The sequence below is a fragment of the Neoarius graeffei genome, chromosome 24 (assembly GCF_027579695.1).
Source record: "Neoarius graeffei isolate fNeoGra1 chromosome 24, fNeoGra1.pri, whole genome shotgun sequence".
In the NCBI taxonomy this organism is placed as follows: Eukaryota; Metazoa; Chordata; class Actinopteri; order Siluriformes; family Ariidae; genus Neoarius; species Neoarius graeffei.
Genome location: NC_083592.1, coordinates 6272140 through 6391854, shown reverse-complemented (window position 1 = coordinate 6391854; position 119715 = coordinate 6272140). Strand labels below are relative to the sequence as shown.

General features: G+C 42.5%; 4 protein-coding genes across 6 annotated transcripts in view; 3 read left to right on the top strand and 1 right to left on the bottom strand.

The window, feature by feature from the left end:
- Positions 1-21821: 21821 nt before the first annotated feature.
- On the top strand, positions 21822-51144 carry LOC132872787 (BOLA class I histocompatibility antigen, alpha chain BL3-7-like). The gene is made up of 10 exons (XM_060907871.1): positions 21822-22125; positions 39327-39599; positions 44029-44304; positions 47320-47601; positions 47685-47783; positions 47890-47916; positions 48016-48061; positions 48194-48256; positions 48470-48560; positions 48663-51144. Exons 1-10 carry the CDS (start codon positions 22077-22079, stop codon positions 48681-48683), a joined length of 1227 nt encoding a protein of 408 aa, XP_060763854.1. The 5' UTR covers positions 21822-22076; the 3' UTR covers positions 48684-51144.
- On the bottom strand, positions 29551-30586 carry LOC132872791 (uncharacterized). Its single transcript, XM_060907878.1, has 2 exons — positions 30128-30586; positions 29551-29979 (listed from the first exon to the last, which is right to left on the bottom strand). Exons 1-2 carry the CDS (start codon positions 30531-30533, stop codon positions 29753-29755), a joined length of 633 nt encoding a protein of 210 aa, XP_060763861.1. The 5' UTR covers positions 30534-30586; the 3' UTR covers positions 29551-29752.
- A 10572-nt stretch (positions 51145-61716) lies between the features above and the next one.
- On the top strand, positions 61717-82779 carry LOC132872784 (major histocompatibility complex class I-related gene protein-like). Of its 2 annotated transcripts, XM_060907865.1 has the most exons (7): positions 61717-62033; positions 67311-67577; positions 77868-78143; positions 78313-78612; positions 78702-78857; positions 80386-80418; positions 80625-82779. In XM_060907865.1, coding segments are annotated over exons 1-7 (1101 nt in total). In that variant the 5' UTR covers positions 61717-61966; the 3' UTR covers positions 80627-82779. The 2 variants fall into 2 exon arrangements, with proteins under 2 accessions (XP_060763848.1, XP_060763849.1); XM_060907866.1 differs by lacking the exon at positions 80386-80418.
- A 28560-nt stretch (positions 82780-111339) lies between these two features.
- LOC132872789 (class I histocompatibility antigen, F10 alpha chain-like) overlaps positions 111340-119715 on the top strand; it is a 190576-nt gene continuing 182200 nt past the window's right edge. The window contains exons 1-2 of one of the 2 annotated variants that reach the window (XM_060907873.1): positions 111340-111454; positions 111608-111718. In XM_060907873.1, the coding sequence (XP_060763856.1) occupies positions 111664-111718 (55 nt within the window). In that variant the 5' untranslated portion in view covers positions 111340-111454; positions 111608-111663. The remainder of the gene's footprint in view (positions 111455-111607; positions 111719-119715) is intronic. The other variant, XM_060907874.1, reaches the window with a different exon arrangement.

Below are 119715 nucleotides of genomic sequence, written 5' to 3'. Positions count from 1 at the left end.
AACATATCCTGCTACACTGCAAACAGTACGAGGGGGGAAAGGGATCAGCTCTTTCAATCCCTGAGAACAGCTAAGCACAGTAATTTTACCCGACCAGGACTGTTGGGTAAAACATCTAGCCATATTTACCACTTTATTCTCAGGTTTTTGAAAGAAACTGGGCTAGCCCAGAGAATATACTTTTATTTTATTTCCTTTTTTTTGTTTGCTTGTTTTACATACAGCAGGGGTGGGCAATTATTTTTTCCATGGGGCCACATGAGAAACAGAAAATTTTGTGGAGGGCCGGACCAAAAGGCTGAACTAAATTCTGCATAATGTAGTGGTGTGGGGAAAAACGTATAAATGTTCACTTCATGCAATAACTATACTTCAAAAAAGAGCTATAAGAATAATTCATAGTGCTGGTTACCGAGATCATACTAATTCACTATTCTTAAATTCAAAATGTTTAAAATTCAGGGATATTATAGAATATAAAACTGCCTTAGTAATGTACAAAGTAAGGAATTATAAAGTACCAAGGAATATCCAAATAATGTTCTCAGATAGAGAGGGGGGCTATAATTTTAGGGGGAAATTGAAATGTAAAATTCGCAGTGCTAGGACAACGTTAAAAATGTTCACTATCTCTATTTGTGGAGTAAAGCTATGGAACAGTTTGAATGTGGAGCTCATGAAATGTACCAGTTCAAATAAATAAACCAGTTCAAAAAAAGGTATAAGGAACAGATCTTTATAAGGTATTGGGGTATTTCACCCACGTGACCAAGTCACGTGATGCAGCCATTTTGGACGGCACGCTTAAGTCCTTCAGTGCAAGGCGGTATGAGATGGTGGAGACCTTTGCACATTTTAACAAGAAAGTAAGCTGTGATTCGTGTTAAATTGGATCTGTCTTTTATCACAAACACTGTACCCAGCCTTGGTATGGAGCCAAGGTTGTCGACAGAAGTCAACAGTTTGATGAAGGATGACCCCAGCAGTTTGAAACGGTACAAGGTAGGCTATGTTCACAACACTGTCTTGTTACTCGGGGGATCCGAGATCCCCTGAAACAGACATGAGATCCTTTGAAAACATGATTTGGGAAATGTTGGGGGGTCTCTAAAATATTGGCAAAATGATGTTTATTGACATAGCAATCGTGTGTAACGGGAAGCATTTGCATATCCGAAGTGTTGTGTTTACATGACAACGACTGCTGCTGCCAGGTTGGTTGTTGAGTAGCCTGACTGTTTTTTTTTCTTGCGTGTGGTATCATTGTTGACGCGAGGTTGTTTTTTGAACACATATATTCTAGGTTGTTTTTTCAATGCGGACACGATTTCCCCTGATGAGTTATGACTTCAGACGCGATGCGTGTGTGGAGGTGTGGAGTCCACGTGATATGTGCGTAAGATAGGCTTCTCATGTGTTTGGAGATCCGCGCTCTTTTTTTTTTCTTTTTTTTTCCTCTTTCTTTCTTTTTACTTAATTTCCCTGTTTATTTCTGTGTCCCGTTTCTTTCTAGCCTCTGTTATTGCGTTTTATGTCTGATGTCTGCTACATGCAACCCTAGACAAATTAACACTGCCTTGTTTCACTGCTCAGATGGGTTAACAAACACTGACCCATTTACTTTTTGCTATATATTTTATCAAAATTGCATTAACTGATAAACTAACCTGAAATGAAATGATCACTGCAAAGTCTGGAGTACTCTGTTGGCTCCCAATCCTGTCTCTTCACAGCTGTAATCCCTCTTGTTTGGGTCAGTAGGAAACCGGTAGTGATGTGTCGGTCACGAACGATCCGGTTCAAAGAGCCGGCTCTTTGAAGTGAACGACGGGAGCCGGCTCTTCGGTGGGAGCCGAGTTTGGGAGCCGAAAGAGCCGGCTCCTTATAGTAAGAAGAGCCAAAAGAGCCGGCTCCCGAAAAAGAGCCGAAATTCCCATCACTAGAAACCGGTAAAAGGAGCGTCCTGCACGCTGTCCCTGTCTGTTGTGGCAGCCCACAGCACAACAAGCAAACACCATGGTTATTTATAGAGTGCTTACTGACAAATTAATCTATTCTAGGTGTCTGTAACACGTTTTTTTTCAAGCCGGTTCTCCCTCTCTCTCTGCAGCGTTAGTATGTAGCTTGACGTTCAAAATGGCGGACACCGGGGCGTCATGTGACCCTGTGACGTCAGGTGAAATACCTCAATAAGGAGGAGGAATTACAATAACATGCTATTGATAATATAAGTGTATATATGTGGGTATGAGTACATACGGATATATTATATAAAAAGTGAGTATTTGTGTGTGTGTGTGTGTGTGTGTGTGTGTGTGTGTGTATAGTGCATAACTGTATATAATATATAAGCATAATATGCATAATTATGATATGGGTGTCTGTGTACGTATGGATGTGTATAGTTATAGGTATGCGTATATGTATGTACTGTATATATGTATTGTGTGTGTGTGTGTGTATATATGCATAAGTATTTGTATTTATATGATTTGATTTGGGCGATATTATACCATGTTAGTATGTCTTGGTATGTTGGTATTTTTTTTTGTTGTTGTTGATTTTGCATATATAGTTCATTATGGTGGAAAGTGATGTTTGATTAACGGTGGTATAGAGAGTTAGGATTTGATAAGTTATTTACTTCTTCCTAATCCTTTCCGAACATTATTATGTTATTGCCTTGTGGCTACGCTATTCTGTTTATGACGATGTTTTGATGATTACATTTTTTATTTTTTGTTTGTTTTATATCTTATTTACTGTTCGGAATAAATCAATCAATCAATAATATTAATTGTATTTCTTTATATAAAGCAGTAAATAACATTGTTTTTACAAGCTGCTAAGATTGGTAAGAGTATGGAAAAAACGAGGTTGCCTTACAAAAAATGTCATTTATTCAATCAAATTTCCCAAAACAATGGTTAACAAAATGTGAATGTTTGGACCATTTTTTTTTTCAGTCACATTCACCCCAAAACACAATAAAGACATCACAATATTATCTTTCTACTCCACATATCAAGCAAGATACATCATATTATAATAATGATTCGGTGTAGGTATCAGATCTACAGATTGGTTCGGGCTCTGGCGCCTGATGGTGACGTCACACTATGCGATTGGCTGGACCGTTTGAAGGATGACGTATAAGTTTGTGGTTGGTCTGGACAAATTATGGAATTACGGACAAATTATCGTGGGATTAGGTTTCGTGGGATTTCATGTCATGTTCATGTCGCGCACATTGCGTTTTTGTTGAACACAACTTCAAAATAAAAGCAATGCACATTCAGTCCATGCATGAGGGAAAATTAGAAAATACGTTTATTTTGTAATTTCTAATTAACCTTACGCGGGCCGGTCAGAATGAACCAAAGGGCCGGATGCGGCCCGCGGGCCATAAAATGCCCAGGTCTGTCTTAAAGGATCTACTACAAATCCTCAGGGCCTGTGCTTGCAAGACATCTAATATTTTAGTATTTGATTCTGCTGCAGACATATATGCTACACAACCATAATCAAAAACCGACCTCATAAGCGCCCAGTATATATTTGTTAAGGATGCCCTGCTTGCTCCCCAGGTTTGCCCTGACAAACAACGCAGAATGTTATGTATCTTTTTACATTTATTTTCCATTTTGTCCAAATGAACTTTCCATGTCAGTTTCTCATCAAACCATACCCCAAGATATCTAACTGACTTGACTTGCTCCAGGTGATGACCATATAATTTTAGAGCCAGAGGAGTAGTTCTTTGTTTCCTTGAAAAGCAGATTACTTGTGTTTTTGAGATTGATAACCTAAAACCCCATTCATTTGCCCACTTTTCCACTTTAGTTATTTCTGCCTGCATTTTCTTTTTAACATATGAGATATTACGGCCTCTAATCCAGAGAGCCCTATCATCCGCATATAAAGACTTCCCTACACTTTGCTCAATGTTTGAAAAGATATCATTGATCATAATATTAAATAATAATGGACTACACACACTACCTTGTGGTGTGCCATTCTCAACTGTATATACCTCAGAGTATTTTGTACCTACCCTTACCTGAATTTTCCTGTTGAATAAAAAGTCCAAAACCCAGTTATATACCTTCCCACTTAATCCTAATGAATCTCATCTCATTATCTCTAGCCGCTTTATCCTGTTCTACAGGGTCGCAGGCAAGCTGGAGCCTATCCCAGCTGACTACGGGCGAAAGGCGGGGTACACCCTGGACAAGTCGCCAGGTCATCACAGGACTGACACATAGACACAGACAACCATTCACACTCACATTCACACCTACGGTCAATTTAGAGTCACCAGTTAACCTAACCTGCATGTCTTTGGACTGTGGGGGAAACCGGAGCACCCGGAGGAAACCCACACGGACACGGGGAGAACATGCAAACTCCACACAGAAAGGCCCTCGCCGGCCACGGGGCTCGAACCCGGACCTTCTTGCTGTGAGGCGACAGCGCTAACCACTACACCACTGTGCCGCCCCCTAATGAATCTAATTTGATTAATAGACCCTCTTTCCAAAGCATGTCATAAGCCAGGGATGGGCAACTCGCGGGCCGCATGCGGCCCGCCTCCTTACTCAGTGCGGCCTGTAGATCATTTATTAATTATCAGGGGAAAAAAATTAACCGCTGCTTTTTTTTTTTACACTGTTGTAATTACACTGTTGACCGATAGAGGGCGCTTCCTGTGCAAACAATATCGGGGTCCTGGGCCTTACCCCCTTCAGTGAGGAAGAGAGACAAGAGAGCCATGGCTACTAGCAGTGCAAAAAAAAGAAAACTCGATCAAGAAAACCATACCTTTCAGTCAAAATGGGAAGCAGATTATCTTTTCATAGAATTCAAAGGCAAACCCATGTGTCTGGTTTGCTTAAAAACCTTAGCAGTCATGAAAGATTTCAACTTAAGTCGCCACTACAACACCTTGCACAAAGTTAAATATGAGAAGTACACTGGAGCTGCAAGGGCTGCTGTCGTAGCCGACCTCAAATCAAAAGTAAACCAACAACAGAGCCACAACACAGGAATCAGCACTCAAAGCCTCTTGTGCTGTTTCACTTGAGCTTGCCAAAGCAAAGAAGCCATTGTCAGACGGGGAAATTATCAAGGTGTGCGCCGTGGAAATGGCTACAGCTTTTGATGACGATAAGATGGTTAAACACTTTGATACGGTCTCTTTGTCCCGACGCACAGTGACGCGCAGAATTTTTGACATTCACGATCATGTCGAAATTAAGCTGAGAAAAGTCATGCATGACTGCAAGTACTTCTCTTTGGCTTTGGATGAGAGTACAGATGTGATGGATGTTAGCCAGCTACTGATTTTTACGAGAACTATTGACAGTTCATTTGAAGTGCACGAGGAGCTATTAAAATTGGTTTCTCTGCATGATGTGACTAAGGGCACCGATATATTCAACGCCGTTGACAGTGTTGCAAGTGGATTTGGTGGCTTTGACAAGCTGTCAACTGTTGTTACGGATGGTGCACCTGCGATGCAGGGAAGACACCGAGGTTTTGCAGGGCTCCTCCGACAGAGCGGGGTAAACTGCCCTATACTGCACTGTATCATACATCAGGTGAATAGCCTCATATTAACTGTGAGATGTAGGCCTGAGTTTGACATGACAGGACAAAAATAGTTTTTTAACATGCCATGCATTTTATCTCTCCAGGAAGCCCTCTGCGCGAAGACACTGAACTTTAGCCACGTTATGGATTTAGTGACCAAAATAACAAATCTCATCAGGGGAGGAACAGGTCCCTTTGTCACAGGAGGTTCATTGCCTTTTTCGATGAAGTGGACGCCGCGTATGGGGATTTACAAATGCACACTGAGATCAGATGGATATGGAAGCGTATTAGGGCCACTTGGAGAAAATATTTTTTTTCTAAATTCCGAGATTAAAAGTCGGAAATTTCAAGAAAAAACTCGAAATTCCGAGATTAAAAGTCGAAATTTTTGAGATTAAAAGTCAAAATCTTCGAGATTAAAAGTCGAAATTTTCGAGAAAAAAAGTCGAAATTATGACATACAAAGAACGTATACTCTAACTGCTGCCATGGCAACGAATGGCCACCGGAAAGGGAAGTCGTGGAAAGTGGCTGCCAACCGGCCTGGCCCTGAACATGTGAACTTAGCGACGTTGACTCTGAATGCAAGACACAAGGGATGCAGTTGAAAGGTAAGATTATCATTCTGTTCTGTTTGATGTTACATTGCATTGCGGATATGGTTAAGGGTACGCAATATCAATTAGGACCAGAGGTGACACTTACTACCATGCAGGCTGCATGCTACAACCACAAGGCGTACTGCTAGTTTAGAAACCTGGACATGACACTACCCTTAGTAGCCGATCATGTCCGAGTGCTAAACGTTTGTGCGTACAGTGAAACGACACACTTGGTGTCCGTATAATGACTGCAGAAACCCGTTTAATCTAGCTAGTATTGCTAATATTATGCTAACGCCACTACAGTAGGCCTAAGCCTCGTCTGTAGAGCAGAAGGGTTTCCAAGTCACCTCTAATATTTCAATCTAGAGACATCAAACATATAATTTGCCTCGGCAGGCTAGATGAATAATTCCACTTGTACCTACCTGAAGTGTCATGAGTCCAGGAGTTAAATTCCTATTAAACGTTTTCTGGTGAGATTAGCCCACTGAATTGTTTTCGTTTTGGATTAATTGGCTATGAAAGTAGTTTAATCAAGGAAGATAACGTTAGCCTAAATTTGGGCTCAGCATGGGATGACTTTTGATGTTATCAGGGAAGCCTGTGGGAATAAGATGGAACAGGCATATCTGTCCATACAATGTGATAGTAAAATATTGTGATTTCTACAGAAAGTATCATATGTGAACGTTCTGTTATGACTTTTCTCAGTTTAACGCACTGATTTTCATATTTTCCTGTATGAAATAGTGTTATCACACATGAAAATTAAATACATGATGTCAGAAGCACTTTGCAAATATTATCTGGTGCTACTCAAATTCTTCAGTGTTATAATTTAATGCACTTGATCTGAGAATTTGTTACACATGGCATTACACAATAGTGCCTCGGCCTAAAAAACCGTCCCATCCCTAGCCCAGGGCCCCTACTACTGGGTCCTGGATAATGAATCCCACTTTGCCTCCCACTTCAACACCCCTGCTCCTGGTTTGTTTGTATTGTGCCCACCCCCTCTCCCACCCAAATGAAACCATTTCAACCCCTCCATCTTAAATAATCAGGATACTGTTACTGAAACTGTAATACAGAATTTATATACTGAATATTATGTCTGATCTCTAGGAAGAAGTTGATGGGGTTGTATCGACTTGGAATGACCACAGAGTCCATCAAGTCCACAACTCTCGTTCACCTCATGGACGTCCCTCCATATTACATGCAGTCCCTCAGCTGTACGGAGGCAGAGACTATTTGCAGAATGTGGACCTGGAGAAAGTTGAAGTCTGCCTTGAAGAGTGTATGTTCAAAGACTTTCCATGTGATGATGTGTTTCACATTTGTGTGGACCTAATGTCAGAGCATAATCTGTCATTAACAAATGATGTGTTTGAAACCGTTAACCTGTATCTCACACTCAGACAGCTGATAAACAATGATCTTGGTGTAAATCATTAATTTTATTGGACGCGGTCTTGTCACCTGTTGTAAGATGAGAGTACTGTATTCAAGCATCCCGTAACATCCACAACAAGATACACATACACATGATGTCAAGGTTGCCATGGTCATGGATACCTCAACAGGCACAGGCCATTTCAGAGATGTCTTTTTGTTTTTTCCTTTGCCCATTTTATTCACAATTTGAAATATTGCAGTTTAACTGATTGCCAATTAAAATGTTTTTTTTACTTGTAATACCTGCTTTAACCTCCTAAGGCCCAAGCTGTTTTTTTACATGCATTTTTTATTTCTCTTTGCTATTTGGGCTTATTAGAACCTGATTAGAATAAAAACTAAGCATCATCTTTTGATAAGATGTACTTTTAGAGAAAAAGTACGTCCACATATGTGGATTCTTGTTCCGAATTTCCATAAAGTGCTGTCCACGCATGTGACCGCTAAGCCCTAGGAGGTTAAAAGATGTAGCTTCTTATTTTCACATCAAATGTATTAGCAGTCAAGTTATTTTGTTCTACCATTCAACATTTGCAAATATGAATAAAAATGCAAAATCCTAACAAGTTTTAACTGAATTATTTATTCAGATATTTAAAAGATCACAATACAAAGAATGCAAAACTATATAATTTCATTGGAACTGTAATGCCACCTTAAAATCTTTACAGAAGGAAGCCTTCAAAAGTAAGATTTTTATTTTGTAAACAGCAACTGTATGGAGTAAAACAATGGTTGCCATGAGAAATGTAAACAAGTAGTCATACATTGGTAATTCCGACTAAAATCCATGACATCTCATCTGAAATTATTTATAAAGATAACTGGAATTTTCTGCTGATAATAACTCTTCCCAGGCAGACAAAACAACAACAGTACAACAGTAGGCCTAATCCATTATTAGAAGGCATTTTGTTGTCCTTAAAGCACACAACAGGTATTCACAATTCTCTGCAGCATACCACTTAAAGTTCATGCCACTTAGTGTGTAAAGTAAACTCAAAAACAAAATACAAAAAAAAAAAAGTGGTCAACAAGGCGGTGACACTAACATCTAGTGAATGCTGCTGAAAGTCAGTTAACTCAGTCAAAATCATCAAGCTTCCCCTCTGCATTTCTTCCACCTGGAAAAAACAACTGCACAGCTTTACGAGGGGCATTCAATGCCCCTGACCCACTTCCAGTTGTCTGATCTAGCTGAAATTTTGCATGTGCAATGATTTATATCTCTATGGCTTTTGTGGCAAATTACAGCTCTGAACTAATTGTGGTTTCTGATTTACACGTGTTTGAACTGAGTCAGGTGTGAAATGGAGCCTGTTGAGTGTCGCGCAGTGATCCGGTTTTTGTATTTGAAAGGATGCACACCACAGGAGACTTTTGATGAAATGAAAGAAACTTATGGTGATAATGCCCCATCATATGACCTTGTAAAACGCTGGCATCGTGAATTCAAGCATGGCCGGAAGTCTGTGGAAACAGCTCCCAGACCTGGTCGCCCCCCTTCTGCCATTGATGAGGCATCTGTCCGTCAAGTTGAGGCTGCCATTTTGGAAGATCGGCGCATTACTATTCGCCAAATAGCCCAAGAGGTCAAGATTAGTACACGGTCTGTGGAAACTATCATTCATGACCATATGCATAAGGTGTCTGCCAGATGGATTCCCAGGTTGCTCACACCTTTCCAGAAGCGAGAATGCGTCGAGTGCTCGAGGATGAATTTGGAGATGTGCCAAGAAGATGAGTCAAAGTTTTTCAAAAGACTGATTACACAGGATGAAACCTGGGTCCATCACTATGATCCAGAGACCAAAGCCCAGTCAATGCAGTGGAAACACTTGGACTCACCACCTCCAAAGAAGGCAAGGGTGCAGCCCTCCGCTGGCAAGGTCATGCTCACAGTCTTCTGGGACCAGGACGGAGTAGTGATGACAGATTTCCTGGCAAAGAGTACCACAATTACAGGAGCCTATTATGCTTCACTTTTAAGGAAATTAAGAGAAGCTATCAAAATCAAGAGGCGGGGCAAGATCAGCAAAGGTATCATCCTCCTGCAGGACAACGCTCCAGTCTACAACTCGCTTGTCGCCAGATCAGAAGCACGGGAGTGTGGCTATGAAATCCTCCCCCATCCTCCCTACTCTCCTGACCTTGCACCCTCTGACTTTCACCTCTTCCCAGCCATGAAGTTGTTTTTGAAAGGAAAGCATTTCCCAGATGATGCAGCCTTGATTTCTGAAGTCATGTCGTGGTTGGAGGACCAACCTGGGGTGTTCTACAAAAACGGTCTCCAGAGCTGCATCAAACGATGGGAGAAATGCATAACTCTGGGTGGTTCCTATGTAGAGAAAGACTAATAACTGTGCCAAGTTTCGTTGCTCTACTGCTATGGGAAGTGGGTCAGGGGCATTACTTATTGAATGCCCCTCATATCAATCAAGTCTGATTTTTTACTTTCCTTCTGAACACTCATTTTTCTGGTTCCACCTCCTTTTTTGGTTCGTACCTGCACAAATTCCCCTTTCCTAAAATGCAACCATCCCAATTCAATTTTTCTCTCATTCTTCTGAGCATTTCTTGCTGTGGTTTGACACTCACTCTCAGACACACGATCAGCTTTTTTCCCTGCAATCTTTGCTTTAAGCCGCTCAAAGACCTTTGACTTGTGACTTCTGGGTTCTTTTTCCTTCTGTCTGCAGTATCCAAAAACAGCCAGTCGGTCACCATAGGAAGGCAGATATTCCCTTAGCTGGTCATCTGTCATTAGGTTTATGATGCTGGAATCAATCTACAATACATTATGAATTCTCAGATCAAGTGCATTAAATTATAACACTGAAGAATTTGAGTAGCACCAGATAATATTTGCAAAGTGCTTCTGACATCATGTATTTAATTTTCATGTGTGATAACACTACTTCATACAGGAAAATATGAAAATCAGTGCGTTAAACTGAGAAAAGTCATAACAGAACGTTCACATATGATACTTTCTGTAGAAATCACAATATTTTACTATCACATTGTATGGACAGATATGCCTGTTCCATCTTATCCCCACAGGCTTCCCTGATAACATCAAAAGTCATCCCATGCTGAGCCCAAATTTAGGCTAACGTTATCTTCCTTGATTAAACTACTTTCATAGCCAATTAATCCAAAACGAAAACAATTCAGTGGGCTAATCTCACCAGAAAACGTTTAATAGGAATTTAACTCCTGGACTCATGACACTTCAGGTAGGTACAAGTGGAATTATTCATCTAACCTGCCGAGGAAATTATATGCTTGATGTCTCTAGATTGAAATATCAGAGGTGACTTGGAAACCCTTCTGCTTTACAGACGAGGCTTAGGCCTACTGTAGTGGCGTTAGCATAATATTAGCAATACTAGCTAGATTAAACGGGTTTCTGCAGTCATTATACGGACACCAATCGTGTCGTTTCACTGTACGCACAAACGTTTAGCACTCGGACATGATCGGCTACTAAGGGTAGTGTCATGTCCAGGTTTCTAAACTAGCAGTACGCCTTGTGGTTGTAGCATGCAGCCTGCATGGTAGTAAGTGTCACCTCTGATCCTAATTGATATTGCGTACCCTTAACCATATCCGCAATGCAATATCAAACAGAACAGAATGATAATCTTACCTTTCAACTGCATCCCTTGTGTCTTGCATTCAGAGTCAACGTCGCTAAGTTCACATGTTCAGGGCCAGGCCGGTTGGCAGCCACTTTCCACGACTTCCCTTTCCGGTGGCCATTCGTTGCCATGGCAGCAGTTAGAGCATGCGTTCTTTGTATGTCATAATTTCGACTTTTTTTCTCGAAAATTTCGACTTTTTATCTCGAAGATTTCGACTTTTAATCTCGAAAATTTCAACTTTTTTTCTTGAAAATTTCGACTTTTAATCTCGAAAATTTCGACTTTTTTTCTCAAATTTCGACTTTTAATCTCGGAATTTCGAGTTTTTTCTTGAAATTTCCGACTTTTAATCTCGGAATTTAGAAAAAAATATTTTCTCCAAGTGGCCCTAATACGCTTCCGTAGATGGATGAGTCGAGGGAAGTGTCTGGAGCATTTTTTTGCGCTGCGCTCTGAACTACCAGTGTTCTTGGAGAACAGTATTAGTGGTGATACAAGCGCCTACTGCAGAAAACTCAAAGACACACAGTTTATTTGCGACATGGCCTTTCTGACAGACATCACCTCGCATCTCAACCACCTTAACACACACTTGCAGGGGAGAGACCAAACTGTTTGCGATCTGTATGCACAGATAACCGCATTCCAGCGTAAACTTGACCTGTTCATAGAAGGATTTTCTTCCCATCGTCCAAATTTGGCACGCTTTCCCACTTGTGAGGAGATGCGAAAAGATAACCCCAGGTGCGAGAAACTACTTCAGAAGTATAGGGCCGACATCGAAAAATTGCAGGAGCAGTTTAACGATCGTTTCCAAGATTTTCATGTGATGAAACCACGAATTGCGCTGTTCACGGACCCCGTCTCTGCTGCTGTCAGTGAGCAACTATCAGAACTGCAGCTCGAACTCTGCGAGTTGCAGTCAGATCCGTATTTTCAAGCAAAGCGCAATGAGAGGGGAATTTCATTTTGGAGACTGCTACCAGAGGCACGTTTTCCACTCCTCAGAGATTTTGCTCCGTCAATGGCCAGCATGTTTGGGAGCACTTACATTTGTAAGAGCAGCTTTTCAACAATGAAGCACATTAAGTCAAAAGAGAGGAACAGACTCACGGATGATGCTCTTTTTCATTTGATGCGGATTGGATGCGCAAAGATTGACATTGATATCCAGTCTCTTGTGTGCCAGCAGGCAAAACCACAAGTATCTCATTAAGTTGCACTTAATGTTGGGCCGCTGTTTTTTTTTTTTAGTTTTGTGCCTCATTGAATGTGAGCCCTTTGCACTTTGTTTCTTTTAAAACAAACTTGTGTTTGTCGTTTAACAAGATGAGCATTATGTTAAAAATGCATTTCAGTGTGGAAAATATTAAATAAATGTATGTTGGTTCAATAAACATACAGACATAAGAATATACAAATATTTTGTTCTTATTTAAAATTCTTTTGTAACTTCTCTCATATCTGATTAGTTGAAGTGCGCGGTCATGTGGCCCTCTGATGGTGGTGATGATAAATTTTGGCCCTCTTTATCATGCAAGTTGCCCATCCCTGTCATAAGCTTTCTCTATGTCAAAGAATACAGCTATTATTACCTCTTTATTAGTCTGTGCTTTCCTGATATCTGACTCTAAGCACAATACTGAGTCCATTGTGTTACGACCTTTGCGGAACCCACTTTGATATGGAGAGAAAAGACCTTTGCTTTCTAAATAATAGGTTACTCTTTCAGTAACTATTCCTTCCATGATTTTACCTAGTTGTGATGTTAGTGCAATTGGTCGATAACTACCAGGGTCAGAAGGATCTTTCCCTGGCTTCAGAACAGGCACTATGATTGCATGTTTCCAGGCTTCTGGAAGTTGCCCAGATTCCCAAAGTCTATTTAAAAATTTTAACACTATTTCCAGAGTACCAACTGTCATATTTGCAAACATTTTATAGCATACCATGTCTCTCCCTGGGGTGGTCTGTTTAGCAATACTAATTGCCTTCCTCAGCTCAAACATGGTAAAAGACAAGTTCAAAGGGTCATCTGAACTCTCTTTCTTGTCTAAGACAGTTGGGTGTTTCCTTAAAACTTGACTTCTCATTGCTTTAGCCTCTTCAGTGAGATTTCTAGAGCTATGCACTCTCCTGAATGTTTGTGTTAGAAGTTCAGCCTTTTCGGAGTTGTTAACTGCTACTGCTTCTCCACTATTTAGCACTGGTAACTCATAATTCCTCCTGACGCCTCCCATTCTTTTTATCATGCCCCATATATCAGCCAGCTTCACAGTCCTACCTATAGTATTGCAATATTCTCTCCAAAAGCTACGTTTCTGTATTTTAACCGTTTTCCTCACAACTGCCTGTGCATGTTTATATTCTATCAAGGCATCTTGAGAGTGATGTTTTTTCAGGTATTTAAAAGCCTTATTCCTTGCTTTAACTGCTTTACTGCAGTTTCCATTCTACCAAGGTACATTCTTACCTCTCCTGTTTCCTTTAGTTTTAGGTATTGTTTCCTCCGCTGACTTTATTATCTCTTCAGCCAGTACTTCATTGAATTCCTCTACACCAATTCCCTCCATCTCTTGCAGTTTAATACATCTTACTGCACAGACTACTTGAAACCCCTTCCAGTTTGCACTTTCCAGTTTCCACCTGGGTATCCCTTTAGTCTTTTCTCTACACAATTCTGATCCTACTCTTGTCATTATTGGATAATGGTCACTACCTATAGTAGTTTCCTTTACTACACTCCATGAGCTGGTGCCAGCTATTGAACTGGATAAAAATGTTAAATCAAGCACTGAGTCTGTGTTGTTTATACCATTATATCATGTGCCTTCTGTTAGGACTAGGACTGTTTTGGCCTCTAGAGGCCGCTGTTATTTCCTTTTCATGTCGTGTTTATTTTGGCCTCTAGAGGCCGCCACTGTTCCTGTGTCTTGTGTTTGTGTTAATTGCCTAATTATCTTCACCTGTGTCCTTAATTAGTTTGTCTATTTATACCCCTGAGTTCAGTCCTCTTGTCACGGAGTCTTTGTGCTGTTATGTTTATCTCCAGTTTCCTTTGTACTGTGTTTTTTGATCTTCTTAGCTTTTGTATTTTTGCACTTTGCTTTTCTTTTGGATTATACTCTTTGTTTTTTTTTTTTTTGTCTTTTGTTTTGCCCTGTATATAGTGTATATAGTTTAAATAAACCTTTTGATTCTTTTTCTACTTCCGCCTCACGCCTCTGCATTTGAGTCATCCCCCTGGTGGCCTAGTGGGGGTTTGCTGGATTATCACACCAACGAACCAGGTTCGAATCCCAGCAAAACCCTAACAGAAAGACTCCGTCATGACCGACTCAGCAGAGGCTGCTTCAACTGTCTACCCGGCCAACCTTCAGGGAATTATGGCAGCTTTGACACGCTTCGGAGCGACCATGGACGCTCATGGACGTACGCTCACCAGCCAACGTGAGGCCCTCGCTCGCCACGAGGAACTGCTTCAGCAAATTGGGAAAACCCTGGCACAGCTGACATCTCTGCCTGCATCTCCTGCTCCTGATCCAGTTCCTGCTCCTGATCCAGCTCCCACTCCTGCTCCAGTGCCTCCTGCAATGCTGCCTTCTTCACCTCGCGAACCCAACCTTCCTGCACCACAGAGGTATGACGGCAAGCACAGTGAGTGCCGAGAGTTCCTTACCCAGTGTCAACTCACCTTTGAGCTTCAGCCTACCACCTACACTACGGATCGCCGCAAGATTGCCTTTGTGATCACCTTATTAGCTGGTAAGGCGCGAGCCTGGGCTACTGCTATCTGGCAAAGACAGGGACCTGAGTGCTTTGATTTCCAGCTGTTTTCTGAAGAGATGCTTCGGGTCTTCGATCAGGCAGACATCAGTACCGACGCAGCCCGAAAGCTCATGTCCATCCGGCAAGGAGGAAGCGTCGCAGATTACGCCATCTCGTTCCGAACGCTCGCAGCAGTAAGTGGATGGAACGAGACTGCCCTGGTGTCAGCCTTCCACCATGGTCTGTCTGACCCCATCAAGGACGGTCTGGCCTCTATTGGATGCCCAAGTGACCTCGAAACCCTCATCTCACATGCTATTCGTCTGGACAACAGGATGAGAGAACGCCACCAAGCCTTGAGCCCCCCCAGCCTCCCTACCTCTACCTGGAGACCGTCTACCTCCTTCAGTGACTGTCCAGAACCCATGCAAGTGGGTCGTACTCGCCTCTCCGCATCTGAGAGGGAACGCAGAAGGAGGGACAAGTGCTGCATCTACTGTGGCAAGCCTGGTCACTTCCGAGCATCATGTCCCGAACTCTTGGGAAAAGGACCGCCCCGTCCAGCCGAGGGAGGGTTGTGACGGGGCCTACCCTCTCTCCCGGACTCCCTGGCCAAGGAATCTACATCCCGGTCTCCATCTCCTGGGGTGAGTCTGTCCACTCTTGTCAAGCTTTGATAGACTCAGGGGCGGCTGGGAACTTTATGGATATTCACTTCGCCCAAAGCATCAATATTCCGACTGCACCTCTTGAAGTCCCACTGTCTGTGTCTGCCCTCGATGGCCAAGCGTTAGGTGATGGAAGAGTCACCCAAGTTACTTCTCCAGTTTTCCTCCAGTCTCAAGGTCACAAGGAAGAAATATCCCTGCACCTGATTCCTTCACCTGAGTTCCCAGTTATTCTAGGCCTTCCTTGGCTTACTCGCCACAACCCTCGCATAGACTGGGTAACAAGCCAGGTTGTGGAATGGGGCCCTGCATGCCATGCCTCTTGTCTGCTCTCTAGCTCTCCTGTGTCTCCTGCCGAGCCCCCTGATCTCACCGAGTTATCTCAAGTTCCCACAGAGTACTGGGATCTCAAGGAGGTATTCAGCAAGAGCAGGGCCGCCGTTCTTCCTCCGCACCGGGCCTACGACTGTGCCATCGACTTGCTCCCTGGGACTACCCCTCCTCGTGGCAGACTGTTTTCACTCTCTCAGCCAGAACGCAAGGCCATGGAGGAATACCTCAAAGATGCCCTGGTCTCTGGGTTTATTCGACCCTCCACTTCACCTGCTGGAGCCGGCTTCTTCTTTGTCGGCAAGAAGGATGGGGGGCTCCGACCATGTATTGATTACAGGGGCCTGAATAAGATCACTGTGCGCAACCGATATCCCCTTCCGCTGATGTCCACAGCTTTCGACCTGCTCCAAGGCGCCACCGTCTTCACCAAGTTGGACCTACGGAACGCATACCACCTCATCCGTATCCGACAGGGAGACGAGTGGAAGACTGCCTTTAACACCCCGTCTGGGCACTACGAATACCAGGTGATGCCCTTCGGACTCACCAACGCACCAGCTGTTTTTCAGGCCCTAATCAACGACGTCTTAAGGGACATGATTAACCTATACGTTTTTGTCTACCTCGACGACATCCTTATCTTTTCCAAGACCGTGCAGGAGCACCGCCACCATGTCCGCCAGGTTCTCCAGAGGCTGCTACAGAACAATCTGTTCGCCAAGGCCCAGAAATGCGAATTTCATGTTCCCGAGGTCTCCTTTCTGGGATTTATTGTACGGACAGGCCAACTCCAAATGGACCCTGCCAAGACCCTGGCCGTCCGGGATTGGCCTACTCCCAAGTCCGTTAAGGAGGTTCAGCGGTTCTTAGGATTCGCTAACTTCTACCGCAAGTTCATCAGGAACTTCAGTTCTGTGGCAGCACCCATGTCAGACCTCACCAAAGGGACAGGTGGATCTTATGGCTGGTCTCCTCAGGCAGAAAAGGCGTTCAAAGACCTCAAGGACCGCTTCTGCACGGCACCCATTCTGGTTCTCCCGGACACCTCCCAACCATTCATCGTGGAGGTGGACGCCTCGGACAGTGGTGTCGGCGCGGTGCTCTCTCAACGTTCGGAAGGAAAGCTGCACCCCTGCGCTTACTTCTCCCACCGCCTGAGTCCTGCTGAGTCCCGGTACGATGTGGGGGATCGAGAACTGCTAGCGGTCAAACTGGCCCTTGAGGAGTGGAGGCACTGGCTGGAGGGAGCACAACATCCATTCCTGGTTTGGACTGACCACAAGAACCTGGAGTACCTCCAGCAAGCCAAGAGACTGAACCCTCGACAGGCTAGGTGGGCCCTGTTTTTCAGTCGGTTTGACTTCACCCTCTCATACCGCCCCGGCTCCAAGAACACCAAACCTGACGCACTGTCCAGACTGTTCTCTGCCACTAACAGGGAGAATGAAGTCGGGCCTATTATCCCTGTGTCCCGGATTGTGGCCCCTGTCCGCTGGGGTATTGAGGAGGCTGTCCGACGAGCCCAACGCCAGGACCCCGGTCCTGGGACGGGGCCACCAGGCCTCTTGTACGTCCCACATCAAGCCCGGGCCAAGGTTCTCCAGTGGGGTCACTCTTCCCCTCTCACCGCCCACCCGGGAGCTCGGAGGACCCTGGACTTCCTGAAAAGACGCTTCTGGTGGCCTAACATGGAGAAGGAAGTAAGGTCATTTGTCCTGTCCTGTGAGGTTTGCACCAGAACCAAGAACCCACGACAGCGTCCCCAGGGTCTCCTGCATCCTCTGACCATTCCCCGGCGTCCCTGGTCCCACGTGGCAGTCGACTTTATCACGGGTCTCCCTGAGTCACAAGGTAACACGGTCATTTTGGTCTTAGTTGACAGATTCTCCAAGGCCTGCCGCTTCATACCACTGTGCAAACTCCCCTCTGCTCTTGAAACTGCTAAACTTTTGTTTAATCATGTCTTCCGAGTCTTTGGTCTTCCACAGGACATCGTCTCAGACCGAGGGCCCCAGTTCTCCTCCCGAGTGTGGCACGGGTTCTGCAAGGTCATCGGAGCCACTGCCAGCCTCTCCTCTGGGTTTCACCCACAGTCCAATGGTCAGACGGAGAGGCTCAACCAGGACCTGGAAACCACCCTGCGAGGCCTGGCTATGGATAACCCGACATCGTGGAGCACCTGGCTGCCATGGGCGGAGTACGCCCACAACACCCTGCAGTCATCGGCCACCAAGCTGTCGCCATTCCAGTGCCAATTCGGGTTCCAGCCACCTCTGTTCCCGGACCAGGAGGAGGACGCGGGGGTGCCCTCGGTCAACCAATATGTGAGACGGTGTCGCAAGACCTGGAGCAAGGTCAGGAAGACCCTCATACAGACCTCCAGAACCAACCAGACTCAGGCCAACCGCCATAGAAGACCTGCACACGCTTTCCGCCCTGGGCAGCGTGTTTGGCTGTCCACTAAGGACCTTCCACTGCGGGTGGAGAACCGCAAGCTTGCTCCTCGCTACATTGGCCCCTTCAAGGTGGTGCGCAGGGTGAACCCTGTCTCCTACCGGCTCCAGTTGCCCCGGACTCTGAGGATCAACCCCACTTTCCATGTTTCCCTGTTACGGCCCGTACTGACGTCTACGTATGCCCCTGCCCCTAGGAACCCCCCACCCCCCCGCATCTTCCAGGGGCAGACTGTGTTCACTGTGAATCGCCTGCTTGACTCCCGCCGGGTCCGCGGCGGGTTGCAATACCTGGTGGACTGGGAGGGCTATGGTCCTGAGGAGCGCTGCTGGGTTCCTGCTCGGGATGTCCTTGATAAAGAACTATGTCGGGACTTCCATTCGGCCCATCCGGATCGCCCTGGGAACGTCAGGAGACGCTCCTAGAGGGGGGGGTCCTGTTAGGACTAGGACTGTTTTGGCCTCTAGAGGCCGCTGTTATTTCCTTTTCATGTCGTGTTTATTTTGGCCTCTAGAGGCCGCCACTGTTCCTGTGTCTTGTGTTTGTGTTAATTGCCTAATTATCTTCACCTGTGTCCTTAATTAGTTTGTCTATTTATACCCCTGAGTTCAGTCCTCTTGTCACGGAGTCTTTGTGCTGTTATGTTTATCTCCAGTTTCCTTTGTACTGTGTTTTTTGATCTTCTTAGCTTTTGTATTTTTGCACTTTGCTTTTCTTTTGGATTATACTCTTTGTTTTTTTTTTTTTTGTCTTTTGTTTTGCCCTGTATATAGTGTATATAGTTTAAATAAACCTTTTGATTCTTTTTCTACTTCCGCCTCACGCCTCTGCATTTGAGTCATCCCCCTGGTGGCCTAGTGGGGGTTTGCTGGATTATCACACCAACGAACCAGGTTCGAATCCCAGCAAAACCCTAACACCTTCACCACTATTAATACAGACCAAACAATTATGATCAATAAATTCTTCTATTACTTTTGCATTTGAGTCTGTATGGTTACTTCCCCAAAGTGTATTGTGTGAGTTGAAGTCTCCACACCAAACCACATCGCTTTGTACTGTTCCCATAATGTTCTGTAGGATACCTTCATCTAACTTTTCACATGGGTTATAATAGTTTACTATGTCTAAAGTGCCCTTTTTAGTCCATACCTTAATAACAATTGATTCATGTTCTTTACTGACCAATAGAACTTTGTAACCTATCCCATTTTGAATAACAGTTGTAACTCCTCCCCCCTCTTCCATTTTCTCTATCTCTTCTAACTGCTGTATACCCATCTCATCTCATTATCTCTAGCCGCTTTATCCTGTCCTACAGGGTCGCAGGCAAGCTGGAGCCTATCCCATCAGACCAGCACGTCACAGTTTTGATAGTGACAGGCATTCTCTTTCCAACAGGGCTGTAAGTGGGGGAGAGATAGACTAGACTGTGGTCTGATCGTCTGAGAGGCGGCAGGGCAGAGCAACTGTAAGCATCTTTAACATTTGCATAAAACAGATCAAGTGTTTTATCTTCCCTGGTGGTCACTCATTTCAACATACCGTTTCAACGTAGGGAGTGTGTTGGATAGGGGGGCGTGGTTAAAATCTCATCTCATCTCATTATCTCTAGCCGCTTTATCCTGTTCTACAGGGTCGCAGGCAAGCTGGAGCCTATCCCAGCTGACTACGGGCGAAAGGCAGGGTACACCCTGGACAAGTCGCCAGGTCATCACAGGGCTGACACATAGACACAGATAACCATTCACACTCACATTCACACCTACGGTCAATTTAGAGTCACCAGTTGGAACTGCTAGTTCTCATGTTGTGACCAAGCACACACACATTAAATACAAGTTTCTTTTTTCCCCAAAAATTAAATTACTTCTTTTTCAATAATAAACTTAGAAATGTCATCATAAAATTCTTTATTTAAAAGTACATTTTTAATCTTAATTTCTAATTGTTTATTTCTCATTTTTTGAATAATTTTATCATGAAAGTTTGGATATTTGATACAGTCTAGAAGCAGGTGTTTGACATTTTCTTTTACACCACAAGTTGTACATTGATGGGGGGGGGGGGGGGGGGGTGAAAGAAATTGTGTATCATTAAGTAGACATTTTCCAAATCTGAGTCTTGTAATTATCCTTTGTTTGTTTCTGTTTTTGTCAGAATATGTGGTATGTGTTGTAATATTTGGTTCTAGTTGGTAGAAGAATCTACCAATTGAGAATTTTCCCATCTGTCTTGCCATATTGTAAAAATAACATCTTTGATATGTTTTGTGATATCAGCAGTGGTAAAAGGGTAATGAATGTCATAACAGGTTTTATTTACAGATCTTTTGGCCAATTTATCAGCCATTTCATTTCCTATAATACCCACATGAGCTGGAATCCAACAAAAAACAACCTCCCCACCCATAAGATCAAACTGATACATCAGATTTCGGAAATCTAATAATCCTATATCCTTATCTTCCTTTTGAATTTTTTTGTAAGACAGACAAGGAATCAGAAAATATCACACTTTGAGAGGGAGGTTTATCAATAAGAAGTTCCAAAGCCTTTGTAATTGCTAATAACTCAGCTCTAAAAATAGTACCGTTTGAGATTTTATAATCTTCTTGAATATTTAGACTTGGAATTACAACGCCAGATGCACAATCGAGATCTTTTTTTGAACCATCAGTAAATATATATGTAAGTGTTGATTGTATTTGAGTTGAATGTGTTCTAATGCTGATTTTAACATGTAGCAACTACGATCCTCTTGTCTGGATATTTTAGGGACTAAATCTAAGTCAACTTTTGGAGATTGGGATTCCCAGAATGGAAAAGGATCAACCAAAGGATTAAAGCTGGAACCGGAAGACTGTTAACCAAATGAATAACTTTAGAGAATATAGGACAAAAGTGAAGATTAATGTCACAATTTTGTTCTTCTAAAAAACATTTTTTTTTTGGTTGGATGATCTTCAAAAGATCTGTATTTAATTGCACTTTGAATTTGTCTGAATTCTCTTCTTAGATCCAAAGGCATAAAGAGCAGTCCATCTCCAAAACAGAGATAGGAGCACATTTAAGAGCACCAGTGCAGATTCTAAGGCATTGATTTTGAATAACATCTAATTGTTATTTCCTGGAAACACTTGCAGAATCATAAACTTCACAACCATCATCAAGACATGATCAGCAGAGCCTGCGAGGAGAAAGTCTGCTTAGAAACACGTGACGTTCCTGAATCTAGAATTCTGATTGGTTTGTGGATTTCTTACGTATTTCTGACGTATTTCTGACGTATGTTGTTAAAATTCGCCGCAGGTTCAGACCCAAACATGTCCACAAGTGTCTGTTTATACCTGAACATTTCTCTCCAGCACGGGAGGGTTTATGATCGATGAACGAAGTTTACATATTTGTGTGTAATTTGTGAGTATCCGACCGCGGAAATGACTGAAATCAGTTCTCCGGCGCTGTGACCGGAAGTTGGAGTTTTCAGATAAGAAAGTGTGAAAGGGAGAGAGAGAGAGAGAGAGAGAGAGCTTCCCCACCGGCCTGATGAGTTTATTTTTATTTACATTTACTTGTTTTCTTCACGTATCTACAGGTAAGATCGATCTATCTATCTATCTATCTATCTATCTATCTATCTATCTATCGATCTATCTATCTATCTATCTATCTATCTATCTATCTATCTATCTATCTATCGATCTATCTGTCTGTCTGTCTGTCTGTCTGTCTGTCTGTCTGTCTGTCTGTGAATGAATGAATGTTGTTGTTTCACACATTCATTAGTTTTCTTAGAAAACTGTCTGTAGTTTATAGTCAGTGTTTCTCTGAACTTTGTTTACACTTCTATTACACTTCCATTGCACTTCTATTAGCAGGCCGAGAAATTCATATATTTTCTCCCCAGCCAGCCGGACTAGTTCCCTTCCAGAGTAACTCATCAAACAGAAAATCAACTCGCCAAAATCTGTTCATGTATGAATTTTACTTCTGTCAAAAATAACACAAAAGAGAGTCGTTACCATTGTTCATGACTAATGTGCATTTATTTCAACACCCGTATTTTGATCCTGTTGTTAAATCCATAAATGAGAACAACACAGAGCACCATAATATAATATCAACAAATAATAATCTATTGGAAAACTTGGCAGCTTGGTGTGTGAGTATTGAAAACAAATATCCTTACTATCACGACTATAGCACCCAAAACATGTCCAACATGCTTTCTGTATTTAACCGTTTATGAGAGAGAAAGCATTAGGAGCTTCATATTGACTAGGAATCAACTTGAAAAAAATTAATTATTCCATAAAAATCGTATCGCAGCCGAGGCCTACCCTGCTCCCACGTTTGCCTATAAGTCCTTTGTCGTTTCTCCTTCTCGTACGCTTTATCGGCGGCCTTTTTCTCCTCTTCAGACCGAGGTCGCTTTGTCCCCGTCTCTGGCGGTTTCTGTACAACTTTCAGAAAATTCCACATTGCAACGGAGCTTTGGCAGATGTAGATGTAAACAACAACAAAAACACGTGTTTAAATGGGCAATAATGTGGCCACATCTACTGAATTTGATAACGTGATTACTGCGATATTCAACGAGATGCTTTATATGCATGCGCAGTAGTGAAAAAACTGACAGCCTGACTCGTACACGATATGATTCGTAATTCTTCGGTATTTTCCGTCCTGCCGCTAAACACATCGATTAACACAGACACAGCACACGCTTAATATGTGGCGGCTGTAGTTGACAGTGTGTCTGAATCTTCACTTCATATATATTTTTTATTTTCAGCTAGCCAGCTGGGCTGCCTAGTGACAGGAATTACTCGCCAAATGACAAATTAAGTCGCCTCGGGCGACTGGACCGCCGCGAATTTCGAGCTGTGATTATACTTCCATTCCACTTCCATTCCACTTCCATTCCACTTCCATTGCACTTCTATTACACTTCCATTGCACTTCCATTACACTTCCATTGCACTTCCATTACACTTCCATTGCACTTCCATTACACTTCTATTACACTTCCATTGCACTTCCATTACACTTCTATTACATTTCCATTACACTTTCATTGCACTTCCATTACACTTCTATTGCACTTCCATTACACTTCCATTGCACTTCTTTTACACTTCCATTGCACTTCTATTGCACTTCCATTACACTTCCATTACACTTCCATTGCACTTCTATTGCACTTCTATTACACTTCCATTGCACTTCCATTACACTTCCATTGCACTTCCATTACACTTCTATTACACTTCCATTACACTTTCATTGCACTTCCATTACACTTCTATTACACTTCCATTGCACTTCCATTGCACTTCCATTACACTTCCATTGCACTTCCATTGCACTTCCATTGCACTTCCATTACACTTCTGTTACACTTCCATTACACTTCCATTACATTTCCATTACACTTCCATTATACTTCCATTGCACTTCCATTGCACTTCTATTACACTTCCATTGCACTTCCATTACACTTCCATTGCACTTCCATTGCACTTCCATTACACTTCTGTTACACTTCTGTTACACTTCCATTACACTTTCATTGCACTTCTATTACACTTCTATTCCACTTCCATTGCACTTCTATTACACTTCCATTGCACTTCTATTGCACTTCTATTACACTTCCATTACACTTCCATTGCACTTCTATTACACTTCCATTGCACTTCCATTACCATTCCATTGCACTTCCATTACACTTCTATTACACTTCCATTACACTTTCATTGCACTTCTATTACACTTCCATTACACTTCCATTGCACTTCCATTACACTTCCATTGCACTTCCATTGCACTTCTATTGCACTTCTATTACACTTCCATTGCACTTCCATTGCACTTCCATTGCACTTCTATTACACTTCCATTACACTTTCATTGCACTTCCATTACACTTCTATTACACTTCCATTGCACTTCCATTGCACTTCCATTACACTTCCATTACACTTCCATTGCACTTCTATTACACTTCCATTGCACTTCCATTACACTTCTATTACACTTCCATTACACTTTCATTGCACTTCCATTACACTTCCATTGCACTTCTATTGCACTTCTATTACACTTCCATTGCACTTCCATTGCACTTCCATTACACTTCCATTGCACTTCCATTACACTTCTATTGCACTTCCATTACACTTCCATTGCACTTCCATTACACTTCCATTACACTTCCATTGCACTTCTATTGCACTTCCGTTACACTTCCACTATACTTCCATTGCACTTCTATTACACTTCCATTGCACTTCCATTACACTTCTATTACACTTCCATTGCACTTCCGTTACACTTCTGTTACACTTCTGTTACACTTCATTACACTTCCATTGCACATCTATTACACTTCCATTATACTTCCATTACACTTTCATTCCACTTCTATTACATTTCCATTACACTTCCATTGCACTTCTATTACACTTCAATTGCACTTCCATTACACTTCCATTGCACTTCTATTACACTTCAATTGCACTTCCATTACACTTCCATTACACTTCCATTGCACTTCTATTACACTTGCAGTAATGAAACTTTACTTCAAAACAGTTTAAACTGTGAGGAGACTATTTTATTTGCCCCACCAAAACAATTACACAAGCAAGAATACAACTTCACTGGCATTTCCCTAAAGAATGCTGATGTTCAGTGTTCCAGGGTTCTTTTTTTAAACAATGATTTTTTTTTAATATGCTTCAACCTGGGCGGCACGGTGGTGTAGTGGTTAGCGCTGTCGCCTCACAGCAAGAAGGTCCGGGTTCGAGCCCCGTGGCCGGCGAGGGCCTTTCTGTGTGGAGTTTGCATGTTCTCCCCGTGTCCGCGTGGGTTTCCTCTGGGTGCTCCGGTTTCCCCCACAGTCCAAAGACATGCAGGTTAGGTTAACTGGTGACTCTAAATTGACCGTAGGTGTGAATGTGAGTGTGAATGGTTGTCTGTGTCTATGTGTCAGCCCTGTGATGACCTGGCGACTTGTCCAGGGTGTACCCCGCCTTTCGCCCGTAGTCAGCTGGGATAGGCTCCAGCTTGCCTGCGACCCTGTAGAACAGGATAAAGCGGCTAGAGATAATGAGATGAGATGAGATGCTTCAACCTTAACCTTTCAACATGGCTGAAAAAACAAACCTAATCAATAGTGGTCCCAAAAAGTCCATTCCTTAAACACAGTAGAACGGTTTGTTATAAATGGATGCTTGATATATATTGATATGGATGTAACAGGATATGTCTGAGACGTTAAAACCAGAAAATGACTTTTGAGCATTTAGGCAAATCAAACAATGAATGGATGTAACATCAATTGTACTTAATATTACTCTCTATATTACACCTAGTATTCTTGACTTGCAAGTGACGTCAAAGCAAAACAGAAACCTGGATGTCGGCCATGTTGGTGGAGATATAAATGCAGGTCCAGCGACATTCCATACAAAACAGTCATGTGTGCACAACTCTCTCTCCACTGCTTTAAGCGTTCTTTTAGCGATGCCATATCTTTGTGCTGTATGGTTGTGGTCACAACAGGACTTGTGACCGAGACAGGTTCCAATTTTTTAGAATAACGTCCTTGATTCGGAAAGAGAGCGAGGAAACCCTGAGGCTTAGTACAGAGAGGAGACGAGGGGATCAGGACACTTCGTTCAATCCCATTTCATCCAATAGTTAAGACATTTTGTCCAAAGCTTTTTTCATATGCATGATTAATTATTTTATATTTCAGGTATTCCGGTGTTTGCGAACCAAAGCCCTGCAAGAGCGATGCTCCGAACCTGAAGATTTAACTTAATCCAGCTGGCTTTAAAAATTAATAACTCGGCCAGGAGAGTTTGCAGTGAAGCCAAATTTTACAGACACCTCTCTCTAAGCCTCCCCCTTCGAGAGAGTATGGTCTCGGGTCGGTAGGACCGTGCCTCGGCCTGGTATTCGCGAACGAAGCCAACACGAGAGCGCTGCTCTGCGACTGAAGATTTAATACGATCCAGCCGGAAACACAGACATGCAAGCGAGCAGCCTGCAATGACACGGGAGTTAAACTCATCCCAGGGTCAGCAAGTGGCACGGACCGACGTGGTTACCCCCATTAGTACGCTCTTTAGTGTTGAAGCGCACGTACTATGGCACTCATTTGCTTTACAAAAACGTGTTTTGCTTCAGTCAAATTCCAGTGAGAATTCCTCCCTTTTTCGAACAGACAAATACCTGAAATATAAAATAACTGATAGTGCATAAACAGCTTTGGATGAAATGGTCATGGGACGAAATGACCTGTATTTGTACTCGATGGTCGGCAGAAGCGTCTTATCTTCAGAAAAGTCTGACTTTTTTAAATAATATGGGTTAAACCCACACATATCTATCTTCTCTTTGTATTCAATCTTCGCTCAATCATTCAAATCGTGGTAATACTGAGAAGATTCAGCATTGTTTACAGACGCGTTTTCAGCGGCTGCCATCTTAGTTGCTTTGTATATCCACCATCATGGTGGACGCTCATGACGTAGCACATTTTTGATCACGTAGTTGCAATCATCTATTCCTAGAACGGTATTTTTACATTAGAGTGGTGGCTACACTTACCAACAGTCCATAATTATCAACACCTTTTCAGATTTACCAGTAAAACAATTTTATAAAGGTGAGTTTCAGTTACAGCAGTTATTATTGGTTAATAGATGACTTGCAACCACGAGATCAAAACATGCTAGGTCATGAGCGTCCGCCATGATGGTGGATATACAAAGTAGAGGTCTGCGCGGGACAGAATTTTCAGTCCCGCTCCCGCCCGCTCCTGCATTGTGCAGTCCTGCTCCCGCAAAGAATTATGATTTTCAGTCCCGCTCCCGCCCGCGCCTGCCATATTTTGTCCCGCTCCTGCCCGCAAATCCCGCATGATGCAGATGTTCGCGTTATTTCCCTCACATGAGTACACGAGTGAGAACGACTTCCAAATGTCTGATTTCAGGACTCTTGACTTTTTAATGGTAAATGTACCTCTTTTTAAAGCAGCACTTACTTCTGAAGCACTGTGAGTTTCACTAGAGGAGCTCTGCTCTTCTGCCATGATCGGAGATCTCAAACACGGAAGAGCGGAAAGGAATCGGAAACGTACGCGAGATTAGACCACATCCGCAATTTTAGGCATCTTAGGCCAAAAAAAAAAAATGTGTGTTTCCGGTTACCCGACCGACCCTAATCCGTACCGCCCGACCCTAAGCTTTTTTTTTGTTTTTTTTCCCAGTCGCGACTTTTACATATAACCCAACCGCGTGAACCGGAAGTTTTTGTCACTCACTGGGAAAATCAGGGCTTTCCACAAGCGCCATACAGCCGACTACACAATTAAGTCCAGCCGGCTACTTTAATGACTTATTTTTGTAGCCCACAGGCTCTAAATCTTAATTTTCAATTTTAATAAAATTAAATGTTTATCTAACGGACTGACAATAATGTCAAACTGAACCGCACTCATTTAAGTTGTGATTCGCGCTGTTTGTACCGATAATAACCACAAATTCCCCGCAGACTTCGTTGATCAGGGAGAGTAACTCATTTGCGGCCCCGACATGCGGTGTGCGCGCGCACTCGGTGGAGGCAGTAGTGTGTCTGGGCCGTCGGAGGGAACAGAAGCAGAGATGACGCTTATTTTGTCTTTCACCTAGAGACATGATTCAAACTTTAAAACGGAGACAAAATTCTCCTGTGTGGATCTGGCATTCAACTTTTTTGCTAGGTTCTATACTTTTTGATCAGTCCCAGCTCAAACACCATGAGCACATCTGGAGAAATTCAGGCTTTATAATGGGGATCTATTGCGTTACACACCAGTGGAGCTCAGGAGTTTAGAGTGTAGGCAGCTTGAAAAAAAAAGCTCTAACTTTCTCATTTAAACTGTTTTCTCAGCCACAATTTTCACTCTACACACACAACTTTCTCAAAAGTTGTAGTCACACATTGTGTGAATCAAGACAAGTGTCTACCTGAGCGATAGGATTTACAGTTTTTGAATGAGAAGCCTGAAAGTAAGGAGAGGACAGCCGCGCTGCCCCATAGACTCACATTATAAACGTGGCAGCGCTTTTACTGCAAAATCAGAAAAGTCACTTGTTTTTAACTCGCTCTAGTGTCCACATTTTTTACACTAGGGACAAAAAAAATTACATTAATGTGTTCATGGGAGCCTTGTAGCACTCAATGTGAAAGAATTTTGTGTATAGCTCCTTCCGTTTCCGTGTAAATCAGCGTTGTTCGAGGAGAGGGAACTCTGAGAAAAAGCGCTCTTTGCTTGTTATATCGTGTCTTTTCCCTGCACCGTTACCAAGGCGACGAGCTGCACTCAGGGAGCAGAGAGGGGCGGGGCTGCTCTCTCTCTCTCATGGTGTATTGAGCTGTTATATTTACAGAAAAATTCATGTTAAAAGGTGTCTCATGCTGCATCAGATTCATCAGAAGGTGGTAACTCAGGTGACCTGCAAAGAAATTCATTATATTTTGTGAAATTATTCCTGTCTAAATATAGGTTATGGCAGCCATCTTGGAAAAAAAATTCAAAAAAAAAAAAATGCCTGCCTACCGACCCTAGTTTTGAAATCTACGTAACCGGAAACACACATTTTTTTTTTTGGCCTTAAAATGTTTTTATTAATGCCAAATAAAATATCCAGCACAAATTATATATGATAGACATAAATTAATAATTTATAAATTTTATTTTAAACACATTTTTAGTTAGCGGGACTGCAGCTTATCACCTCTCCTGCCCGCTCCCGCATTGTGCACTCCCCCTCCCGCCCGTGCCCGCAATGAGCTTTCAAAATTTGTCCCACGCCGCACTGCTTTGCGTCGGGTCCCGCGGGAGTCCCGCGGGAGTGCAGGGCTCTAATACAAAGCAACTAGGATGGCAGACGCTGAAAGCGTGTCTTCCTCACTATTACTTCGATTTGAACGATCGAGCGAAGATTCGATACAAAGAGAAGACAGATATGTGTGGGTTTGACCCATATTGTTTAAAAAAGTTGTATTTTTCTGAGCCAGCTCAGTCTGACAACCAACTTTGCAACTTCGATTCAGCAACATCTGACTGATCTGTTTCAAAGAAGATGGAGATCAGTTTGGAAATCTTATTTATGGAGTTTCAAAATTATATTACTTTGTTTCAGTCAAAATTAGCTGATCTGGTATTAATTTCTCAGCTTCAACCATGGTGTCTTGGATGTCCTGGAATTCCACTGACGAGCTACAACATGCAGCTTCCGCAAATTCAGCTGTCTTCCTCCTCCTTTGAGCTCTTCGGTGTCATTCAGCTGCTGCAGAATCAAGTCCGACCTTGGATGAAACATACGGTAGCTCATGTTCTGAGTGGGGGCCCAGTCTGGATTGTTTCTATCATATAATTTTGCTGGCGTTCCTAGAAGCGAAATGGTAATACACGTGTTAAAATTATAGCAACGACCGAGTGAACCACGACAAGAGAGAACGCTCATTTTATAGCAAAATTCTAGCAACACCAAATAAAATTCTTCCATGAGATTATCGAGAAAGCTTTTGAATCTCACCTGAGATAAAATGATTACTGCAAACACGAGCTGTTTTGGTTTTAGCCTCTGTTAGATCAGTCCTGCCGATGTTCAGCCGCGCTCGTCTCCTCTCCGTACTCAGCCTCAGAGTTTCCGAATACAGGTCATTTCGTCCGAAGCCATTTTCATACGCACTATCAGTTATTTTATATTTCAGGTATTTGTCTGTTCGAAAAAGGGAGGAATTCTCACTGGAATTTGACTGAAGCAAAACACGTTTTTGTAAAGCAAATGAGTGCCATAGTACGTGCGCTTCAACACTAAAGAGCGTACTAAGGGGGGTAACCACGTCGGCCCGTGCCACTTGCTGACCCTGGGATGAGTTTAACTCCCTTGTCATTGCAGGCTGCTCGCTTGCATGTCTGTGTTTCCGGCTGGATCGCATTAAATCTTCAGTCTCAGAGCAGCGCTCTTACAGGGGCTTCGTTTGCGAATACTGACCCGAGATCGTGCTCTTTCAAACTGGGAGGCTTGGAGGGAGGTGCCTGTAATATTTGGCTTCGCTGCAAGCTCTCCTGGCCGAGTTATTAATTTTTAAAGCCAGCTGGATCATATTAAATCTTACGGAGTTTGCTTTACAAAACATGTTTTCCGCTTTGGTCAAATTCTATGAAGAGTTCTCCTTTTTCTAACAAATGAAGACCTGGAATATAAAATAATTTGATAGTGTGTATGAAAAAGGCATTGGACGAAGTGTCCTGATCCCGAGTTTCCTCGCCCTCTTTCCGAATCACGGATGGAATTCTAAAAAAATTGGAACATACCACGGTCACGAGTCCTGTTGTGACCGCAACCGTATACAGCACAGAGATGTGGTATCGCTAAAAGAACGCTTAAAGCAGTGGAAAAACAAAGAGAGTTGCGCACGCGTGACTGTTTTGTATGGGATGCTGATTGACCCCGCATTTGTATCTCCACCAACATGGCCGACATCCGGGTTTCTATTTTGCTTTGACGTCACTTGCAAGTCAAGGATTAATCAACCGGAAGACCCCCCTCCCCCCTCGCCCTTTGATCTTGTCGTCTGATGACACAGCTCGTTCCCCGAGATGGAATTTTTTTCAGCACAATCAGCAATTTTTTGGAAAACCTGGATGTTATCATCGCAGGTAAACATGGTGGGAAGATCATGGACATGTTTTTACTGATCAAATTCACCAATATTTCATGAACTCCTCGTCGAAAGCTACTTTGTTTCTTTCTCTTTCATTTGACAGGCGCCATTTTGTATCTAAACGCACGTTTGAGAATCACGTGAGGTGTCAATAATAGTGATCACTTTCACCGGTGTCCCCCATTATCGACACCCTGTGGAATTAAGGATCATTTACAACTGTTATGGATCGATCTTTGTGTAACATTGTTGAAGTAGATGAAGTACTTTAAAAAAAATAAAAGCGCTGTGATTTTATATATATTTTTTCCTGATTGATAACAGAATGGAATGTTTATAGAGTATTTGGAATCTGATTGCAATAAATAGAATTAGACCAGAATTAAATTCCTAGCATATCAAAAATTACACGCTTGAAATATTCAGACTGTTCTATTCCATGGCCAGGCAAGCTATCTACAGCTCTTCCAAGCTCCCGAAAAATCGGGGACCAATCAACTTTGAGCATCTCCAATGGCCCTGGGTAGAGGCATGTTCAAGGCACTGACGTAGTAGAACTGCGACCGGAAGCCATAGATTGTTTACAGAATCTATGCCGGAAGCGCTTCATTCACGCTTCCGCATCTATTATGCATAGATGCTGTATTGAAAGCATTCAACGGGAAGTTCTCATTGAAAACGGAGCAAAGAGCAGCCCTGGAGGTATTTATTGAAAGGAAGGACGTTTTCGCCTTGCTCCCGACCGGCTTCGGTAAGAGTTTAATCTACCAGTTAGCCCCGTCGCGTCGCATACGTCAGAGGAAAGAGTGATGTGATTAGTTTAAGCTTCGTCACAGCCTTTTCTGGCTTCGGCCAGTAGCAAACTGAGGCATTTCAGGGAGGCGGGTCAACCACGGGCTCTGGGAAACGGTTGGGCTTAATATCTTGGCCAGACCAATAGCTCGGAGAGCTTTGAAGTTGCGTTAGGCAGGCTAGCTATAGGATAGGATGTCACCAAGTGTCACCTTTCATTAGAGACCAAAATTGCAGACTAGAGCGGCGGCTACAATTATCGACACCTTAACAATCTTTTGGCCATTGACTTTCAATACATAAATTGTGCGTGAATAATTACTCAAACTTCCACTGGAAAAAAACCAGTTGATTCCCAATTACTTAGCGTATCAGATCACGTGACCCCGTTCCACAATTATCGACATCCAGATGATCTCATCTCATTATCTCTAGCGGCTTTATCCTTCTACAGGGTCGCAGGCAAGCTGGAGCCCATCCCAGCTGACTACGGGCGAAAGGCGGGGTACACCCTGGACAAGTCGCCAGGTCATCACAGGGCTGACACATAGACACAGACAACCATTCACACTCACATTCACACCTACACTCAATTTAGAGTCACCAGTCAACCTAACCTGCATGTCTTTGGACTGTGGGGGAAACCGGAGCACCCGGAGGAAACCCACGCGGACACGGGGAGAACATGCAAACTCCGCACAGAAAGGCCCTCGCCGGCCACGGGGCTCGAACCCGGACCTTCTTGCTGTGAGGCGACAGCGCTAACCACTACACCACCGTGCCGCCCCATCCAGATGATATTAAAAAAAATTTTAAATCGGTATGTGGTATTAAGTTAACAAAAAAAATTGTTTTACATAGACTTATATTTAATACAAAATATCTTCTATATAAATATATGGATGTCTGTGTTTACATCAATGAGGAAGTGATTCTAATGTTTGTAAACAAATTAACTAATAATGTTTAACCTGCGTCAGAAAATCTTTTTGTTCCACTTTTGAAGTATTTTCATAGATCACATTTTGTTAATCATTCATTGTTTGTATCAATTTCTAGTTTTGTCGTTTACCAATAAATATCAACAGACAATTGAGATTGTAACCACATGAACATCCAGGTCAAAGGTCACATGTCATTCCTCAAACCAAAATATAAAATGTCTACTGATATTGTAATATGTGGTCGATATTTACAACAAACTGCAAAAAAGGGAAAAAAAATTCTGATTGGAATAGAAAAATCTGAATATTTCAAGCATGTAATTTTTTATATGCTAGGAATTTAATTCTGGTCTAATTCTATTTATTGCAATCGGATTCCAAATACTCTATAAACATTCCAAAATAAATAAATCACAGCACTTTTTTAAAGTACTTCATCTACAGTACGTCAACAATGTTACACAAAGATCGATCCATAACAGTTGTAAATGTCCCTTAACTCCACAGGGTGTCGATAATGGTGGACACCGGTGAAAGTGATCACTATTATCGACACCTCACGTGTTTCTCAAACGCACGTTTAGATACAAAATGGCAACTGTCAAATGAAAGAGAAAGAAACAAAGTAGGTATCGACGAGGAGATCAGAGATGGACAAAGTACCCAACTTCATTACTGAAGTCAAAGTTCAGATCCCGCTGGTCAAATGTGACTCCGATACAAGTAAAAGTTGTCCAGTCAAATTTTTACTGAAGTTAAAGTACTGAAGTACTCGCTTTTAAAAATACTTAAGTATTAAAAGTACATTTTCTGTCAATGCATCGTTGTATTATTGCCACAACACTTAGAAAACCTAACGCTGTTACCAAAGACAGAAATGTGAATTCACAAAATGAACGCATGCTGTGCCATCATGGCGGTTTAATGTTAAGCTAGCTAGTTAGTGACGCTCCACTTGACATGCTAGCAAACTGTTTTCAAACTCGAAATCATATTGGGTAGCTAACATTACTAGAAAAGAGAGATTTCTACAGTCTGTTTATTTAGCAAGATTATGCTAAAACATATTTCTGAAAGGACTTCAGATAAGTTAATGTTATTCATGTTAGCATAACTCCCTGTTTACATGCTAACTAACAGTGTCCAAGTTAACTAGCTATGTGTAAACATTAGCCGTGGACGAGGCGACGGCAAATTGGCGAACAAATCCATAGAAATTCATTTGACTAACCAGACTGCATAGCTATTGTAGCGTTCTCGCTAGCTCTAAAAGCACAGACAACTTCATTACAAGCTTTCTCTTGGAATAAAATGTTTATATCCCTCAATATGCTTCCGCAGGTTGGACGTTGAGTTTTTGTAGGCCGTGATGTGGTTCATTTTAAGCAAACAAAGCAAACATTTAAAATGAAATGAATCTTGAATCCTTTCAGAAAACTGAAACATGGGTTCATGGGCCATGGGTGTGTGCATTCTCCAGAAGAACCGCCTCCTTCCATTCTGATCGTGTTAAATAATGTTGCGGAGAAATCATTGAACTTGATTTTATCCAGTCTATGGACGTGATGTGACCCTAGTGATTACTGATCGGCTGTCTCAGTGTCACCTGCGGAAAAACCAATCACGTTTTAGAAAAGAAAAAAAAAATCATCCACTTTCAAAGCCGCTTCATAGCAACAAGGATCTTGATAGAAATGTAGTGGAGTAAAAAGTACGATATTTGTCTTTCAAATGTAGTGAAGTTAAAGTCATAAGTTCCCCCCAAAAAATAATACTCAAGTAAAGTACAGATACTCAAAAAGTGTACTTAAGTACAGAACTCAAGTAAATGTACTTCGTTACTGTCCACCTCTGGAGATCATGAAATATCGGTGAATTTGATCAGTAAAAACATGTCCATGATCTTTCCACCATGCTTACCTGCGATGATAACGTCCAGGTTTTCCGAAAAATTGCTGATCGTGCTGAAAAAATTCCATCTCGGGGAACGAGCTGTGTCATCAGACGACAAGATCAAAGGGCGAGGGGGAGGGGGGTCTTCGAGTTTATTAATTAACCAATAATAACTGTTGGAACTGAAACTCATCTGTAAATCTCATCTCATTCTCATCTCATTATCTCTAGCCGCTTTATCCTGTTCTACAGGGTCGCAGGCGAGCTGGATCCTATCCCAGCTGACTACGGGTGAAAGGCGGGGTTCACCCTGTACAAGTCGCCAGGTCATCACAGGGCTGACACATAGACACAGACAACCATTCACACTCACATTCACACCTACGCTCAATTTAGAGTCACCAGTTAACCTAACCTGCATGTCTTTGGACTGTGGGGGAAACCGGAGCACCCGGAGGAAACCCACGCGGACATGGGGAGAACATGCAAACTCCACACAGAAAGGCCCTCGCCGGCCACGGGGCTCGAATCCAGACATTCTTGCTGTGAGGCGACAGCGCTAACCACTACACCACCGTGCCGCCCTATCTGTAAATCCATTTTATTTTTTTATTTTTATTTTTTTAAACTGGTAAATCTGAAAAGGTGTCGATACAATTATCATCTCATCTCATCTCATTATCTGTAGCTGCTTTATCCTGTTCTACAGGGTCGCAGGCGAGCTGGAGCCTATCCCAGCTGACTACGGGTGAAAGGCGGGGTACACCCTGGACAAGTCGCCAGGTCATCACAGGGCTGACACATAGACACAGACAACCATTCACACTCACATTCACACCTACGGTCAATTTAGAGTCACCAGTTAACCTAACCTGCATGTCTTTGGACTGTGGGGGAAACCGGAGCACCCAGAGGAAACCCACGCGGACACGGGGAGAACATGCAAACTCCGCACAGAAAGGCCCTCGCCAGCCACGGGGCTCGAACCCGGATCTTCTTGCTGTGAGGCGATAGCACTAACCACTACACCACCGTGCCGCCCATACAATTATCAACAGTCTGTAATTAGCCACTGCTCTAGTAGACTGGGGGGGGGTTGTTTGTTTGTTTGTTTGTTTGTTTGTTTTAATCCTAGGTATGTGACCATGGTTACCAAGGGTTCTTTGGAGTCTCCAAATGGCCACTTTGGGAAAACGCCTCAACATCCCCTTAATAAAACCTGTGTAAAATACAACCCCGATTCCAAAAAAGTTGGGACAAAGTACAGATTGTGAATAAAAACGGAATGCAATGATGTGGAAGTTTCAAAATTCCATATTTTATTCAGAATAGAACATAGATGACATATCAAATGTTTAAACTGAGAAAATGTATCATTTAAAGAGAAAAATTAGGTGATTTTAAATTTCATGACAACCAATCTCAAAAAAGTTGGGACAAGGCCATGTTTACCACTGTGAGACATCCCCTTTTCTCTTTACAACAGTCTGTAAACATCTGGGGACTGAGGAGACAAGTTGCTCAAGTTTAGGGATAGGAATGTTAACCCATTCTTGTCTAATGTAGGATTCTAGTTGCTCAACTGTCTAAGGTCTTTTTTGTCGTATCTTCTGTTTTATGATGCGCCAAATGTTTTCTATGGGTGAAAGATCTGGACTGCAGGCTGGCCAGTTCAGTACCCGGACCCTTCTTCTACGCAGCCATGATGCTGTAATTGATGCAGTATGTGGTTTGGCATTGTCATGTTGGAAAATGCAAGGTCTTCCCTGAAAGAGACGTCGTCTGGATGGGAGCATATGTTGCTCTAGAACCTGGATATACCTTTCAGCATTGATGGTGTCTTTCCAGATGTGTAAGCTGCCCATGCCACACGCACTAATGCAACCCCATACCATCAGAGATGCAGGCTTCTGAACTGAGCGCTGATAACAACTTGGGTCGTCCTTCTCCTCTTTAGTCCGAATGACACGGCGTCCCTGATTTCCATAAAGAACTTCAAATTTTGATTCGTCTGACCACAGAACAGTTTTCCACTTTGCCACAGTCCATTTTAAATGAGCCTTGGCCCAGAGAAGACGTCTGCGCTTCTGGATCATGTTTAGATACGGCTTCTTCTTTGAACTATAGAGTTTTAGCTGGCAACGGCGGATGGCACGGTGAATTGTGTTCACAGATAATGTTCTCTGGAAATATTCCTGAGCTCATTTTGTGATTTCCAATACAGAAGCATGCCTGTATGTGATGCAGTGCCGTCTAAGGGCCCAAAGATCACGGGCACCCAGTATGGTTTTCCGGCCTTGACCCTTACGCACAGAGATTCTTCCAGATTCTCTGAATCTTTTGATGATATTATGCACTGTAGATGATGATATGTTCAAACTCTTTGCAATTTTACACTGTCGAACTCCTTTCTGATATTGCTCCACTATTTGTCGGTGCAGAATTAGGGGGATTGGTGATCCTCTTCCCATCTTTACTTCTGAGAGCCGCTGCCACTCCAAGATGCTCTTTTTATACCCAGTCATGTTAATGACCTATTGCCAATTGACCTAATGAGTTGCAATTTGGTCCTTCAGCTGTTCCTTTTTTGTACCTTTAACTTTTCCAGCCTCTTATTGCCCCTGTCCCAACTTTTTTGAGATGTGTTGCTGTCATGAAATTTAAAATGAGCCAATATTTGGCATGAAATTTCAAAATGTCTCACTTTTGACATTTGATATGTTGTCTATGTTCTATTGTGAATACAATATCAGTTTTTGAGATTTGTAAATTATTGCATTCCATTTTTATTTGCAATTTGTACTTTGTCCCAACTTTTTTGGAATCGGGGTTGTAGAATCTGCAGAATAAACACCTGGTAGAACGTTACAAAATGAAACACAACTGAATTGACAAAAGAAGAGCCTTTTTTTTTTTTTTTGTAACCCTCCTCCCCACCCCACAAAGCAGCATGGTAGTGTTCTGACCTGGCTCTGGCAGTGCGTGCACACATGTATGTGTATGTTAGTCAGGAAGACAGTGGAATAGCTGTAAATGCAGCTTGCTCAGAAAATAAAAAGGACAATCCAGCCTGATTAAAACCCATATCCACACCTCAAGCTTAATAACGGCCCAACAGCAACACTGCTTTAAGCAAGACAAAAAAGTGCAAGATCATCATCTGACGTCAAAACAAAAAATTCCAGAAATTTGTTGTGACTGACTAGTACAATATTGTCCATCTCACAGGTCTCAAGTGTCTGTATTCATGCACATATGAATCTGCCTGTGGAATCATGGTGGTTTAATGTTAAGCTAGTCAGTGAAACTCCACCTGACATGCTAGCAAACTCTTTTCAAACTCGAAATCATATTGTGTAGCTAACGCTACTAGAAAAGAAAGATTTCTACATTGTTTATTTGGCAAGATTATGCTAAAACATTTCTGAAAGCATTTCAGATAAGTTAACATTATTTATGTTAGCGTAACTCCGTTTTTACAGGCTAACTAACAGTGTCCAAGTTAACTAGCTATATGTAAATGTTAGCCGTGAACAAGGCTACGGCAACTTGGCAGGAAAATCTATAGAAAGTCATTTGACTAACCAGACTGCATAGCTATTGCAATATTATCGCTAGCTCTAAAAGCACAGACAACTTCATTACAAGCTTTCTCTTGGAATAAAACATTTACATCCCTCAATATGCTTCCGCAGGTCGGACGGCAAGTTTTTGTAGGCTGTGATGTGCTCTGTTTTAGGCAAACAAAGCAAACATTTAAAACGAGACAAATCTTTATTCGTTTCAGAAAACTGAAACATGGGTTCTAGGTATGGTCATGGGTGCGTGCATTCCCCAGAAGAATCGCCTCCTTCCATTCTGCCATCAACTGATCGTGTTCAAATAACACTGCAGAGAAATCATCGAACTTGATTTTATCCAGTCTGTGGACGTGACTAGTGATTTACTGAGCGGCTGTCTCAGTGTCACCTGTGGGGAAAAAAACCACTCACGTTTTAGAAAAGAAAAGAAAAAAACAGCCACTTCAGAGTAACGAGTAACGAGGAGCTTGATAGAAATGTAGTGGAGAAAAAAGTGCGATATTTGTTTTTCAAATGTAGTGAAGTTAGTCATAAGTTGCCAAAAAAATTAATACTCAAAGTACAGATACTCAAAACGTGTACTCAAGTAAATGTACTTTGTTGCCGTCCACCTCTGCAAATCTGGAAAGAAGCCCATTGAAATGAGTGTAAGGAAGAAGCTCAGCAGGAGTGGGCTGTGTGCATGGAGCCTCCAACACAACTGGCTCTGATTTCTCTACAGTGTACAGCAAGAGAAAGTCGAGTGATGATGGCGTTCAAGTTAAAACAAAATTCAAGATAATTTGGAACTGAAACACTGTGACCCTGTAATTAGTGTTTTATTAGTTTTTAAATGCTGTTTCTTGTCTTTGCAGGCACACATGTCCTGCAGTACCTCTACACTTCAATCACACACACAACCAATTCCTCAGACATCCCCGAGACGGAGTTCAGTGCTGTTGGTGTGCTGGATGGAGAGCAGTGTGCGTTCTACAGCAGCAGGAACCGGACACTGATCCCGAAGGCCTGGATAAAGAAGAATGGGAGTGCAGATTATTGGAAGAGTGAGACGGAGAGAATGCAAGACAATGAAGGTGCCTTTAACAAAAAATTCGGAACAGTCCTGGAACACTTGAATCACAGTAAAGGTAAGGATGAATGCATTTGAACTTTTCATTATTAAACAGCATTGATTGTTAAAGGGCCGACTCGCCCTTCCCAGAATCCATTTCAATGTTTGTTTTGAAGTCATGTGACTGTGACTCTGCTTGCAGCAAAGCCTCTGCAGGTTCACTGTTAATAGGTTTATCAGGTGAAAATTCCAGTTCACTCCAAATTGCTTGAAACTGCTCTCATTGAATTCAGAATTGAACGCAAAACAACAGACTTTTTTACAGAATTATAATATTTTTAACTGTTCTTGAGATATTACAGATCAAAGATTGAAGAAACGGCGTAATTTTCAGAAAACGGCCGTAATATTCTGTCTGAGGGTCACATGGTCCAAAATGGGCCTCATTAACCAATGAGATCAAATGTTTTTTCTTCATTACTTTTCTATTTTTCAAGATATTTACATGGAAATTGGCAGGAACATAGATGTTGTATACTGAATACAAAGTTTGAAAAATTAGTAGAAAACAATTATGCAAATTAGTGATTAATTAGTGCTAATTAGGCAAAATGTTAAATCAATAAACTGAATAAAACAGTCATAAAAGATTATTCTAATCCCTTCTTTGTGCTCTGTAGGTCTTTGTGTATATATATAGAGGGCGGCAGCATGGTGGTGTAGTGGTTAGCGCTGTTGCCTCACAGCAAGAAGGTCCGGGTTCGAGCCCCGTGGCCGGCGAGGGCCTTTCTGTGCGGAGTTTGCATGTTCACCTCGTGTCCGCGTGGGTTTCCTCCGGGTGCTCCGGTTTCCCCCACAGTCCAAAGACATGCAGGTTAGGTTAACTGGTGACTCTAAATTGGCCGTAGGTGTGAATGTGAGTGTGAATGGTTGTCTGTGTCTATGTGTCAGCCCTGTGATGACCTGGCGACTTGTCCAGGGTGTACCCCACCTTTCGCCCGTAGTCAGCTGGGATAGGCTCCAGCTTGCCTGTAGAACAGGATAAAGCGGCTAGAGATGATGATATATAATGTTTGTGTGTTATTTACCAGCTGGGAGGTCCGTATTGTGAAATACCGTGACCGAGGTCTTGAAAGTACTTACCTCGGCCCAGAGGGCCTCGGTCAGTATTCAAGGCCGAGGTCACGGTATTTCACCATACGGACCGACCTTAAGCTGGTAAATAATATATTTATTTTTTTCTTTACCAAATTCTAACAGAAAACGAGAGCGCCCGAAAGGGAAAACCGAGGCGAGCCGCCATTTTGAATCCTCATTCACGGCTGTGATGCAAATGGCTTCCTCCTCGGTATACAAGTGCACTTCCATGGCAGGAAAAAAACTACATTTTGCCGCCTATGTAGTCCCCTATTTATACAAATAGGAGTCATTCAGGATTCAGCCATGTTTTTGCTCGGCGTTAGCAACAGTTACAGGTTTTTAGCTTTCTCCCGAAATGTTTTCTTTTATTTCTTCTTCCTCAGGGTAGTAAAACTCACTTTCGCTGTGAACACTGTCGTTATCACTATCCATGCTGTAAAATTAATGCTATTCTCCTGAGAAATGCTGGCAAACATTTATAAGATTTTTGGTAATCTTATAAATAAATCTTATTAAAAAAAGATAAACGTTGACAAAAATTCTACTATGTTTGTTGTTGCTGTTGTGAACGAGCGAGTTGCCAGAGGTCCGTAACCGGGGTCCGTACCATAGGATATGAACCCACTCGCCAGCCAATCAGAGCGCAGGATTTGGACCGCGAAAAAAATAAAAATGATTATTTTGATTAATATTCACAGCTTTCAAGTCGGACCTCAAAAAAACTGTCTGATCCACATCCAATAAAAAATTCACATTAACTGAACTGAAATCGACACTCGTGTTTCTGACTTCCGGTTTTTTAAAATCTCATTCCCCCCACTAAGATCTCAATATTTTTCATCAAAACAACTCCAGTTATATTCTTAAATAGTTATTTATTTACAGGAATCAGTTTGATTTGAAAAAATAAGAAGGTAAAGGTACGAAAACTCACTTCAAAGTCTCCCGTGAATCAGAACATCAAAACTAGCAGAGGGAAAATTTTGCTGAATCCTTCATCAGAAACAGTGAGAGCGAGAGAACATCCCTATAAAAGCGATCTGATTGATATTGACGAGTAATCCAGTGGGAAACTGATCAGGAGAGAGAGACAGAGAGCACCTGACTGCTTTCCTGTGACTCAAAAAGAAAAGCACCGGCAGTTTCCTGACGTCCCGCGAGCAGAGTTTTTACTCTGTTGTAGCGAATTCAACCTGCCGTTACTCCCAAAGTACTGAACAGATCTTAACCAGATTACATTTCTGTGGAAAGCAGAGATTATAAGCTTTTTAATGAGAGGATTCACGATAGAAAATATTCACGAGTTAAGCAATGACAGGTTTGGAAACTCAGATGAGCGTCTGCATGAACAGTTTTCACAGCGCGGGCAGTGAGCGTCTGATACGCCTCCTGTTAGTGATCCCTTCAAAACCCATCTCGAACCTTTTCTTTATCTACAGGTCATATGTGGAAGTTTTGAATAGACTATTCCTGATATTTTCTTTCAGAATGTGCTGGAATGTTCTAGAAGTACCAGACTTTTCTGGATGTTTGGAAACATTTCACAGTGCCGCAGTGTGGACTATATAGAGTACTAAAGGAAGTTTTCGATGGTTTACTGCACCACTCCTGGGGTTTACAGAGCTAAATGCCCCCTTTCAGGCAGGTTGGCCTCTGCTGTTTTGTATCTTGTTGAACCTCTAAGCAGAAAAGCAGTGCTGCAGGATTACGCTACGCACAGTGTAATGATAAAATTCCTGCAGAGCGGTCCAGGAGCACAAGTTTCTTCAGCGAGTAAAACTGATGGGGCGCTAGTTTCGTACTGTAACAGTTTGCATGCCGGGGCAATGAGCAACTGGGAAACGGGCACATCAGGTCAAGGTGCCTTTTATTATTTATCTTTACTTTCATTTTTCAGTGACACACACACACACACACGTGCGCTGGGGAACACAGCACTCTGTCATTACTATCCATGTGAAAGACACAGAGACATTAATAAACAGCCAGTAATTCGATACAGGTGTAACTCCTCACAGGTTACCTGCTGCTTCAGCCTGACTCCTCGCTGTTCGCCACGCCCTCGCTGCCACGCCCTCACTGCCACGCCCTCACTACTTTTACAAACTGAAAGTTTCCAATATTCACCTTATTTTTATGATACTGAAAAGAGTGACTCTTTAACTTTGTAAATATGGAAGGGACTGAAGTGTAAATATAAATGAAACACAGTTGGTCTTGTTTAGACTGAGTGAGTGGTATGACGAGTGGGTTCGTTTCAGTATTCCGAACTATTTGGACGTCCCTGAGGAGTTCGTAATAGCGGGGTAGCTGTGTGTTTTATTAATTATTTATTTCAATCTATTAGGGTGCCATTTCTTTATTTGTCGAAGGTCAGTTCTAATCAGGGCTTTGAACCGGTTCAAGGAACGAAAACGAAAACCGGGAACTTTTTCTATTTCACATGGAACAGAAACGAAACCAGAAACTTTATTATTTTTTATGTTCCGGAACAGAAACGCTTATTAAAAATAATGGTAACCGGTTAATACCGGTTTTTATTTCGTTCCTCAAAGTTTCCGTAGCCTACAAATAAAAAAGTCATTCTTCTCCTGCGCAAGTTTCTATGACCCGCTGGGGTTCACTTCCTGTGTGACGTTCGCTGACTGAATGGAGAGAGCGGGAGGGTGGACTACTATCACGTCTCCACATCTTAAATAAGAGATAAATATTGCAGTCTATCGTTATTCAAAAACGTCAATTTCAAACACAATATCAATATATTTGTCCACGTTAATGAGAGGCTCGCGAACATTAAATGACATTAACCTCTGTTAGCCTGTCAATGCATAGGGCCTGACTAGCCTTTGGTAACACACTAAACGAATTATCTTTTCATTTTTGGCACTTTTTCTGTTTGTGTAGATGGGAAGACATACTGAGAATCCAAATCGCCAACATTTTAAATAATTGTTTTGAATTATTTCTTGTCTTATTTAATGAAGGTTTTAATAGAATTAGCCTACATTTGGCTTAAGCTGGATGAGACAGAGACATAATTTTATAGCCATTTGTTAAACAGCTGACAGGGAACGTAATTAACCGTTCCGGGAACGAAATTTTTTTGTTCTAACCGGTTCGGGAACGTCTATTTAATGGTGGAACCCAAAACCGGAAACGTTAAAATTCCGTTTCTGTTCAGAACGAACCAAGAGGAAAAAAATTCTGGTTCAAAGCCCTGGTTCTAATAAATATTCTGTTTGTTGCCCTGCATTCATATAAGAGCTAGCAACTGTGGAAAATTATTATAGTCAGCTCAAATAATTGTGTGTGTGTGTGTGTGTGTGTGTGTGTGTGTGTGTGTGTGTGTGTGTGTGTGTGTGCAGGAGTTCAGACACTCCAGAGGATGTATGGTTGTGAGTGTGATGATGACGGCACCACTAGAAGATATGATCTGTACGGTTATGATGGAGAAGATTTCATGAGTCTGGATCTGAAAACTGGAACCTGGACTGAAGCAAAACCTCAAACTGGAATCTTTATAAAGAAGTGGAATCTGAAAGGAGATGAAGCTAAATACTGGAAGAGCTACCTGGAGAATGACTGCATCGAGTGGTTAAATAAGTTTGTGTCTTACGGCAGAGAGACTCTGGAGAGGAAAGGTAAAGTGTGTGTGATCTTCTGTTACTGTAACTGCACTTGCTATACACACACACACAAACACCACACAATGATGCATCTCAAAATATTGGAATATTGTGAAAAGGTGGGGCTGTTTGTTTGTTTTTGTTTTTTTGTCATTTAATTCAAAAAGGTAAACCTTCATATATTCTATATTCACGACACATAAAGTTGTCAGTAAAGGGGTTGAGCGGAGACGGATGTTTGTGCAGAAGAGTTGATTAAAAGCATGCAGGCAAACAGTCCAATACAGCAGGCAGGATCATTAACCGTAAACAGGCAAAGGGTCGAGCGAGGCACAGACAGACTGTACTCGGCAAGACTTAAACAGAATCCAGAAACACACAACGCGAGTCAAAAACCAGGAAGACAGTACAATAACACGGCTCAGTACTGGTGACGGTCAACGCAATACTTCACACCACGTGTGAGTTCTCATTGTCCTTATATCTATGCGCTGATTCCGCTTTAATCTGGGACAGGTGCGAGTACGTGGTCTTTGAGGCGCTCGTTGCTCCGAGCACATGCGAGTGGAAGCCGGACACGCATGTAAATGTGCACAGATGTGACAAAAGTGAAATATTTCAAGGCTTTTAAGTTTTAATTTTGGTGATTATGGCTTACAGCTCATGAAAATCAGAACTCCAGTATCTCACAATATTAGAATATTTCATTTTGAGTTGGACTTGATAAAACCCAGTGGACCGACACCAGCAGATGACATGGCACTCCAAATCATCACAGACTGCAGAAACTTCACACTGGGCTTCAAACCCCTTGGACTCTGTGCCTCTCCACTCTTCCTCCAGACTCCAGGACTTTGATTTTCAAACAAAATACAAAATTTACTTTCATCTGAAAAGAGGACTTTGGACCACTGAGTAACAGTCCAGTTCTTTCTGTCCTTAGCCGAGGTAAGACGCTTCTGACGCTGTCTCTGGTTCAGGAGGGGCTTGGTATTAGGAATGTGACAGTTGTTGCCTCTTTCCTGAAGATGTCTGTGTGCGTGGTGGCTCTTGATGCACTGACGCCAGCCTCAGTCCACTCCTGGTGAAGCTCTCCCAAGTTCTTGAATCGACTTTTCTTGACGATCCTCTCAAGACTGCGCTCGTCCCTGTTGCTTGTGCACCTTTTCCAGCCAGCTGTTTCAGCAATGACCTTCTACAGTTCTACAGTTACTTGCAACAGCTGTAGAACTTCAGAACTTCAGCCAAACTAAAAAGGGGACCATTTGAAGAAGCAGTTATCTTTATCAGGTACATTTCAGAGATTCAAGAAACTTCCCAGTGATGGTGCAAAAGTGACAAAAAACAGCAGAAAAGGTTTTTGAGTTCATTGTTCTGGATGAGCAAACGCCTGACAGTCGTTGAAAACGAGGGCTTCTGCTGTCTGATGGAACATCTGGAACCACGGTACAGTTTACCATCACGGAAACATGTTCCTGAGCCTGAACTACCGGAACTCTATGAGAAAGTGTGTGAACACATATCAGAAGAGTTAAAACGCGTACCAGCGACGAGCTTCACCACATATTTCTGGAGCTCCAGCGTGTGTCTTTTGTCACATTTAAGATCAACGGTATGCTGGATGGATACGAGTTGTACACCTCCCAGTTCAGTTCCACAGGCAAAAAACTTCCACACATCACACACCAGCTGCTCGATATTGACTGCCGTCGAGGAAACGCTCGATCAGTGGCGTATTTCATTGACTAAAGTGCCTGTCATTTACAGAAAGACGTGAGCAACATGGGGGGAAGCCATGGACAGCATGGGAGCACATGAAGAGTGCAGCTCGTAATCCGTGAGGGGCTTCTGGCACAGCGGAGTGAGAGTGATGTCATTGTGATTCGTTGCATTAAAAGATTTCATTTTGAAGATTTTTTTTTTACCCGAGTTGTTTTAATAATAACAATTCAGTAAATTTTGATATAAATGTTACATTTTGGTTTACAAAGTTGAGAAAACGGTGTTTAAGTCATGCCTGATGTTGCCGTATACATAAAAGAACGATCCCAGTCTCTTCCTCAGAGACTGTTAATTAAGCTGTTAATTAATTAAACTCAGCTTGTTAATTAAACACCGGTATCGGATCGGTACTCCGTATCGGCCGATACCCAAAACCCAGATATCGGTATCAGGACTGAAAAAGTCAGATCAGCGCGTCCCTAACTAACACCATTCCTATATTATACAGTAAAACATCACACACACGGTCATTTAGTAACTTAAACTGTCTTTACGTTCTTGTTGCCAAAACCAGTTGATCACATGATGAATAACCTTTTTATTTCACTGTTTAGAGGGAAAATCATGGAACCCTTTTAACAAAACTTAGTTGCAATAAAACTCTCTGGTTTTTTTTTTTATGGTCAGTCCATGTGATCTCTCAGAAGGCCTCCTGACTGACCGCTCGAGATTTGTGTCATACTTCCAAAGATTAGTCCCAGTAAACGGTGTCCTAAATTTCAGCCGTACAGCTTTGTTAGTTTTTGAGATACAGAGGCATGAGTAACGGGGCGTGGCTCACATTTTACCGTAAAAACTCTGAAGTTCCATTAAGACAAATTTTGAACTATTTAAGCTTGATGCAGGAAATATTCAGGAATTGTTCTTGGGTAAAAGAGATCTTTAAATACCACAACTGAATATCCACAATTGCAAATTTACCACTTTGTGTTGTTGAAATCTGTTAATAAATAAATAAATGTGTTTGCGCTTTGGAACATTTTTGGCCCTCTGTATCTCCACATTTAAACACGTCAGAGCTTTCAAATTCTGGTATTTATTCCTCATATCATAGCACTGTTTTAGTAACTAAGTATTTGTCTCATAGAGATCAAATTTTGAGTTATGAGCCATTAAATATAAAACGGGTATGAAGCAAATCTGGAATGGTCAGGTGGGAACATTTACTGAAATCTGGTGATTTGAGGTGAATTGAACCATGAATACATCTGATAGAACGTCGGAATATTTGTGTCTGTGTCTCTGCAGTTCGTCCCGAGGCGTCAGTGTTCCACAAACACTCTCCTCCTCCAGAGGTGGTGTGTCACGCTACAGGTTTCTTCCCCAAAGCCCTGAATATCACCTGGCAGAAGGACGGAGAGGACCTGATTGAGGATGTGGAGCTCAGAGAGACGTTACCCAACCAGGATGGAAGCCTCCAGAAGAGGAGCATTCTGAAAGTCCCAGCTGAGGAGCTGCAGAAACACAACTACACCTGCGTGGTTCAGCACAGCAGCTTGGAGAAGGATTTAATCTTAGAAGTACCAAAAGGTCCGAATAAAACTCCAGATTTACAGAGTGAAAGCTGATTTACTGCTGCAGCAGAGAATAAAGACTCTGTGTTCATTTATCAGATGGAGGGCAGATTGGAGTCATCATTGGTGGTGTTGTGGCCGTCGTTGCTCTCGTCGCTGTTGTTGTTGGAATGGTCTTCTGGAAGAAGAGGAACTCTGGTGAGAGAAGGAAGGAGGCAGATGTGAAGTTTTTAGAGAACAGATTTACACTTTGTAACTCTTGAAAGAGGCTTTGATTAATATTTTGCAGTGTTCTGTGTTTCAGGATTCGGACCTGTTCCCCCCAAACCCTGTAAGTGAACCTTTATGATCCATAAATGATGTTTAAAACCACTACATTATTTATTAGCAGTGTTTAGTTCACTTTGTGACGGATTTGAATGTTTTACAGCCCCTGAAGGAAATTCTTCCTCCAACAACTCTTCAAATAAGAGAGAGTAAGACATGATGATGTTTACAGTGTAATATGGAATAAAAATGTGTGTGGAGTGAAAAATCCAGTAGAAAAGCCTGAGCTCACATTAAATCTCAGATCAGAGCTGATCCTGTTTCTGTCTGTGTGTTTCTAGAACAGCGGAGGAGATGGAGATGGAGAGATTGGACAGTAGTGATTGTTCAGAGGAGGAGCACACGTAAGACTGCATCGAATTTAGTTTTGTGTTAATTAATGTAATGATAACCAAAGACTGTGGAGGGTCAGACCTCTCTGCAAACTGACTGAATTAAAGAACAAGAGGAAAAACTTACCGTTCGTTCAGAACGTGTTGTCAACAGATCAGTCTGAGCTGCACACAGACAACCTCTTTAAACACTCGACACCGCTGTGTTTGTTTTTCCCCCCAGAGTGGTTTAATGACGCATCGCCGTGAACTGCAGCAACACATGAGGACAAACTCTTGGAAACGCACTGCATCACTGCTCTTTCACAACCAACAGTGGATGAGAATCTGAAGACTGGAGCTGCATTACTCTTTCTTCTTCACAAACTGAAATCCATCCCTCATGCGTGGAGTTTCTGAACTCTGTGTTTTTCTCCCACAGATGAGGAGCTGCAGCTGAGTATCTAGTGTTTTTGTTCACCGCCGTACAGTATCTTTTGCATTACTGCCACAAACTGGACCGCAGTGTGTCGAGCGTCGTGGTCCAGGTTGTCCTGATCGTGTAGCAGGGTTTACAGGAACCGGCCCCTGCCAGATTTTAACCAGGATCACGTGTAGTCTTCCAGGGGATGAAAATATCAACGACCAAAGTGATGTGGTTGATGAGAAGTGCAGGTTGTGTGGAGTCTTTATTTAGTTAACAAGAATGAGGGTATTTGTTTTGTTGTTGTAGCCTGTATGTCCACCTTGCAACGTTAAGAGTTTATTCGTGCTGATTACTGAGACTCGGTGGTAGATAAATTCATGCAGGAGGATTTACATTTTAACTTATTTATTTTACTTGATTGTTGCACTTTAAGATGTTACATGGCATTCAGTCAACACTTTTTTTTATCCAAAGCAACGTACAAGAAGTGCAAAAGTCAGGTCCATAAAGTGCTGAACTTCTACACAAGAAAGTTCTCATGCCAACTGAACAAGTGCCAGAAGAACACTTGGTGTAATGTTCTATTAAAGTACCAACACTCAGCAAAGAGCCAAGGAACCAAACCAACCGTACAAATGAGCTGCCAAAGTACAGCTAAATGGAGAAAAATAAAACTCCAACAGCTAAACAGAACCCAGCCTGGGATGGTCAGGACCGATACGCAGTGACACCAGGGGAGAGGTGCAGCCTGATTTACAAAGTGAAATCTCCTTCTCAAAACACCATCCTTCCTCTCCTCCCTGAACTTTTTGGTTACGTCCTTTTCAGATGGCAGCTTAATTAATTTGTCTTTCCATCGATGAAACGCTAAAGCCGTGCTCTGTAAGGGACGTGAGTGCACACCCTGGGCTTTCACCTATTGGTACCTGAGCACGTTCTCCAGCCAACTCTGGTTTAAAGAAACGCTGTATGTCTGTATTTACATTAGATGGCTCAGCACAGTTGTTTACAAACAACCTTAACAGCTAATGTTACTGTGAAACTGTCAAGGTCTTTTTGTCATTTCAGCCATATACAGTTGGTCCAGTATACGGTTAAAACAAAACTACGTTTCTCCAGGACCATGGTGCTACACCAAACATCACAGGTCTATAATACAACAGAAAGTGCAACGCTGCAGATAGTAAACGACACAAACAGCATCAGGTGCAGAGTTGAGTGTGCATATTGAAGTAGTATATGAAAGGGAATAAATAAATGCAAACTGTGTGTGTGTGTGAGAGAGAGAGAGAGAGAGAGACAGCCTGTAAACATTAAGGCAACAGTGCATTATTGTCCACTATGTAAAGACTTGGCACACAACCAGGTCATTTCTGCAATCGACAAACCAGTGCAATCTGTTTCAGTTATTTATTTATTTTTTAATCAGATCTTTAAATGTAAAACTGACACCAAACATATTACGAGTAGAATCTATACAACGCTCAATTCACACCAAGTAACTCACTTCGAGTCTCTTAAAAATAAACAGGAAACAGACTTCGAAGGATCTATCCCAGAATCAGCCTGGAAAAAATTATTCAGATGATTTCCTCGTCCTCCTCCTCTGTGTGCCTCAGACCTGCTGTAGTCCAGTTTAAAGTGCTACACCATCTTCATTGGTCCAAGGATAGAGTATCTAAGATCAAGATCCTACATGTGACCGATGTAAACAAGCCCCGGCCACGCTGCTGCATAAGTTCTGGACGTGTCCAAAACTGTATGGATTTTGGCAATCTATTTTTGAGACCTTCTCTAGAATATGCTGGAAAACAGTACACCCATCTTTAATTTCGATGTTTGGGCTGGTCCCAGTAGACACTTCTCTGAGTAGCTGTAAAACCAACCTGATTGCTTTCTGCTCTGTTGGCCAGAAGGCTGATTCTTTCCTAATGGAAGGATCCGCTCCCTCCAACATTCAGCCACTGGATTACAGAGGGTATATGTCATATTCATCTAGAAAAAAAATCAGGTACACCATTAGAGGCTCTGTTGAGGGATTCTGTGCTATCTGGCAACTATTCATATCCTTTATTGAAAGCATGGCAGCTACCGACAGAGCTGTGTGTTTCTGGTTGTGTTGTACAGGTGTGTGATCCTGTGCAATTGTTTATATGAATGTGATAATCAATTTTTAAAAAGTGTATGCATGTGTGTATAATTATATAAATTTAATTTGTATATGTAAATGTTTGGGGGGGGTTTCTTCTTTTTTCGTTCTTGATGTCTGGCAAGCATTAGATCCCAAATATTGGTCCAGTATTGTTTTGTATCGATTTTTATTATTTGTACCATCTACAGTTGCGGTCAGAAGTTTACATACAGTGACATGAATGTCATCTTGGATACGAATGTCATGACAATATTTGGGATTTCAGTAATTTCTTTGAACTGTTCTTTTTCTGTGACAGAATGATTGTACAGTATACAGCTTTAATAAAAAAAAAAACATGAATTTGGTGCGCAAGTTATAATTTTCTTTGGGTTTTCTGAAATCAGCACAGGGTCAAAATTATACATACAGGGTCAAAAATTTATATATTCACATTATTAATTTGGAGGTGCTGAAACTTCCAACATGTCTCTTATCTTGCCAAGGCCGAGGTCGCTTAACTTCCTGTTAGTGATCATGATTGACTACAGCTGGTAGCGTCTCTGTGCCTTCATAAAAAGGGTTTGTTTACAGCACTCTTTGGATTGACCAACACACAATACAATGGGAACATCCAAGGAGCTCAGTGCAGATCTGAGAAAGAGGATCGCAGATGTACACAACTCCAGAATGTCTCTTGGAGCCATTTCTAAACAACTGCAAATTCCAAGATCAGTTCAAACAATTGTAGATTAGATTAGATTAGATTAGATTAGATTAGATTAGATTAGATTAGATTAGATTAGATTAGATAGAAATTTATTGATCCTTTCGGGAGGGTTCCCTCAGGGAAATTAAGATTCCAGCAGCATAATTACAGGATAAACAGAGAATAGAAAATAGAGAAAAAACTTCTAGATAAATTAAATTAAGTATTTACATATACAATATAAAAAGAATAAGATATGGGGAAGAGAGGAAGGGGGTAAGAAAAAAGGGGGAGGGGGCAGCAGGAGAGATATTGCACATTATATTGCACATTGTCTGGTATTGCTTATTGTTAGGCTAGGCTACTGCTCCTTCCCGTCCTCTGTCCTCCTGTTACAACCCCCCCCCCCCCAGAGAGGAGTTGTACAGTCTGATGGCGTGAGGGACAAAGGGGTTTTTGAGTCTGTTCGTCCTGCACTTGGGAAGGAGCATTCTGTCACTGAACAGGCTCCTCTGGTTGCTGATGACGGTGTGCAGAGGGTGACTGGCATCGTCCATGATGTTCAATAGTTTGTCCATAGACCTCTTCTCTGCCACCGTCACCAGAGAGTCCAGCTTCATGCCAACCACAGAGCCGGCCCGCCTGATCAGTTTGTCCAGCCTGGATGTGTCCTTCTTGGATGTGCTGCCCCCCCAGCACACCACGGTGTAAAACAGGACACTGGCGACCACAGACTGATAGAACATCCACAGGAGTTTCCTGCAGATGTTAAAGAACCGCAGCCTCCTAAGGAAGTATAGCCTGCTCTGTCCCTTCCTGTATAAGTGATTGGTGTTGCAAGTCCAGTCCAGCTTGCTGTCCAGCCACAGCCCGAGGTACTTGTAGGAATCCACAGCCTCCACCTCGATTCCCTCTATCAGAACTGGTCGTGACCTTGGTCTGGACCTCCCAAAGTCAATGACCAGCTCCTTGGTCTTTGAGGTGTTGAGCTGCAGATGGTTCCTGTTGCACCACACACCAAAGTCCCTCACCAGGCTCCTATACTCCTCCTCTCTGTCATCACTGATGCACCCAATGATGGCTGTGTCATCGGCGAACTTCTGAATGTGAAGTATGCAAGTATGGTAAGGTGTAGTCACTTTGCTTCAAGAAAACCCAAACTGTCACCCTCAGCTGAAAGGAAATTGGTTTGGATGGTCAGGAGCAACCAGGAACCACCATGGCACAGCCCTGCCATGAACTGGAAGTTGATGGATCACTGTCTACAGTTCAGTGAGTTTATATCACCATGGACTAAGAGGCTACTATCCAAGAAATGGCTGTGGGGGCTTTAAGCAGCTCGTTTAGTAGTAGACTGCTACACCCACGGTGTAAGAAGGAGAGGTACCGCAGGTCATTCATACTTACTGCTGTCAGACTGTATAACACCCACAACTTGTAATGTAGCACCAATAACCTGTTTGTCATTTAATTTGCACTACTTCACCACTACTACCTCTGCCATCTCTCATCGATGCAATTATTATGTGCAATAATATAGGCTCCATCCTTCCCTCACTCGTGAACAAGATCCCGAGATACTTAAACTCCTCCACTTGAGGCAGGACTTCTCCACCAACCTGGAGAGGGCAAGCCACCCTTTTCCGGTCGAGAACCATGGCCTCGGACTTAGAGGTGCTGATTCTCATCCCAGCCACTTCACACTCGGCTGCAAACCGCCCCAGTGCATGCTGAAGGTCCTGGTTTGAAGAAGCCAACAGGACAACATCATCCGCAAAAAGCAGAGATGAAATCCTGTGGTTCCCAAACAGGATTCCTTCCGGCCCCTGGCTGCGCCTAGAAATTCTGTCCATAAAAATTATGAACAGAACCGGTGACAAAGGGCAGCCCTGCCGGAGTCCAACATGCACTGGGAACAGGTCTGACTTACTGCTGGCAATGCGAACCAGACTCCTGCTCCGTTCGTACAGGGACCGGACAGCCCTTAGCAAAGAGCCCCGAACCCCATACTCCCGAAGCACCCCCCACAGAATACCACAGGGGACACGGTCGAATGCCTTCTCCAGATCCACAAAGCACATGTGGACTGGTTGGGCAAACTCCCATGAACCCTCGAGCACCCTATGAAGGGTATAGAGCTGGTCCAGTGTTCTGCGACCAGGACGAAAACCGCATTGTTCCTCCTGGATCCGAGGTTCGACTATTGGTCGAATTCTCCTCTCCAGTACCCTGGAGTAAACTTTCCCTGGGAGGCTGAGAAGTGTGATTCCCCTATAATTGGAGCACACTCTCCGGTCCCCTTTCTTAAAAAGAGGGACCACCACCCCAGTCTGCCACTCCAGAGGCACTGTCCCCGACCGCCACGCGATGTTGCAGAGGCGTGTCAACCAAGACAGCCCCACAACATCCAGAGACTTGAGATACTCAGGGCGGATCTCATCCACCCCCGGTGCCTTGCCACCGAGGAGCTTGCAAACCACCTCAGTGACTTCGGCTTGGGTAATGGACGAGTCCACCTCTGAGTCATCAGCCTCAGTCTCCTCAGTGGAAGACATGATGATGGGATTGAGGAGATCCTCAAAGTATTCCTTCCACCGCCCGACAATGTCCCCAGTCGAGGTCAACAGCTCCCCACCCGCACTGTAAACAGTGCTGGCAGAGTACTGCTTCCCCCTCCTGAGGCACCGGACGGTTTGCCAGAATCGGTTCGACAGGCGGATCGGTGCAGCCTCCGCAGTGATGCGGTCGCTTTACCGGTCCGTCGTGGTGAAGAAGGAGCTGAGCCAAAAGGCGAAGCTCTCAATTTACCGGTCGATCTACGTTCCGACTCTCACCTATGGTCATGAGCTTTGGGTAATGACAGAAAGAACAAGATCGCGGATACAAGCGGCTGAAATGAGTTTCCTTCGCAGGGTGGCTGGGCGCTCCCTTAGAGATAGGGTGAGAAGCACAGTCACTCGGGAGGAGCTCGGAGTAGAGCCGCTGCTCCTCCACATCGAGAGGAACCAGCTGAGGTGGCTCGGGCATCTTTTTCGGATGCCTCCTGGACGCCTCCCTGGGGAGGTGTTCCAGGCATGTCCCCCCGGGAGGAGGCCCCGGGGAAGACCCAGGACACGCTGGAGGGACTATGTCTCTCGGCTGGCCTGGGAACGCCTCGGTGTTCTTCCCGAGGAGCTGGCCGAGGTGTCTGGGGAAAGGGAAGTTTGGGCTTCCATGCTTAGACTGCTGCCTCCGCGACCCGGTCCCGGATAAGCGGAAGAAGACGAGACGAGACGAGACAAGAATAATATAGGCCCTAAACTATTTTTATGCATACTTATATATGTGTGTGTGTGTGTCTGTGTATATATATACAGAGTAGGGCTGTGTACCGGTACTGTACCGTGAAAATCGATTCGGTACAGGTCCAAAATCCCGGATCATGAAGTACCGGTACTGTACCGATATAAATTTACACCAAGTATCTGCTTATTTTGTGACTGAAGATGCGTAAATCCTACCACAAAGACGAAAATTTAGCACTGGAAAAGACGTAAAATGCCGCGCTGAAACTTGAAATCGGAGCCGTCTTTGATTTGAGATCTTCTCGCCACAGTCTCACGAGACATTGTGAGAGCTTGGCTGATCCAGCGTTCTGATTGGTCAAAAAGACTCAAAAGCAGGTCAGCCATTTTTCCTTTGCTGGCATTGGCCATAGATTTACATAGAAGACTAGATGCCTCGTCCCCGTTGCCCGTGAACGAAGTTGAACGTCCACACATGGCGGCCATCTTACCTCAGACAGCTGGCTTACCCATTCCATTGTGTTGGTAGCGATATGTACTTTTCAGATGACCGTAACTTCCTCAAATTTCAATCGATATTCAAACGGTTTGGTTTGTTATATAAAAAAACAAACGGAAGTATGTATTTATGATATTAATGATGAATAATCATTTTATGTTTTAAAAAAAATACACATAGCTTGGCGAAAATATTTCAGTATACTACAGACTGTAAGACAGGATGCATGCTGAAATTCCTGTGCTGTGAGAAGCCTAACACTGCATACTTATGGATAACTGCGGCCTTAGGACAAATAACCATACAATTTATTTCCAATTTTTAGTGAAAATATTTTTACATGTGATAGGGCCGTAGGGGAAGCTAAAGTTAAATAAACAGCTTACTCACTTCTGAAACTTCAGAAATACTTCATCCACCTCAAAAACCTAATGCACTCACATCATAGCATAATAACAAATGTAAACTCACATCATAGCATAATAACAAATGTAAACTCACAGCATAGCATAATAACAAATGTAAACTCACAGCATAGCATAATAACAAATGTAAACTCACATCATAGCATAATAAATGTAAACTCACATCATAGCATAATAACAAATGTAAACTCACGTCATAGCATAATAACAAATGTAAACTCACATCATAGCATAATAACAAATGTAAACTCGCATCATAGCATAATAACAAATGCACTGCCCGAGTAAGTAATAGTATAAAACAGTGACAGCGACTCACGGTAGTTTGTGACAAAAAAAAGCATTTAATTAATCACATGTGGTTATACTTCCAAGGATAAAAAGATATCTTTACATTTACAAAAAGAACATTCAAAGCTGATTATCATGTCAAAGTCAATATATGTTGGCACAGAAGATTGAAATTTCATTTGACTAGGCTCCAATGTGCAGTTAAAATAAAACTAAACATACTGATATAAACATCTACAATTAAAACACACACATCATCTTGTCATCAAAGTCAGTACTTTGATTTCCTGTAAATCATAATGTGAGTGCTGTGCTGTGCTCTGCTTGCGTAAGTCTTCATACCCCTTGTCTGTGGTAAGATGGCCGCCCTGTGCGGACGTTCTGGAATACGCGGTGAGGAATCTAGTCTTCTATGTAAATCTATGGCATTGGCAGCCTTTGTTGCTTTGTGTAATTTTGCCACGTAAGTTAAAGGCCGCGGACTGCATGTAGTCTATAGTACTCTAGTGTAGTCACTTCTCGCTGTGAAACAACTTATGACTTTTTGTCCCAAGTTAACCAAGTGTGAGACTGAGAGGGTGACTGAGAAGTGAGGTAGGAAACCTAGTTATGTTAGGTTTTCTTTGAATAAAGATACTGACAAGTTGTCAACAGTTTATTAATGTTTCTGTCATTATTGAAGAAGTTCAGAAGAATTTGTCAAATTGTTCAGGTACAGGTACAGGTCCGGACGTGTACCTAAACCTCTGTCCCTGTACCTGATGTTACGTTTAGGTACGCAGCCCTAATACAGAGTCTACCTGTAATGTGCAATTTTTCCAAGCCTCTCAATAAGGCAATTTTTCTATACTTTTTCACGATAGATAATGCAAATAGCCCTCTGTATTTAATCCTTCGTTTGTCTAATTTTTATTTCAGTTTTATTTGTTATCTGTTTGACATTTTCTTGCTACTGTAACACGTGAATTTCCCCAATGTGGGATGAATAAAGTGAATCTAATCTAATCTAAAGTAACCCCCCTGCTCCAAAACTGACACCTTCAAGCTTAACTAGAGTTTGAAGCTGACCACACGGACAAAGAAAAACACCTTCTGGAGGAAAGCTGTATGGTCAGATGAGACAAAGATTGAGTTGTTCGGCCACAATGACCACCATGTACAGAGGAACACTGTACCAGCTGGTGGTGGTGGTAGGATCATCATGCTCTGGGGCTGTTTTGCTGCCAGTGGAACTGGTTCATTGCACAAAGTGGATGTAATAATGAAGAAGGAGGACGACCTCAGAATTCTTCAGCATAAATCATCAGAAACTTGAAAACGACTTGGGAGTCACAACAGGACAATGAACCCAAACACATATCAGAGCTGGTTGCGGAGGATAAAACAGGCGAACATTAAGCTTAAAGGGGAACAGAGGGCAATATATAGAGTAAATATAACAATAAAACACACATTAACGAACCTTATTCAAGACTTACAAAAGTTTTTTGTTCTAAGGTTGGAAAGTTATAGTGTTTTGAAAGTAGCTCGAGCAAACTATTTCCGCAGTTTGAACAGCCCGCCATGATATTAATTTTATCCAATCAGAATGCACATTCATTTTCTCTGCGTAACACTCATGACGTATGTATGTGCCCAGTTGTGTTGGCTCATTGAGGTTGGGAATAGCATGTGTGAAATACCTGTTTCTGCCTCTTGCGACGATTTCGCAAGTCCACGGGTGGCGCCTATCTCATTGCAGCAAATAAATTCTGCTGGACTCGTGAGCAACTCCACGTTACATTTTCCGCATGAGCACCACGCCGTGTCACCTGCACGCAGAAGCTCTGCCCCACGCTCGCCATGCCCATGGTCAACATCAGTCTCATCCTTGCCATCATCCGAGCTTTCTTCTCTTATTTCATCACCAGAGTCGAGAGTACTTCTCCTAGGTTCAAACTGGTACCCTTCTAAGCCATAGCCTGCTTGCAGTGTGTCTTGCGGGATCTCTTCGTATGATTCGACAGAGCTGTCGCTTTCACTTGATGCACCCGATGCCATGATTACATGCTTATCTCCTCTATTTCGGAGAGTTCCGCTAGTGCAGTGGGTAGCGCTGACGTCACGGTCTTTTAAAAATGGCGACTCTTGTGCGGTTTAGCGTATAAATTATTATATTTACAATTACCAAGATATTTCGTTGTTTTCTAGTATATAAATTTGATAGAATACTTAAGAATACGTTACTTTGTCACATCAGCAACTGTATATATTATATTTGGTACCCCTTTAAAACAAGTCCTGACTTCAACCCTATTGAAAATATATGAACTGTGCTTACAAGTTGAGTCCATGCCAAGAAATTTTTTTTTATTATTGAACTTTACCAATTCTATCATGAAGAGTCGTGAAATATCCAACCAGAATTCTGCCAGAAGCTTCTTCATGGTAAACAAAAATGTTTGGTCAAGGTGAATCTTGCGAAGAGACATTTTACCCAAATATTAGGTGTGCTGTTTGTATAATTTTGACCCTGTGTTGATTTCAGAAAACCCAAAGAAAATTAAAACTTGTGCACCAAATTATAGTGTTTTTTTAATTAAAGCTGTATGCTGTACAATCATTCTGCCACAGAAAAAGAACAGTTCAGAGAAATTACTGAAAGCCCAAATATTGCCATGACATTCATATCCAAGATGACATTCATGTCACTGTATGTAAACTTCTGACCACAACTGTATAATTGGAAAATAATAAAAAGAATTTGGGGGGGGAGGCATTAAAAATACATAATTTCAATCATTTTGGATTTTTTTTGTTTGTTTGTTTAGAAGATTTCATCTGAGCTCTAAAATGTTTTTGTATTAATGATTGAAATTCTTTCATCATACCAAATCTGTTCAATCTGAGTGAAGATGTGAAATTGCTGTGTTGAACTCGCCAAGAAAATTCCTGATCGGTACACTATTTAAAAAAAAAAAAAAAAAGCAAAAAAAAAAAACCCCAGCTGGGTTGCCATTATATTATTTTAAAATTAACATTTTTTTTAACTTTCACTAAAGTGTATGGTTTTGTATTGTTAATGAAAATTACAGTCTGAACTTTTAAAAACATTTCAGTTAATAAATTTAACAGAAAAAAACAATAGTTTTGGAGGGTTTTTTTTACACTATTTTACAGCTGACTGATTTTGTATTAACTCACTTTTTAGTTTGTATTATTTTACATCAACCTGTATTTTTTAACCTAACCTCATTGTGATTGAGCAGGTTATACATGTAGGAATCGTCACACTGCATGTGATTAAAGAGACTTTTGTTCAGAAGGAGATGATAATAGACCTCACTGTGTGTCAGTTTCCCCAAACTCTCTGTCCAGAGCTGCCTACGAGCCCCGAACATGAACCCTCTGTGTGTGTGTGTGAGTGAAGAACAGAGCGAAATGACTCATTTTTCAATCGTGTAATTACAACATGTGAGAGAAAATAATCCACAGCTTCTTACTGCACTTCTTTAAAATAAAGTTGCACATGTACACAGATCTGACAAGAAAGCCCCACTGCACCCAGACAGACTCGACTGTTCGAGTTCCATAAACAGTAACCTGCAGGTGTTTCACAGCAGATCCATTCACCAGCTCACCTGACCTGCTTCAGTGTCGTCCTGCCAAAGATCAACTCAAACACAACTCAACAGTCTGATTGAGATGATCAACATGTCATCAAGCAGATTCATGCCAACGCAATGAAAACAACTTTGAGGAAAAGCACATTTACACAGATCTGAGGAAGCGCGAAGTTACAGCAACACAAACCTTCTTCAGCATTTAAACTCTGATCCAGTTTTATCCTGAAAATAATCTCGCCTTAGACGACCTTTCGATTTCATGAAACCGGTGAAATTTAGTTCCGTCTGAAATGCGGTCACTGTAGCAAATAATGTGCATGAAATCGCTCGCTTTGCGCAGTCAAGCAGACAGAGGAAGTCCGTGTGAGCATGCGCAGGTTTACCTTCTTCTTCTTTTGGGTTTTACAGCAGCTGGCATCCACAGTGTTGCATTACTGCCATCTACAGGTTTCCCTTTGAGCGTGCACTGACAGTTCCATCATTCTGTCGCTAAACGAACAGCTGATCACACCGAGGTGCTCGCTGAGCGCCCATATTTATTAGTTTGGTCCTGCGTTTCCTTTCCTTCATATATAACAGAATGTCTTTTCTTCTTCTCGCTTTCCATTACAGCAGTCCGTCTTTCACGTTTCATTTGCACACTCACATCCTCCATTTTTCTCCCCTGTTTCAAATTTGTATCCCACAATGCTTTGCGTGAATGGGGAAAGCCCACCACGTGATGTGATGCATGACGTAGTATCTTGTATTGGGTCATGGTGAAGCAGGAAAAAATAGCGGAGAATTTTGGGCCACATGACCTTAAATGAATTAATTGTTCTATTTTAAAAAAAAGCTAATAAAATTGGAAGTCTGTGATTCGAATTCAGTAGCTTTTGTTCCACTAAACAAAAATAATTGAGTGTCGGGGAAAAATATTTTTCTGACCTCCACTTGAAAAATCTGAAAGGCAGTCCAGCTTTTAAATTTTGAATCTGCACTGCAGTGTGAGTTAGACTAAAGTGATGTTTGTAGACTGTAAAGCGTTTACTGTTAGGATGATTTATGCTTCATGAACTCGCTGGTAAAATACACGTCTACACGTTAACTTCGACATGCAGAAATCAGTGTATCCTTGTCTGATCAATAATTCTGAAATTCTAGCTGCTGTTTGAGCTCGATGTTTTTATAAAGAATGAGAAAATAACTGGTTAAACTCTTGTTTTGTAGAGCCCAAAGAAAATTCTGCAATGATATTGTCTTATACATGTAATTCCGTTCCAAAAGGGATTGTCTTAATCCATTGGCCTGTAGATACTCTATATGTCTGTTTAATGGTTGAAGTCATTGCAGTTTCCTTGGTGGGATTGTGTGGTATGGACAGGCCTTCTCACAGCATGAATGTGGGTATTTTTATGTTTTATCATTACGTCTCCTACTGAAGGGCAATGTAGATGTAAGCCCTGTCAAAACGAGCATGATGCAGCAAGCAAATGTTTGTTTCAGGTCCACAGTAGTTGGAGCTCCTCAGTCCAACACATCATGTAAAATCTGTCCTTCACATGTAGATTTTAGATTGTAGCCAGCAGTGTAAGGCTTTCAGAAATGGATGGCGTGTTGGGGAGATTTCTTTCAAGAATCAAACTGGAAATTCAAAAACTCGCCTTTGTTTATTGATATGGTCAGTCCTAAAACTCAGTATTTCTTCTTTATTTCACCTGAGGAGGTTTTTCATCACCAGTAGAGACTCCAGGGTCTGTTGTGGCTGGCTGGGTGTGTTGTGCTTGATGGAAGTCACACTCACATCGAAAATTATTCTGAAGCGCTGTGTGGTGTGCTGGCAGTGTGACTGGTTTCTCTTTGTGTTCACAAAGTGACAGATTAGCAACCTGCCCAAGGTGAATCCCATGTGTCCCCCAAAATCAGATGGGATTGACGCCAGCTTCCCCGCAACCCGATGGATGGATGGATGGATCATAGCCCATCAGGGTCATTATCTAAAAATCCTTCAGTAAAATTATCTTCATATTGAGTTTTTGATAAAATATTACACTTAGTTTCATATTCGATGATGCATCTTTTTTGAGTAATAAGATTTAAACACAGGAAATGAGCAATTTCCCTCCTTTTATTCACAGCATGCCTTGTGTCAGTGATACAGGACTGAATTATTGCTCAATGGCGGCATCTACAGGCCGGAGAGTGTAACTGCTGGACCTTCACAAACTCCCGTTTTGTTTTTCCTCGAAATATCGCGATATTTCTTTGGCTTTCCCCCCCGTGTAAGAGCACAGAGCTTCTGCTTCACTGTGAGCTCCTGCGTTCCTGCTCAAATAAGCTTTAACACAAAACACTTGTTGTTCACCAAAAGGATTCTCTGAAGCTCTGCAGGGATGGAGCTCAGTTCCGTCCGGATGGAAGTGCTGTTCTTCCTCATGAGTTTTCCTGCGACCCCTGCAGGTGAGAGGGATTTAATGTTGGGATAATTTAGTGGAATATTGCTGGATTGTGTTCATGTGTCATTAGATCATTGAGGAATGACACAAACTGTGTGCTGGAGAGGAGGTCTGGCACAGCTGGAACAGGATTTTGTCCCTGAGGGCATTTAGAGAAAACAGGGAAGTGACTGACATGACAGTTTGAGGACTTGTGTGAACATGTGAATGTTTTCTGTCATACTATGGGGTGCCAAGTGTCACCGGGCCCATTTCGTCATCACAAAATGCAGTATGGTAGATCACGAAATGAATTTCGTCAATCACAGAATGCCTTTCGTACATCACGAAATGCATTCCGTCCACACAAGACCTTTGATTGTGCCATTTTTCCAAATTATCTTTTATGACCTGTTTGCACATTTTCCGTGACCAGTAGGCTACACAAGGTGGCAGTGTTTGTACAAGGTTTATACATGTCTATTTGCCTACCCCATCCCCGTTTATGTGGCTCGGGCACACGCGTTGCACTCTGGGATATGTCCGCCACGTGGCCAGTGCACCGAACGTAAACAAACTTGAGCATAGTAAAAGACACAGGAGCAGAGGACAAGAATGTGCAAGCAGGTCATAAAAGATAATTTGGAAAAACGGCACAATCAAAGGTCTTGTGTGGACGGAATGCATTTCGTGATGTACGAAAGGCATTCTGTGATTGACGAAATTCATTTCGTGATCTACCATACTGCATTCCATGGACAAAATGCATTTCGTGATGGACGAAATTAGGGATAGACCGATATGTTTTTTTTTTCAGGGCCGATACCGATTATTATGGAATTGGGATGCCGATAACCGGTATGTGCAACCGATAAATGTAAACATTATAATTCACATGAAATTAAACATGGCACACACTGACACAGACCTTCATATCCATGAAATGTATGTTTAATTGTAAAATTGAACATGAAATTTTGTGCAGGGAGATGTCAGCAGCATTTGTACAATAAAGTCAAACATTAGTTAGAATAAAATGAGAAATAAAATAAATATTCACCAATAAAAAAAAAATCACTCCCTGCTATATTACAGCTCACCATTTTCAGTGGAAAATAAATGAAAATACACTCTGGATTCTTTTACATTAAGAACTAAGTAAGACTTACCAACTTCAAGTAGTTTTTAAATAACAAATCAAGTGTCGGGAGCTGCCTGCAGCATTTTTTAAAAAGTAAAATCAAACATAAAGTCGGCTATCACTCCCTATTATGTAACAACTTAACAAGTAACCATCTACATTCTAATGCTTAATGCCCGAGCCTAATATTCCCAATTTAGGAGGATTATATTGTAGTGAAGGAAGCACAGTTGCTCTGCATGTTAAAAGCTCTGGTTAAAAGGAGCGGCTGCTCCTGTAAGAGTCTGTTCAGAGAACGGAAGTCGGAGTGAGGGGGCGGCCCCGCGCGGCTCTGCTCCTTTAAGAGTATATCGCTTTCCGAATCAGAAGCGCTAGCGAGGAGAATCACTTGCGCAAGAATTATAAATACTAGTGGAGTACATTACAGCGCAATGTGAAGTAGCATAAGAACATTTAAGTCAAGAGTTTAATTGATGTATTTCGTTCATTAGCGTTTATCCAAGCAAGTGCGCATCCACGACACAATTAATTACTGAGCCCACAACAAGCGTCCTGACAAACTCCCTACAGTATTACACAGCCTGCTAGCACCATATCACACCTGGCTTGTTTAAATGTTCAAATAGCGCTTTATAAAGTTACCTAACATATACAAGTGCAATGCGCTTTTTGAGCACGAGTCACGTCACGAAGTTTACTCATCACCATAACAAATAGCCAGGAGGCTTGCGCTAGCCTACAGAACACAAACACTACGTTTCATTTTGTCTTCCCTTGACCACCTCTCTGTATGGCTGTCATTCTACTGTTCGAGTAGAACTACTGACACATTCACGTTTCCAGACGGGGATTTAAAAATGACTGCAGCCTACGTTATGCTGGGGACTGCTTACTATGGACAACATTACATGTAGTTTCAGTGAGACTAGTTGGTTGTACAGTAGGCTAATTCAAGTGCTTCCTTCCGTAAGCTAAGTTTGCCTGGCTACACAGATGCAAATGGACAATTTTAACGAGTAGTAGATGAAGAATGTAAACATATAATGATGTTGTGCTTTTGCAACTTGTGTGTTTGTGACTTATTGCGGCAAAAGCAGCATGTCCTTACCTTGAGGTGGGATCTGCTTCTGCCCGAGTGCCCGTACAGCCGCCTTGAAACAGTTCACAGCGTTTAGCTACGCGTGTTGATTGGCTGTATCCCTTGTGCCGCTTCTGCCCGAGTGCCTGTACGGCCGCCTTGAAACAGTTCACAGCGTTTAGCTACACGTGTCGATTGGCTACATCTCTTGTGCCAAACAAATCAGATGTTGTGGTGGGCGGGACCATGTTCTTGAACTCAGAGAGGCAAGTGCAGGAAAGGACGTGCAGTGACCGTCGCCTTAGAAACGAAATGGCTGCAAAAAGGCATGTTATTGGCATATTGGTGGAAATTATGGCCGATACCGATAACCCTAAAAATGCAGAATATCGGCCCGATATATCGGCCAGGCCGATTATCGGTCGACCCCTAGACGAAATGCATTTCGTGATGGACGAAATGCATTCTGTGATGGTATGAGGGGGCATTAACCCCTTCAGTGCCCTTGGACAAGTCACGTACGTCATGAAATCCTTTACCGCTGTGCCTTATGACGTACCCGACTCGTCATAAACACCTCCTTTATGCACCTTACATGGCACATTACTTTTACTTCACAGTAGCACATTAGCGCGAGTTGGCCTAGTGGTTAGTGTGTCCGCCTCTCGATCGGGAGATTGTGAGTTCTATTCACGGTCGGGTCATACCAAAGACCATCATAAACATGTTACCCAGTTACTTGGAATACATGGACCCTTGGTGTACATTGTGTTTTCAAGTACTAGTAATTCATGTTTATGGACAGGTTCTCATTGACGAGACCTGTTATCTTGTGTTTTTTTTTTTTGGATGTTTTTGAAGTTGTTTTTGATTACTAGTTATTTTTACTCAACCACAGTGTTCTTTGTGATTTTTCTATATAAATATTATGTGGCAGCGGGGGCATGGTCAAGCATCGGTCTGTGACAGGAGGGCAGAGTCAGGGAAGGTAAGTGGCAGAATCACTACACCTGTCGTTAATTAATGTGTTTCTGTCTTCCCAGTGACCGCGCCCTATTTAAGGAGAGAGAGCGAGAGCAGAGGGAGCTCTCTCCCGAACCAGACGACTGATGTGTGTGCGTGTGTCTGAGTGTATGAAAGAGTAAAGATAGAAGCTGAAAAGCTAAATAAAAAGAGTTTTGTGAACTCAGTTCTGTCCTGCCGTCCTTCTGTGACAGTTCGTGTAGGTGGGTGGAGCACAGAAGGACGGCAGGACAGAACTGAGTTCACAAAACTCTATTTTCACTTTTCAGTGCAAATCTTACTCACTCTCAGCCACGCACGCACACACATTCCAGTCGACTGGTTGGGGAGAGAGCTCCCTCTGCTCTCGCTCTCTCTCCTTAAATAGGGCGCGGTCACTGGGAAGACACAAACACATTAATTAACGACAGGTGTAGTGATTCTGCCACTTACCTTCCCTGACTCCGCCCTCCTGTCACAGACCGATGCTTGACCACGCCCCCGCTGCCACATATTAAAAATATAAAGTTATGAACAAGTTAGAGAAAGATTATCAAAATATCCCAATTTTGACCTATTTTTGTCCTGTATGCCCGGCACATTACAATTAATTATGGGTGGCAGCCAAGGGGTTAATGTACATGACATGGGTAGCTTGTACATCTGGGAAGGCATCATTAATGCTGAATGATCTAAACATGTTTCAGAGCAATATGCTGCCATCCAGAGAAAATCTTTTTCAGGGAAGGCCTTCCTTCTTTCAGCAAGACAACACCAAACCGCTTTCTGCACATATTAAAACTGCATGGCTCTGTAGTAAAAGAGTCCATGTGCTAAACTGGCCTTCTGCAGTCCAGACCTGTCTCCCATTTAAAACATTTGGCGCATTATGAAGTGTAAAATACGACAAAAATATGAGACCCCAAACTGTTGAGCAGCTGAAATTGTATATCAGGCAAAAATGGGGCAACATTTCTCTTTTAAAACCACAGCAATTGGTCTCCTCAGTTCCCAAATGTTTACAGAGTGTTGGTAAAAGTAGAGCTGATGCAACACGGTGGTAAACACACCCCTGTCCCAACTTTTCTGAAACGTGTTGCTGACATCAAATTCAAAATGAGCATATATTTTTCAAAACACAATTCAATTTGATATGTAGTCTTTGGATTATTTTCAATGAAATGTAGGGTTTCCATGATTTGCAAATTATAGCGTTCTGTTTTTATTTACAGTTTACACAGCGTCCCAACCTTTTTTTTTTTTCTTTTGGAATTGGGGTTGTATTTCTACAGAAACGTAGAAAATTCTGAAGGGGTCACAAACTTTCAAGCAGCACTGTGTGTTTCTGAGTGAGCTGTTATTATAGAAACTAGAACACGTCGGAACAAGTACATGAATAAAAAGCTGTAATTTGCAGCTGTGCTGCTGTCAGAGCTGCTGTTGGAGGAAATTAATCAACACCTTCTGACCAATCAGAGTCCAGAATTCTGACAGTGATGTATGTGGTATATTGTGTACATTATATTTGTGTTTAATATAACACATCCCTGAAGATAGGGGCGGCACGGTGGTGTAGTGGTTAGCGCTGTCGCCTCACAGCAAGAAGGTCCGGGTTCGAGCCCCGTGGCCGGCGAGGGCCTTTCTGTGCGGAGTTTGCATGTTCTCCCCGTGTCTGCGTGGGTTTCCTCCGGGTGCTCCGGTTTCCCCCACAGTCCAAAGACATGCAGGTTAGGTTAACTGGTGACTCTAAATTGAGCGTAGGTGTGAATGTGAGTGTGAATGGTTGTCTGTGTCTATGTGTCAGCCCTGTGATGACCTGGCGACTTGTCCAGGGTGAACCCCGCCTTTCGCCCATAGTCAGCTGGGATAGGCTCCAGCTTGCCTGCGACCCTGTAGAACAGGATTAAGTGGCTAGAGATAATGAGATGAGATGAGAGACATCCCTGAAGATATTCTCAGTGTTAGTGATGGTTTCGTTTTGTATTGACCAGAAACGTGTTGGAGTTTGTTACCGAAATGCTGTGCAAGTCTGTGATGTTGTGTTTCTCAGACGGATCTAAGAGCTGCTCTTTATTTCCCAGGCGCACACTCTGTGCAGTACCTCTACACTGCCATCACACCACCAACAGGGTTCCCACAGTTCACTGCGGTGGGTCTGGTGGATGGAGAGCAGTTTGTGTACTATGACAACAGCGTCAGCAAGATGATCCCAAGGACGGCGTGGATCCAGAAGATCCGTGATGATGATCCAGATCACTGGGAGAAGCAGAGTCAGGAGATGCAGAGTGATCAGGAGAAGCTCACACAGCTGCTGGCCGCAGTAACGATCGACTTTAATCACACGAATGGTAATTCTGAACACACTCGGTGCTTTTACTGTTAAATATCAGTGATGGGTTCATAGTTAATGACCACGAGGTTGTGAGTTTGAGTCCCTGCCTGTTAGGATTAATCATGGATACAGGATGTGATTTATAGTCTAGTACCATAAAGGTCTAGAGCGGGGGTCTCCAACTTTTCTGGGACTGAGGGCTACCCGAAGGATGAGAAACTATATGGAGGGCTAGTCATTCAAAATAATTTACTTAAAATAAATAAAAGGCTTAGCATCCCTTTAAAATAAGACTATGTAGGATTATGTGCTTTTAATTAACAACAATCAAGGAATAGAAACTGGCATTTTAACATGAACATTTTAATGATGAATAATCATAATCTCAACATATCAATACTGTTAGGAATTACCAGCTTTTTTTTGCAAATTCTAAAGTTTAATTATGCTAACCCTTATTAGCGAATGTTAATAAGTTAATAATGATAATAATGAGCATATTCTGTTGTAATCTCATGTTGGGAAAGTGCATTTGCCCTCTTTTAGAATTCTACACACAAAAATACATTCTGATATTCTCCCTGCAATTAACAGCTATTACATAAAAACAGGTCTGGAAATGCCAAAGGCACAATAATAAAAGGTTATAATTGTCCCTTTTCAACACGCACCAGTTCTGTGAAAGTTAAAACTCTTAAATCCGTTCCTTAGAAAACTGCAGTGCAGCAGTAATATAACAGTCGCACTTCGAACACAGCGTACAAGCTGAAACGCTGCTTAATAATAATAATAATAATAATAATAATACATTTTATAAGCGCCTTTCAAGGTACCCAAGGACACTGAACCATAAAAAACAAACAATAAAAAGCAAAACAATAGGATAAGAACAATAATAAGATCATGAGAAATCAATAATAATAATAATAATAATAATAATGTTATTAAAAGTCAGAGAGAAAAGGCCAAGCTAAAGAGATGTGTTTTTAGCTGTTTTTTGAAAGTGGACAGTGTCGAGCATTGGCGCAGCGCTAGTGGCAGGGCGTTCCACAGCTTAGGGCCATTAACACTGAAAGCCCCGTCACCCATAGAGCAGAGCCGAGAGTAAGGGACCGCTAATAGGTGGACATCTGTGGAGCAAAGATTTAGAGGTAGCTGATATGGAGTTAGGAGATTTGATAAATAGGGAGGGGCCAGGTTATGTAGGGATTTGTAGACAAGCAGGATAATTTTGTACTGGATGCGGTATTTGACTGGGAGCCAGGGCAGGTTGTAGAGAATAGGAGTGATATGATCCCAGGGCCTGGTGTGAGTGAGTACCCGAGCAGCTGAGTTTTGGACATATTGCAGCCTATTTAGTTGCTTGGCTGGGATGCCATCGAGCAGGGCATTGCAGTAGTCCAGTCTTGAGGTGATAAAAGCATGTATGAGCGTTTCAGCTGCAGATGAAGTTAAAGAGGGACGGAGTTTGGAGAGACTTTTCAGGTGAAAGAAAGCTGTTTTAGTAATATTTTTAATGTGTGAGTCAAAAGAGAGAGTAGAGTCCAGAATAACACCCGGATTTCTTACTTCAACAGTAGTGGAGGTGAAGTAACCAGGAATAGATACCGTAGCTGTGAGTGCTCCAGTTTTTTCAAGATACGGTAGAAGGGGTGGAAATGAGGATGGCTTCTGTTTTGTCTTGATTTAATTTAAGAAAGTTCTGCACCATCCAATTGTTAACTGCATTTAGACAGTTGACAAGATTGGACGGAGGGAGTGGGTGAGAGGGTTTGGTTTGAATGTAAATTTGGGTGTCATCTGCATAACAGTGAAAATTGAGCCCATAATGCTGTATCATGTGGCCAAGAGGGAGGATGTATATTACAAATGGTAAGGGTCCCAGGACAGAGCCCTGAGAGACACCATGAAGGAGGGGTGATTTAGGGGATCTAAAGTCTCCAATTGACACACACTGTTCTCTCATGGTAAGATAAGATTTGAACCGGGCTAAAGAAGAACCAGTGATGCCAAGCAGAGTTTCTAAGTGGCTCAATAAAAGATTGTGACATACAGTGTCAAAAGCTGCTGTAAGGTCGAGGAGAACAAGTATACTGACATGGCCAGTGTCCGCAGCTAACAGCAAATCATTGACAACCTTGACCAGGGCAGTCTCGGTGCTGTGCATGGCCCTAAACCCAGACTGAAACTTCTCCCAAAGGTTGTATTGGGCTAAATGCTCTTGGAGCTGATTGGCAACAATACGCTCTAGGACTTTTGCAATGAAGGGAAGATTGGAAATGGGACGATAATTTTTAAAATCATCAATAGCTGCTCCAGGTTTTTTCAAGACAGGAGTGATGGCTGCTGTTTTGAGAGCCTGAGGGACTAATCCAGTTGAAAGGGACGAGTTTATTATCTTGACCAGCAGGGGGCAGAGAATTGGCAGGCAAATCTTGACCAAAGAGGTGGGCATAGGGTCGAGGAGACAGGTGGTAGGCCTGGGTTTAGATGCTAAGCCGAGGACATACTGCTGATCGACTAATGAGAAAGCAGAGAAAGATCCAGCTGGTGGTGGACAGGGAAAGGGGGCATTAGAGAGAGTGATGGGAGTGGATTTGATCTGCTTGTATATAGAGTTAATTTTGTTTTGAAAAAATTCAAGAAATGTACAACAAAGATCGGTGGAAGGAGTAAGAGGAAAGTTTTTAGCAGGCAAGAGAAGTTTGTTTACAGTAGAAAAAAGGGCTCTCGGGTTTCCTTGGCCTCTGGTAATGATGGTGGTGTAATAGCTGGTCTTGGTATCAATTAGAGACTCTTTGTAGGCAGAGACATGGTCACTGTATGCCAGCGCATGAACTGTCAGGCCAGTTTTACGACTAAGTCTTTCCAGCTGCCGACCAGCAGCCTTCATTTTACGAAGCTCAGGTGTGAACCACGGAGCAGAGTGAGAGAAAGAGACAGTATGCGTCTTCAGGGGGGCAAGGTGATTGAGAGAGTCAGCAAGGTGAGAGATGTAGAGCATGACTAACTCCTCAGGGGATGAGTTTAATGATTTAATGGTCAGAATAGGATGTAGTGTGTCAAATAAATCAGCTGTAACTGTTTTTTGTGTTCCTGTATGTGATGGTGCGAAATGCACGCCTGCGATGGAGAGGCTCCGGGACGGCAATATTAAATAAAATAGCCATGTGATCAGAAACACAGAAATCTCTGGAATATAAATTTGATGGTGTGATGCCAGAGGTACAAACAAGATCTAAGATATGACCCTTTGACTGGGTGGGAAAATCTACATGTTGGGTGAAATCAAAACAATCAAGGATAGCCACAAAGTTTTTAGCAAAAATCACAGTTATCTGAGTCAACATGAATGTTCAAATCACCAAGCACCAGTATAGATGGACACAGAGCACTGACAGATGAAAGCAGCTCAGACAATTCATTAATAAAAACAGAGGAAACTCTGGGAGGCCGGTCAGGGCTCTACATTAACTTTTGAAACCACTTGTCCTGTTGGGCAAGTTGAAAGGAAATTTACTTGTCTGAATGTGAAGTTGACTTGTCCGAAGAAAAATTTGAGAAAAAAACCCCACAAAAACTATTTGTAATAAACTAATTTCACCAGAATTACTTTAACACAATCTATTCACTGCAGAAAAAATTGGACTCCATCAATCATTAATTTATTTATGAGAAATTGAAAACCAGAAAATTAAAATTATACAGTATATTTTCATTTTTAAATTATTAACTTTGAATATATATCCTCCACTGATTAATTGTTGTTGTCTAATTATTCATTGTGGCTCCTGTATGGTATTTATTGGTTGCGATGAAAGTTGTGGTGTTTTTTAGGCTTTTGTTGCGATTACATTGCAGGAGGAAGTGAAAGTTGCGAGAAATTGTTGCGATTTTCACTTTTTGTGATTAAAATTGAGTGATATGTTAAATATTAAGTTATTACTGAAAAACTATTGATTAAAAAAACAAAGACACTGAGAAATGGTCCTATAAACAACTTTACCAATATAAAAGATTACCAGGACTACAAAAATGCCGAAAAATAGGCTTTACTTATCCAAATGCACCTGTTGGTTCAAAAGTTAAAGTGCAGAGAACCTCACAGCACAACATGAAGTTACCTTAAAATATAATATAAATGCCTCAGCTTTCATGTAAGAAAAAAAACCTATTAATACTAGTGCTGTGTGCAGGCAGTCTCTCCTGAAGACTAAATTAAACAATAATTATAAACTAATAAAATAAATGGCTCAGGCTTCATAGAAGAAAAAAAACAATTTGAACAGAATCTCACAGTATGATGCTGAAGCTGCCTAAACAATGGAAAATAAAATACCGTTTTGGCAAAAATGTTGGCATCCATTAATTTCTTGTATTAAGTAAAAAAAATAATGTAAAGTGCACACAGTCCTTCACTGTAAACACAACACACTTTCAGTAACAGAATTTAAGCCTATATAAACACTGACTCGCACATGCTGCTTCTCTTGAACGTATACACGGAAGTAAGGCGGAAGGTAGTTTGTCGACGTCACCTCAAGACGACGCCAACGATTGGTCAAATTTGCGGGAAAGTTGTGGTGATTGGATATAATTGCAACACCGCCCTGAATTCGCGGGGATTGGTTGAATTTGCGTTGAAGTTGCAAATCGCAACATCGCGAAATCCTGGAGGGTCTGGTAAACGACCGTTTACTTTTCAGCTCAAATACACGAAGCGGTATTGGCCAGTTTCGCAAGCAGAATATTGCGCATGCGTACATCGCTCTTTCCGAAGAGAAACATCCGGCGATTCATCAAAACAATATGTCAAGTGAGATGCTTCAGAAATCATGTGAATAAACTGATAAATTTGATATGTAACCCGAATATCAGCGTATTTTGGCACTTGTCTGATCGGACAAGTAACTGAGACGATGAACTTGTCCGACATAAAGGATCACTTGTCCCGGACAAGCGGACAACCATTAATGTCGAGCCCTGGCCGGTAGATGAGCAAAAGCAGTAGAGGTAGACCACCAGTAAATTTCAGAGCAAGACATTCAAATGATGAAAAATCCTGCAAGGGCATAGATACAATCCTGTAACTGGAGCGATAGATCACAGCAAGACCGCCCAGTTAAACGTGGCTTCTCCATATACTCATATCCTACAGGAGCAGCTTCATTTAAAGCCAGAAAATCATTTGGTATTTGCCAAGTTTCAGTTAAACGTAGTAGATCTATGCCAACATCAGTGATCAAGTCATTAATGTAGGGTGCTTTTTTATTAAGAGATCGCACATTTAATAAAGCAAACTGCGCATTTCTTGAGGAAGGGCAATTCTGTGAAGTTTTAACTAAATTTATGGAACACAAGTTCGTAAAGTCAACAGAGCGCCTCTCAACGACAGTCCGCTTGATGTTACGATTCCAGCTCCAAAACGAATCAACGTTGTTTGGATGTTGGTGGCGCGCAAACGTCCGTCCAGAGCCCCTGTGTATATATTTAGGCGGACGCAGGAACCCAAAATGTTTGTGTGCAAGCAGAGTGTCAGGGAATTTATATGTTTTATTCCCCAAATAGTGGAGATAGGCAGACGAATATTTAAGCGCCATGGAGAAGTCCCAGGAAAGCCGATGCGAAAGTTTTGGCTCACTGTAAAGCCAGTGTAGGTGACTTAGATCAAAACAAGGAGCCAGAGTAGAGTCACTGTTGCACGCACTTGAACAGAATAACCTACGTGTGACAGGTCACCATCCAAGCAAGCAAGCGTAAGCTACACACAGAGCAGCTAGCCAGACGCCTGCGCCCTGATCTTAACACGTTAGCCAACAGGATACACCACTTGACACTCCAGAGGGCAGGCTACAGAAATGGCCAGCCCGAGGGAGAGCAATAGTTTATTCTAACAAGAAGCTTACCCACATAGCAAGCAAGAGACTTACCCAAAAGAACAGTTAAGGCGGACACACCTAAGAGGGCTCGCGCAAGGTAATGCAGGGTAGTCAGCGTTAGTAGTACCCTAACTGCATCCTTAAATGATTTCACCTTATTGCAGATTCATAACATTCAAGAAATCATTCTCTGAGCATTCTCTTAATATTCTTCTAAGTTTTAAAATGCATTTCATGCGTTGATTTTTGCATGCGAATGGTTCCTAGTGGGAAGCCGGACACTGCATTGAGTCCCCCAGTGCCCTGTAGTCAGGGCTGTAGCTTGGCACAGCAACTCTGAGTGAATCTTCAAGCTGTAGATCAGTTAAGCAAGTTCTGTGTTTGTTTTTAATGAAATCCATGTTAGAAAAAGCTGACTCTCAGAGATGTGTCGAACCAAACAGACGCAGCTTTCAAGGCTACTGTGTGCACACCTGTGTATTTTTCTGAGTCCACAAGATACCAGAAGTTTGAGGATCCCTGGTGGGCTTTGAGAGTAACGTCGTTTTGCAGCGTAATGATTTCCATTTCAATCTCATCAGCATTCAAGTTGAATATTTCACCAAGTTGTTCAGAAATGTATGTGATGTCACACTGCATGAAAGGATGAGCAGTGAATGCAACACAAGGCTGCAGTTTATCAAAGTCATGAAATCTTTCTTCAAACTCTTGGCCAAGTCTAGATATTAGCTGGGTGTACTTTTCTACAGCCCCGTCTAAGGCTACAGAACTACTAGTTCCCCCAAGGACATATCCTGAAAATTTGGTGTTTCTATCTTGTCTTATTAAAAAAAATACAACATTTCACCCCTTTTTGGCTCACCTGAGCATACCTGTTAATTCGCTAATTAACAGGTAATTAGGGTTATAAATCACCCCCGAGCAGGTAAGACTTTGCAAAAATCTCACTAGATTATTCCCCAAAGTCCACCCTTTCAGGAAATGTATGGTTTGTCAGTGATTCTCATGATATTTTATTAATTAAGAAATAAAACTTCTTCATGGGCAATAAAAATGCCCATTTAAATCCAGCATGATGAGGGTTAGTATGCCACCCTCACCTTTCATCCAGACTTGGGACTGGCCTGTGTGTGTCTTGTGGCTATTATATAAAGGTGTATTTAAAAAGTTAATTGTACCTCTATTTCTATAAGAATATCTACAGTGGTGAGAATTCAATATCTACAATGTTGAGAATATATGAGCCAAAGTTGAAACCGTGACAAAAAAGGGAAATATGTCTCCATCACACAGGGTGGGTTACAGGCAAAGCTTATTCTATAAACAAGTTAGTTGCATGGTGAGGCAAAACTTAGCTTATTCTAAAACTTATACAAACAATTGTTAATGTAAAACAGTAATCAACAGCATGTGTTAAACGAACAGAGAACAAGAACAAAGGACATTTTTAAATGTAACTAAGAAATTGATAGAACAAGAAATGCAAACAATAAAATATCAATGTGAACAAACAATAAAGATATAATAATGTTGGCAAAATATGAATAATCTTATTTTCATTAATTTCACCTTAAAATGCACCAGAATGCACGAATATGAATTGAAAAATCAATTTTCCAGGGGAGGGCCCCCGGACCCCCCTCTTTGTACAAACACCTTCGGTGCTTGCAGCGGCTGCCTGCGGCAGCTGTGGTTCGGGTACCGCGCGCATTCGGGCCACCACATTTTCCATTTGGGCCAGTAAGTTTTCAATTCCACTGGCCCAATGGGCCACCAGTGGTAAATGCTTAATGTCTAGGCCTGCATCACGTTTAAACGCTTTTACAAAACTACCTTTACAGAAAATTTACAGCTTCTCGCACTGTGTTGATCGCTATCCATTGGCGGGCTAATGACTGAGAACTGAACGCAAAGGGGAGTTGGCGCGGTGGCATAGTAGGCTAAACTTTAAACCGGCAAAGAAAATGATCTACATTAGGCTTCTATTTTAATTTAAAAAATGTTAGGGGGATTTTTAGAAAATACTTCTGGATTAAACTTCAAGGTGTCTTAAAACATGAAAACAATAAAAATAATTTTTATTTTTAAAGATTACCAAATAAGATTTGAACAGTGCAGTTGTCACTGGCTATTTTTAGAGCATCCATTGCAGGCGCCTCCCAGGCTCCCAGCAGGCTACATGGTGCCCGCGGGCACCGTGTTGGCGAGGCCAGGTCTAGAGAGAAAGATGAAATTAAATTACCTTTTCTTGTGGGTGTGTTTAAAAAAAAAAATCCTTATGTGAAATGTTATTTGGTGTTCAGGGATTAATGATTTTATGATTAAATTACCTCTGATGGAGAAAGTCGGTAAAGTAACGAGATCAGGGTTCCCCTAAAGTGTCATAGCGTAGCGACCCTGCTACGCTTAATTTATTGACCAATACGCTTAGTGACATGCCGCTACCTATTAAACCACTGCCGCGACGCTTACAATTTAGGCCTACCAGGGATCGCATGAACGCAGAAATCGTGCATTTTTTACGCACAAGCATGCTAAAAAAATGCATGTTCAGAATTTTAATGCGTCCCGGGACGCAGGGTTCCTGCTTGAAGAATTTTTCCCGATTGCTGTTAGAACTTGTTTAACAAACAAAGCAAAAGTGAACAGAACGATAAGGTCACAGCATCGTGGGCGTTTTTACATGATGTCATGGCAACTGCAGATATCTGGATGTAGGCTTTGGATGCGATGTATTTTATTCGACCTAATGCTTGGCTCGACGAGCAGCGTGTTTATGTACTGATAATGTAGACTCGGATAAACACCATAAAATATGCTAGCTCTCGGCCTTGGCTTGTGTATTACTGCTGAGTCCACATTTGAGCTTACCTTTATCATAATAAGGTATTTTTTAAATTATTATTATTATTATTATTATTATTATTATTTATTAATTATACCCCCACTCCGAAAGAGGGTGGGCTATACTGGTTTACCTCTGTCCGTATCTCCATCTGTCCGAAACACCCTTTTTCTCAGCAACCACAAATCATAGCCACTTGGTATTTGGTACCAAACTTCAGCTTGGGGTTCTCTACCGTGTGTACCGTTTTCAGGTCTGTTGCACATCGACTTTCTGTTTACCGACTGAACGTATTTATGAAACGTATAGAGTGGATTTTGACGCTATTTCAAGAAGCAAAATGCTTTTTCAGAATGACGGTTTCCCAGGATGCTGTTTGAAATCCCTGGGGAGAGACGCTGCGCTTTACTTGCTTCAGGATTCATTATTTGCTGAAGTTAAACTTTCATAATAAGTGTCCTATTCCTTCGATTGCTTGCGTTCTGATCTAAGCGAGAGCGGGGGGATACGGAAGAGAGCAGTAGCTCACAGTTGATCTTGTTCTTTATCAGGAGTTTCCCAGAACATTCCGGCACGAAACCTGCCTTGGAATCTCGGTCGGCATCTGTACTTTTGTCTGCCTTTAGCATCTCCGGTGTATTTAAAAGTCCCAAATGCTAAATAGTTCAGGATGTCGTAGTGTCCCAAATCTGGTAGCTGGTTTGCTGAACTCTTTTCAGGAAGAATAAATACATTTGTGGGTCAATTAAGAAGAAGAAGCCTTTAATTTTTTTATTTTTGTCTAATGTAAACTCAAGCACAGCAAAATTCCTCATCTGCATTTAACCCAGCTGAAGCTGTGAACACACACACACACACACACACACACAGAAAGAGAGAGAAGTGTGCAGAATGCAGAATAAATAAATACATTTGTGGGTAAATTATATGGATCTCTGATTGGGGAAGCCATGGCCTAATGGTTAGAGAAGCAGCTTTGGGGACCAAAAGGTTGCCAGTTTGATTCCCTGGACCAGCAGGAATGGCTGAAGTGCCCTTGAGCAAGGCACCGAACCCCCAACTGCTCTCCAGGCTGCTCTGGGTCTGCTGTATGTCGCTCTGGATAAGAGCATCTGCTAAATGCTTGGAATACAGGGTTAGTCAAAATTATGTTAACGCTTAAATGGTAGAAACCAGTCGGATCTGTAGTGGAAGTTCATCAGTGGCGTACTGCTGCACCATCTGTAACGAGACGTCTGATGTCACTGTTGGGGTGTCAAAAAAGTCGGACCCAATTACACCAGTAGCGGTCACAGCGCACCACACATTCAGGAGAAAAATAATCCATTAGTGTTAACATAATTTTAACGAACCCTTTATATATTAAATGAATGCCTGCATGTTTCAGCTTTTGAATGTAACGTGATCTGCTGATATAAAATAAACTTTGAATTATTTCAGAGAGATTGTACTGACTGCAGTTCTCAAGCTGCCTTCAACTTTTTCGAGGGGAAACCCTGAAGATGTTTTCTTCCTCCACTGTTTGACATTAACTTGTGTGAAAAGTCTCTCTCTCTCTCTCTCTCTCTCTCTCTCTCTCCAGGAGTTCATACACTCCAGAGGATGTTCGGCTGTGAGCTCGATGACGACGGCACCACTAGAGGTTATGATCAGTACGGTTATGATGGAGAAGATTTCATCAACCTGGATCTGAAAACTCTCACCTGGACTGCAGCGAATGATAAAGCTGCGATCACTAAAGAGAAGTGGGAGTCGACAGGAGCTGAGGCTCAACACACAAAGAGCTCCCTGGAGAAAGAGTGTATCGAGTGGTTACGGAAATCCGTGCCATACGGCAGAGAGAGTCTGGAGAGGAAAGGTAAAGTGTGTGTGTGTGTGTGTTCACTTATCCCTCATAAAGATGTAGGGAAGAAACATCACTCACTAGACACACACACACACTGCTGTCCTTCACAACTCGGAGAAACAACTCCGTTTGATTATTTATCTCAGAGTGGTTTACTGTGTGTGTGTGTGTGTGTCTGCAGTTCGTCCCGAGGCGTTAGTGTTTGAGGACTACAGCAGTTTTCAAACAGCGGTGTGTCACGCTACAGGTTTCTACCCCAAAGCCCTGAACATCACCTGGAAGAAGGACGGAGAGGACGTGATTGAGGGCGTGGAGCTCGGAGAGACGTTACCCAACCAGGATGGAAGCTTCCAGAAGAGGAGCATTCTGACACCTACAGATATGTTCCCAGAAGAACACGACTACACCTGCGTGGTTGAGCACAGCAGCTTGGAGAAGGAGTTGGTGCTGCCTGTGGAGATGATCGGGTTTAGATACGACTGTAGGAGAAACACTTTCCCATCAGACTACACAGTGTGAAGGTGATTTATTGATGCAGCGGATAATAAAGTATCTGTGCTGATTCTACAGGTTATTTTCCGCTGGATGAAATTTCAGACGGAGGATCAGGTGGAGGGACGATAGACGGAGGATCAGGTGGAGGGACGATTGCTGTCGTTTGTGCGGTTGTGGCTCTTGCTGCCAGTGTTGCTGGAATTCTCATCTGGAAGAAGAACACAATCCATGGTGAGAAGGAAAAATAAGAAACCACAAAACACATTTTGAAACGTTGAGAATTTTTAAAAAACAACCTGAAGCGAGATGGCCTTTCGATTTCATAAAACCGGTGAAATTTAGTTCCGTCTGAAATGTGGTCATTGTGATCTGTTTATTTCTGTGGCTGGGAAGTGATTTAATTTGAGGGGATTAAAGCAAATAATGTGCATGAAATCGCTCGCTTCGCGCAGACAGAGGAAGTCCGTGTGCGCATGCGCAGGTTTACCTTCTTCATCTTCTTTTGGGTTTTACAGCAGCTGGCATCCACAGTGTTGCATTACTGCCATCTACAGGTTTCCCTTTGAGCGTGCACTGACAGTTCCATCATTCTGTCGCTAAACGAACAGCTGATCACACCGAGGTGCTCGCTGAGCGCCCATATTTATGTTTGGCCCTGCGTTTCCTTTCCTTCGTATAGAACAGAACGTCTTTTCTTCTCGCTTTCTTTCTGTTACTGTAGTCGCTTTTTCACGTTTCATTCGCACACTCGCGTCCTCCATTTTTCTCTCCTGTTTCAGATTTGTATCCCACAATGCCTTGCGTGAACGGGGAAAGCCCACCACGTGATGTGATGATGCGTGATCTTGAATTGGGTCATGGTGAAGCAGGAAAAAATAGCGGAGAATTTCGGGCCATGTGGAGATAAATTCATTAACTGTTCTATTAAAAAAAAAGAATAAAATTGGAAGTCTGTGATTCGAATTCAGTAGCTTTCGGTCACTAAATGAAAATAATTGTGTGTCGGGGAAAATTCTTTTTCTGACCTCCACTTGAAAAATCTGAAAGGCCGTCCAGCTTTAATGGTTGTATTTCATCTTCTCCACAGCTGGCTTTTCAAAAACGAAACCCTTGTATTGTGTTTAGTCTTTTAAATAATTTTCTTCCGACCCTGTAATCCCTGTGGGCGGAGTCTGTGCACAAGCACTGCCTCCTGGCCCGCCTTCATCACCCATCCTGTGGAGGAAAGCGGTGGGGAAAGAAGCCGAGGTAGTGTGTGGGAAGGAAAGGTGCAGGCTCGATGGTGGAGTCACAGATCCAAACACAGTAAGGCGTCCATTTGAGGCTCTGTTCCAGTCCCTGTACTGCAGGGGGATCAGATGAAGCTCTGTTTACGTCCCTGTCGTCTGTGGTGAGTGGAATGTAGTCAGTCCAGTGGAAATGAGGTTCCTCTGCGGGTTTGTTTGATGGGGTGAGGAGTTCGACAATCCAGAAGAGTATCAGAGTAGCGCCGCTGCTCGTCTGGATCGAGGTTGTTTGGGTCGTTAAAGGGATCCGACCCCCACCCCTCCCCACCCCCCAGTCGACTCCTACTGAAGCTGTATCAGGGACAGGGACGCCGCGGCAAACCCAGGACTCACTGGAGACATTCTATCTCACATTTGACTTGGGACTGTCTGAGGATCACAACTGGAATGTTAACTGGGGATAAAAGTCACACTGGAGGGGAATTAATTAATTAATTGATTGACTGACTGTCAATTTTATTTCTTTCTTTCAGACTTCAGACACGTTTCGTTCACCGCCGATGTCTGTAAGTGAGCTGTTTTTTGTTTTTTTTAAATAATTTTAGTTGTAACAGTTTAACACACACACACACACACACACACACACACACACACACACACACACACACACAGGCTCTAAATTGGATCAGTACAACTTTTTAGTGCCGGAGTCCACGAGCAAATGAGAGAAGAGTGAAAACGGTGTTTACTGAATTCAATCCCTTCTTTCTAGGAGGAAGATGGAAAGAGAAGTGAGGGAGGAACATAGAGATTAGATCTCGTCCAGAGGAGAACGACGTGTCTGATATGAAGAGATGAGGAACTCTCTCTCTCTCTCACACACACACACACACACACACACACACACACACACACACACACACACTCCAGAGATGGAAATTAACCACCCGCCAAATGCGGGTAAATATGTGTACTGGCGGGGAAATTTTGTTAATGTACCCGCCACTGTGTCGGGTAAACAAAGTCGTACAATAGGTTCGTCTAATGAACGATAGTATTAACTCCGAGTAAGCATGTAGCCTTAACGCTCGCTTAGCTAATAATGTTTAGTTGTCATTGAGTGATGACAGCGTGACTTCACGCAGCTGATTGATAGCACTCGAGTCTATCCCAGGCCCTGTATGTGCGAGTCAGAGTATCATGCATATTACATGCAAAACGGTAAACAGCACACTGGCCCAGGAGCTCAATGGAGCGTCTCTCTGGACTTGTCATAGGCCTGCTGTCGACTGAGAATGCCGTGCGCGTAAATTGGATCTTCTGGATTTGATTGACAACTTTGCACAAAGTCGGAAAAATACAGTAACCTATCAGTTTGTTATGGTGCGCCGACACTAGTGTTTTTGTCCTCCATTTATGATGCGCCGTCACCAGGAATGGTAGGCTACGCCATTCGTTCATTGGATTTGTCTACCATGTCTCCAACACTGGACAAGGAATTCAAACTGCAGCCTCACAGCTACACAATGAAGGTAAAAAAAAAACCCTAGCTAACATTAACATAGACTATAATGGCAGGTGGATTACAGGATAGTGCAGGCTTCGAATGTGTACGGTGAGAGAGAGCGCGAGAGCGGGCAGCGCGAAAGAAAAGTAGCAGGCAGCAGACGTGAAATCAATTGTCAGTCAGAAAGAAAATAGGTAAACGTGTGGAAAAATGTGCCGTTTTATATCAGGAGTGAAAAGGAGAGCTGAGGAGAGTGTACAGCAGGAGCAGAGCGATAGTGTACAGGCCAAGAAGCAATACTTTAATGAGAGATGGCGAATAGCGGCTGATGGGGAGCGCAGACAGTGGCTTGTCTATGAGGAGGGGATGATGTTCTGCTCGGTGTGTCGACAATACGCATCAGAGACCCAGAGATTGAACAGCTTTATTATTGGAACAAAAAACCTTAAACTAGAGGCCGTGAAAGACCACGAATCGTCAAAGTGCCATATCCACAATACCAAAATTGCTAACGGGAAATCGGCACCAGGAGAGAGCCGAACCATGAAAACGCTCAATAGCCTAAAGGTAGCACAGCTGGAAAAAATGGCCTTGTTATTCCGCAATGCCCGCGCCATAGCAAAGAAAAAAAGACCATTCAAAGATTATGAATGGCAGTGCACGCAAGTGTTTGTTTACTCCATCGGTCAGTCAGTGTCTTCTCATTAGCTAACTAAGCGAGTCGCTAGCTATGCTATAGCAGAGAGTATCTTTGGCTATAGTAAGTTGTTCAAGTTCTCATTTGGCATCTGTTTGAGACTTGGGGAGCGGCTTTTCTATAAAGCAACTTGGATGATATGATACAATTTTAGTTTTCTTTGTACGAGTCTCGAGCAGTTGAATGCAGTTGGAATCGGCTAATGGAATACATTCTATAGCTGCAGGTAGATAACCACCTAATGATGCAATCTTCACTTCCTTTGTGTGTTTCCAGCGCTCAGTTGAACAAGTAAGTTGAAGCAGGATGACTCCTGTAGTTGCTGGAAGATAATGCTATAGATTTCTAACCATCATTTTGAATCACTTTTTCTTTATTGCCTTTATTTACCTTGTACCGTAAATAACCCTTGGACATGGCCAAAAAGACCATAAAGACATTTTTAGGCTACCCTAATGTCCTGTATTTTTAACATAATAACTGAATAATCATCTCTGTAACAAAGTATGGATTGGAAAATATTAACATTTCTAGGCATTATAATGTATATCACGGCTGAATATGAACTGGCTGGAAAAAATGTTGAGTGGCTGCTAGATTTTAGAATTTACCTGCCACAGTGGCAGCTGGGTGAGAAAGTTAATTTCCATCTCTCACACACACACACATATCTGGGAATGAGTTTTAAAAAATGATGAATAAACCGTTGCTGTTATTTCTGTGTTGCTTCGCTCTTGAAAGTCATTTGAACTGCGTTGTATGAAAGCTGCGACACAAACTAATGACTGCTTCTGACCACCGGCTGCTTTCACACAGCGTTCTTCCCGCCTGAGCGCACGGCGCTGCAAACGAGTTCCGTCTTCTGAAGAAACGTTTTCGCTCAAATGGAAATGACCGTGTTGTGTTTGGTTTTGGAAAGCGAGTCCTTCACTCACTCCTTTCCTCATCAGGCGCTTTGTTCTGGATTGAACCCGAGACGCTGGGGCTGGGGGGGAGGGGGAAGGGATGCTACCCGCTGTACCACTGTGCCAACCCTGAGCAGGCATCAAACTGATGTCCTCTTCATACCGGTGTTCTATAGCTTACAAGGTGGAAGATGGAACACTTGGTTCCAGGTGTAGTTCCAGCTGCTTGTGTGTTTAAAATGTGCTTCCAGTCCAAAGACGTGCGGTGAGGTTAACACGGGGGCGGCTTTAGGCTGAGGTGCCTTTGAGAGAGGCACCGAACCCCCAACTGCTCCCCGGGGGCTGTTACAGAGCAGTGGGCAGCCGTGTGTGTGTGTGTGTGTGTGTGTGTGTATATAATGTTATTGTTGTTTATTCTAAATACTCCAATGTAAATTTTTATTCATTAAAAGTCACGTCTTAAAGTAACGATGGATGTTGTTTCTCTTTCCTGAGTTGTTCAGTTCTTGATATAATATGGATTACTACAGTTGTGGAATCGGGTTATTTACTGTATTATTAGCTCCGACCGACAGGTGATGAGTTTAATGCCATCATGTGTTGTCTGTCGTCGTCCACATTTCACGACAATCCCTTCTCTCTCAATTCTTCACTGATTTTTATTCTTTTTGGCAGGAAGGTGGGTCTGCCTGGGGTGCACATGGCTTCTACTCCAATTTGCATAATTGCAATTAATAATGATTATATGGAGTAATTAATCGATCCTTAACGAGCAGTTTCCACACAAATCGCTTCTTCTCCCTCAGTTCTTCACTGATTTTGATTCTTTCTGGCATGAAGGTAGAGGAACCTCGGGTGGATATAACTAATACCCAGATCTGATTTCTCACAGGGCCGGAATGAGCGACGCCCTCACTGAGGGTCTCGTTATTATTTACTGTTTACTGTTTGATCTTAAACACATTAAGAAGGCAAGAAACTCATCCACTAATTCCCTTTTGCCGACACACCTGTTAACTGAAAAGTGTTCCAGGTGACTCCCTCAGGAAGCTGGGTGAGAAAACACCGAGAGTGTGGAAAGAGTCCTCAAGGGGACACTGGAGACACTGAAGAATCTAAAATATCAAAATATATTTTCGACAAGTTATTTTCCAAATATTTTTTGCAGATAGAGTGTATTGGATAATGATTGATTTTTATAATAATAATAGTTATGCATTATAAAATATAAAAAGCAAATTATTAAATATAGCATATTAATAGAAATATAAATAATAAAATGGTGTAAAAAGGCATAAAGGGAGAATTCTAGTAATTTCTAAAGGAATAAATGATTTATCCACTTAGTTTTAATTAATTTAAAAAATAAATAAAACCAGAATTGGTTCACATTTGTTTTACTGACGCGCTCTGAAACCAGATAAATAGTTTTGTTGTTGAGTTTTTGAAGTGTTCTACTCAAACAGGGGAACTTTAAGAAATCTATTATAAATGCACCTTTTATTACAGTGTTATTACAGTGACAGACTATATTTCCTCTACTGTAATGAAATAAAATTATGAATAAAATTAAAATCTCTTCTGCTCTACAATTCTGGAAAAAGAAAACTAAGAGGAGACGTGATGAAATGGAGACCTCATGTGTTGTTCTTCAGTCAGTAACACAGTGTCAGGGTCGTGTGTGTGTGTGTGTGTGTGTGTGTGTGTGTGTGTACATCATATACATTATTTATTGTTTACTGACCAGTTTACTGAACACACGTCTTTATTTAGTCCGATAAGAAAATAACAGATTTCTGTTGTCATGCTTTTCGAAGAGAAATTGTGTTAGTTTTAAAATTTCTACATGTTAAAGCAGACAGATGTTGTACACTCTCTATATACTCCCAAACCCCTGTATATCCCTTCTGTTCACTCTGCATACACTCACTGGACACTTTATTAGGAACACCCCCACATCCACCTGCTGTTTTGTTTTCTACAGTTCTCTAATCAGTCGATCCCTTCATGCATCAAATCATTCAGATACAAATCAAGAGCTTCAGTTAATGTTCACAATGTTCAAACACCAGACTGGGAAAAACTGTGATCTCCATTTTTGTGGGACTTTCTGTCACTGGGGCAGCATGGGTGTTGGTTTGAGCCAGATGGGCTGCTGGTTTGAGGATTTCAGAAAGTGCTGATCTCCTGGGGTTTTCACACACAGAATGGTGCGAAAAACAAAAAACACAGTGAGTGAGTGACAGTTCTGTGCACTGTAAAAAAAATATTTGTTGTTTTAACTTAAAAAAGTTAGTGCAAGGGCTGCCTTAAAATTTTGAGTTCACTGGAATTCACATAGTAAGTTAAATTGTTGTGAACTTACTATATTAATTTAAGTGAACTCAAAATTTTAAGGCAGCCCTTAAGGCAACCCTTGCACTAACTTTTTTAAGTTAAAATAACAAATCATTTTTTACAGTGTGGGTGGAAACAAACACCTTGTTGATAAGAGAGGCTCAGAGATCAGAAAATGGCCAGACTGGTTTGAGCTTTTTGGCCAGGAAGGATATAGTAACTCATATAATCACTCTTTACAACCGTGGTGAGAAGAAAAGCATCTCAGCATGCAGCAGCAGACAGAAGAACACATTGGGTTCCACTCCTGCAGCCAAGAACAGGGATCTTACAATCAACAACACGTTCCTATTAAAGTGGCCGGTGAGTGTATACTGTACACTCAAACAAATAAAATCTCCACAGCCAAGCTTCTATCTATCTATCTATCTATCTATCTATCTATCTATCTATCTATCTATCTATCTATCTATCTATCTGTTCTACAGAATTATTCTTCTCTTTAGAAGAAATAGACAGTGTGGGATTGTGCAGTTTGAGAATAATCACTATGCCCTGTTGAGCACTAGGGGGCGCTCTGAGGCTGGCTAGAAAGAAACGGGCACGTGCGTCTCGCGCTGAAGAGGAAATAACCCGGAAGCTGAATGGCGTCACCGCGCTGCCTGGGTTGCCATTATATTATTTTTAAATTAACATTTTTTTTTCCTTCACTAAAATGTGTGGTTTTGTACACTGTAAACAGTTGCTGTAAAACCTACAGTACAGCAGCGTATTATTTTACAGTAAGATAGTGTGCGCCGCTTATGCAGTAAAGAACTGTAGGTGGCGGTGTTTATACAGCACAGTGCTGCTACCGCAACGCGCAAAGGCTTCTGGGAATTTTTTGGCGCTAAGCACGAAGCGAGCGGCCGGATGCTGATGCGACCCGCTCACCCACTGCCGTGAATCCGGTCAGGGAGCAGGAAGCGAGCTCTTTTACAAGTTCCCTCTAAATATAATAAGCTTTACTGGATGTTGAACTCAGACTGATTTGTTTTTATGACTCGTATTTTTCAGCGTCGGGCGGCACGGTGGTGTAGTGGTTAGCGCTGTCGCCTCACAGCAAGAAGGTCCGGGTTCGAGCCCCGGGGCCGGCGAGGGCCTTTCTGTGCGGAGTTTGCATGTCGTCCGTGTGGGTTTCCTCCGGGTGCTCCGGTTTCCCCCACAGTCCAAAGACATGCAGGTTAGGTTAACTGGTGACTCTAAATCCCAGAGATGGGACCAAGTCACACATGTGCAAGTCTTAACCTTCAAGTCCCAAGTCTTTTTTGTCTTGGGCAAGTCAAGTCACAGGCTATGTCAAGTCACCTTAGGCGTATTGGCGTAATTTTAGCAGCAGAATATGAATTTAATACACTGAAAAGGCAATACATAAGTAAATGTCAGTAAACATCTCTGGCACATGTGCCCAACCTGTTAAATATTTGCATTTTAAATACTCATGTTCTGTGAAATACATAAAACAGTAATAATGTCTCAAAGTTATTTATTGATGGCAAAATTGATTGCAAGATTGAAAGCCAACTAAGTTTCTCACATTGTCATCAGCCAACAAGAAAAATAAACAGAGAATTGGCATTCTGTTATGTGCGTAGTTAAAAGAGGGCAGGACGGCACCTTGGGTTAACAGGGGCATGAGCTCCTCCAATCTCTAATCACGTCAGATGAGATGATTATTATTAATAAGATACACGTGGAGAAACCTGAAGTGACTTCAATGTATGTTTGCGCCAGTAAAAAACAAAAACAACCAAAGGATAGAGAAATGTGTCAGACATAATTTAGGTCTCAAAAAGAAGACCTGTTCGCCCGTGCAAAAGTGACATCATCTTCCCCCATATGACAAGCTACAGAGGTGCAAAAGCACTCTCTCTCCCTCTCCGAGGCTGCCTCAGCCTGTGCAGAGCAGGGACATATGGACCCTTTTCACGTGACGTCACGACAAACGCGGCCGCCATTTTGGACATGTACTACCAGTAGTTTACCACAGCCAGCATTGAGGAACGGCAGCAAAGAAAGTGTTTATTTTCAGCAAGACTTCCATCATGCCACTATATTGTTGTGTACCTGGATGTAGTAACCATCAACAAACAAGGCAAGGGTTATCATTTTATCGGATCCCGGTAGATGCTGACCGACGGAGAAGATGGATAGCAGCATACCAACGCTTGTGTAGTGACCACTTTGTTGGAGGTAAGACAAATAAAATTAGCCAGAAAAGGCATTACATTGCTGTTAACATTCCATTCTAGTTTACTGTAATTATGATCTGGCAGCTATTTACACCGGATCCAGTGTAAATAGCTGCCGGAGCCAACGTCCGAGCTAGCGCTGGCTCCGGCCGGCCACGAGCTAGCGCTGGCTCCGGAACCTCGGACGTTGGCTCCGGCAGCTATTTACACTGTATCCGGTGTAAATAGCTGCCAGATCATAATTACAGTAAATTAGAACGTCCGAGCTAGCTCGCTAGCGCGCGGCCGGCCAGAGCCAGCGCTAGCTCGCTAGCTCGGACGTTGGCTCCGGCAGCTATTTACACTGGATCCGGTGTAAGTAGCTGCCAGATCATAATTACAGTAAACTAGTAAATACAGTTTTCTGCATCTCGCTCCTTTTTCTTTTATGTTTGTCGCCTTCCTCGCATTCAAACCGATTCGAGCCGAAGTCCACTACATGTCCAAAATGGCGGTCGCTGTTACGAAGATCACGTGACTGAAAAGGGTCTATAGAGCGACTTTGGCGCGGGAGTCTTGGTTCCCGCTATAATAGATTGTTACGAAAATAAATGTTAAATGAAATATGCATCCCGCGCATTCCTTTCCACAGGAACTTTGCTCACAATGTTTCGGTCGTGGCTAACGCACTGTCCTCCTTACCACAAGTGCAACGTTTCAGGAACAATACGGAAAGGACAGTGCGCGGGATTCATCTTTCCTTGAACAATTACCCAGAGACTTTTTAAATGACCTCACTGGGAAATATCCAATGCACCTGTTCAGTTACAGAGTTGTGCTCTCTAAATTGTAGTCATTCAAACCATTGTTTTGGCGGCCTGGTAGCCTGATATACTAAATGTAAATTCATGGTTTGGATGACTGCACAATTTATTTTCGTAACACTGTGTTACAGCGGGAACCGAGAGTCCCGCGCACAGTCAGCCTATTTTGCAGAGTTTAGTATTGCTGCTAGCCTGTATTCAAACAGCGAGTGGCATGCCGGTGAATCCAAATCGTGGCGCTTTTTTCAATAGTGCATGACAGGCAGTGGGACGGAGTTTTCTTTTCTTTTTTGATCGGGTAGTGTGACGAAAAAAATGTGCAGGTTGCTGCACTGCTATTTCAAACGGCTATGATAAACTCCCCTGCCTCTATGCCCTATGGACAGTCTGGCTAATGTACACGAACACACTCACACGAATTTGTGCTGCTCATGAACGTGTACATGTTCACAAGCTGACCATTAGCTTAACCCTGAAACAGAACAACAGGGTGGGAAGCTGCTTATGTTATTCAGCATCACGACTGCAAAGTGCACAATCAACTTACTACTACTGATATACAATATCATTAAACCTGACGTAACTCCATTGCTTACCAGCATTCACATAAGAATTTCACAATAATAAGCTGAATCCCTAGCTACATCTGCAACGGCTAAAATCCTCCTACCGCTCACTCTCGTGGCTAACATTGGCTAACGAGGAGTTTAGCTGCTATCACCAAATAACAACACATTAATAAACTTACTGGGCAGAATGGATCTTCAAATGCCGGACGAAATTGGAGGTCGTGGTCTGGCTGTCAGAAATCGTCACGTTGCAAATCTTTACTCTTCGAGTAAAGTCTCAAGTATTTTCATGTTTTGTCAAGTCACAAGTCATGAAAACAGTGACTCGAGTCGACTCGAGTCCAAGTCCCCAAGTCTCAAGTCCCCACCTCTGCTAAATTGAGCGTAGGTGTGAATGTGAGTGTGAATGGTTGTCTGTGTCCGGGGCGGTCTTAACATAGAGGCATAGGTAGGTGGCTGCTTGGGGCCCCCCTCCAGCGGTCGTAGTGGGGGGCCCCCAACCAACCTCAAAAAAAGAAAAAGCCCCTTATCATGATTCATGAACACTTCAAAAGTATGGTACAGTTTACTAATATTCCTAAGAAATACGTTGAAGTAGTAGTTAAAATGTCCAGTTCATGGTTATCTGTCCCTCCACATACACCCCATACTTTCACAATGAAATGGACGAGTCCATAACGCTGCGCAGTGCGAAAGGTAAACACATAGTGACCGGAGTCTGAACAACGCGAAAATGTGAAGGAGTTACCCAAGCGGATCAAAAAAAAAGAAAAAAAGCGAAAAGACGCTGAGAAATATGACAATGCTGCCTACCGTAAGTTGGGAAACTTTTTTTACAACTACTGTTAGCAATAGAGACCGCGACAACAACATCAACGCCATTCAAAACGTTGAACATGATGCCGGTGCAGCAGCAGCAGCTGTGAAGTGGCACTAGCTGAGGAGGATAACGCCAAGCAAGACACGTTGTTGCCACCTTCCATCACCGACAGTGTCAACGTTGACACAAATGAGGTGGAAGAGTTATCCAGTGATGGCCATTTTGACACCGATGATGATGACCATATTGTTAGTTGGTGACAATTTTTTTATGATTATTTTACATTTTCCTACATCTGGCTGTGCACCATGTACGTGTGAAGACCTGTGAGAAGACATCAACAAGTCGGACTCTGTGATGTGGAGAACAATCTCTCTTTTCTCTCTCATGGACTCTCATTCATTCATTCATTCATTCATTCACTCACCCTCTCTGTCTCACACACACACAACACTCTCTCTCTCTCTCTCTCTCTCTCTCTCTCTCACACACTGTCTCATTCTCTCTCTCTCACTCACTGACACATACATTCACATGGATATGGAGTTGCTTAGAGCCAAATGCCACCTCATCTCTCCTCAGGCCACACTTCTTACCTCCCCCCACTCACTCACTCACTCACTCACTCACTCACTCACACACACACACACAAACACTAACTCACTCACACACTCACTCACTCACTCACTCACACACACACACACACACACACACACACACACACACACACACACACACACACAAACACTAACTCACTCACACACACACACAAACACTAACTCACACACACACAAACACTAACTCACTCACACACACAAACACTAACTCACTCACACACACAAACACTCACTCACTCACACACACACACACACACACACACAAACACTAACTCACACACACACAAACACTAACTCACTCACTCACACACACAAACACTCACTCACTCACACACACACACACACACATACACACTAACTCACTCACACACACACAAACACTAACTCACTCACACACACTCTCACACACACACAATCATGTACATAGTTTTATTTATAGAATGTTTGAAATGTTCTGATCTTTAAAAAAATAAACAGTGCTGGTTTTCCTGGCATTTTGGCAAAGACAGATGTTCTCTGAACTCTTGTTCTCTGTTGGGTTCCATCATGACTATTAGTTTGTGCAGTGCTACACTTTGTGTGTTCTCTGCTTTCCATCTTCATTTTGGAGTAAAGAAGTGTATGCAGGGTTTAAAGGGGAATGTTTTTTTCTCCTCTCCAACCTTTACTTCCCTATAGATTAGCTTTACCTGCTTATCCACCATGCAGTCGGTACATTTTTTTTTTTTTTGTTTCGGATCGGATGAGGGGGGGCCCCATACATACCTTCGCCTGGGGCCCCCAATTTGCTAAATCCGCCACTGTCTGTGTCTATGTGTCAGCCCTGTGATGACCTGGCGACTTGTCCAGGGTGTACCCCGCCTTTCGCCCGTAGTCAGCTGGGATAGGATCCAGCTCGCCTGCAACCCTGTAGAACAGGATAAAGCGGCTAGAGATAATGAGATGAGATTTTTCAACGTGTGCATAAGTCGGCAACATCTGTATCAATTCTACAAGTATACGGATACAATCTAACGTTGGTTTTTAGGCCTAAACATTAGCCTCAGGGCGGCACGGTGGTGTAGTGGTTAGCGCTGTCGCCTCACAGCAAGAAGGTCCGGGTTCGAGCCCCGTGGCCGGCGAGGGCCTTTCTGTGCGGAGTTTGCATGTTCTCCCCGTGTCCGCGTGGGTTTCCTCCGGGTGCTCCGGTTTCCCCCACAGTCCAAAGACATGCAGGTTAGGGTGACTGGTGAGAGTGTGAATGGTTGTCTGTGTCTACACTGTTAAAAATTTACTGTAAAATTTACAGTAACATACTGTTCCACAATTTACAGTAGGTTTTTTTGTTACTGTAAATTTTACAGTAAAATAGTGGCTACTCTGCTGCCAGTAATTTACTGTAAATTTTACAGTAAATTTTTAACAGTGTACTGTTAATCAAAATTACAGTCTGAACTTTTAAAAATATTTTCATTCATAAATTTAACAGAAAAAGCATTATACAGTAGTTCTGTTTGTTTGTTTGTTTTTTTACACTATTTTACGGCTGACTGATTTTGTATTAATGCACTTTTTAGTTTGTATTATTTTACATCAACCTGTATTTTTTTAACCTAACCTCATTGTGATTGAGCAGGTTATACATGTAGGAATCGTCACACTGCATGTGATTAAAGAGACTTTTGTTCAGAAGGAGATGATAATAGACCTCACTGTGTGTCAGTTTCCCCAAACTCTCTGTCCAGAGCTGCCTACGAGCCCCGAACATGAACCCTCTGTGTGTGTGAGTGAAGAACAGAGCGAAATGACTCATTTTTCAATCGTGTAATTACAACATGTGAGAGGAAATAATCCACAGCTTCTTACTGCACTTCTTTAAAATAAAGTTGCACATGTACACAGATCTGACACAGGGTTCCCGCCAGTCATTAAAAGTCATTAAATTTAATTAGTTTGTCATTAAAAGTCATTAAATAAAAATTCTGGAAAATCTTTGAAATCATAAATCAGCATCGTGGTGGACAGTGTAGACAGGGCTGCCAACTTTTCAAAATTCCTTGGAGTGAGGTTTTTTTTTTGGGGGGGGGGGGGGGGTCGACGGCAAAATTTTTCCGCACACCACGCAGTAAGTGGGAATTTTGTATTCAGTTTGATATTCACTTGTCCCCCTGCATTCTGGTGTTTTGTCTGTGGGTCGTCCAGCTGGAGATGGACAATGAAAGGGGGGTTGAGATTTTGGATTTAGTAGATGTTCCTGCATTCTGGTGGATTTTTGGAGTGGCCTGCTGTGCCATACCTACATTCTTACACACCCTGACTTGCCAGGCCTTCAGCTTGTGGCCAGCAAAAGCACCAAGTTTTGGCTTAAAAGCCCCCACACTGAAAACTACAGATGACTGCCAATGTTCCTGTAGCCCTATAGACCTGTGTTTCAGATTTAAAGGCAAGTTCATGTTTGAAAATATTTCATCAGCTAAGCCTAAACACCTTCTGAATTGAAACTAAATGTTAATTTTTTCATAACTGTTGCAAAAATAAGATTGTCCCTCACTGACTATTCATTATGCATTTAAGGGCTTTCCCCACCACTGGGTTCAGCAGAAGATTGGCATGGGGAAAAATATCAACAGCAAAAGAACAAATAAAATGCTTAAACAGTAAGCAAAATGTGCATGTGCTACAAGAAACATTAAAATGATTAAGTTTGAACAGTATTGAAACACAAAAAGCTGAACCTTGGCCATAGGTGGGAATGTGCACACAAAGTTGGGCTTAAAAATTTTGGTCATACTTAAATAAGCTATATTAATATATTTCTTATTAATTTATTTTTTATCTATGTTTCTTATTAGTAATAGAGCATTCATCAGGGCCTGTTATCTGACAAATATTCTCTACCTGTCTCGCCCTCTTTGAAACCCTGTCTCCTCAGTATATTGTTCTCTGTCTTTTTTTTTTTAAATTATTCACAAGTTAAAGTTCTTTGATATTACAGGTGACCATGCTTTATTTACTTTAACTGAGCAATTACATACATCATAAATAATTAAAAATAAATACCCTGTAAATAAACAATAGGTACGGTGGCTAATGGCTCTTCTTGCATTTGTAATATTATCTCTTACTTGCTTTATTTTACAACATTTCCAGTATGGCTTCAAATAAAGTCATAAAGTATGATAACATACAGTAAACAAACTAAAAATGCGCGTTAATAACCGTGTGCTAAGGAGGTGCTCTCCGGTGCTGCTTGTTGGGGAAGATAGAGGCTGTGGCACGGCAGGAGGCCTATAATGATTTAGCATGCCTAGTACACAGCTCTCGATATGGCATTAAATATTCTCACAACACTTATAGGCTAAAACGATTAAGAAACTTTATATAAGTTCATAATTACGCCAGTAACGCCACACATTGGCGTGCATATGTACAAACCTGTCTGAGACACCCGTCTTCAACTCGGATACCTTCTTCTCCCTCATCTTCCACTAAATTGATGGTAGGCAATTATCCAACTTCCGGCGAGTGCAGCATCATTAGATGCGCCACCTACCATAGGGGAGTGTGTACAGAAGGGAACACTTCTGTGCCTGTTTAGAAGTGGTTGGCGTGACGCAATGGGTAGCCGAGATCAGATAGATAAACTCGATTTTTTTTTCTAGCGTGAGAAATTGGAGGTATGGCGTGTGAGCGTGTGAAGATAATCAAATGCGTGTGTCTCACGCTCATTGCCTGAGAGTTTGCAGCCCAGGTGTAGACAAGCAGACGATACGAGCTTTGGAGATCTTCAGTAGAATGTTTACGAAAGTAGCCGAGAGCGTGGCGTAGTGACACAATTGCAAATGGCTGTTTCTTTGTGTTCATGAGTTCACGGGTCAACTCTACGAAAATTGAGATCTAATTCTTTGGTCGTTTTGTTTATGAATCCTCGGCCGAGACTGTCTGTATCACTTGCTTGGCGGTACAACGCCTGCAGGTAAGAAATATAAATTTCATGACGACTGGCTGGCAAATGAAGAGTTTAAATCGTGGATTGAGCGCGTGGATGACGTGTTCATTTAGCTGTAAACTTTGTCAGAAATCATGTAGCTTGGGAAACATGACGACGGCAGCCTTGCAGAGGACAGAGTCATAAAAAAGCACAGGAAAATGTCAAAATATCGGCCTCTGTTTTGTCATTTATGAGTCCAGCTGCATGTGATCAAGCGCAGGCAAAGCCAGCGGCAGCCACTGTATCATCATTTAAACCCTCTGTGGGTCCGACTGGACATGTACCCAAGCCAGAGTCAATATCAGATGTCACTGCAGCCAACAGTGAAGCAATTAAAGCAGAAATAATTTGGTCGATGCACACAGTCCATACACATGCACTCTAAAAAAAGATTCTTCAGCCCAGTAAAAATTGCTCATAAAGAAGAGAAGATTTGATCTAAAATGCTGTTATCTGAACTTGGCTCAATTAAAAGAATAAGGACAGTAAAGTCATTATTTTGTGTGTTAAGTGTCTTTGAGATTTTGCAGAAACATTGTCTGTAATTTTTAGCAATACCTACGTTCAGGAGATTTGGGAACACGAAAGTAAATATTTTGAGATCTTCTGGCACCACACCATTAGACCGCACTCCGTCAACTTCGAAGCATTTGGACCGTTTTCCACGACACCGGAAGGAAGAATTGCAGAGGTAAAAGCACATCAGACTGTTCATTTTTATGTGTTTACAGTTATGAGGGTTTTTTGGCTTGTTTCAAAGAACTGACATGTAATGTTTTGCGGGGTTTTGTTTATCTCCATCAAAAGGTGTTCTGACTGCAAGGCTGGCTTCACAGGGAACATGAGGCTAGCAAAGTGGAGCTAGCACTGATAAATTAGCAAATCTAAGTGGGGTCAAGTCAAGTTTATTTGTATAGACCCTTTTCAGTCACGTGACCTTCGTAAACGCGACCACCATTTTGGACATGTAGCGGACTTCGGCTCGAATTGGTTTGAATGCGAGGAAGGCGACAAACGGAGAACATACAAGAAAAAGGAGCGAGATGCAGAAAATACCTTCGCTATCCAGCGACGTAGGGCATTTACAGGGCGAGCAGAGGGAGAAATAACAACAGTAACGACACATTAGCAACGCCATACAGAAATAACGGTTTATGGCACAGACCCTTTCGGTTCTCGCTCATCTAGCTGCTACAATGACTGCTTAGACTGCAACAATAATACCTAACACACATTTAAGTATCCGTCGTAAAGACGTGAAACTCGTCGAGTGACGAGTGTGTTCATTGATAAGCTAACACAATCTAAAAGTAGACATACCATCACACTGCCCTGGCTCTGTGTACAGTTTACCTTCTATGGTTTGTGCACTCACTATTTGCCATTACTTTCTCCAACCGTTGTGACAGATTACAGGGAACGGCCTGGATTTAAGAGACAAATACATGTTCCTCTTGTTTTGAACACTTATTTGTAGGCAATGCTTAATTTGTAAAGTGGGAGGTCCCGGAGCGCAGAGGATGAGCGGCTCCGGTGCGGAAAAAAAGAGGGGGAGGGGGGCGCGGCGCTGCGCTTCTGGGAATGTTTTGTAATAACACTGCAAATTAAGTTCATCTGCAGATATTTTGTGGATGTCGTTTCATGAGAGAAATTACCAACAAGACAGATATCAAAATCAGACATTAACACTAAATAAACTTGCATTTTTTAATTTAATTATTTGTTTTTTTTTTTGTTACATAGTCAAAAGAGGTGTCGGATCACCGGATCCAGTGTAAATAGCTGCCGGAGCCAACGCCCGAGGTTCCGGAGCGCGCTCCGGCTTGCTCCCCCTCAAATTAAGCGCTGTTTGTAGGACACTGCCTCTGATCTGTCCTACAGTCTACCAACAGCAAAGGAACACAACGCTAGCTAATGTCGTTAGCTAATAGCTACTACAGAAGAACAAAGAGGTTACAATGGGTTATTTTAGCCTATTTGGTTACACACTCGCCGCCACAGAATGTTAACAGCAATGTAATGCCTTTTCTGGCTAATTTTATTCGTCTTACCTCCAACAAAGTGGTCACTACACAAGCGCTGGTATGCCGAGGGCTGCCAATCTTTCCTGTTTATGGCCGCTATCCATCTTCTCCGTCGGGATCCGATAAAATGGTAACCCTTGCCTTGTTTGTTGATGGTTACTACATCCAGGTGCACAACAATATAGTGGCATGATGGAAGTCTTGCTGAAAATAAACACTTTCTTTGCTGCCGTTCCTCAATGCTGGCTGTGGTAAACTACTGGTAGTACATGTCCAAAATGGCGGCTGCGTTTGTCGTGACGTCACGTGAAAAGGGTCTATAGCGCTTTTAACAATAGACATCGTCGCAAAGCAGCTTTACAGAATTTAAATGACTTAAAACATGAGCTAATTTTATCCCTAATCTATCCCCAATGATGAAGCCTGTGGCGACGGTGGCAAGGAAAAACTCCCTCAGACGACACGAGGAAGAAACCTCGAGAGGAACCAGACTCAAAAGGGAACCCATCCTCATCTGGGTGATAACAGACAACGTGATTATAACGTTTTTAACAGTTTTAACATGAAGTCTGTTTCGTTGATGTTATAAACTCTTCATTGATGGAAACTTGAGTTGACTTTAGCAAGCCAACTGTAGTCCTCAGCCATAAAAGCATTACTGTAAGAGTCCAGAGCGTCTTCCAAGTGTGACTTTCAACTGTCCTCATGGGGCCGTCCTCCACAGGAGCGATGCAATGAGACTCCAGCCAGACACAGGGCATCAGGATGGAACAGGCAGGTCTGAGGAGCAGAAGAGGTTCAGCATCTCGATCTCAGGATTGGCATGTAACTCAGAGGGACAGACAGACGGGGAGGGGAGAAAGAGAGAGAGAGAAAACACAGGTTGTTAGGTATGCCCAGTGTCACCTGAATAAGTAGGAACAGTATACATATCGCACTGAGTGCAAGCAGGGACTCCAGCAAAACTAACTCTGACAGCATAACTAAAAGGGGAGAGCCAGAAGGTAACACAGGCATGAGGGGCCCTGGGACATAAAGCAGCAGCCACTACACCGTCAACAAACTCGAGTGAGCAAGCGAGTGGGGACTGACAGCATCCATACATCTCAGTTTACCAAAACACTCTGTCTGAGGATCCTCCAGATCTACACCTTTACCTCATAAACACCATTAACACAAGGCTTGACTGAACAGATATGTTTTCAGCCGAGACTTAAACACTGAGACTGTGTCTGATTCCCGAACACTACTTGGAAGGCTGTTCCATAACTGTGGAGCTTTGTAAGAAAAGGCTCCGCCCCCTGATGTAGCCTTCACTATATGAGGTACCAGCAGATAGCCTGCACCTTTTGATCTAAGTAGGCGTGGCGGGTCATAGAGGAGCAGAAGTTCACTCAGGTACTGTGGTGCGAGACCATTCAGTGCTTTAAAGGTCAATAGTAGTATTTTATAATCAATACAAAATTTGATTGGGAGCCAATGCAGTGTGGATAAGACAGGGGTGATGGAGTCATATTTTCTAGTTCTAGTAAGGACTCTTGCTGCTGCATTTTGAACTAACTGGAGCTTGTTTATGCACTTATTGGAACATCCAGACAGTAAGGCATTACAATAATCCAACCTGGAGGGAACAAAAGCATGAACTAGTTTTTCCGCGTCACGTAGTGACATTAAATTTCTTATCTTAGCAATATTTCTGAGATGAAAGCTATCCAGGTGATCTTATCGAGATGAGTTTCGAATGAAAGACCAGAGTTAATAATCACCCCGAGGTCTTTTACTGCTGCACGTGAAGAAACAGAAAGGCCATCCAGAGTTACTGTGGAATCAGAAAACCTGCTTCTAGCTGCATGTGGTCCGAGTACAAGTACTTCAGTCTTGTCAGAGTTAAGCAGAAGGAAGTTAATAAGCATCCAGTGTCTAATGTCCTTTACACATTCCTCAGTTCTGTTAAGCTGGTGTCTCTCATCAGGTTTTGCAGAAACATACAACTGTGTGTCATCAGCATAACAGTGGAAACTAATACCACGCTTACGAATAATATCACCCAGAGGTAACATATATAAAGAAAAATGCAGTGGACCCAAGACAGAACCTTGTGGAACACCAAACTTTACCTCAGTATGTCTAGAAAAATCACCATTTACATCAACATACTGATAGCGATCAGTGAAATAAGACCTGAGCCAGCTCTTATTTAACTGTTAGGACGGGACGGTATCTACACCCCATATGGGGTCAGTTTTTCAAATAATTAATTTAGTCTTTTACCTGAGATGTTCTTAAATAAGACCGTGTTAGAGCTTCTCGGATTTTATTTGTTTATATCATGAAGTCGTCACAGATGTAAGTTTGCACCTGTGTGCGTTTGCTCGTTAACAGTACCGTTGATCAAGTTTTCCAGACACGATGATTTGAACGTTCTGTTATTATATCGTGATTGTTCATTTATTTGTCATATAAGAAAATCTGTGTGCTATAGATTTTCACTGTGGCAGAAGTAGCGAGAGTAGTAATAGTTTTCGTAGCAGTCATGTTTAACCAAGATATTGCACATACATGAGGTACAACTTAAAATTTTAAAGTGTAAATGAAACAGCTTAATTTTACTGGAGAAACTTACATTTTTAAGTCAAGTCATGAAGAGAAATTCAGATTTTTGAGTAAAGTCAGCTTCATTTTATGTGTAAAAATGACCCAAAAAATTATGCATTTTTGACATAAAATTATGGATGAAAAAAATCCATCCATCCATTCATCCATTATCTGTAGCCACTTATCCTGTACAGGGTCGCAGGCGAGCTGGAGCCTATCCCAGCTGACTACGGGCGAAAGGCGGGGTACACCCTGGACAAGTCGCCAGATCATCACAGGGCTGACACATAGACACAGACAACCATTCACACTCACATTCACACCTACGCTCAATTTAGAGTCACCAGTTAACCTAACCTGCATGTCTTTGGACTGTGGGGGAAACTGGAGCACCCGGAGGAAACCCACGTGGACACGGGGAGAACATGCAAACTCCGCACAGAAAGGCCCTCGCCGGCCACGGGGCTCGAACCCAGGACCTTCTTGCTGTGAGGCGACAGTGCTAACCACTACACCACCGTGCTGCCTGGATGCAAAAATGTTGCACTAAGTTTTTAAGTAAAATCAGCTCATCATTTTTTACAGTGGAGGTCTTACAGATCAAACGAAAAAATAAGAGACATATTGAGTACAGTGTTTCCTGACAGTGGGGCTGCACGTGCATTTTCGTGTGGAGAAAACAAAACCAGTTATCTTGTCAAATCTGGTCTTCAACAGAAACCGCTGCAAAAAGTTGATTTTTCAAACGACGTGTTGTTATTTGATGAAAGTCTGAATCAGAAAAACGAGATGAAACAAACGGATTTCCACATCAGATTGTGGGATGATGGGCCTGTTGGTGATCAGCGAGCCTCTCGGTGCGTTCAGTCGTGTTACTTTGGTTCTGCATTTCTTCATCACGCCGCAGCTGAGGATCTGCTGTCACACTGCAGAGTCAATTCAGCTGATTTATTTTTTTAGAGAATGAATTTATTGATTTTATAATTTACATCTTGATTAAATTAGCTTTATTTTTCATTGTTGTTTTGAGTAAGTTTAGCGGCAATGTCCTTAAAAAAAGGTCTAAATATATAATTATAGCTTTGGAAAGTCATTAAATTTGAATCCTAAAAATCTGCAAGAACCCTGTGACAAGAAAGCCCCACTGCACCCAGACAGACTCGACTGTTCGAGTTCCATAAACAGTAACCTGCAGGTGTTTCACAGCAGATCCATTCACCAGCTCACCTGACCTGCTTCAGTGTCGTCCTGCCAAAGATCAACCCAAACACAACTCAACAGTCTGATTGAGATGATCAACATGTCATCAAGCAGATTCATGCCAACGCAATGAAAACAACTTTGAGGAAAAGCACATTTACACAGATCTGAGGAAGCGCGAAGTTACAGCAACACAAACCTTCTTCAGCATTTAAACTCTGATCCAGTTTTATCCTGAAAATAATCTCGCCTTAAAGCGAGACGGCCTTTCGATTTCATGAAACCGGTGAAATTTAGTTCCCTCTGAAATGTGGTGATTGTGTTATCCTGGGTGCGATTTGCTGGGGGGGATGGTGGGGATCATCCCCCCTCTCTGGTTTTTATCTCTGCTGAAAAAAAATCCTCAGGGACAACCCCGTCAATAAAACAAACAAACCAAAAAAAAAGTTGACATGACAGGCATGTTGTGACAGTTTTCTATGGTCTACATTGCACTCACTTTCAAAATGACCCGAAGTGGCAGCTTTGATGTTCACGAACGTCTAGGGTTGCCAACCGTCCCGTATTGGGCGGGACATCCCGTTTTTTGGGTAATTTTAATTTGTCCCGTCAGGGACAGATCCTGCCCCTCACTCCAATGCTGTGGTGTAAATCGCGTAATTGCTGTGAGAAGCGCTATTACCGCGAGTCGCGGTCATCTGCGATTTAAAACCATTCACTGTTGCCATATCCTGAATTTTTAAGCTATACTGACAAAATAGGCATTAAATTAAACTAGAGCAGATGGTGCAGCCAGTGGATACAGCCTCACTGTTCGATAAGGATAGCAGATAGCTTAAAAAAAACCTTCCGAAACAGGATAGACCTCAGCCTATAGTAGGGGAGCTTTTCTGCCTCACTCCTGCCTTTGTGATGTCTTTCTGTCTTCTTCTTCTGCTATGAAGCATTGCAGAAGGTTCTTAGGGTTTTCAAATGGACAATTAAGCAAATATCAGGGTTTTACAGCTACAGCAAATCATTTTTCAGTTTATGACATTGCCTTCATAAATATGGCCTGATGAATTATTTGGCCAAAGTTTAAAAGAGAAAAATGAGACAATAATATTAGAATTGTTTGTTATTTTGCATTAAGTTACTTAAAAATGTCCATTAATTGGTCTATTAATTTTTAAAAGCTCTATTTTAGAAATGAATTTGTAGTGGCCTACATTTGAAACCCTCACCTAAAGGCGATTTGGTACTGTAACTATTTTGGGGCGCTGGGGTGCGTGTACAGGGCCTGTACCGGTACTTGTCCGCACCCGGAACAAAGTGTCCCTCATTTGGATATGAGAAAGTTGGCAACCCTACGAACGTCCCCAGCAAATAGATACACTGTAGATAATCAGAGTGTGAATGTGGATTTAGCGCCATGAATCACATCCTTACTGATGAGCGCAACAGAATGAATGTATCCACACTGACAGCCTTCTTTTCCTCGCTGTCAATGGGCCAGACGTGCGTTCCTTCCCTACTGAGAAATTCGCAGAAATGTGGATTAAAGAAGGGCGAAACGCGGCGGATAGCGCACCGACAGGAAAGCAGAAAAGGCCACATGAACTGCGCCATCAGAGCAAACTGTTCATTTAGTATTCATGTATTTCAGTGATTTTCGAGTCACTGTCCATTTAATCCGGAGGGAGAGAAACATCACAGCAACGCGACAAGCAATGCGAACTTTGTTGTGTTAGTGTTCGTGTATTTAGTCAGAGAGATAGGAAGATGAATTTACTATCTCTGGTTTAGTGTTCGTTTTCATTTAGTGTTATTCATTTGATATCATCGGATGTTATTGAGCTGTTAGCCTATTGTTACCTTAATTTTGTGACGTTTCATGATTTAAAAAAAAAAACATCCCCCCTTCTGGTTTTTTGACAAATCGCACCCTGGTGTTATCTGTTTATTTCTGTAATATCTCACAAAATATCAGGTCATTCTGTGGCTGGGAAGTTATTTAATTTGAGGGGATTAAAGCAAATAATGTGCATGAAATCGCTCACTTCGCGCAGTCAAGCAGACAGAGGAAGTCCGTGTGCGCATGCGCAGGTTTACCTTCTTCTTCTTGGGGGTTTTACGGCAGCTGGCATCCACAGTGTTGCATTACTGCCATCTACAGGTTTCCCTTTGAGCGTGCACTGACAGTTCCATCATTCTGTTGCTAAACGAACAGCTGATCACACCGAGGTGCTCGCTGAGCGCCCATATTTATTAGTTTGGTCCTGCGTTTCCTTTCCTTCGTATATAACATAACGTCTTTTCTTCTTCTCGCTTTCCGTTTTCGGTCTTTCATGTTTCATTTGCACACTCGCGTCCTCCTTTTTTCTCTCCTGTTTCAAATTTGTATCCCACAATGCCTTGCGCGAACGTGGAAAGCCCACCACGTGATGTGATGCATGACGGAGTATCTTGTATTGGGTCATGGTGAAGCAGGAAAAATAGCGGAGAATTTCGGGCCACGTGGAGATAAATTCATTAATTGTTCTTTTCTGAAAAAAAGTAATAAAATTGGAAGTCTGTGATTCGAATTCAGTCACTTTCGGTCACTAAACAAAAATAATTGGGTGTCGGGAAAATTCTTTTTATGACCTAGATGTGAAAAATCTGAAAGGTAGTACAGCTTTAATTAATTTCTGTTATATTATTTTACAAAAAATATTAATGTTTTGCAAAAACAAAAAAGAATTTGGTAAAAATAATTCAGGAATAAAATGATGTAAACATGTTTCTATGAGTGACTTGGTGTCGGAATATAACAGCAGTATTTTACAGTGTTGTTTGTTGGTGACGGTGTTGGTGTGTGGCGTCGTAAAAAAGAGCTGAATATCGTCTCAGTCATAACAGCATTTCTGTATTCAAGGGACTTTCCACAGAATGCACGCGCACACACACCCGTGTGTGTGTGTGTGTGTGTGTTACACAAACAGGAGTCCATCTGAAGCATCTCTATTCAGCAGAATCATCTTCATGTCCTCAGCAGAATCATCTTCATGTCCTCATCTGAAGCTTCAACACTTCATCAGTTTCTTTCATTTTATTCACCAAAAAAACCAAAAATACACAAAACACCTTTAACCGTCTCTCCACACCTCTCCTGGGTCACATTTCTAGCAGGAACAGAACTTTCCTAAATCATCTGTAATGTTTAAAGCTCTAGACATGTTAGATGAGGTGTCTCAGTGTTGTATAAGAAATAAATAAAGGCGAATTATGAAAGAAAATTCAACACAGACAGCAGGCAGCTGAAATTGCCTGGGTTTTCCCCGTCACTAAAATGCTTTCAGTTCAGTTAGTAACCTGCTGGTGTCCTTGTGGCCCAGTAACTGATGACGCTGTGTGTTATTCTGTGCTGCTGTAGGCAGAGAGAGAACACGGTGACGAGAAAAAGGCCATTTTAATGAAAACACACCCTGTGAACTGCATGAGGTGTGTGTGTGAGTATTTATCTCTGAGTGTAAAACACACACTGTTTTTTTTTTCATTTCTTCGAAATAAATACGACGCTGTGTTATAAGTCAAGGTTTCTGTAAATAAAGGACAAATTCTACTCAGTCAGCTGATCTTTGAACGCTTCCATTTGAGTTTATTTCCACAGAAAGTTCTGTGTTTTAAAAACAGCACACTGTATCTCCAACCTGTTCAGCTCCACACATTAAATCACAGATTAGATTATAAACTCTATCAGCGAAAGTCTATAATCTCTTTAACTCTAAACATTAGGGGGGTTTAATGTGATCTCTTACTCACTTTATTTCACTCGACAGAGTCTCACTGTGGCAGCGGGGGCGTGGTCAAGCGCCGGTCTGTGACAGGAGGGCGGAGTCAGGGAAGGTAAGTGGCAGAATCACTTCACCTGAGAGCAATTAACCTGTGTTTGTGTGTCTTCCCAGCAACCACGCCCTATATAAGGAGAGAGAGAGCAGAGGAAGGGAGCTCTCTCCCGCACCAGACGACTTGTGTGTGCGCGTGTGTGTCTGGGTGACTGAGAGTGTGTTTGACTGAAAAGTGAAACAATAAATAGTTTTTGGAACTCAGTTCTGTCCTGCCGTACTTCTGTGCTCCACCCACCTGCTCTGACCGCTACACTCACATTTCTGTAATTTATTTAAATTAACTAATCTTTATTCTTTATTGTTACAGGAGCTGGATACCGACCGGGTGTTTCTCTGGATGCTGAACATCTTTAACGAATCAAATAAACATGTAATAAAAGTGTAATAACAGATTATTACAACTATTAGTGTCGGTTATAAATATTAGCTATATGGGGATGTTTGCTGTATCTTTGTATTTGTTTGTTTTCCTCCAGTTTTATGAAAAGTTTGTGAATGATCTCTATTTCTGCATTAATTAATCTTTAAATGTGGTCTGATCTCCGTCTGAGTCACAAAACACAAACACATTTCAAGTCATGAACCTCGACCCTGATATTGTCTTGTGAATTTTCATCTCATCTCATTATCTCTAGCCGCTTTATCCTTCTACAGGGTTGCAGGCAAGCTGGAGCCTATCCCAGCTGACTACGGGCGAAAGGCGGGGTACACCCTGGACAAGTCGCCAGGTCATCACAGGGCTGACACATAGACACAGACAACCATTCACACTCATACCTATGGTCAATTTAGAGTCACCAGTTAACCTAACCTGCATGTCTTTGGACTGTGGGGGAAACCGGAGCACCCGGAGGAAACCCACGCGGACACGGGGAGAACATGCAAACTCCACACAGAAAGGCCCTTGCCGGCCCCAGGGCTCGAACCCAGGACCTTCTTGCTGTGAGGCGACAGCACTAACCACTACACCACCATGCCGCCGGAGTGTCTTGGTTTCTTCACAAAAAGTTAAACTTCTGGAAAAGTTAAGATAAAATAAGATTTCTAAACTCTACTTTGTTAATGTTTCATTTTGTATTGTGTTGTGACTTTTATTATCATGGCAGTATTTGGATAAAGATCAGACCACATTTTAAGATGGAGTTAATTGTGTAAGCAGGTATTCAGTTAATTTAAAGGCTTTACTAACTTTCCCTGATGCCCTTTAAAAAAGATTGATGCACATGTTACAAAAAAAGCTTCAAAAGTTTGATAAATAAATTTTGGTTGTTGATGTTAAAGCAGTAAAATAGACGTGTTGTGTTCACAGTGACAGAAACAGGACTCAGAGTCCGAAGCGTCTCCACTCAGCACAATCACTTTCATGTTCTTATCGGAGCCTCCACAATCCACCCGACCTCCATCGCTCTCCACATTTACACCTGAACTCACCTCCTGCACCTCCTGCACCTGCACACACTGAAATCACTCGCACAGTTTCATCATCAGATTCTTTACACCGACTTCTGAAGGCCTTTTCTGACCTCTGGGTTCACTGATGATGGAGAACACACAAGAGGTTTTTATTCACCGTGGAGGAGTGAACAACACTCACTCACACATACACAATCACTCACTCACTCAGCCATTTTACAGCTCAGGCTTTATAAAGATGGTTATAGACTGTATACTGTACTGTAGAGTCACAACACAGAGGAATAAGAATTTATATTTAAAGTGAATTATTATTAACTGACTACAACAGTTATGGAAAATGTTAGGGTTTTGCTGGGATTCGAACCTGGTTCGTTGGTGTGATAATCCAGCAAACCCCCACTAGGCCACCAGGGGGATGACTCAAATGCAGAGGCGTGAGGCAGAAGTAGAAAAAGAATCAAAAGGTTTATTTAAACTATATACACTATATACAGGGCAAAACAAAAGACAAAAAAAAAACCAAAGAGTATAATCCAAAAGAAAAGCAAAGTGCAAAAATACAAAAGCTAAGAAGATCAAAAAACACAGTACAAAGGAAACTGGAGATAAACATAACAGCACAAAGACTCCGTGACAAGAGGACTGAACTCAGGGGTATAAATAGACAAACTAATTAAGGACACAGGTGAAGATAATTAGGCAATTAACACAAACACAAAACACAGGAACAGTGGCGGCCTCTAGAGGCCAAAATAAACACGACATGAAAAGGAAATAACAGCGGCCTCTAGAGGCCAAAACAGTCCTAGTCCTAACAGGACCCCCCCCTCTAGGAGCGTCTCCTGACGTTCCCAGGGCGATCCGGATGGGCCGAATGGAAGTCCCGACATAGTTCTTTATCAAGGACATCCCGAGCAGGAACCCAGCAGCGCTCCTCAGGACCATAGCCCTCCCAGTCCACCAGATATTGCAACCCTCCGCGGACCCGGCGGGAGTCAAGCAGGCGATTCACAGTGAACACAGTCTGCCCCTGGAAGATGCGGGGGGGTGGGGGGTTCCTAGGGGCAGGGGCATACGTAGACGTCAGTACGGGCCGTAACAGGGAAACATGGAAAGTGGGGTTGATCCTCAGAGTCCGGGGCAACTGGAGCCGGTAGGAGACAGGGTTCACCCTGCGCACCACCTTGAAGGGGCCAATGTAGCGAGGAGCAAGCTTGCGGTTCTCCACCCGCAGTGGAAGGTCCTTAGTGGACAGCCAAACACGCTGCCCAGGGCGGAAAGCGTGTGCAGGTCTTCTATGGCGGTTGGCCTGAGTCTGGTTGGTTCTGGAGGTCTGTATGAGGGTCTTCCTGACCTTGCTCCAGGTCTTGCGACACCGTCTCACATATTGGTTGACCGAGGGCACCCCCGCGTCCTCCTCCTGGTCCGGGAACAGAGGTGGCTGGAACCCGAATTGGCACTGGAATGGCGACAGCTTGGTGGCCGATGACTGCAGGGTGTTGTGGGCGTACTCCGCCCATGGCAGCCAGGTGCTCCACGATGTCGGGTTATCCATAGCCAGGCCTCGCAGGGTGGTTTCCAGGTCCTGGTTGAGCCTCTCCGTCTGACCATTGGACTGTGGGTGAAACCCAGAGGAGAGGCTGGCAGTGGCTCCGATGACCTTGCAGAACCCGTGCCACACTCGGGAGGAGAACTGGGGCCCTCGGTCTGAGACGATGTCCTGTGGAAGACCAAAGACTCGGAAGACATGATTAAACAAAAGTTTTGCAGTTTCAAGAGCAGAGGGGAGTTTGCACAGTGGTATGAAGCGGCAGGCCTTGGAGAATCTGTCAACTAAGACCAAAATGACCGTGTTACCTTGTGACTCAGGGAGACCCGTGATAAAGTCGACTGCCACGTGGGACCAGGGACGCCGGGGAATGGTCAGAGGATGCAGGAGACCCTGGGGACGCTGTCGTGGGTTCTTGGTTCTGGTGCAAACCTCACAGGACAGGACAAATGACCTTACTTCCTGCTCCATGTTAGGCCACCAGAAGCGTCTTTTCAGGAAGTCCAGGGTCCTCCGAGCTCCCGGGTGGGCGGTGAGAGGGGAAGAGTGACCCCACTGGAGAACCTTGGCCCGGGCTTGATGTGGGACGTACAAGAGGCCTGGTGGCCCCGTCCCAGGACCGGGGTCCTGGCGTTGGGCTCGTCGGACAGCCTCCTCAATACCCCAGCGGACAGGGGCCACAATCCGGGACACAGGGATAATAGGCCCGACTTCATTCTCCCTGTTAGTGGCAGAGAACAGTCTGGACAGTGCGTCAGGTTTGGTGTTCTTGGAGCCGGGGCGGTATGAGAGGGTGAAGTCAAATCGACTGAAAAACAGGGCCCACCTAGCCTGTCGAGGGTTCAGTCTCTTGGCTTGCTGGAGGTACTCCAGGTTCTTGTGGTCAGTCCAAACCAGGAATGGATGTTGTGCTCCCTCCAGCCAGTGCCTCCACTCCTCAAGGGCCAGTTTGACCGCTAGCAGTTCTCGATCCCCCACATCGTACCGGGACTCAGCAGGACTCAGGCGGTGGGAGAAGTAAGCGCAGGGGTGCAGCTTTCCTTCCGAACGTTGAGAGAGCACCGCGCCGACACCACTGTCCGAGGCGTCCACCTCCACGATGAATGGTTGGGAGGTGTCCGGGAGAACCAGAATGGGTGCCGTGCAGAAGCGGTCCTTGAGGTCTTTGAACGCCTTTTCTGCCTGAGGAGACCAGCCATAAGATCCACCTGTCCCTTTGGTGAGGTCTGACATGGGTGCTGCCACAGAACTGAAGTTCCTGATGAACTTGCGGTAGAAGTTAGCGAATCCTAAGAACCGCTGAACCTCCTTAACGGACTTGGGAGTAGGCCAATCCCGGACGGCCAGGGTCTTGGCAGGGTCCATTTGGAGTTGGCCTGTCCGTACAATAAATCCCAGAAAGGAGACCTCGGGAACATGAAATTCGCATTTCTGGGCCTTGGCGAACAGATTGTTCTGTAGCAGCCTCTGGAGAACCTGGCGGACATGGTGGCGGTGCTCCTGCACGGTCTTGGAAAAGATAAGGATGTCATCGAGGTAGACAAAAACGTATAGGTTAATCATGTCCCTTAAGACGTCGTTGATTAGGGCCTGAAAAACAGCTGGTGCGTTGGTGAGTCCGAAGGGCATCACCTGGTATTCGTAGTGCCCAGACGGGGTGTTAAAGGCAGTCTTCCACTCGTCTCCCTGTCGGATACGGATGAGGTGGTATGCGTTCCGTAGGTCCAACTTGGTGAAGACGGTGGCGCCTTGGAGCAGGTCGAAAGCTGTGGACATCAGCGGAAGGGGATATCGGTTGCGCACAGTGATCTTATTCAGGCCCCTGTAATCAATACATGGTCGGAGCCCCCCATCCTTCTTGCCGACAAAGAAGAAGCCGGCTCCAGCAGGTGAAGTCGAGGGTCGAATAAACCCAGAGACCAGGGCATCTTTGAGGTATTCCTCCATGGCCTTGCGTTCTGGCTGAGAGAGTGAAAACAGTCTGCCACGAGGAGGGGTAGTCCCAGGGAGCAAGTCGATGGCACAGTCGTAGGCCCGGTGCGGAGGAAGAACGGCGGCCCTGCTCTTGCTGAATACCTCCTTGAGATCCCAGTACTCTGTGGGAACTTGAGATAACTCGGTGAGATCAGGGGGCTCGGCAGGAGACACAGGAGAGCTAGAGAGCAGACAAGAGGCATGGCATGCAGGGCCCCATTCCACAACCTGGCTTGTTACCCAGTCTATGCGAGGGTTGTGGCGAGTAAGCCAAGGAAGGCCTAGAATAACTGGGAACTCAGGTGAAGGAATCAGGTGCAGGGATATTTCTTCCTTGTGACCTTGAGACTGGAGGAAAACTGGAGAAGTAACTTGGGTGACTCTTCCATCACCTAACGCTTGGCCATCGAGGGCAGACACAGACAGTGGGACTTCAAGAGGTGCAGTCGGAATATTGATGCTTTGGGCGAAGTGAATATCCATAAAGTTCCCAGCCGCCCCTGAGTCTATCAAAGCTTGACAAGAGTGGACAGACTCACCCCAGGAGATGGAGACCGGGATGTAGATTCCTTGGCCAGGGAGTCCGGGAGAGAGGGTAGGCCCCGTCACAACCCTCCCTCGGCTGGACGGGGCGGTCCTTTTCCCAAGAGTTCGGGACATGATGCTCGGAAGTGACCAGGTTTGCCACAGTAGATGCAGCACTTGTCCCTCCTTCTGCGCTCCCTCTCAGATGCGGAGAGGCGAGTACGACCCACTTGCATGGGTTCTGGACAGTCACTGAAGGAGGTAGACGGTCTCCAGGTAGAGGTAGGGAGGCTGGGGGGGCTCAAGGCTTGGTGGCGTTCTCTCATCCTGTTGTCCAGACGAATAGCATGTGAGATGAGGGTTTCGAGGTCACTTGGGCATCCAATAGAGGCCAGACCGTCCTTGATGGGGTCAGACAGACCATGGTGGAAGGCTGACACCAGGGCAGTCTCGTTCCATCCACTTACTGCTGCGAGTGTTCGGAACGAGATGGCGTAATCTGCGACGCTTCCTCCTTGCCGGATGGACATGAGCTTTCGGGCTGCGTCGGTACTGATGTCTGCCTGATCGAAGACCCGAAGCATCTCTTCAGAAAACAGCTGGAAATCAAAGCACTCAGGTCCCTGTCTTTGCCAGATAGCAGTAGCCCAGGCTCGCGCCTTACCAGCTAATAAGGTGATCACAAAGGCAATCTTGCGGCGATCCGTAGTGTAGGTGGTAGGCTGAAGCTCAAAGGTGAGTTGACACTGGGTAAGGAACTCTCGGCACTCACTGTGCTTGCCGTCATACCTCTGTGGTGCAGGAAGGCTGGGTTCGCGAGGTGAAGAAGGCAGCATTGCAGGAGGCACTGGAGCAGGAGTGGGAGCTGGATCAGGAGCAGGAACTGGATCAGGAGCAGGAGATGCAGGCAGAGATGTCAGCTGTGCCAGGGTTTTCCCAATTTGCTGAAGCAGTTCCTCGTGGCGAGCGAGGGCCTCACGTTGGCTGGTGAGCGTACGTCCATGAGCGTCCATGGTTGCTCCGAAGCGTGTCAAAGCTGCCATAATTCCCTGAAGGTTGGCCGGGTAGACAGTTGAAGCAGCCTCTGCTGAGTCGGTCATGACGGAGTCTTTCTGTTAGGGTTTTGCTGGGATTCGAACCTGGTTCGTTGGTGTGATAATCCAGCAAACCCCCACTAGGCCACCAGGGGGATGACTCAAATGCAGAGGCGTGAGGCAGAAGTAGAAAAAGAATCAAAAGGTTTATTTAAACTATATACACTATATACAGGGCAAAACAAAAGACAAAAAAAAAACCAAAGAGTATAATCCAAAAGAAAAGCAAAGTGCAAAAATACAAAAGCTAAGAAGATCAAAAAACACAGTACAAAGGAAACTGGAGATAAACATAACAGCACAAAGACTCCGTGACAAGAGGACTGAACTCAGGGGTATAAATAGACAAACTAATTAAGGACACAGGTGAAGATAATTAGGCAATTAACACAAACACAAAACACAGGAACAGTGGCGGCCTCTAGAGGCCAAAATAAACACGACATGAAAAGGAAATAACAGCGGCCTCTAGAGGCCAAAACAGTCCTAGTCCTAACAGAAAAGTGATATATTTTTAGATTATATGGATTTAACCAAGGACAATGTACACACTGTGAACTAACTACATTTCTTTTATAATAATAATAATAATAATAAATAGTTTTTAGTGAAACAGATGAAAATCTAAAGGGTTTTGATGATAAACTCTTTCCTCCTCCATCAGCTCCTGCTTTTACTTTCAGAATAATCCTGCACTCTTCACTTCTGCTCAGCAAATGGTGACGCGCCTGAATCCTGAGTTCTGATTGGTCGGAGCTCTGAGTTCTGATTGGTCGGAGCTCTGAGTTCTGATTGGTCGGAGCTGTGACTCCTGCTGGGTATAAAACCCCTCCCCCTCCTGAAGAGAGAGCAGACGGAGCGCGCGACACTTTCTCTCAGCTTTACCGGAACATTGAGAGAGTAAATAATCCTTTAGTGTTTGTTTATTTGTTTATTGTTTAGTTTGCTGAGTGTTTAGTGTTTATTTGTTTATTATGTAGTTTGCTGAGTGTTTAGTGTTTGTTTGTTTGTTTATGATTTAGTTTGCTGAGTGTTTATTTGTTTATTATGTAGTGTGCTGAGTGTTTATTGGATCAGTGAGAGATAAAGAGAAGAAGAGGGAGAAAACGATGGCGCTCAAAGCCCTGATTTTCCTCACAGTTTCTCTCCATCTTTCATCAGCAGGTGAGTTCTGTCATGTTTACTGTCTTTATTATATTTATTTACTCTCTAATATTAAAGTTGAACACTGAGGCTGTGATAAAGGGAGATCTGACAAACTTACACAGCAATCACACACCAAACAAATATAAACTAATATAGTACTCTGGAAAAAATAAATACACTTTATAATCATTATTATTATTATTATTATTATTATTATTATTCTGTGGTGCAAATGTGTGTGTAATTTATGCACATGTGACGTCGCTCCTCATTTAAATATTCTGTATGTAAAGGCAAGGCAAGTTTATTTATATAGCACATTTCATACACAATGGCAGTTCAATGTGCTTTACAGAAGTAAAAACAAAAACAGTAAACAATAGAGAAATAAAATTACATAAAATGATTTTATTTTTATTCTAAAACAATTAATTAAAAGAATTAAAAGAAAATAATAAGAATTAAACAATAATAAAAATAAAATAATAAAATGAAGTAGTAGTTCAAATAGGATGAGAAAAAAAACGCAGCAGAATAGAATAAAGAATAAAACAGAATAAAGTTAAAGTAAATTTAAAACGCAGAGAAAGTAAAGATTATAAAAAATGTAAAGAAGACAATATTAATTATTTAACAGAAAGCATCTGAGAACAGCTTGGTCTTTAACCTAGATTTGAAGCTGCCAACAGCAGGAGCATTTTTAATGTCCTCTGGCAGTTGGTTCCATAGCTGTACTGCATAGTAGCTAAAAGCTGCTTCACCACACTTTGTTTTAACAACTGGTTTTAATAGTAAATTTTTCTGTTGCGATCTGGTAGATCTGATTGGGTTAGGCCACTGCAACATATCAGAGAGGTAATTGGGCCCTGTGCCATTTAGAGATTTGTACACCAGCAGCAATGCTTTAAAGTCAATTCTGTAGCTTACTGGAAGCCAGTGAAGGGACCTTAGAATTGGAGTAATGTGCTTTGTTCGTGTGAGAACCCTCACCGCTGCGTTTTGAACCAGCTGAAGTCGTTTGATGGTCTTTTTTGGCAGGCCTGTGAAAAGGCCATTGCAGTAATCAACCCTACTAGAGATGAAGGCATGTAGGGGAGAGCGGGGTAAGATGAGCCACCCCCTGTTTCTAAGAAACAGTAAACAAATGTGACCATGTGACCACATTCAAAGGGGGGCGGGACCATTTACTTACACTTGTGGAGAGGAGCACCACATGTCAAACTAGGTGAGGGAGATATTTATAAAAATGTGTTTTTGTGCTTTCTAAGTCAATTCCATGTTTGTCCACAGTGAAGATGATTTAGAGAAGACAAAAGTAGAATAATATTTAGACACATTAGGGTTAAGTTAGTGGCTTTCTAAGCTATGATATGAATGCTAATAAAAATAATTTTGATTAGCCTAATCCCCTTTATTAGCATTTTTCTACAAAATGGTGGCCACGGGGTAAGATGAGCCATTAGATATGGGGCAAGTTGAGCCACTGGCTCAACTTACCCCATTGGTGGCTGAGCTTACCCAATATGGATGACACTTAAGTTTTCACATTTACTGGTCATATATGACAACAAATAAATAACATGTTAATATAAATGTGTTTAAAAGGTTTTTAATAAATAAAATAATACCCTCTGTTATTACAGGTGTGCATGATGCCACACTCATACAAAAGAAAAACAGACAGGGCCGCACAATCCCGTGCAGTTTTGGAGAGAGCCGCAGAGGAAGTCAGGAAAGGCAGGCCTATTCGGGCTGTGGCGAGGGATATGCATTTGGACAGGATGACTCCGACTAGGTTCATTGAAAAGATAAAGAATGGAGAGGTAGAGACCAAGTTGGTGAAAGTGCATTACTTCATTGGCCAGATAATCAAATTGGATGTCTTCGAAATAGAGGCAAGATTTCTCAAAAGAAGCTGGTCATGCCATGGCTCTGCAAGAAAGCCAACCTTTGTCTTCAAAGAGAAAGATGAGGCTGTCCTGTCAAGACAGGATATTGTGAAAAAATTGCCCCGCCCCTTTACTGTTGGTGGGACAGCATGGAGGGAGAGGCAAATGGTGTTCCCTTGCAATTTGAATGCTTGGAACATTGAATAATGATGAAATGATTGATGGAATGATTGCTGCATGTTTTAGCAATGTTTTAACCTACTGAAAGAAATAAGATTTTTTGGCACTGTTCTACTGTTTTAGTAATTTCTATAATATAGTATATCTCTCATTCCCTCTCTAACCATCCCTCTTTCTATCTATCTATGCATATCTCTCTCTCTCTGTCCATCTATCTATCCCTCCCTATCCCATCTCGTTCTATCACCTCTCTCTTCATCTCCCCTTCTCTATGCAACGGCCCTATCCCCCACTTGATTGACTTGACTTGATTCATTGATTGCACTTCTAATAATAAAAGTTGTTTACTTTGTTAACCTAACATGTTTTGTGTTGGCTCAATTTACCCCACACAGTGGCTTATCTTACCCCGTGCATGGGGTAAGTTGAGCCACTTGACATTTTTTTTTCAAGAGGTAATATCACTCTAACCATAAGAGCTTATCAATTATTTTTTGCTCAGATAGTAACAGTACACTTTGAAATTTGGTATGGTGTGTAGACTGGAAGCAAAAATGGCTTTAACATGTAGTTATGATGAAAAATGTAAAAAGTGGCTCATCTTACCCCGCTCTCCCCTATTAGTTTTTCCAGATCATTTTTTGACATAAGTCCTCTTAGTTTGGAAATGTTTTTTAGGTGATAAAATGCCGTTTTAGTGATTGCTTTCATGTGACTGTCAAAGTTTAGCTCGCTGTCAATGAAAACCCCAAGATTTTTAACCATTTCTTTAGTTTTAATCCCTTTTGTGTCAAGAATAGTGGTAATCCTGAGTCTTTCATCTTTTTTTCCAAATAGAATTACTTCTGTTTTATCTGAGTTCAGCTGAAGAAAATTTTGTGACATCCAGCTATTGATTTGATTGATACACTGGTAGAGACATTCAAGGGGGGGCATAATCATTAGGTGATAGAGCAAAATAAATTTGGGTGTCATCTGCATAGCAGTGATACAAAATCGAATTTTTATTGATAATTTGCCCAAGTGGGAGCATATAAAGGTTGAAAAGTAATGGTCCAAGAATCGACCCCTGGGGGACACCACAGGTCAAGGACATTGATGTTGAGGAACAATTTCCCAGGGTAACAAAGAAGCTTCTATCTTTTAAGTATGAATTTAACCAATTGATAACTTTACCAGTCAATCCAACCCAGTGTTCAAGTCGATATAGCAGTATGTTGTGATCAACAGTATCAAAAGCTGCACTGAGGTCCAGTAATACCAGGACCGATGTTTTGCCTGCATCAGTATTAAGATGTATTGTTTTGATGTATGTCATTTATAACTTTAATCAGCACTGTTTCAGTGCTACGATTGGCACGAAATCCTGACTGAAAATTATCAAAATGGCTGTTTGATATCAAGAAGGCAGTTAATTGATTGAAGACAATTTTTTCCAGGATTTTCCCGATGAATGGTAAATTTGATATTGGCCTGTAGTTATTTAACACTGAAGGATCCAGATTATTTTTTTTAAGAAGGGGCTTTACAACGGCTTTTTTTTAGGGACACAGGAACAATGCCAGTCTCCAGGGATGTATTTATAATTTGAAGCACATCTGTAATTATAAGATGAAGAACAGACTTAAAAAAGTTGGTGGGCAGAATGTCCAGTTCAGATGTTGAGGAACTGAGATTTTGTACAGTTTTTAAGAGTCTCATAATCAATTAAACAAAATTCTGACATTGTGTTGAAGTTATCTATCTGTGTCATTGGTGATTGCAGTTTTTCAATTTTTTGCAACTGAGATATATTATGAGAAATATTCTGCCGTATTTTATCAATTTTACCTTTGAAAAAGGATGCAAACTCATTGCATTTATTAACTGAGAGAAGTTCAGGTGCTAATTGTGGTGGGGGATTAGTTAGCTTCTCTACTGTTAAATAGCACACAGGCATTGTTCATATTCCTGCTGATGTTGGAGAAGACTGTCTTGCTTTACGAATTTCATAATTATAATTACAAAGCATCTCTTTATGGATTTGATAATGGATGTGAAGGGGTCAATCTGCTTCAAATCACCCAATGACCTAAACCCCAAGTCTCTAGATTTACATGAAATTTGGGGTACATGTCGGGTTTGACCCATAAAGTCCACATGTAAAATTTTAGGTCCATGCGACCAACGGTTTTGGAGATAGGGGGTGCCGTTTTTTTCACGATTTTCGCGGAAAAAAGGGCGTGGCCGCCAACATAAAAGGGGTCATAACTCCTGAACTAGCAGCCCGATTGAGACAAATGAGGTATCATTGGAAAGCTGAGAGCCCAAGGAATCCAAATATGCCCTTATTTGCAACATTTGGAGCATTTTAGGGGTGATGACCCTTTGACCTATATTTTGACCTTGAAATTGACAAAAAAGGTCACGTGACAGGCGGGCAAGACAAGGTTGATTTTGTACCCTAGTAAGTTACCTACAATATATCCAAAAATTGGAGATGTATTCTTTTTTGTTTTGGAGTAATCAAAAGTTGAAATTCATGCATCCTGAGCACTTCAGTGAATAAGTCAAAATAATTGGCTTCAATATATACACAATATGCATGGTATGTATACATGTTAGTTTTCCACCAACATTCAAACTTTGGACTCCCTTGAAAGGAAGTGGTAGCCCCACATTTTCATGAAGAACATGCTCAAGAAGTTAAAACAAAAGAAACCATTCTCATCTTTCTCTTACTTTTACAGTCTAGGAATGAGTGAAGCATGTAAGTAAATCATGAATGAAAGACTTGTGCTCAAGCACCTTTGAAGACTTCAAAAGAGATTTTTAAGTCGACTGTTATTAATCTAAGTTGCTGATTGTTTTAAAAACAAACTCTATATTGGGTCTGATGCATGCACATGCATGTTTTGGCCTACAAGGCTTACTCATATGTTGTGTACATGTACTCGATCGGTCACCGTGATCACCTGAAAATTGCAAAACTGTGTGCTGACTGGGCAGTGGATGAGGAAACCTTGTAGACTACTGGATTCAGAATGACATTGGACAAGACTATGCATTTGAAGTAAAGAAGTTCATCCATTAACTAAAGCTCAGACTCTGTGATTGTCAAAACAGTTAGAGTGGAGGCCCATATGTACTTAAGTTTTGACATTATGTGCGTTTCTAATGACTTATTCACTGAAGTGCTCAGGATGCATGAATTTCAACTTTTGATTACTCCAAAACAAAAAAGAATACATCTCAGATTTTTGGATATATTGTAGGTAACTTACTAGGGTACAAAATCAACCTTGTCTGGCCCGCCTGTCACGTGACCTTTTTTGTCAATTTCAAGGTCAAAATATAGGTCAAAGGGTCATCACCCCTGAAATGCTCCAAATGTTGCAAATAAGGGCATATTTGGATTCCTTTGGCTCTCTGCTTTCTAATGATACCTCATTTGTCTCAATCGGGCTGCTAGTTCAGGAGTTATGACCCCTGTTATGTTGGCAGCCACGCCCTTTTTTCGCGAAAATCGCGAAAAAACGGCGCCCCCTATCTCCAAAACCGTTGGTCGCATGAACCTAAAATTTTACATGTGGACTTTGTGGGTCAAACACAACTTGTACCCCAAATTTCATGCAAATCTAGAGACTTGGGGTTTAGATTCTTATTTTTTTTTTTTTTGGGTGATTTGGTACAGAATTACACGAAGTTTAGATTTGCGCCATTTTCTTTCAGTCTTTCTACATTCTCTCTTTAGCAGTTTAACAGCCGGGTACTGCTTCCATGGTGCTTTCTGCTTATTGACTCTTTTGATTTTGAATGGAGCAATATCATCCATAATTTGGGTCATATTTAAATTAAAAAAATTCCAGTAAATCATCTACAGAGTCTGACATTTTGGTTGAGTTCTGAGAGAGAGCTTGCTCAAAGAGAGCACGTGTGTTGTCTTTTATGACTCTCCTACCTATAGTCGTTGAGCTGTTCTGAATGTGAGGAGACATAGAAACATCAATGAAAACACAGAAATGATCAGATAAGGCCAGGTCAACAACAGTATTAGAAACAGTAAGACCCTTTGTGATGACAAGGTCAAGAGTATGACCACGAGAGTGGGTCGGCCCCTGTACATGTTGTACTAGGTTGAAGTTGTCAATAATTGCAAATAGTTCTTTGGCATAAATGTTATCAGTATTATCTACATGCAAGTTAAAATCCCCAGATATAATAAGACAATCAAACTCTAAGCAAATGACTGATAACAGTTCACCAAACTCTTCAAGAAAGACTTTGGCTGAATGTCTCGGAGGCCTATAAATAGTTAATAATAATATGTTAGGAGAACATGTAACAAGTGCACATAAGTGTTCAAAGGACATAAAATCACCAAGTGAGGATTGTTTACATTGAAAAGAGACTTTGAATATATTTGCGATCCCTCCACCTTTCCCTTGTCGGGTAACATTCAAAAAAGTAAAATTTGGGGGAGCTGCTTCAATAAGGGTGGTAGCACTATTTGCTTGATCCAGCCAGGTTTCAGTTAGAAGCAAAAAATCAAGATTGTGTTTGCAAATAAGATCATTAATTAAAAATGACTTGTTTAAAAGTGATCTAATGTTCAGAAGAGCTAGCTTTACAGAAAGTCTAGAAGTAATATCTGCTTGTGCACTCTGATGCTGTTTTAAAACAGGAAGGAGATTAGATTGGTTCACCCCCAGGGTTAAATGTGCTCTATGTTTTCTGTTTCTTATCAACACAGGAATAGTGAATGGCATAGGCACATTGGGTCCCAGCTGGTTTTCAACACTACACCCATTTGCAGGGACCCAGAGTACATCAAACAAGACTTTCTAAATGTTCCATTTGGTTCGAGGGTGAAAGGATTGGAGATGACATGTATCTTTTGGATGGTGAAAAAGATTTGTAGCCAGCTGAAAGTCCTGGACGAACACAATTTTGATGAACTGGGTACACTGCTTGTCGCGACAGATTTGGGCTGGAAAAAGAGTGTAGCCATTGGGAGCAATTTTTCATGCTATTTGGGAAATCCATCCGAGGAGAAGTGGAGTCATCTGTCTTTGAATGTTGGGAGCCTTGCAAGTCAGATGTCTGTGTGTCCTTGATGACGACTTGCAAAGATGATTGTTTAGGCTCTGTAACCATGTCAGTCTGCGACATCTTATCAACTGTTTTCCTCAATGCTGGCTGAGAAAAGATTGCAAGTCTGTAATGGTCTACTAAGACTTTGGCTCCAATCCAGCTGAGTTCAGTGCTATTTGGCTTGTAAAATTCTCTGCGATTCCAGAAAAGGTTAAAATTGTCTATGAAGTTCATACCAAATGAAAAACAAGTTTTTCCAAGCCAGGTGTTAAGACTGAAGAGTCGAGAAAAAGCAAAACTTCCTCTCGCTGGGAGTGGGCCACTGATAAAAGATTGAATTCCGGTCTTATAGAGCTCAGAAAAAAGTTTTCTGAAATCATCTTGGACAAACAACTGTTCTCTGAAAACATCATTTGCTCCCACATGCACAACAATACGTTTAATAGTTTTATGCTCGGACATGAGTTTCAAAATGCTGTCTTTGGTGTCAGAGATGGATGCATTTGGAAGACAACAAATAATCATCTCATAACCTTTTAATTGTCTTACAGTGGAATCACCAAGAACAAGGGTTGTGGGATCAGGTGATGTTACGAGCTGCTTTTTGCCTCTTCTCACAGCTCTTCGATCTTGGTGCGATCTCTTTTTACTATGTGTTTGTCCGCTTGAAAAATCCTCCTCCACATCCCTGAGGCATTCAAATTTGTTCTGAAGCCTTATGGGCTGTGGATTTTCCATAGGATTGTAGATCCTATTGTAATTTGTAGAACGAGCTGGTGTTGAAGTAATTACTCTTCTGTTTTTGTTTTTGGGCTTACCACCCATCATTTGCCAGTTTTCTGTACTCACATTTTGCCCAGCTTGATTGATTGA

Coding starts and splice junctions, on each gene's coding strand:
- LOC132872787 (XM_060907871.1), top strand. CDS start 22,077: ATGAGTTTATTTTTATTTACATTTACTTGTTTTCTTCACGTATCTACA. Junction 39,600..44,028: donor ACACTTGAATCACAGTAAAG/GTAAGGATGAAT, acceptor GTGTGTGTGCAG/GAGTTCAGACACTCCAGAGG. Junction 47,917..48,015: donor ACCTGTTCCCCCCAAACCCT/GTAAGTGAACCT, acceptor AATGTTTTACAG/CCCCTGAAGGAAATTCTTCC.
- LOC132872791 (XM_060907878.1), bottom strand. CDS start 30,533: ATGCGATCCAGCCGGAAACACAGACATGCAAGCGAGCAGCCTGCAATG. Junction 29,980..30,127: donor CAGTAATCATTTTATCTCAG/GTGAGATTCAAA, acceptor TTTCGCTTCTAG/GAACGCCAGCAAAATTATAT.
- LOC132872784 (XM_060907865.1), top strand. CDS start 61,967: ATGGAGCTCAGTTCCGTCCGGATGGAAGTGCTGTTCTTCCTCATGAGT. Junction 67,578..77,867: donor CGACTTTAATCACACGAATG/GTAATTCTGAAC, acceptor CTCTCTCTCCAG/GAGTTCATACACTCCAGAGG. Junction 78,144..78,312: donor AGAGAGTCTGGAGAGGAAAG/GTAAAGTGTGTG, acceptor GTGTGTCTGCAG/TTCGTCCCGAGGCGTTAGTG.